This window comes from Necator americanus, chromosome IV (assembly GCF_031761385.1).
Source record: "Necator americanus strain Aroian chromosome IV, whole genome shotgun sequence".
NCBI classification, from domain to species: domain Eukaryota; kingdom Metazoa; phylum Nematoda; class Chromadorea; order Rhabditida; family Ancylostomatidae; genus Necator; species Necator americanus.
Window position 1 is genome coordinate 14,764,843 of NC_087374.1, and position 116,198 is coordinate 14,881,040.

The 116,198-nt window shown below is 41.1% G+C and overlaps 13 protein-coding genes across 21 annotated transcripts; 6 read left to right on the forward strand and 7 right to left on the reverse strand.

The window, feature by feature from the left end:
• Positions 1-17,031: 17,031 nt before the first annotated feature.
• On the forward strand, positions 17,032-53,094 carry RB195_001299 (uncharacterized protein; the record flags this gene model as incomplete). 3 transcript variants are annotated; one of them, XM_064198014.1, is made up of 12 exons in its annotated part: positions 17,032-17,061; positions 39,759-39,869; positions 39,936-39,981; positions 41,938-42,102; positions 43,516-43,638; positions 43,708-43,867; positions 43,927-44,014; positions 50,647-50,811; positions 51,175-51,249; positions 51,350-51,495; positions 51,555-51,690; positions 52,885-53,007. In XM_064198014.1, 12 exons carry the CDS (start codon positions 17,032-17,034, stop codon positions 53,005-53,007), a joined length of 1,368 nt encoding a protein of 455 aa, XP_064053895.1. The 3 variants fall into 3 exon arrangements, with proteins under 3 accessions (XP_064053895.1, XP_064053897.1, XP_064053898.1); XM_064198016.1 differs by lacking the exons at positions 17,032-17,061; positions 39,759-39,869; positions 39,936-39,981; ... (2 more) ...; positions 43,708-43,867; positions 43,927-44,014 and adding exons at positions 45,668-46,021; positions 46,078-46,436; positions 46,493-46,675; positions 46,752-46,854; positions 53,026-53,094 and having other exon boundaries at positions 52,885-52,965; XM_064198015.1 differs by lacking the exons at positions 17,032-17,061; positions 50,647-50,811; positions 51,175-51,249; ... (1 more) ...; positions 51,555-51,690; positions 52,885-53,007 and adding an exon at positions 45,098-45,376 and having other exon boundaries at positions 39,786-39,869.
• On the forward strand, positions 30,859-31,401 carry RB195_001300 (uncharacterized protein; the record flags this gene model as incomplete). The annotated part of the gene is made up of 1 exon (XM_064198017.1): positions 30,859-31,401. One exon carries the CDS (start codon positions 30,859-30,861, stop codon positions 31,399-31,401), a length of 543 nt encoding a protein of 180 aa, XP_064053896.1.
• RB195_001301 (uncharacterized protein) lies at positions 46,784-47,179 on the reverse strand (the record flags this gene model as incomplete). Its single annotated transcript, XM_064198018.1, has 1 exon — positions 46,784-47,179. The coding sequence occupies one exon, from the start codon at positions 47,177-47,179 to the stop codon at positions 46,784-46,786; it is 396 nt and encodes a 131-aa protein (XP_064053899.1).
• Positions 53,095-56,193: 3,099 nt separating the features above from the next.
• Positions 56,194-56,730, forward strand: RB195_001302 (uncharacterized protein; the record flags this gene model as incomplete). The annotated part of the gene is made up of 1 exon (XM_064198019.1): positions 56,194-56,730. The coding sequence occupies one exon, from the start codon at positions 56,194-56,196 to the stop codon at positions 56,728-56,730; it is 537 nt and encodes a 178-aa protein (XP_064053900.1).
• Positions 56,731-56,807: 77 nt separating this feature from the next.
• Positions 56,808-60,458, reverse strand: RB195_001303 (uncharacterized protein; the record flags this gene model as incomplete). Its single annotated transcript, XM_064198020.1, has 4 exons — positions 56,808-56,860; positions 58,770-58,886; positions 59,004-59,059; positions 60,307-60,458. The coding sequence occupies 4 exons, from the start codon at positions 60,456-60,458 to the stop codon at positions 56,808-56,810; spliced, it is 378 nt and encodes a 125-aa protein (XP_064053901.1).
• A 2,903-nt stretch (positions 60,459-63,361) lies between these two features.
• Positions 63,362-67,996, reverse strand: RB195_001304 (uncharacterized protein; the record flags this gene model as incomplete). Of its 4 annotated transcripts, XM_064198024.1 has the most annotated exons (6): positions 63,362-63,423; positions 63,507-63,591; positions 63,703-63,824; positions 65,592-65,751; positions 66,560-66,660; positions 67,828-67,996. In XM_064198024.1, 6 exons carry the CDS (start codon positions 67,994-67,996, stop codon positions 63,362-63,364), a joined length of 699 nt encoding a protein of 232 aa, XP_064053902.1. The 4 variants fall into 4 exon arrangements, with proteins under 4 accessions (XP_064053902.1, XP_064053903.1, XP_064053904.1 ...); XM_064198021.1 differs by lacking the exons at positions 66,560-66,660; positions 67,828-67,996 and adding an exon at positions 65,804-65,905; XM_064198023.1 differs by lacking the exons at positions 66,560-66,660; positions 67,828-67,996 and adding an exon at positions 65,804-65,884.
• A 4,899-nt stretch (positions 67,997-72,895) lies between these two features.
• Positions 72,896-75,256, forward strand: RB195_001305 (uncharacterized protein; the record flags this gene model as incomplete). Of its 2 annotated transcripts, XM_064198026.1 has the most annotated exons (6): positions 72,896-72,946; positions 74,132-74,197; positions 74,585-74,639; positions 74,748-74,849; positions 74,943-75,059; positions 75,180-75,256. In XM_064198026.1, 6 exons carry the CDS (start codon positions 72,896-72,898, stop codon positions 75,254-75,256), a joined length of 468 nt encoding a protein of 155 aa, XP_064053906.1. The 2 variants fall into 2 exon arrangements, with proteins under 2 accessions (XP_064053906.1, XP_064053907.1); XM_064198025.1 differs by lacking the exons at positions 72,896-72,946; positions 74,132-74,197 and adding an exon at positions 74,215-74,275 and having other exon boundaries at positions 74,562-74,639.
• Positions 75,257-75,554: 298 nt separating this feature from the next.
• On the forward strand, positions 75,555-77,657 carry RB195_001306 (uncharacterized protein; the record flags this gene model as incomplete). The annotated part of the gene is made up of 5 exons (XM_064198027.1): positions 75,555-75,614; positions 75,989-76,139; positions 76,216-76,355; positions 76,551-76,690; positions 77,513-77,657. The coding sequence occupies 5 exons, from the start codon at positions 75,555-75,557 to the stop codon at positions 77,655-77,657; spliced, it is 636 nt and encodes a 211-aa protein (XP_064053908.1).
• Positions 77,658-79,564: 1,907 nt separating this feature from the next.
• On the reverse strand, positions 79,565-85,793 carry RB195_001307 (uncharacterized protein; the record flags this gene model as incomplete). Its single annotated transcript, XM_064198028.1, has 8 exons — positions 79,565-79,572; positions 79,633-79,777; positions 80,280-80,372; positions 81,286-81,383; positions 81,478-81,586; positions 84,988-85,080; positions 85,220-85,413; positions 85,751-85,793. The coding sequence occupies 8 exons, from the start codon at positions 85,791-85,793 to the stop codon at positions 79,565-79,567; spliced, it is 783 nt and encodes a 260-aa protein (XP_064053909.1).
• A 3,656-nt stretch (positions 85,794-89,449) lies between these two features.
• Positions 89,450-93,802, reverse strand: RB195_001308 (uncharacterized protein; the record flags this gene model as incomplete). 2 transcript variants are annotated; one of them, XM_064198029.1, is made up of 8 exons in its annotated part: positions 89,450-89,647; positions 89,991-90,192; positions 90,472-90,629; positions 90,773-90,862; positions 90,987-91,077; positions 91,468-91,603; positions 93,542-93,626; positions 93,770-93,802. In XM_064198029.1, 8 exons carry the CDS (start codon positions 93,800-93,802, stop codon positions 89,450-89,452), a joined length of 993 nt encoding a protein of 330 aa, XP_064053910.1. The 2 variants fall into 2 exon arrangements, with proteins under 2 accessions (XP_064053910.1, XP_013304958.2); XM_013449504.2 differs by lacking the exon at positions 93,770-93,802 and having other exon boundaries at positions 93,542-93,623.
• Positions 93,803-94,284: 482 nt separating this feature from the next.
• On the reverse strand, positions 94,285-101,017 carry RB195_001309 (uncharacterized protein; the record flags this gene model as incomplete). The annotated part of the gene is made up of 22 exons (XM_064198030.1): positions 94,285-94,433; positions 94,558-94,642; positions 94,782-94,889; positions 94,985-95,073; positions 95,127-95,246; positions 95,316-95,409; positions 95,628-95,722; positions 95,780-95,878; positions 95,983-96,144; positions 96,392-96,461; positions 96,517-96,668; positions 96,794-96,972; positions 97,049-97,188; positions 97,824-97,925; positions 98,033-98,190; positions 98,682-98,777; positions 98,859-98,972; positions 99,094-99,174; positions 99,240-99,386; positions 99,483-99,661; positions 99,729-99,849; positions 100,774-101,017. The coding sequence occupies 22 exons, from the start codon at positions 101,015-101,017 to the stop codon at positions 94,285-94,287; spliced, it is 2,784 nt and encodes a 927-aa protein (XP_064053911.1).
• A 1,689-nt stretch (positions 101,018-102,706) lies between these two features.
• On the forward strand, positions 102,707-109,291 carry RB195_001310 (uncharacterized protein; the record flags this gene model as incomplete). 2 transcript variants are annotated; one of them, XM_064198032.1, is made up of 13 exons in its annotated part: positions 102,707-102,775; positions 103,393-103,493; positions 104,998-105,168; positions 105,667-105,788; positions 105,879-106,003; positions 106,370-106,550; positions 106,607-106,704; positions 106,762-106,908; positions 106,966-107,058; positions 107,162-107,270; positions 108,649-108,806; positions 108,862-109,014; positions 109,097-109,291. In XM_064198032.1, the coding sequence occupies 13 exons, from the start codon at positions 102,707-102,709 to the stop codon at positions 109,289-109,291; spliced, it is 1,722 nt and encodes a 573-aa protein (XP_064053912.1). The 2 variants fall into 2 exon arrangements, with proteins under 2 accessions (XP_064053912.1, XP_064053913.1); XM_064198031.1 differs by having other exon boundaries at positions 105,891-106,003.
• An 806-nt stretch (positions 109,292-110,097) lies between these two features.
• On the reverse strand, positions 110,098-111,732 carry RB195_001311 (uncharacterized protein; the record flags this gene model as incomplete). The annotated part of the gene is made up of 7 exons (XM_064198033.1): positions 110,098-110,151; positions 110,217-110,288; positions 110,394-110,533; positions 110,608-110,667; positions 111,242-111,336; positions 111,444-111,505; positions 111,676-111,732. 7 exons carry the CDS (start codon positions 111,730-111,732, stop codon positions 110,098-110,100), a joined length of 540 nt encoding a protein of 179 aa, XP_064053914.1.
• Positions 111,733-116,198: the final 4,466 nt, after the last annotated feature.

The window sequence follows — 116,198 nt, forward strand, 5'->3', positions numbered from 1 at the left end:
TCTATTCTCTTTTCTCTGTATGTTCATCCTTGTACTACTCGGAGCTCCTCCTACAACTCGGATATACCTGCAATCTCGCTTTTATATGTGCAAATCACGCAGTCAGTCCGTAACAGCTACACCTGTGGAATCTTCAAGCATACTGTCATATATTCTAGAATCTCCTTGACTTGTCTTTCCTTCCCCACCCGATAAAGAGCGAAAAAATGCTAAAAACTGAGCAAGTTTTCATTCAAAGTTGGACATGTGGCTTTCAAATAAAACTAATCAATAGTGGTAGACGAAGAGCTGCCATACGGTAGGATTCACCGGCTGGTTGACGTGGGTTCTACACATGCACTCGAATACGTCCCTACCTATCTCAATCGCAGCAGCACAGCACGCACGTGAATGTGTCGTGGATTTTTCGAACGTAACTTAGTATACACAGAAGAGATTTCCAGAAGCGACTTCAAATTGACACAGCAGAAGCCAACGCACACGTCAATCAGTTTCAGGCTTGAGACGACCAAATAGAGCGGCGCGGCTGCGCTCGAAGACGCGCGGGTCGGACCGAGTGAGGACCCCCGCTAATACCTCTCATCGCTGCATTTCACGATGGTCCCAACCCGATCCCAACCGCTAGCTCCACCGCTGCGTTCGAAGCGGGGCCGCTTAAGCAACTGCACCGTACTTCATATCGTTCTAGTTCGGCTATGGCGACTTTGGTTGTGTTTTGTACATAACTGCTGACAAATATGTCATAGCATTTCGAATGATGTTGCGAAGCTGTTTTGAACTTCGGCACGTCAGGTTTCCTGAACCTGTAGAGTCAAATACTAATCAGATAAGGACATTGCCTAAGTTCTTCTGTTTTCATTTCGGTAGGTACCGCACCCAAAGCATTTAAGAGATCCTGCTATGGGAATGCTGCTGTTATATCTGTTGTTCACTGAGCACATTATTTTTGAGTGATTTCTGTATGATCGTAAGAGACTGAAAGATGAATCGTCTATGCTTTTCCACGGCCCTTCTTTTCAGGCTTTAACGAAGGAGAAAACCAAAGCATAGCTGCAAATAAAGATCGTTAACAATTTTCTCATTTATTTTTAGTCAAAACTCGCTTCACCATATTCTGGTTCAAGGACAGTTCAGTGTTGGCATTTTTATAATGAATATTGGTGCACAAACGATGAACGATATCTTTTAGTTTTAATCCTGTTAGTAAGAGCGAGTGAAGCGCACTCGGTAAGAGATTTCGTTGTGACTGCACGTTCGACTGATAGTTTGGACGCTCCCCCTCTCAATCAAGCATTTCAACCCTTCGAGGTCGATAAATTGGTACCAAAATTCAAAAGATCGTAGATTATCAAAATTGTCTGGGGAAGAAAAACGTAGTGCACTTTGCACTTTTAAAGGCCTCACCCCACGAATCTGAGGTGGTACGGATTTCAGGTGGAGTATTCGTATACGGGATCGTAGATTATGGAGAAGGGGTGATTCCGTCCATTTCTTCCTAATTGCCGTAAAAAACGGCCCGGAAGATACGTCTTTGGGCGTTCCGACGCGTTATTTTCTACAAGAAGTTCGATTGGAGCTGCCTTGTGCACGCGCCGCATCTTCCCGGCCTTTTTTACGGCAATTGAAAAGAAATGGACGTAATCGGCCCCTCTTCTCCTTAATCTACGATCCTGTATACGAAGAGCCCACCTGAAATCCGTACCACCTCAGAGACGAAGGGTGATGCCTTTAATCTGTTGAGAACAGACGCAAAGTCATTGTGGTTCATTCAATAAGATGAACTTTTTCCACAGGGAACATTTTTCTTTAGTGAGATGAATTATAACAGTCTGGTTTTTAATTGGTTGTTAAGCTGTAAAACAGCTGTTGAAGGGAGGCTGCTGGTGTCAAATCCATTTGTCCTTGGGGGAGTGGAATTAACTAGACCTTTAGAAGTAGAGTGCAAACATAGAAATAGAATAACACCAAATATCTAACGGTTATAAAAATGCAACAAATTGAATTGAAAAATTATTGAATTAACTTTTAAATCTGACACAGTATGCCATATTTGTAGAGATTTTTCCAAACCGTCGCCATTTCACCGGAAAGAGAGTTCAGTTGAATTCCATTGATTCTTTGAATTCAATTCTACTCGCTGTGGAAATTATTTTCGAAACTTTCAAATAGCTCATTTTTTTGGGTTTCCTTTTTTCGCTGGGATTTCCATATCTTCAGTCCATCATTATCGCAATCCAGTCTTGCATCTTCTAAGTAATGAAGTTCCTGAGAAGAAAGCAGTACATTATTCATAATTACGGTTTCTTATCCTTTTGCAAAAGCAAAACTGATATTGTGTCGAGGATGGAATTCAAATTCAAATTTTACATTTCCATCAAAGTAAAAGAAGCATAGAACGCTGAAAATCCCATCTATGCTGAAAAAAAGTCATACTATCAGTTTCTTTTCCAATGCACCGTGTTTTCTTGGGATTATTATTTAGTGGCCTATTCAAAGGCAGCACTCACGATAAAATTCGTATTCTGTTTTTTTCCTATAAATCTTCCCCATGACTCCATTATTCACTGAGAGTATCCATTAGAAAAGAAACAGCTCAAGGGGTTCAGATCGAAGAAATACACTTCTTTCTCCACAAAAGGCTCCCCTCCTAGAAATGGAGAATTAAAGTGGGATTGGGGGAGGGGGTGGTGGCTGACGAGATGCGGCACGAATCACCTTTGTTGGGAAATCTATAACGACTTGTTATCAGCTGAGTTTGGCCGAGAGTGAACAGGGAGCGACGGGCACGGATGTACGAGGGACGAAATTGAACAAGACTATGGGTCAACCGCATTACTCGTAAACCATCGAGTAATTCGGCGTTTACTTTTAGGAATGTGGATCTCTTGGTACGCAACAAGAAAAAAGAAGTGAAAGAAGTTTCCTCGCGAATGTTGCGTCTAAACACTTTTTGTAACGGGATTTTTTAAAAACAGCATACAGTGAAACTGAACATGTTGTGATCTCTCTCCCTGAATAGATAGATAGGGTTAGGGTTGTAGTACAAGTGAATTCGCGCGATCACGCACAATTCCCCCGGTTGTCCTGCAAAACGGGGACCACTTTGTCGACCAAATTTTCCTGCGAGGCACCTAACAACGCACCGCGCATATGAGCACAGAGACATGCCACGGCCTTGCCAGCGAGTGTGAGAGCCAGCGTAAGCAGCCCAGCCCATTTCTGCAGACGCAGCGATATGGCTGCGCGATGCGTTGTTAGAAGTCTCGCAAGAAAATTCGATTGATAAGGCTATTTTATTTGAACAGGGGCACTGAGCGTGACGGCGCTTGTGACCTACATCCCTATCCCCATCTACTCGTGGAGATATTTCAAAACCCTCAATTTTCTTGCGTGCAGACTTTAAGGCTGACTAGAAAAATAAATAATCGGACCGCTAATCGAGTACCAAAAGCCTTTCGATCAGTTTTGTTTGAGTGCGTCATTGCAGAGGTTTTTGCTTTTCGCTCCTTTTTTACGCCATCTCATTTCATTTTGCTGCCCTTTTGAGTCCGATATGAATTCGTAGGATCTGTCAATGAGAGTGTAGGATCCAAATCTGTTCTGCTGATATAAAGGCTGCGGTGGAAATGAAAGTATAGGCCACGGGGGGCTCAGAGACCACCTACCATCCCCACTTTGCTGTTTGTGTGTATTTCTTGCGTAGGAGTTAGGATACACCCTCATGCAGTGGATGACCAACTGGTCCTAGCATTCGCTGAGATCAGCATGAAACTGCTTCAGGAGAGTAGCGTGAAATGGAAAATCGTTCGCAGCTTGGATTGCCGCTAGACGACATTATGTGCTTGACTCTCTTAGAAATATAGGTTGGGCCAGTAAATTTTGCCATAAACTTAAAAACGACGGCAAATGGCTGTCAGAAAGTAGAGTCAATTAAAGAAAGCGGCAATAGAGAGCATTCCGAAATGTGTGTTGTTCTGTCTGTGTCGTATCCTTGTGGAATTTTCAGCAACTATTCTTTACCAGCGACGTAATTTGTGTTGTTATATTGACTTGCTTTTATTCTCCTTCACAAACTTCGTACAAAAACGAGCCATTCTTGAACTAAGTTTTGTTTTGATCCTGAATTTTTCGCCTGACCAAAAAAGTCAGCTTTATCAAATTTGAATTGAATCATAGTGGTAGCCGCTGCAATTAGTTTGGGCTATGATGAATCCTTTTTTTCGACCCACGTCGATTGTGACGCTTTCAATCCTACTGCTTTAGCATTTTAACTGCTTATTTTTCAAATATTTTTCTGGTGTTTATTAACTAATTTTAATCTATTGTACTTATTAATTGATTAATTGTTAGCTTGCTAAACAATTATTTTACATTTAGAACACAAGACTTTTTCTCAGTTTTCTTTGTTGCGAAGATCTCTCGAAGAGCTATTTGATCAGTTGTTCGCCGTTAGCTATTCAATCCCTCTTTTTTGTTTTTGGAGAAAAAGTTCTTTTTTTGAGATCACAAACAATCGAAACCAGATCATTCCCCTAGGACATCCACATATCTTCCACTGGTAGTTTTTCCACTCTTTGTCTAAGAGTGGAGGACCAGAACCAAGAATTGTACCAAGAATTTTTTCTATCCTGGAACAAAGGTGGGGGGAAGAAGATTATATCCTAACGGCCGTTTTTGTCGTTGAAAAAAATCCTATATGACATTTCGCAGTGACCATTTGTCTTCGGCTTAGAATGGTTTTATCGTTATAGGGTTAGGAACGGCTTTTTTCCACAAACAGAACAGTAACTCAGTCACTTTTTTCGTGCAGTAGACATACACTGTCGGGTGCGATGATGAAAACATTCTGGGCAAATATGACAACGTATCCGGTGGCTACGTTGCGTGTGATAGTTAAGTACTTCATCAACCACCTTCTCTACACCTTCCTTCCCTTGTACACTGAGCTAGTATTTCCTTATGATACACTTTCGACTTGGAACATGTTTTTTTAGAACACTTTTTTGTCTGTTTCGATGAGTAAGACTTCTGAGGTTAAAGACATCACTCCACGAATCTGAGGTGGTACGGATTTCAGGTGGAGTATTCGCATACGGTATGGGAGACTATGGAGAGGGGAGTGATTCCGTCCATTTCTTCCTAATTGCCGTAAAAAACGGCCCAGAAGATGCGGCGCGTGCACAAGGATGGCGCGCTCAAATCGAACTCTTTGTAAAAAAAAATAGCGCGCCGGTACGCTCGAAGCCGTATCTTCCGGGCCGTTTTCTACGGCAATTAGGAAGATATGGACGGAATCAACCCCTCTCCATAATCTACGATCCCGTATGCGAATACACCACTTGAAACCACCTCAGATTCGTGGGGTAATGCCTTTAAAAGATAGAAAGAAGATAGAAGAGAAGGACCACAGATTTTCCCTTTTTTTTGCAGATCCTATTAAAATTGCACCAAATGCTTGAGACGGTGCAAAAACGTACGTTTTATTCGCAGCTTTTTGGCTTGATGGGAGATATTTTTCTATTGATTTATTAACTTACTCATTTCACAGGAAAGTAATTGCATTAAAAATTAATCCAATACAAATGCTGTAAGGGAACCCCAACGCGGATAACAATCCGTAGAACACTCTTATAATTCGATTTTTTCGATGTACTTTAAAAAAAAAACTAAACCCATACTACAGGCTAGCGTTCTTGCTGCAATTTCGGTTGAAATAGGATACCTAGAACATGTAGAAATTAGTGAAGATTAGGTGTTTGTTTAGCTTTTTGTCAAAGAATTTCTTAATATTCTGGTGGTAAATCAAAGTACTAGTAACTCGTGTAAAGAATAAACAATAAAGCTGTTTGCACATTTATCTGAATCGTTCATAATCCGTTTCACTTCTGTGTATGAGGGCGGAGCATCCTATGCGGCTTGCGCATAGAATGCTCCGCCCACAAACTGCGTACATACTATATGTATATCGGTATTTGAATTTTTTTCTCGTAAGAGAGGGAATAGAGGAGAGCAGCGTTTGTTGTACTCCGCAGAGCGTTGTGCGAGGGAAGTGGGTGGTACTGAAATTGGCTGTTAGGGTTTTTCTTTTGCCTATTTTCTTTCTCTTAATCTAACCACCTTAAATTTGGCACAATTTCTTTAATATCACACTCCTTTCATTTTTTCGGGATGGCTGGACCTGTTAATTGGGCTGCATTTTTTGAACAATGTGAGCCTCTGAAATATTGTTTTGTGTCCTGCAAAATTCCTTTCCCTATTTTCCTAAATTTCATTTTGGAAAGAAGCTTCTCATTGGATCCTACCTGTTGAAATCGTAATTTTATACAAACTTCCTGGCTGGTTTTCTTGGCGATCTGATCACCAATAGCAGAAATTTTACTTTCACTGAACGAAGAGAAAACTTTCAGATTTAAAATAGGCAGTTACTGTAGCACCTCCCAATTGCTAACAATATTAACAAGAGTTGGTTCTCCGAAAGAAATCTTCATAGATTTCAGTTGTTGGGAAAATTTTGAGACAAAGAAGATTATACAAAGAAAAATTACATTAAAAATTACATCAAAAAATTATATTAAAAAAGATTACAGAGAAGATTATAATTTTTTTTGCCTATAATGCATTAGTTTTTCTGTGGCTTTGAGCAATCTTTCCGCCGAGCCCCAACTTTTCCCTTATTTCAAAGCTTTCGGAACGAAAACAAACAGCAATACTTCTATTAAGAGGAAGTAGGCGAGTGATGGCTTGTTGCTGTAAATCACGTTATTTCGACGAGATTCCAACCCATTTCTAAATTAAGTGCTGAATTAATTGTTGCGCTTGTTTCCGGATTTCGTTACAATATTCCGCTATACGCGCATAGTGGTAGACTATCGTGGCTAAATTCGAATTCTCATTGAAATTTCTGTCCTTTACTATTTCACGACAATATCCGAACTGTACTTAACGTTTGTAGTTCATCATTGGAGAACATTTTCATCTACAAAATGTTCTCCGAGACAATAATTGCTTGGACGAAAAAAGTTTTGTCTGAGGCTTGCGTAATCAAAAGCACAATCTGTTGATTATGAAGCATAATCAACAGATTGTGCTTTTGTTGTAATTGTCTCCGAAGGAGATAGATGAAAGATGGTTATTGAAGTAAAAACAGCAATTTTTTCTCCCTGAGATGCAGAAAAAAGTACAATTACGTGCGAAGGGAATGTGTGGGCGCGCTGAAACTCGGTCAGGCAATTATGTTAAAAGAATAGAGTAGGCCGAACGTGACATTATTCCAATTAATTTGGTAGGCAGATGTGAATGATTCATGGGAAATCTTATTCTTTCTACGTAAATATTTTATACTATACTATACTTATACTATACTATAGTATTTGTGATGTCACCTCCTCAGAAGCTGTAGTCACTTTGGCTGTGGGGAAAATGACGCTGGCCTTATCAGCTGATTCCTCTTCACCCCAAATAAATACTTCTGTAATTGTAAGTGTAGCGCGGTCGGTAAGAGGTTCGGCTGTGTGCGCTGTCGATCGTAGGTTCGAAACTGCCTTAGTGCCCACCAAGCCCCGAGCTCGATAGGTTGGTGCCAGACTGGGAGGATAAAATCACTGAATTGGCGCATCAGAGAACCCCCGTAAGTTACTGTATAAGATAGTTACATGCCCGTAATCCTTAGGCGATTCTGAATTGAAATGAGCGTGATCGCCCATTCGGTTACGTTACCGCTGGAGAGTTTATCCTTTTATTCCTGTAATTCTGGATAAGATTGCAAAGTTTTTTTTTTCGGCTCAAGAATCACGTGACCCATTCGTTGGCGACAGCCACTTCCAAGCTTTCTGAGATTTCATACAGGAATTTAGTGCAGGATTAGAGCTACGAGGATCTGTGTGGAATTCTGAATGTCCCTTCCCTTAGCTGCAAGTAACCTTGCAGTTTATTGATAATCAATGCGACAGGCTGGCTTCACCTACGGAAAATTTGACGCTCAAATAATAGGAGAACTTTGTTAATTACTGAAGGAACTTTTAAAAGCAAGAAAAAATGCGTAACAAAAGACTGCGAGGTTGTCCACGAAAAAGTGTCCCATTCCTCAAGACTGTGCGGTTTATTGTCCAAGCTTAAAACAATTTGCTCCTTACTTCTTTACTTACTTACTACTTACTTACTCCGTTATGCGGAGCGAAATGCTCCTGTTTAATCGCAAATAATTAAGGGCCGCAATTAATTGTGTGTGTTCAGAAATTCTTCTCCTAGCTATAATTCCACTTCCTGTTTGGATTGATGTTTCATTTATCTACGTGCTCGGATATAATTTTCATACTTATCTGGAGGCAAAAAAAGTTTAGAAAGTCAAAAGAACGTTCGCCGGTTGAACCGTCAAATTTTGAGGTGAACGCAACGTGAATTCGGTAAAATTATACTGTATTTATAAACCAATCAATAATCTTACTACATACAGAGTGAAATCAATCAATAAGCACTAAGCAATAAGCTAGGTATCTATTTCGTTGTATTTGACCTCACCCAGGCCTTTTTCACCTTAGCACCTGGTCCCATTGTGCGGTTCAGTCTATGCATGCTAGTACTATATCATCACAATCGAGAAAATTTCTGAAAATTTACAAATGGATTTTTTACTCGACTTTTTCTTCCCAGAGAACTCGATAAACGACGTAATGTTTTGACTGATTGTTCGGCTATTGGCCTTTCCAAAGCCATACGATAAGAATGATTGGTGACCCTTTTACGACAACCGTTAACATTCAGCGCACCTACCCTTCCCATAATCCATGGTCATGAAGAGGATTAGTCTCCGGTCTGTGCCTAGCTACATTCACTTAAATATTCACTTAGATGTACTGCTGCTTCTGCTTTGCTCTATGATAGAGCACAAACTACCAATAATACCGTACTTGTTGAAATATCTTCGCTACGACACAATGGCGCACATTTTTTGGTTGACTTACTTACTCAATCGGCGGTCTAGAATCATCGCCTGGCGCAGATCGGCGCACTTTCGTCCATGTCCATACTTTCGTCCGAGGCGGGTCGTCCATGAACACACTTTTTCGATCTACAGCAAGAGCTTGCACGGAATCCATTTATTCGTCCCTGTTCCACATCCTGATTTGGCGTCTTGTGTGAACTGCTTGTCGACACCAAGCGAAATGAGTCCCTTCAAGTCGAGAAAGCCCGGCAGTTCAGCGTAAGGAAAGGGGAGCTATTCCAATGATTCCACGTTCACTCTCGCTATTCAACCTATTCGCGTTGGGTTTGGCAGTGTGCCGGACAACGGCACCTTTTTGAAGTATCTGGGTGACCTGCACCATGTAACTGTGCAGGTTACATACCTCGCTGGCTATGGCAAATGCAACCAGGTACTCGGAGCGTGTACCTGGTTGCATTTGCCATAGGCAGCGCCCCGCGAGCAGGTAGCTGGACGTTAGCTGGACACCAACCTCAGACTCGAATACGCGGTGCTAATTTTTGTTTTTTGAGAAAATTACTCGTAGGATACCATCTGAGGGAACGGATATGTTTTCTGCGGTCGCAACAAGCTACCAGCGATCAACAATTACTTGTTCAACTCTGAATGAGATAAAGCTGGACGTTAGCTGGACACCAACTCACGTGAACGAGCGAAATCTGAAATTGAATTCGAAATTCCCTCACTCTTATCTCCTACTCGAATCTTTATCAAATCCATCATTACACTTTTTTAAAGCGAATTTTCCACATGCAAAAAAATCTTCATGAGCTTCAAATCTTTCTATCTTCTCAGGTCATTGGAGAGGCCAACACGCGTTCCAAAACCTCAACGATTACGAATTGCAGTAGAACGCATCGGCGCATCCCAAGTGGATTGATACGTCAGTGACGTTTTACTTAAGGCTTGAAATTTTTGTTGATTTACTACTTTCGGGAATTTTTTTTCAAACATTCATCTCAAGCTAAAATTGCCCTTCAACCTTCACAAAAACTCAAAACAAAATAAGTTTCCGTTATGCTACGAATAGTAGCCATTGATAATTGATCGCATCATAAATTTTGTTGCGAGGGATATTCAGCGCCGGCACTCATCAGCTTGATCGCTTCCATTTGTCATTGTTGGATACATCTGACCGAAATCCAAACATTGGAAGGACATTGTAATAGAGCAGCGCGAAAACACTTGTTGCTAGTGTGAAGCACAAGGAAACACGCATAGGTTCGAAATCGCTATAGACCTACAGCTGCTGCTTTACTGCATCTGACCTCCATAATAAATTTTTAGCACTGGGATTTTTTTCTCTTTTTCGCTATCCTTTTATAACATCGGTTATGTCGCCGGCATTTCCCTATTTTTAGCTGTTCTCTTTCAAAGTTCTTCCATATGCTTGGCCTTTGTTCTCTACTGGTGATGATTAGCTGCTTAAGAATACGGAAGGTTGGTGAGGTCTCCCGCTTGAGCTCCGAACACACGTTCACGGAAGAGCCCATGACAAAATCTTTGGTTTTGGGATAAGTTGGTCACCGGAACCCCGGTAACTGTTGTTCTACTACAGCATTCTGGAGTTGGGAAAAGAATTTCGCGTGGGATTCCTCACCTTTGGTAGCAAGAAAATGGACCACCATATGCGGTATGCAAAAAAGGCCAGCTTTCCTCTATGGAGCTCGAACAAATTCTTGTGAGCCTTTTCCTTTTTTGTTCTCGTTTACAACACAACCACAGGTGTTTCTAATAAGTAATTGATGGTTATTCTTGAAGAAGTAATCCTTTCTAGTGAAGCGCAAAATCCCGCTATATGAAAGTCGGCAAAAAGTCTCCTACTCCCACTAAGCGTTCTCTGCTCCGAAAATCTGTTTACAATTTGACGACAGTGTGTAGTTTTATGCTTAAGGTCGTCGAGCAGCGTTGCCGCACTTTTGATCACTCTCAGTGATGACTGGTCGGAAATTAACGAAAAATGGCCGTCATCTAAACATTCTTGTAAAACCATTACTTCATGTAGCCATCCGCGTGCTAAAGAAAGAAAATTCAAGCAATTCATTGAAGATTTTTGGTTTAGTGTTAAACTATGAACTCTTACTTATTTGTGTACATGAAGTGTTCGCCTCATTGCTTCCTTCGCATGAAAATAGCGCGCTTAATAACAACTGTAATGTAAAGTACCTTAGAATGTACCTGCTTGTTCCTCAAATTTTTATTATTAATAAGTTTCGTTCCTTTAGAGAATATAGTAAAGGTACAATATTTTCGCTGCACATGTTCTGATGCTAACCTCTATGAGGCGCTTCTCAACGGTTTTGCTTTGTTTTCTTTTGTTTTTTTTTTGAGGTGACATCTGACGGTAAATCTCCGTTGAAGGGATAGTTGAAACTTTACCTTTCGACTGACCTTTTTATCTTTCCTTTCTTTCTTGCATGATTATGATATGATTTCTTTTGAAGAATAACTATAACGTATAGTAAGACTTTCTTAATCGATTTTTTCTTTTTTCATTTTTTGCATTTTTTTTTGCAAATGACAACACTCTTTTGTTTTTCTTCTTTAAAGCTGATATACTCGTTCACGACGGTATTACCGCCAAACTCTCTCTGTGACTTATTACTAGGTGTTTTTTTGTGAAAATAAATCAGACTTATGTTAGTTTTCTTATGAACACTGTGTAGAATATTTGGAATGGGAGATTTTTTTGCTACTCTACTAATAAAGCGGCTTTCATTAATATTATCGTATTAAACAAATTAATAAATTGCAGATAGATTCAAGAATATTGATATAATTGGGTTGGCGCATAATTATTGCGGCTTTTTCGCGATATTTTCCCCAAAATATTTTCATTTTGTTCAACTTTTTGTGTGAAAATAACCTTCTTCTTACAATCATTATCGAAAATCATATCCACCTTTGCCATGATCTATACTTCAAGAAATGTTCAGATGCGGCATCGCGATCTCAACGAACAATCATTTGAAAATTTCCCTTCTTTTCTACGGCCACTCCACATTGCCTTCATTCTGTAGCCTTGGTATTCTTTTGGATGGAACATTCTGGCCAATTGCAAACCGTCTTTCTTTTGACGTTTCTGAATAGATGCCACGATCCATCCCCAACGACCCCAATTTTTCAGGAACGTACTTTGCTCGTCCCGCTTTATTAAAGCGGTGAAAATTCGGGCACGTAACGGCTTTGTTGTTGACGCAGAGTTCGTGGTGGACCCAGCCAGCAATTTACATACTTTTCCGAGCTTTTGAACGATGATCGAATGGCCCACATTGAATTCTTCAACCGAAGGTGTCTGGGCGTCGAAATTTGATAGTCGACTCCTTCCTTCTTCAGCTACGAAGTTTGTATGGCCTGATTTGAATTCTCTGAAATCTTTTCCAACTTTGCTTTCGCCGATTGTTTCTTCGCCAAAAAGCTCGTTAAGATCGCAGAATGACTGTGCTTTATTCCAACTGTGGATATGATTTTCGAATGCATCTTCAGGAATTGAAGAGAGAAAATTATTTCCACACAAATATAAAGTAAGTAAAATTAATCAAATAAATTTTTTCTATCCTTAACAGGATTAGAAATTTCTCGTTTTCTGCTCTGTAACGTTCCGTATAGGGGAAGGATTCCTGTTTATTCCGAGTCGCGCCATTTTTCTTCTGAACACGTTTTTGTGGTATATTGTAGTGGTTGTAAGTTCAAATGATTTTTTCTGTAATTTTTGATGCGCGCAATATTTCGTTGTCGCTTCTTATTGTGGTACGATTCCATGGAATTACAAACTCCGTCGTTGTTAGCATACGATAACTTTTGTGATTTTCAAGCTAAAACAACGATGCCATGTGTGTTAGACATGAATAACAGGGAAGAATGCTTGTCGACAGCGAATAATTTCTTCCCACTTCTACCATGTGAGAGCTGCAACATATCTAGCAGTACAGTCACCTAAATAGTTTCTACCGCTGACGGCTCACTACCCCAAACGATTATCGAAACATCGATCCAGGGCAGTTGACGGAATAGGCGGAGGATTGTTCGGATCAACCTCCACGTGGGTCTCTGGTCTAGAGAAGGCGGAAACGTCAGTCTAAAGAAGATCCCCTCTAAAAACCTCGTAGGCACACTAACAGAAAACGTAGACAGAAGTACGCTGAGCTTCCAAGGCAGGAGAGTGTTTGTCTTAGAAATATTGCTGAGAAAATTATTAAGAAAATGAAGGAGAATCAATAAATATGGGTTTATCACAGTGAATTAAGAAGCACTTATTAATTGTGCTGCTCTTATTTTTACTTCTCTATAAACACCGTCTATCTCAGGACCCAAGATATTAGCAATAGTATTTTCTGGAATCGCTGCTCTATTCGACAGCCGCTTTTTTCGCTTAATTTCTACGTGCCCAACATTCCATCGAGTGTACCGCTCAAAATCGTTGCTGCGCGTTTCTATGACTGTGAAAAATCGTTCCGGATTCTCTACGACACTTGAATCTTATTCGTAGTGACGTAGCGTTTATCCTATGAACGCATCGAATTTTGGTGTAGCGCTACGAAAAAAGCACTACGATTTGTCTTCACGAAACCATTGCCATCGCTTCTATCTGTCCTTCACAAAATGAAGATTTCTTTATCCTAAGAAAAAGTTCGCACATCCTCGCATCACCCACGTTTCATCGCTTGAAAATGTCGCGTTAGCACCTCCATTTTTGCAATTTCCTAACCTAACAATCACAAACTCTAGTGAAATCTGTCTTACTCTGTCGCTTATTTAAGTAGTGCAATGTAGAAAAAAATTCTTTCAAAAAGATAGATCTCCAAGAAAATTGAGAGTGTTGTGCACAACTAGTCTTTTTCTTTTTTCAATCATCACGTGACTGCAAATGTTTTTGTCTTCAGTTTTGTATTTTATTCCATTTAAAATGAAAGTTAATCGTTTAATTTCCAGCAATTTTGCATTCAGCTGCGATGTATGAAATGCTAACGTTGAACGTCTCTTTGAATTCCTCACTTATTTAGAGTTAAATAATTCGTCAAAAGTAGTTGTAATTTTAGTTGTAGATCTCTCAAATTGTTTCATTTGCTAAATTCGTTGTCATGTATGTGGAAAAGAGTAGTGTTTAAATATTTTGATAAAATAGAAATTGAAAACTGTGAGGTTATTACTCGTTTATGACAAATTGTCATTGGTGCATTTTAGTTATTTTGTATGTGTTTGAGCTGAACCTTTATAACGTGAGGCGCTTTTCTAATCACTACAGATATTTTGACCACTTTCTAGCAACCTTGCTTTTCACAAAATTGGAATTAGTTGCTGATCAGCTCCTAGCTTTTTGCTACTTCTGATTACATGAACGTACATAAGAGTTTTGAAGTTTTCTGAAAGTTCTCCAGGGAGAAAATTTTTACCACAACATAGAAACAGCATTGTTTCTTATCAGACTCGATATCATGTGCTTTTAAATCGATACACTTTTGACTGCGGGACTTTTTATTTAAGCTGTTCATAGTTGATATCTTGCTGAAGATCATATACGTTTATGAATGTGATGAGTTCTTTATACGATGAAACCTTTTGTTCTCTAATCCATTTTTTCGGTTTGGAAAACAAAAAGAAGAAAATTGTTGAGGTTTTGGTTTGTGAATTTTTCCCTTTGGAATTTCAAAGTGCGAGAGAAAGTTTACACGTACTTTCACTCCCATTAATTTCGAACAAACTACAGTATCAAACAGTGACTCATTTCTTCGGAGTTGTCAGTGAAATTTCACTGATTTCATGGGCCAAATTTTCATTGGTGACACTGAAGGTATGTATAACGGCACTGCCGAAAGATTTCTGTAAAATCGCGCTGCCTTAAGGATCAATAGTTTCCTGACAACTTACTCTTACATGCTTCTAAAACATTTGTGGGGCGAGCCGATAGCCGCTACTCTCATTCCCTGAAATTCCAATATTTATGTACCTACGAATCATCGGCGCAAGCAAATTTGAAAACGGCGACGGCGGAGATTTTAGAGACTATGGAGGCATCCTACGCCTAAGGAATGCAAAAAATTGAATCGTATTTCTGTATTTTCCGTAAGATTTTGAGAGACTCAATCTGAAAAATCCAAAGGGTCCAATGCAGTCCAAGGGGTCTTTACGAAATGCCATCAAACAATCAAACAGTATCATGCATATTATTCGAAAAACGGATTCCATACCGTTTCATATGAAATAGACCGAACAGAAATGAGAAAACATTTTTTAAAGGACGACGCAGATTTGGCTGTTAACTACCACCGCTCAGAAAAATTACTTTTTCAATGAGCTCGCACACAGGAGTAACCTTGACGCTAACCCTAACTGTAACTCTCCCATTTCCAGATATGTTGTGGATATATGTGGACTCCATAAAAGAACCGGGTTTTGCGAAAACCTAAAACTTTGAGTTCGATGACTTATGCGAGTTTTGCTTCTTAGTTCTAAGCGCACTCGACTACGAGTATCTAAGAACACGTATTTATTTCTCTTTCCAATGATGGTTAGTGTTTACTTAAAACGGAAGAAGACGTCGGAAGACTTTGCCTCTTATATGTAACCAGCGCACCAATCTGGCGCCGGTGGACCCGTCGCACCCCCTTCTATAGGTATCTGGCGCCAGCGCACCAATCCGACGCCGGGTGGACCCGTCGCACCCCCATTTTCGAATTTTGTGAGACACACACACACACACACACACACACACACACACACACACACACACACACACACACACACACACACACACACACACACACACACACACACACACACACACACACACACACACACACACACACACACACACACACACACACGGACTAAGCTCGTTATTATATATATATATATATATATATATATATATATCATGATTTAACACTTTTTTTCAGTTAAAGATTAAATCACTGCTATACGCCTTATCTTTTCCTTTAGATAAAATTACATTTCTTTGTTATCAGAATATACGTAATGAATATTTAAATCTAAATGATGAATTAAATGAATGGACTTCTCTTCCCATAGCACTTAGTCCTCGAGTACTTTTTTTTCGAATATTCTGGTATTCGATTCGATCAGTCGGTTTATTCGGAACTCATCTTGATTCAACACTATGGCATCTACATATTCTATGAACTTCTACAACACATTTCCACTTTTTCTCCCAGTTTCCAATTCTCTTTTTCGCTTGTGCACCGATACTACTACTATTGCTTGTAAAAAGCACTTCTCTCCATGCATACTTAATATTTGGCCTAATCCTGAAAAAGGAGACAGGGAATTGTTTCTTTTGATTATGATATTGCTGAAAAATGTTTCTTTCCCTGATAGACGGGAGATTACTATAAAATGTCGATTTAAGTTTATAATAGTTTGACTCTAGACTCTTTGTACTCATTTAGACTGTCCTTTCATTTCCCATTGCAAAAATGCTTCCTTATGAATTTATTCTTAGAACGTGACTTCCCTTTCGAAGCAATAGTTCACGTTTTGTTCTGGACGAGTTACCCTGTACATTGGTGTAAGTCGATGGAATGCCTTCATAAAATCGCCTTCAAATTCCGCTCCTCTACGGATCTGGCAGCATATTCTAGAAAGCAGTTATGAATATGCGGAACAAAATGTAGTGATCACGCCAGAAGCATCGTTCTAGTAGGATATATTATAGTATGTCTTGCCTTTGTGCTGGGTCTCAAGAGGAACATAAGCACTGCAAGCCAAATCCTTGGTGAGACTACCGTAATTTAGTGGGAATTTATCTGACTGAGCCATTCAGGCGGCAAACAAGCTTATTTTCAATTTTTCATCCCTCTATTGATTCTTTTTTTCTGCAAACAGACTAATCCAGTTGAGAAACTAATGCTTAGTATTTGGAGTCGGAAAAATAGAGTGATAGTGAGTGCACTTTTTCTCTGTGGCCCAAACTCGTTCAAAGTAACACGCCGTAATATCCGTGTAGTCGTCTCGACCTTTTCTGTCAGCCATCACGGCTTTTCTCTTCCAGGTTTCGGTGTTCATCAGGGCACGAGTGCTTCATGTGAGCAGCTATGGATAAAGCAGCATCCATGCTGAAGAAGGTATGAGTTTTACCTTACTTTGATCTTTTATCTTACTTTCAAAGAAGATTAGTTTCTAAGTTATTTCTCTTCTTCTTCATTGTGGATCTTTGTTTTTAGGCAAGAAATAAGAAGAGGCATTTATTTGCACTTTTCATATGTCTAAGGTGTTTGAAAGAAAAACGCATAAATACCGTTTCCTTTCAAAAACCTTAGACATCACATTGTTTTATAAACAGAACCCTCGTCTGTAGATCAAATTCACAAAATTAGCTTGTCTGTAGGTTCGTTCTAGACCATGAGTTACGTACGGCAAAGGCGGTTGTGGACACAGAAGCGCATTGTGGAAATGTCACCTGAGGGGTATCTTGTTGAGAGCACATTTAAAAAGATCTCTTCAAATAAGGCATGAAGAAAAACACTATCCAGAAAAAATTTGGTATATTTTAAGAAAAATAAATATTTTGTGCATTTACTTTTGTTCTAATTTTTTGAACCCGCTAGACCTTTATTCTTAGTATTTATTAATTGGATTAGGTTTCTCATTCCAGAAAGGTGGTTGAAAGATTTTAAAGGGTTTTACGACTAAAGGCACTTTTTTGCCTTTTTTCCTGAAGGAAAAGTGGTTTCCTAACTTTGAAATGTCATCGAATGTCTCCCTCTGTTCCATCCTCAGCACCAAGGCAAGAACCACGCGGCGCACACACAATCTATATCCCCACTGCAATTAACTGAAAGCTGGTTTTAGTTTCATGAAATTTTAATGAGGAGAAATTTCCCGCATTTCCGTTACACTTTCAGTCTGTAGCCAAAGCTCCATAGCTGTGCAGCAGCAAAATTGTATTTCCTCTCAGAGATTGGCTTCATCTCATCCCATGACTTCGAGCATACCATTATTGTTTTCCACTCTCTGGAAATTTCTGTCGGTGCATGTTTGCACCGCCTTTTTTGACGAGTTTCCTTTCTTACACACAAAATGAATTTTTCTTCCTCTCCTTAAAGGCATCACCCCACGAATCTGAGGTGGTGCAGATTTCAGGTGGAGTATTCGTATACGGCATAGTAGATTATGGAAAGGGGGGGAGGTGATTCTGTCCATCTCTTCCTAATTGCCGTAAAAAACGTAAAAAACGAAGACGCGGCGCATGCACAAGGCTGGCGCGCTCCAATCGAATTCGTTTTAGAAAATAGCGCGCCGGAACGCTCGAAGCCGTATATTCGGGACCGTTTTTTTACGGCAGTTAGGAGGAAATGGACGGAATCAGCCTTCTCTCCATAATCAACGGTTATACGAATACTCCACTTAAAATCCGTACCACCTCACATTCATGGGGTGATTCCTTTAAGTTTCTTCCATCTTTCCACTTATATCCTGGATTTTGCTTGTGAACAAATAGTTTTACTTTTGCGACTTTCTTCGAAACGAATACAGAAAGTATGAATCTCCGACATGGATGATGTGCTTCGGAATAAACACTTTCTTATTTTTATTTTTCTCATTGCTTATATAATACATTTGAAGCAATTGTGCTCTCGGTTTTCCAATGTCTCCTTGACATTTGTCTCTGAATGCTCACCACCGTTTTCTGCCCCTTTTCGTGCCTGTACAATGGTCGGCTCTGCAAATCCCGCAAATGCGGCTACACAGATTAAAAGACACTTTGTGAATGGAGTTTCTGACAAGCTGCGAATGCTCTTAACTAATGGTCAGACGGGCTTTAATTTACGTTGCCCTCAGGAGTCATTCCTATTCTGCAAAACTGTTTCCACTGCTGAGTTCAGAAGCAGCCAGACTTTCTACTCCTAACTAAGCACTGACCCTGGCTCTCTTTAGCTGTTTAGTATTTTTCTCCGTTCTCCAATCCTCCTCGCTACATCTCTCCTCAGCCTGTTTCTTACCTATTCATACCCACGACAAATCGTTTAGTCTTCGTTGGAATTTCCTTTTATTATGCATAAATAAATGAATGAAGTAATCGAGGTAGGAAGAAGTTGTTCTTGGAAAAGAGAGTTTCCCTTTCTAAAAGTTCCTCAGATACGTGCTGATTTTTTTCCGGAATCTCCGTTACAAAGGACTCATCTTGGAAGTGTATACATTCAGAACGTCAAATATGGATTGAACGTTATTGATTCGAGTTTAGGACTTGTCCAAGGTCCATTTTTTTTTGTTTCAGTATTCATATGTATAGCAAAAAATCTAGTTCATACTTCTCCACAGCGAGGAAACTAACGTCGGATATCGACAACGTCCTGAACTATCCCACATGAATGAAGACTCTTGTTAAGAACTAAGCAAATTAACGGAAATGCATTAAAGGCAACCTTCCACAAAATCGTCGATGTTGGGACCTCTCAACGAAAAGATGGAAGAAGCCCTGTACATGGCGAGTATAAGGGCGATCACCACCATTTCTCTCTCGTTGTACTGAAAATTGGCATGAGAATCGGCCTTGTCGAACAATCAATGAGCTGCTGATGCTTGAAGACGCAGCGCACATGCTTTTGCGCACATCGGTGACACGTTGTCAGGTGTCTCGTTGGAAAATTTTCCAATTCCCCGTTTTTCAGCACAGCTGGGGGGTTTGAGCGTAACGCGCTCATACTCGCGATCTACACCGCTCTTTCTATCTTTTCATGGAGAGATCTCATTACACTCCCAATTCCTTGCGATGATGCCTTTAACATCGTCCAGCTCCAAAGCAGTTTTGATTCTTTCGTGACGCTGTCCATCCTTGCATTGCATGATCGCCTTAACAATAGTAAGCGATAGCAATCGTTGACAAAGATCCAGCAGTGTTTGTTTCGCCGATCACCAACTACTTCTTATCTATGTACGTAATTTCTGGTTGACCTCATCAGATTCTCATCTATTTCTAGACCGATGAGAACCGCGGGAACTCGTAGCTGCATCGAAAATACATACTAATTCAAACAGGTCATACACTAAGAGCCATTATTATTATTATTATTATTATTATTATTATTATTATTATTATTATTATTATTATTATTATTATTATTATTATTATTATTATTATTATTATTTTTATTATTGTTATCATTATTTTTATTATTGTTATTATTATTATTGTTATTATTATTACTGTTATTATTATTATTCTTATTAATATTGTTATTAATATTATTATTAATTATTATTATTATTATTATTATTATTATTATTATTGTTGTTATTATTATTACCAGTCTGAATGTCCGGCTAAAGCCGGACTTCAGACTTTCGGTGGTTTTAGCTTCGCTCCCCTTCACTGATCAATGAAAGTTAATAGTAGTAGTGTTTTCTGTAAAATTAGATTTTTTTTTTTAACAACGCTTTCCTTCTCTTCTTTATATTATAAATTAAGGCGAAAGATTACGGAGTTTTTCTTCTAAACGCGTCAATTCTACATTTGAAGAATATTCGACCATCAGCTACAAACACTCCTTCGATGCCAGAATAATATAGATACAATTTGAAAGCATTACTCGAAGTATGGGTATTCCTCTTGATTTCTCCCAATAGTTGATGTTTTAACATTAAATGACGTGAAAGACATTATCCTACTGATAAAGATAACGTTCCACGTCAGATCACATAAACATAACTACTAATTTATAGCAACCATTTGCAGCGGGTTTCCACTTCTGGAACGCCAGCTACACCGTTAGGCGAGAAGAAGGAAATAGGCACCGAGGAGTCATAAAGGTGAAGAGCAAATCGCCCAGTGGTCACGGCTATGAAACGACTGCAACCATTTTATTCCTTCTAGCGTCATGCACACTAATTTATTCCGACGCCAATGGACCGGGTCGCACCCCCTTTGAACTGGTGCCGGTGGATCCGTCGCACCCCATGTTATAGCAATCTGGCACCGTTGGACCCGTCGCACCCGTTTCTATAGGTATCTGGCGCCGGTGGACCCGTCACATCCCCTTCTAAAGGTATCTGGCGCCGATGGACCCGTCGCAATCAATTTTATAGCTTTCTAGCGTCGAGGCACCAACTCGACACCGGTGGACCCGTCGTACCCCCTTTTTTGAATTTCGTGACTGACACACACACACACACGTGACAGAATAAACCCGTTATTACATACCAGTCTGAATGTCCGGCTAAAGCCGGACTTCAGACTTTCGGTGGTTTTAGCTTCGCTCCCCTTCACTGATCAAAAGATGAAAGTTAATAGTAGTTGTGTTTTCTGTAAAATTAGATTTTTTTAAACAACGCTTTCCTTCTCTTCTTTATATTATAAATTGAGGCGAAAGATTACGGAGCTTTCCTTCTAAACGCGTCAATTCTACATTTGGAGAATATTCAACCATCAGCGACAAACACTCCTTCGATGCCAGATTAATGTAGATACTATTTTAAAGCATTACTCGAAGTATGGGTATTCCTCCTGATTCCCCTCAATAGTTATCATAGAATGATGTTTTAACATAAAATGACGTGAAAGACATCATCCTACTGATAAAGATAACGTTCCACGTCAGATCACGTAAACATCTTGCTACTATTTAAGCAGCTGTATGCATGAGTATTTCCACTTTCTGAGAACGGCATGCTACGAACGTGAGGCGAACGAAGAAGGAAATAGTCACGCGGAGGAGTCATAAAGATGAAAAGCAAAGCGTTCTGTGACCACTGCTATCAAACGACTGCAACCATCTATCTTTTGCGTCATGCACACGAAGTTATTGCGCACCAATCTGACGCCGCGGGACCCGTCGCAGCCCATTTTATAGCTATCTGGCGCCGGCGCACCAGTCCGACGCCGATGGGCCCGTCGCAACCCCTTCTATAGGTATCTGGCGCCGGTGGACCCGTCGCACCCCCTTCTATAGGTATCTGGCGCCGGTGGACCCGTCGCACCCCCTTCTATAGCTGTCTGGCGCCGGTGGACCCGTCGCACCCCCTTCTATAGGTATCCGACGTCTTGGACCCGTCGCACCCCCTTCTATAGGTATCCGACGTCTTGGACCCGTCGCACCCCCTTCTAAGGCTATCTGGCGCCGATGGACCCGTCGCAAACACCCCTTCATAGGCTATCTGGCGCCGATTTAAGGACCCGGTATGGGCACCCTCTGTTCCATAGGTATCAGAACGATGTTGGACCAAAGTGCACCCCCGTGTAAGGCTATCTGGTGCTGATAAAGACCCGTCGCACCTCATCTAAACATCTGGCTTTATTTAGGCAGCCGTTTGGACCCGTGTTTCCACTTTCTGAGACGGCATGCGACAAACTTGAAGCGAACAAAAAGGAATATGCACACGGACCCGTCCACCCTTCTATACGTATTTGGCGCCGGTGGACCCGTCGCACCCCTTTTATAGCGTGTCTGGCGCCGATGGACCCGTCGCACCCCCTTCTATAGGTATCTGACGCCGATGGACCCGTCGCACCCCCTTCTAAGGCTATCTGGCGCCGATACCCGTCCCCCCTTCTAAGGCTATCTGGCGCCGATGGACCCGTCGCACCCCCTTCTAAGGCTATCTGGCGCCGATGGACCCTAAGGCTATCTGGCGCCGATGGACCCGTCGCACCCCCTTCTATAGGTATCCGACGTCTTGGACCCGTCGCACCCCCTTCTATAGGTATCCGACGCCGTGGACCCGTCGCACCCCCTTCTAAGGCTATCTGGCGCCGATGGACCCGTCGCACCCCCTTCTATAGGTATCCGACGCCGATGGACCCGTCGCACCCCCTTCTAAGGCTATCTGGCGCCGATGGACCCGTCGCACCCCCTTCTAAAGCTATCTGGCGCCGATGGACCCGTCGCACCCCCTTCTAAGGCTATCTGGCGCCGATGGACCCGTCGCACCCCCTTCTAAGGCTATCTGGCGCCGATGGACCCGTCGCACCCCTCATTTTGAATTTCGTGACTGACACACACACACACACACACACACACACACACACACACACACACACACACACACACACACACACACACACACACACACACACACACACACACGTGACAGAATAAGCCCGTTATTATATAGTAGATCATGACAACATGATATATTTATTAAGAATGCCGTTATTATATATCATGATCATGATTATTATTATTATTATTATTATTATTATTTTTATTTTTATTATTACTATCATCATCATCATCATCATGCTATATAATCACGCGCTTAGTCCTTGTGTGTGTGTGTGAGTGTTTGTGTTTGTGTTTGTGGTTGTCTGTGTGTCACGAAAATCCTCCATAATGATGCAAAACTGCACGGATGAGGTGTCGAACCATCGCTATGCACCTGATAGGTGAGCACTCTACCTCTTCACCATTGTCCAAACCTGTAGGAAATGTCTGTTAAGGCAAGTTAGTTTCCCTCATATGTTGGTGAGGGTAAATAAACTTTTATGTGAATGTATACTTCCAAATTTGCAAACTATCATCCTGTATAATAACGGGCGTATTCAGTCACGTGTGTGCGTGTGCGTGTGCGTGTCTCAGTCAGGAATTCCCAAAAAGAGAAGGAGACGAATACCATGGCGCCGGTTTTTTTGCGCTGGAGCCCAAACGCGGTAAAACTGGGTGAGACGGGTCCTACGGCATCGAATTCGTGCTCCGAGCCAAATAGCTGTAAAATGGGGTGGGACGGGTCCCACGAGGTCGAAATGATGCGCCAGTGCCACAAAGCTATAGAGAGGGAAGAAATGGGTTTCACTGCATCGGATTGGTGCGCGAGATCCACAACGCAGTAAAATGGGTTTCTGTGGTTCCTTCGCATATCTATTTCCCACCATGTCTTCCCGGTGCTGCTAACATCTTTCCTTCAAAAAAAAAAGGAAACGTACGAACGGCTGCTTAAATGCAATACATAGTAGCCAACAGTTTACGCGATATGAAGTAGAACGTTATTTTTATCACTACGATAGTGATATTCACATCTTCATGTTAGCACATCATTCTTTGCTAATAGTTGGAAACGGAGGAAACTCGAACTTCTTCAAATGATGTTTCCAAATTGTGGAGATTTGAGAGAAGTATATTCTCCAAATGTAGAGCTGAGCGTTTAGGGAAAGTCTTTCATCTATGCTTAAATTTTGGATTCAAAAAAGTGAAGGAAAAGTTGATAGAAAAAAAGCAATTCTAATTTTACAAAAATGTCGCTACTGTTATTTCTCATTGATCGATGAAGAGGAGCGAAGCGAACAGCAAAAAAAGCCTGAAGTCCGGCTTTAGCCGGACGTCCAGGCAAGTTATTATTAAAGCTCGAGAGACACCTGACAATGTTTCACCGTCAACGTTTCACATTCGACCGTCTGGCTCATTCTTTTTTCTTTTTTTTCGAAGCCAAAATCAACCCCAATATGAATAAATACAGTACTATTATTTTCAGTTAAAACTACTCGTTTTTACTTACTGCTGGTTAACTGATTCTCTTTGCTCACGAGAAAACCCAGGACTTGTTTTGAGAACTGAGGCATCTGGAAGACATTTAAAATCAGATGATTGGTACACATTCGTGATCATAAATGAACCGTTACACAAATCAGAAAAAGAACGACGTTAGAACGCCCCAATCGAAACTTTGCCCTTCTCCTATGAGGAAATTGTTTAAAGGAGATGGGTCGCTTCTCTTCCTCCATCAGTTTTCTTGACTAGAAAAGTTTTTGATCTGTCTTAAAAATTAAGTAACAAAAATCTTAAAGAAAAACGTTGGGTTTTCTGTGAGGGGAGGACGTTGCAGCAGGTTCAAATCTCTCATGAGAGTGATATCAGAGTTCATCGGCAGCTGTCTTTGGTCAAGCACAACGGCTTTATGTCTGACTCCATTACACTCCTATGAGGCGCCCATTGGGAGTAGGCGACGTTCAGTTTTGGCAACGAGAACAAATGTCTCTTTGATTTGCAGCGATAAAATTTATGTATGGCCAGCTAAAGCTAGCAGCGGGCGACAACCTACAGATATTTCTCTCTGCCCTTCTCGTTTTCAAATTTTTGCTCATGGACTGATATTATAGGCGGATTTAATGACCTCTCTTTTTTAAAGTTATGGTTATTGCGATAATTATTCTAAACCACTCCATGAAATCTGGCACGCAAATAGTTTTTCAAACGCATTACCGCAGGTTTGCTCCATCTGCCCTGATCACAACAACCATAACCAGCTTACTCTTTTCCAGTTTTCATAGACTTTCTTGATTGGAAACGAATGTGGCGCAATCGGTGAAAGGACCGGCTGCGGCTGCACAACCCATGGTTCGAAACCTCTATCAAGCCTTTCACCCCTCCTGGATCGAAAAATTGGTCTCGGACTTCTGTGATAGGATAAAAACGCTGACCCGATACATCGGCCTGCCCCCGCAAGCCGTTGTATAGGCCATCATGGCTTCATAAAACCTCAGCGAGTACGAAGTGTAGTCAGACGCGCTGGCACATCCCAGGCGGATTGATACGCCTAGCTTATCCTTTTTTATTTGTTTGATTTTCTTGCTCTAGTTCAGAAATTTGAGGAGGAAGAGTGGAAGGACATCTCTCTAATCGAGAATATTTTGATTCAAACTAGAGGGATTTCTTTTCTTCTTTTTTCGAGAGACTAATTAGATTTTCCAATTTCGTATTTTGCACTTCTTCCTTCTGTGTAGTAGACCCAAAAACTAAAACCGGTTATAGAAGAAAGTGTTTTCAAAAACCTCTTAAAAAGGAGCTCACAGATTAGACAGTTGCAGTGAGTTTTGGCTTTTTTTTCAAATATAGCTTGGAAAGCGATTAAAAATATTCTACACTTCTGTTTCCTGTACAATTAAGACAATTAGGTCAGTCTTTGTTTGCCTCGTTTTGTGATTGTTTTCCTTTTAGGATGTCTGGGAGGTTAAAAATTAATGAGAACGCACTCAAGAATGCATATTTGTGAACAGAAAATTATTTTATCTAATGTCAAACACTTACTTCAGAATACGCCTAAATTTTCGAAGAATCTTAAAGATAACGAATCTAAAAATCCAAATTTAAACATTTTTGGATCTTCTTCTTACAAAAATGGACTCGTTATGCGTAGTTAATGTTATTGATCACTAAACTAAAAAAAACAATGGTAATTTAGCCTAAAATAATTGTTATCTTACCTATTTTATCTTGTAAAAAAGTGAAGAGTTTGAAAATGTGTCAAATGGAGAGACCGAGGTGAGCGAAATTTTCTGTAGTTGCTGATCCACAAAAATGAAAAAAAAAACCTTGAACATAAAAAAACTATATATCAAGCCAACATATAAATGTATAGGATTCTATGTCACCTCTCTCGTTCTACGTGTCTATTTTTTATGGGCGGATTATTTCTATAGTTCTTCATATGAAATGTGTGTTCAAAGCAGTGAGTGGCAATGGGTAATTTCATGCGATCTAATACTTCTTTGGGCAATCCCTACTTTGTTGGTGCCATAACTTTCCACTAAAACTAGGCGGTGTTGAGGGAACTTTTTGTTGTCTAATTCTACCCATCAGTTTAAAGTTCCGAAAGTAGATTACAAGTATCGCAACGAAATTGTGTAAAACTCCTACTAATTCAGAAAACAGAGACCAAAAGTAAGGCGCTGTCTAGCCTACACCGCAAAGCACCGTACCCAAGGCAGGACGGAATGAAACTTCATGAAATGGATCTCATTACTTGTTTAGGGTATAATACATGTAGTTCCATTATCGTTTTATAGTTTCGCGTGTGGTTCCACTTAAGGCTGCACCGCTCCGTCAATTTTTTGAGTGTAAAGGGTTGCTTCGTCTTGTAAAATGCTCGACTGCTGCTTCCTGCCTATCTATTCTATCTGTTTTCTACATATATTGGGGGACTTCATGTTCTGTTGCGATATTTGCAAACTACGTCTTCATTCCTTAATGGATGAAACCTATCATCGAAGATTTCCGTGGAAATTCGAAAATACTATAATAGCGTAGTATTCACGAATTTCACTTCCTTTTCATCAGAGAGACCTCGTGGGCACAACCTTCGCCTTCTCTGAATTTTCCAACTTCCTCTTCCTGCTTCATTTCTTTAAAAATCTATGTTTTCTTGTTTTGCCAGCGAGGTTTAGGTGAAACTTTTTTATTGGCCTGACGTTCCGACAAACTCGTCTTTTTCAAAGGCCTGAAAATGGCTCTTTGATACTATGCATATCCCATCAAACTCCTCCTCTCTCCTTGCAAGGGCGCCACAAAAATGATAAGCATGATGGAAATGAGTTTGAAATAGAATGTACGATATTAGCGCACGAGAAATAAATGTCTGCTAGGAAGGCATTGAAAGCATTCTGGAATTCCGTCAGGAATCCGTCCATGAGAAACAAAAATGAGTGCTTATCAATTGCCAATGACTTCTTGCCGTTCGTAACACTCTGTGAGCTATAAGATTGCCCCACATGCAGTTCCTTAACGTTATCCAGACACCAGTACTTAAGGATACTGCACAGTGCGTAGATCTCATTCGTCTTGGGTGACAATGTGTAAGAACGTAGTGCTTCACTAGCCCCGCTAGTCGGTGAAACTGGTCAGTTGTTTTCCTTTTGAGGTCTTGCGTGGTGTACTTGGAACAATAATGAGGGTCGGCGAAGAGAGAGGAGGAGTTTGATGGGATATGCATAGTATTGAAGACCTCGAACCATTTTCAGGCCTTTGAAAAAGACGAGTTGTCGAAACGTCAGGCCAATAAAAAAGTTTCACCTAAACCTCGTTGGCAAAACAAGAAAACATAAATACACTATCAAATGCCGAGGTTTCAACAAGAGAGGATTTGAAGATTCTTTAAAAATCATTATTTTCTAAATCTGAATGCTATGGAAATCGTGCTAAGGTTCCGATTAATGTGATTCCCCGACTTTTTTGCTCAGAAAATATGTCCAACAATGAATCGAACAGAAATTGAATTCGAGAAATCGAACATAAATAGTCTTCTGGATGCCCTGGCGAGATGACTTTTGAGCAAAATTTACACAGAAAATCAAAAATTTAAATCGTCCAAAATTTAACGTAGAGAACGCTATCCAAAATTTGTGGCTTGATCTCTTTACTAATTTTATTTGTCGTTTTCCTTCATTATAAACCTCAGAAGATACTTATTTTGGTTAAAAAGGTATCATTGGGAATGTTAATGCAAAATAGTGAAACAAACATTTTTTAATGTTTTTTTTTTAATTTCTCATTTGAAAGTGCACTTGGAACAAAGAAAGCCTTTCAAAGCTCTGCACCTAATTTATCGCTCTGTTGACATTTCATGTGCAAACCAATTTCTTAGGTGGATATGCGTTGGAATCAACACACAAATTCGTCTCTCAACAAAAAGAAACTATTTCATTGGAAAGCTGCAATGGCCGACATTATCGATTAATTACATTACTTCACTTGCTCACTCAAAACCAGCGTACCACGAATCTGACGTGATGGGGGAATGGGAAATGGTTAGGGATGGGATTGTAGATTGTAATTGTAGATTACGAAATCATGGGTGGTTCTGCTCCTTAATCGCTGCAAGAAATGGTGTGGGAGCCGCTTTGGCTTCTCCGGAGTGCGTTAGAGTGTTCGTTGCGGTTCCCTCAGCAGCCTATTCCCTTGTTTCATTTGAATAGACTCGTGAGAAGACATCACTGATCCTTCACCGCCCGCACGTAGATGTGGCGCGTTTCGACTGAAATCATCGTGAAAAAATTCGACGTCGTTTTTATGGCGGCTAAGGAGAGATTATCGGAACCACACAACAGATTCCGGAATCTACAACCCCATCTCTAACTTTTCCCTCGGATTTCCACACTGAGTCGGATTCGTGGTGTGCTGCCTTTAGTCCGCGGGCTGTTATTATTGCTTGACGCAGCTTCTCGCACCTCCGCCGACACGTGTCGTCCTTGAAGGCAGTTTTGCTTAGCCTTCTCGATCTACAGAGCTCGCACAGAATCCATGCACTCCTCGCTCTATCATATCCTGCGAGATTTGATGCCTCGCTTGAACTGCCTGTCGATATCGGGTGCCTTAGTACCTTCAGATCTTTCAGCGCAACGAAACGAAGAGCTGTCACCAATGATTCTACGTTCACTCTAGGTATCTGATCTGTTCGGGTTGGACTTTGTCGGTGTGCCGGGAAACAAGATCTTTTTGCACTATCTGGGTACCTTCCACCATGTAACTGTACATAGCTCGTGCAGGCTCAGTATGTACACTCACGTATGCTCAAACGTCGGATCGCATTTGGTTCAAGGAAGGTCACCCCCGAACAGGTAGCAATCAGACTTTTATACGCTGCTCCGCCGATCACACAATGTATCAGTTAAAGTGCCTGAGGTGACTGGAATCACAAATCACTTGCGTGACTTCAAAAAAAACTAAACTAACGTGACTAGAAATCAAGAAACAGGCGATTTGCGGGCGACATGGTCACGATCACCTCGGTGTTGCAGCGTACGATAGAATGTAATGAATGGCGAATGCTAATTCTATTTGTATAAGAAGAAAATATGCTTCCTGGCTTCCAGCATATGCAATATGCTACATGTTGCACTCTTAACTAGTCGAAATCCTCCCTTACGTAAAATCCACTAAATCTTGAAATCTCTTGAGCTTTTGGTTTGGTGTAGCGCAGTGCTAAGGGATTTCTCTGTGACTGTACAGTCAATGGCTAAAAATCGCAACAGGCCGACCAGCCCTATCATCCTTTCTGAGTAAAGTTGAGGCCAGGCTTATATGGGAGGATAAAAACACTGACCTGACACATCGACTCGTCCCGCCAGTCACTGTCGAGCTGTCGAGAGGTCGCAAAACCTGCAACTATTCTGAATTAATGCCAAAAACGTTGGCTAATGCGAATGAACCCATCTCGATCAATGTCAGACATTCTATCGTCTATCCATTTTCAAATTTCCTCGATTCTATATCGAACAAAGTTTCTGCTGCTTTTCCTTTTTTTCCATGTTTTTTCATTTTATTTTGCGTACTCGAATCTCTAAATAAGTTCCTTCTTGGACCTTTTTTTACTGCAGTGTCTCGTCCTTAACAGTCCTTTGCGTAGTCTTCCCTTCCCTACCGGACCGCTACAAATGAACTTTTTCTTTTCCACTTATATAAGATTGAACACCCTTATTTGCTTTTGTATGTTTGTCCGGAAAAGAAGTCTCAGCGGATGAATCGATTCCGACCAAACCTTGCCCACTATCGCTTCGGAACAGGCATACATTAGCCGACAGGCCTTCTGCATTCACATACTGATCTGTATGGATGTATGGACTATATGACCATACTTTAATTATTATACTATGACTAAATGTTTCTGGACTACGGTGAGGCGCAGCCGCAACAATTCGCACTGCGCTTCTAAGAAAGTCATTTTTTTCAGCGATTCGGTTTTCTGCAGTTCACACCATACACGCTATTACTGTATGATCAATATGGGTGGATTAGGGTGAGACGATTTCGCTGAGAATCATTTTGTGCTCCTGAGTAGGTCAAATCCGTAGAGCACTGTGGTTCTTCTGCAGTCGAAAGAGCCAATTGAGTGTATGTGGAGTATATATGGGATGTCTATGGAGACCTACTCTGTAAGCGATTATTTACAATAGTCACAAAATAAGTAATAATAATACAATAAATGCAAAGTAATAATAAACAGTGACTTCCTTGGTGGAATATAACTGTTAGGTTAGATATTTATTGTTTCAACCGGCTCACATCCTTCACAATTCCACAGTTTTTTAATCACACATTAAGGATCATCCGTCGATGTATGCATCTTGAGTACCTACCACAGTGTTTTACCTTCCAGGGAGTGTTACAACTCTCTAGCCCCAGAAGCTGGGAGGTTGAGACTCAAGGAAGGGGTCAGCCATGAAATTAAAAGTGAAAGAATTTAACAATTTCTGCTTCAGAGAAGATTTGAGGGTATGGAACAAATGGTATCGGATGGCGTGGGATCTGGGGAACAGAGTAGACAGAGGACCGTTCTCCAAACCAGGGGCTCAAGCTGGCGACGAGTGGCAGCGCGTTATCGTGGAAGACCGTCGCGACACGTCTCAGTCACTTTTCTCGGATTGGTGGAGTAAACTTACAGAGCTGCCGCACGTAGATTCTGACATTTACTGTCTGGCTGTCGGGAGCAGCTCCAGCTCAGCATCCCCCGCGAATCCAGCGTGCGGACGTCTCTTGCGTGCCAAATCGTCAAAAGAGGTGTCCCCCGTTGAAGCGGCGGAATCAGTTGTTGACGGTAGCGTGAGTGGTGGCCCTCTTGCCCAAAGCCTCGTTGATGTTTATGGGCTCGCGTGCAGTATACGTGCCTCCACTCGTAAAAGATGTTCATTCGGAGGTGACGTCGATACATTTACATTACAGCTACGACACACCAGAGACGTTGCGCTCTTATATAGCTTCTAAAACCACATAGCTCCTACCTGAGCCCCGAGAAAAAGGCATGTCCTAGCATTCAGCCGTTAATTTTTGTCAAACTGTAGAAAAAAATAAGTAGCCAACATGATATTATACATAACAACACATTGGAAATGCCGCAGTATTTGCTCTCTACCTCTAGGAAATCAGCCATAGCAGTCGCCGTTCAAATCCCTTGCGTAGAATGTCTGGAAATTTCTAAACAGGTTGCTCTCGATGGAATACAATACAAAGAAAACGTTTCAAAATTTCAAACAGCTGCAATTTTTTTTACGAATTTGTGCTGTTGTTTTTCTATCATCCACAGCTGCGTTTTTAACTGCATCTGATCAGTCAAGTTAGAAAGCTGAGTACTGTGAACGGTGACATAGTGGAAAATTTGGCGACAACTCTTTCTGTAGGGCTGAGCATCTGAATACAAGATCAGCATTTTCATTTCCTGAAGAAGTCCCTCTTTGCCCCTGCCTCTTTCATTGGACTTCTCCTTTGCAAACATCAGTGGATGCAAAAAGAATAATGCATGAATGATTCTCAGATCATTCATGCTTCTCTCATTCTGCAAGAATATGAAGAAATGAGAATGCGTACAGCTAATTACTTGTTTTTCCCGCTCCCGATACTTTAGAGAGGGAAGAAAATTTTCCATACAATGTTTTCGGTCCATGACAAACCTATCAAACAGTGCTATCTTCCAATACTGGTATCTCAGCTGTACTTGCGCCGATCACATGGTTGATGTCAATTTCAAAGCTGTTAAGAGTGCGCTGCACCCAGCTGTGTACTTTACGCGTTAATCCCTAATCGAATGTGGAATGGAATTCTACTGGCTGACTTGTCACGAAAATTCCCGCTCCGTATTCTCGATGGATCCTCCACACAAAATCTCTGCCCTCGAATTGGATTTGTTCTAGGGGCTTTGGAAGAAGACTGTGGTTGTCGACGTTTTAGATTTACGTAGTGATGTAGAATAGAGCACATTCATATGTGTTTTGTGTCAAAATTCCAGGCGCAATTTCCCATTACATTCTTCTCATATTTCTATTAGTGAAATGTATGCAATGCACGCACCAGCTTTTTTTCTCGCGAAAAATTCCACAGCGCTTCACTGTAATCATATGGAAAAATCCCTGCGGTATTCCAGTACAGTGAGTTGCGACGATTTGATGACCGTTGTTCCTTAACAATGACGAGTCACAGACGTGCGACGAAACCGGTGGTAGTCTCGTTGAACTTTTTAAACTGTTATCATTACTTTTCCTTCAGAAACAAAACCTGCTTCCAACAATTACATAGTCACACCTAAATGCCTCGCAATGCTAAGAATGTGCGAAACCGGTGGTAATCCAGCAAGTTCTCAAAATCATCATCGACGCTTTGAAAATCATAGGGCGACCATGAAAAAGCGATCAGCAAGTTAAGGTAATAAATTAAATTTAAGGCTTTAATAGCGCAAAGTTCTGATTCTGGTCCATGAAATATATTTTTTCTCAGTTTTAACTGAGGAATCAAACGAAGTGAAAATTAAAATCACGATATTTCCGAAGAATATTAACAAATATCTAATACTATATGGAAGCCACATATACATATGCACATTTTCAAAACTGGAACTTTGTTTAAATTGATCCGGTCTACAGGTAGTGCTGGGAAGAACTCGCTTCTTTCCTCACTATGAGAACACATCTACAGGATGATTTGAGAATGGTTTCACTTCTCTTTGGTTCTATTTCAAGGTTGCAAGCAACAACTTTTTTATTTTGTTACTTTTTTTTTGTGATTTCCCCCACTTTCAGTGACTCCAGATGAATAAGGCGTGCTCTTTTCAAAACTTGAACGTGCATTTCCATATCTACATTTGTTGTAGAAATTTTTCGAAATTTAGTGTTACTTGAGAAAAAATCTCTCCTATAAACACAATTGTTTTTTATGCACCTAGAATTTATCGCTAAAATGAGAAAAGTTAAAAGGTGAGCCAATTTGTTGACTTGTTTCAAATATTCACAACTGAAGTATGTTTACTGGCACTGTAGAAGTAAACGGTGAAAGTAAACGTTTGAAACAGTCCACACCTACACCTAAAGGCAATGTTTCCATGTCAAATTTGGGATCATTATTTCACTCGATGTTTTCCTCGGACTTCATATGTTTGTCAGATTTTTCTTTTTTAGTATTTTTCTCAAGTTTTTATTTGGTTGAAGTTAAAAAGTTAAAAAGAACAAATAAATTGTGGAAATGGTTTTTCGCGAATTTGTTGCCCAACTAATTCGCCTGTTCATATTTCGTATGTGGCTTGCATCAACAGAAGTTCAACTAGGCATATTTACCTTGCCTGAGGACTGGCAGAGGCCAGTAGGTGAGAATCAAACAGAAAACATAATTTCCTATTTGATTCTCGCCTGCTGCCTTCCGCTGACTTTTAAAAGATGATCTTACTCCTTATTTTTCTACCTTTTTTCGCTACGAAGCTGTACTTCTTCATACATCCCAATCAAACACATCTGAATATTAAACAAGTCGAGAGCCAGTCTGCATTTATTATGACCCTTATGTCATCTGATATGGTGACTGGCATATCCGTCACGATCGCCGTCTTGCTTCGAATTCGACCGTTAAATGAACACTGCCACTTTTTTCGATCCGCAGTGGCGCGTTGAAATCCTTCTGCACTTTCTCGAGGCAATTTTGGGATAGGTTCTTGGTATTATTCTTTCGAAATTAAGCTTATTCACCTCAGTGCATCATTTATCTTGACGTAGACTTCGATTCGAGGTTGTTACTTTTGGAGGACCGCGAAGAAATTGCCAGGTCAATTGTGAACACTTTTACTTCTGGGTCAGCCGCCGTTCGTATCTGTTGCGATTTGCGATGATATATAGCATATTTTAGGCGTTGAGGATCGGCGGCGGGCGAAGACTCCCGGAAATGGGCGTGGCTAGAGCGCAGTAGCTCTCAAAATTTGATAAGCACTCGTGCTCATCCGCTTTTCAATCCACTCCATTGTTTCTTCAGTCGAATCATAGATCCAACCGTTGATAGTGCGCGCATTCCCTTTTTTCGGGACAATTACACCACTCATAACCGTGGATAATCTTGGCCCGAGGCTTCAAATAGTAGTTCAACAGTTAGCATTCCATGAATGCAAGCTTTTTGCGAAAAAAATTCCCTTCACTACTTTTTTTAGGGTGAGAAAATGTGCACCATCCAGTATCACCGCCACATTTCGGGTCTCTGGAGATCTCAACCGAAGTTGTTGGCCTCGTAATTACCAGTGTGTGTTTTCGGATTTTATCACCGCCGAGAGGAATCCACTGAAAGGAACTCTCTTTCTTCTGGAATGCCAGAAGCAAAGGAAACGTACGAAAGAAAAAGAAAAGAAAAATTTTATTACTTGTCATCACTTTTTGATCAGGAAACTACCAAAGAACATAGCACACAAGAATCGTAGCATTTTCAAGAGTACTTCCAAACGTTTTGAAAGCAATACCACCGATAAAGAAGAAATTTGCGAAAAGAGAAAGAAATATATATTTTCTATCAGTTTTTCACCAAGAACATGTAAGTGAACTATGATTGATACCTTTTCAAGAGATACCGTACAAGATCTCGAACAACGACACCACGCAAAGCTTTGACCCACCGGGTTTATAACAGGACTCTGTTAATCTTCAGTGATCAACACACACACTTTATTTTTTGCAAATTTTCTCCTAGTAAATTCGTCTTTTTTAGATCAACACAGTCCATATTCTTTGTGTTTCAAGAATTTTGTGCGCTTAAAAAGTTTTTCTTTTTCCATTGCGCAAATTTTCGATCTACAACGCTCACTTTTACCGCTCAAAAAAGATGGTTTGCACTTTCTGGAATGAATTTTTACCTACCTCATCATAATTGCAAGCAAACTGCGCGTTATAATAGTGGGGGCAATTTCCGACAAATTGCCGGAAATTCACGGAATTCTCACTGGATTTTTCCTGAACTCGCATCGCATACTGCTGTTTCTTTTATGACAAAATCAATCAGTGAGGGGTGTATCTGGAAGGAACAATTGAACCGCCAATTCTTTAGTGGAAAACGGGAAATGCTAACTAACTAACTCGATAGTAGATCTCAAGACGAGTTAATAAAATCAAAAAATAAATCCATGGGCTACAGCGGGTTATGGGGGTTGCACAATTTGCTCCACCCATCTGGACTATCGTAACGTCGTCCCCTCCCCCATGCACTAGTATCGGCTAGTGCAGTTCAATCAACAACCATCCAACTTGCAATGTAATTATGAAAATCGCTCTTATAAATGTATCCAATCTTTTTTTGCTGAACGATTTTTGATAGGAAACGGAGAAAAACACGCCAAGGAATTGATACCAAGGAATTCATTCCCATACATTTTTTTAAGTCGTACTGTCATATGGATGAACAACCACCGTTATCTCCGGCAGATTTGCTCTAATACCATTAATGGTAGAGTTTTCCGAAGAGTAAAAACATGGCATTTAGCTATTTAAGTGAATTTTTTGTATGTAACTACGATCAAATTCTTTGAAATTTTTCGAAAGTATCTTCTCTTCTGTGAGAATTTAGAACTATGTAACGAGATTTGAAAAAATGAAATGAAAATGTAGCAAACTTTGTGCTTTTGACCATAACAGAGCACTTTTTTCTAGAAAATGCTTGCTATGGAGAAGAATTTTGTCGAAGTATTCATATATTTCACTTATTCTAAAATTCTATCGACTCCGGACTTTCTTACATAGATCGAACTAAGAACATTTTTTTCAAGTCCATCTTCCACAAACTGCTTCAGATTTCTCCAAACTCAATTTCGCACCGCTCAACAATTAGTGCTGAACAAAATCCTGGCAAGCTCTAAATGTTGCGATTTTCTCTAGCTGTAGTGCTTGCAGCGCTCACGATGCTTCTGCTTTCTGAATGCAATTCGCCAGATTCATCTTCATCTCGACATTCCCATGTTCGGTTCATGACGTGCCGTCGTTGTTCCCGTTTTGTCCTTGTTGTTGAGTGTGAATCTCTCTAGGGACTCATTTGTTCAGGAATGGTTTTTCATACTCGAAGCGCTCACGTATCTAAGAAAAAAATCGACCTTGAGAAGGTGAGCTCTGATGTGAAAATACGGCAGCAAACTCGTGAATTCAACCACGCGTCCCGATCCGCTTAGATCCAAAGCAAAATGATGCCTTTTATGCTTTCACATTCATGGCCTCCACGATCGAACATCCGCTCTTTCTGCCCTGTAGTTCTAAGTATGTAAAATCGCGTGTAGAAGAACAAATCACATATTTCCGCATGAGAAATAGCTGACTTCTGATTTGTTTTCTAAACACATTAACTCCTGAAAACTATTCACTGAACGTATTTCCCAGTTAGATCCCAGAATTTGGAGCATAAAAAGGCGTGTTTCTGAGAAAAATACCAAAAAAAGAGAAGAAAATGAACTTGTTCCTTCCTATCACATGCTATAAAGGTTAAAATGATTTCAATTGGCTTCAATTCTACATATAACTTCCTACGCAACCTACAAAACACCTATGCGTAATTCGTAATTCTCAGTTTTCCGTCATTGTGCCTTCCATCCCATATGCTTATCGCTGTGGATCCCTCCGACCTTCCCTGAGTTATTTGTTCTGTGCCTCATGCGTCAATGATCACAATGTGAGCCCTAGCTTCGGGTGGATTCAATGATAAATACAAATGTTGGACGGCAAATGCGAGTCACCCAAACGTTTAATTCCGTAGTTCTCACGATTCACACGCTATTCTGTTACGTACTGGATTTATTAAATGATTATAAAGTTCGCAAGGAACTGCTCGCAACTTCTCGAACGGTGGCGGTCTCTGAATATGTACGGGTTCCCGAAACACAGTAGTTCTCTGGCCTGGGCCACATTATAGGTAGATCAGAGGCTCGGCCATGGGAAAACATATGCTCCATCCGTGATCATTTATCGTTTATCATTCACCGTTCAGTGCTACTTTAAAAGCAGGGGTCACGATATGGTGTGTCAGGTTAAGCATAAATCGGACCGAACCGATTTTCCAAGTTCTTGAGAGTGCTAAACACTCCTCCCTTCATCGACCGTTGAAAAGAAGGCGATAATTTAGGGCTGTACACAGCATTATATACTTCGGAAGTGCCCAGCGGTGGCAGATGGAGCTAACACATGACTGGGGTGATCAAAAAAGTCTCTTTTAGAGTGGTACACTGCCTATCGTCAGTGAAAAAGTGAGCGTAAGATTAAAATTAAGTGAAAATTCCAAGCTCATTCACTGAAACTACTAATCCTTCTCTGGATTAGACGTTTCTCAAGTAATATAGACTGTTCATTTCCAGCCGCCGAGACAAACAACAACATTCATCACAATTTGAGTAACCCTAGGAGCAGCACTTTTTCACGAGCAGTTCGTTTCCGCTCGCGCAGAAAACCGTGAAGTAATCTCCTCGTTATGGCAAAGAGCCGTTAACTTAATGCATTCGCAGGAACTTCAGCGAATTTCGCAAAGTGTGTCGCCTCGTTGAGACTTCGCTTTTTTGCTAGCAAGTTCCCCCATGCCAACGCTCATCCTCTCCCCATGAAGATTTTTCGATGTTTGAAGAATCACCATATTCTCTTATATTCCTGAAAATTCTTCACTCTTCTTGAGAAATGTTTTTAAGTGGCTCCTAGGAAATCTCCTTAAGCGATTTCCATTCCTAAAAACACAAAAAGTGTCTATGGGAATCATTTCTGTCTCGTGAATCCAGGCAATTTAAGTTTCTCTATTTTCAACCGAGTTCCGCGCTGTTTCCACAAAAATTCAAAATTCAATTGTTTTGCATTTGCACCATCTCCTCTACTTCGAACTCATCCTGGAAGTAACTTAGACGCCAGTTGACGAATTCTTCTCATGTGCTCGTATATTCTGTGCTTGAGGATATGCGCACCAATGCAGGTAAGATTCGCTTGGAATGACATATTTTTTAAGGTGATAGGCAATCGAGGCATATCCTTCAGAAGAATTGCTTGCGAAGGAATTTATCGGGAATAATAAATGCTGGGTTTAGCGGACCATCTTTTTTTCAAAAAAAAAATGCACTATCAATCGCCTGCCTAACAATTTCTTTTCATCTTCTGGCAGTTTCATTCAATGGATGTGTTGGTGACGTTCCCACTTATGAAAACGCAAACTCTCAAGAAAACCACAGTGATACAAATGGTTAAATGAAGAAACGAATTTATATTTTCAATGTTAAAGGAAGATATAATATGTAATAAAATATGTGTAACAGAACGCATAAACAAAGATAAAATGCTATTCCTATGAGAGTCATTTTGGCCGCCCTATAGATCCCGATATAACCACCATTATAGCGGCGGCACTCACAGGAGAAAATCTGATAATAATGTCAAATAATACACATCAGAATAATTTCTGGTTGTATCCACACTTTCCTCGTATCCAAATGAGAGTACAAGGAGAAGAAACAAGGAAAACTTACTGAAAATATGTAGGTTTCACCTTTAAGATGACATTCTAACGCATAAAATCCGCTTTTGTATCTGGGATTCTCTTTTATTCGACCAACATTTATTTTGTAAAAGGCGCAGTGCTAGTGCTCGTACGTGTATCTCAGCAATTGTTTTCAGTATTTTTGCTCCACAAACTACCTGTGCCAAAGATTTTTTCTTTATCATTTCAGTTTCCAGAAATATTTGACAACTTCTAGTGTTGTTATTCACATCAGATTCTTCCAAAATATGAAATATGCACTAAAATAGTGAATTTTTTTGAAAGAGACTGTACGCACAAAGATGTCTTGAAATAAAAGGATGTTTTCGATTCGTTGCGTTTTACTCCCCTTGTGCTTGAAAGCTTCTGCAACCTTCGAGGACTCAATTTTAAGCCTCGATCGTACTGAACACTAAGAGGTTTAGTTACCCATTACAGCTGTAGAGGATTTACGAGCGTTTATGAACTAAATGGATCCTAGTTCTTAGTTGATAGTTTTTCTCATTGTTCCTCCATGACGCAAGTTCATTAGTTTGAACCCGCTCCTATTCCTCTCTTGAGTTAACTCACCCCAACATAGCCGTTTAGTGCAATTACGGACTTTTAAACAACTATACTGAGTCACGAACGCCGCATGAGTTCTGTCCGTCGGGAGTTTGTGAACAACTCCCTTGACGGGACCACTTTGAGTGACGCGGCGGTTCCTCGCTGACCCGATAGCTTGTCAACTAACCGGATGTGATGTTCCCGAAATAAGTTCTTGCTGGCCTCCACTGGAGGTCTATGGCTAACTCACAAACAGGAGGTCACTACAAAAACAGAATCATTCGAGCTTTCAGCTTGCTCCCTACGCGATCCATCTCGCGATGGTTGTCGCGGTGGCTGTGTACGTAATCGCCGGTGCATTCGCCATTCGCGAAATCGAGGCCGCCCCAAATCATAACTCCGAGGTATGAGGTTCTTTATGGATGTCTTAGTACCTAATGCATTTCTAAGTCCTAAAACTAATCCTTCAGGCGAGTCGCTCGCGACGAGAGGCACATGAATTGCGGCACGGCGCATGTGAGTCCAGTAATTTGTCAAAAGATGAAAAAAAAGTGTGGAGTGAATGTAGCGCCAATCGGGTAACTCCGTAATAAACAGGGAATAGATTCTTTCCCTGTTTAGTTACTGGCAATGTGCGAAGTAATTCCACCAATCAGTCCAATTTCCAGAGGTATCATTGCTTGAACAACAAAGAATGGAGCGCCGATTTGATCAGATCGCCCTTCTTCGTGTGATTAATCTTTCTCTTGCTCTCTCCCTCTTCCCTAACAGAATGGAACCAGAACATTTTCGATTTCTTCATTTCTAGATGTATTTAATACAATTCCAATAATCCAATACATTTAGGTGCAATGTTTAGATTGTAGTTTCCTTTCTCGACGGAATGTACAATGCAAAGTACAGGAAATTGCGTCATAATATGCAGAAGATGCATCCGATCTTCGCGATACTAGACTGTCACGTTAACTTTGCTTTTTTTTAACTAGCACTGCTCAAATGAACGCCGGCTCACATATTTACTTTTGAATCAGGCAGCTTTCGAAAAAGAGATATTGGTGATCAGTAGCCGACAGCAACTTTGCAGTTGTTCTCTAACGATGCACCGTTTCTACTAACAGATGCGATATTTCTTTCAACTTTGTTGTTGTTTATGCAACGTCTATGTATACTGTGACTATCGTATAGTTGAGCCGTCTTTTTTTCCAAAAGACGTTCTCTAAATCAGCACGATTTTATCAGAGGTACTAGATGGATATGTAGATGCACAGCCAAGGATGGAAGATGAATCAATCTCATTTTTAATGTCAAACTTTATCTATCCCAGCCTATTATTTCTATTTTCGCTGCTGATCACAGTATCCCTAAAAGAGGCTTATTCTAGTACAGTGGCTAAATAACTTCTTTATCACGAAGTGCAATCAAAATCATGTTCTTCTGAACTTTTTCGATGAGAGACCAATTAATATTCATCTGAAACTACTCGTCAGAGCGCATCGATCATTGTCCACTCACATTTCTGATCCTTTTCGAGGTTTTGGAGCAGGTTACCAAAAAAACAAACCCGTTCTTCCATTCCCTCACCTCTAAACTGTGGTTCGAGAATAGAATCCTGTGTTTGTTCGTCTGGTCGCTATAAATTCTCTGATAACCAGCAACTAGAACTCCTAGAAGGGAACCTCATCTCCTAGAAGCGTTCTGCTGCTTTTTCCAGAAATAATCGCCTTCGAAACTTCCCCCTCTTTTTTTCGTTTCGCCACTCATAAATCTCGCAGCAGGTCGTTCTATATGCTCTACTGAGAGATTGCACAATGTCAGTTGTAATGGATCACTTGTCTCTTTGCACAGAGCGCACTAAGAACCCTTGGTTGAAAGCGATCCTTGAAACAAAACCCTACTTTGCACTTGCAAACGAAGCACGATTTTAGATATTGCACCAAAATTGACTATGCTTTGTTCGCATACTTGCTATCCATGGCAATAAAAACCTTTTGTGGTGGAAATATATTAGTTCTTCAGTTCTCGCACGGATATTTGAAAAGGAATTTTTTCTTTGTTAGCGACACTCGCACTAACAAATAGAATTTTTCAAACCAACTTCCTCGTCTCGTTCTTAAGGCTACCGTATCCGAGACATTCTTTTTCGTGTACCTTTACAGAGGATTTGTGGGAAAGGTTTTAAAAAAAATGTGCATGGTCGTGATAAAAATCTCATCGTTTTTCGCGTTCCATTTGTTTTTTTTTTTAATAAAAAAGGTTCCTTCTTGAACTTTCTTTGTCTTCTACAAAAAACTTAATTTACACTCAAATCGAAATGGAATCGAGTCGAATCTCATCATTGGATGTTTTGCTCCCTTTTGCTTCATTTTAGTACACTCTTGCTCTTTTTTTTTCAAATTTCCTCTTTTACCCTTTCGGTTGTGACTTTTTAAGCTGAATTATTTCTTGGAATACTTACTATAGCATAAATTTCAGTGAATCGAACGCGAAAATGTGTGTTAGCAGCGTTGCAACGGTTGGAAAGAGCGTCGAACTGCTCTCAACAGCTGGACGTCTCTCATTTGATGTGGTTGGATGAATGCTACAAGCAGGACCTGCGTCGTTTGTCAACCGATTTATCGCGAGAACGAAAAGAAGAAGGTGGGCCACTTGACGTAATCCTTGTCGTTGATTTCGCGCTGTCAGAATCGCGCGTCGACGGATCGACGTTGTTTTGAAGGATTCTTTTGAAAAAAATATCATCCATTTGCAGAACTTAGGCACCTTTGAATGCGCGTTCATAAATTTTGATTGACGGATTTATGCGAAAACAACAACGGCAAAATGAAATGTTTCTTCCTCAACAGGAAACATCCGCAATGGGAAAACGAATGGATAGACCAGCTTATGCCACTATTTTATTAACAGTTGAAACAAACAAAAATAATGAAGTGCAAAACCATGAAGAAAAGTGAAGACAGTAGTTCGTTTCGCCGAAAATTGTAGTTCACAATCAAATATGTACTATACAGACCATTAATAATTGGGGTAATTACAAATATTGAAACAAAAAGAAATTAAACGGTTTTTAATGGTTGAAACTGTATGTTGAAGTTTGAAGAAACCTTAACCTAGGAAGAAGAAAAGCAACCTAGGAAGTACTAAACTGTAAAAAGAAGGGAACTGAAAACCAACAAGACTAGAAGTTTATTTTTTCGGCACTATAACTTTTATGCATAGACACATTTATGTGCTTATCCTACGATTTATACATGAGTACTTGTTTCTCGTATTATTCCAGTAATTATAGATATTTGAACGCAGATTTGTTCTTCTAAATTTCAGAGTTAAGAAAATTTAGCATTGTGTAGCACGCAGATTGCATTGGGGCAAGGACGAATGTTCGAATATTCGAACATTTTTTCTTTCATAAATCTTCGGCTCTATGAATAGAAATATAATTAGCACAAATAGTAGATATAACCTCATTCAATCTCAGCAACTGATCATAGTGCTAAATAGCGAGGAATTTAAGGACGTTCATTTTACCGGATGTGGGAAATCCTTGACGACTAACTTTCGCACGGCTAATTTTATAAATTTTTACCAAGAAAAAAGACGAATTTTTTCGATATTTTAGGCGTATGAACTGAAATAAAATGAATGCATAATCATTATTATGTTTATTATTATTTGTATTATTATTATTTATTATGTAATTGCTTAAATCACTGTTGTAATTATGCGAAGTGCTCATATCCCATTACTTCCGTCTGGTAGCGTTTTTCCGCACCGTATGATACTTTGAGTCTTCTCATTTAGAGTCCAACAACCCAGAGGATTGTAGGGAGAAAGGGCGGATTACAGAAGGCGAGCGGTCTTTTTCCAGGCGCAGCCCGTGAATCAGGTCCCGATGGACATATTTAGGTCGATTTGTATCCGCCAACAGCAATTGCTCATAGGCACTCGCTAAGACGTGAAAAAAACTAAGTAAAAGCAGGGAAACCGATTGCGTTTTTTCCAAAAGACAAACGATTCCAGCGATTCTTCTCATAAATTCTTAACAAATTTCAGAAAGAAGAGTGAAAATGATGAGCGCAAATGTGACAAGCGACGACGACGACGATGGAACTGGCTACGAGTATTGGTCAGTAATGGACTCAGTACTATTTTGTTTCACTGTGATCACAACAATCGGTAAGTGAATAATTTCCCCCCAACTGTTCCCAAACAAATCAGACAGATAGGAAATAAATCTTGTTTAAGGGTACGGTAACGTTGCCCCTCGAACTTTCAACGGTCGGCTATTCGTGATACTGTATGGATTGGTAGGCGTACCGTTCACGATGTTAGCAATAGCGAATCTCGGCAAATTTCTTGCTACAGTACTGAAATCGTGGACACGACCATTTGTGAGATGCGCCAGGTGCCTATCGCTGCAAATTTATGCTCGTTGACATACAAAAGACTATCTTTGCCTTGCAGACGATTGAAAAGACGGCTTTGTAAGCCGAAGTACACGACGAAAGAGAAGCAACGTCTCATGGAGAAGGAGTCGAGGAAACCAGTCAAAGTGAGAGGGAAACTCATTTGTCATTTTTTTCTTCTTGTACTATGGCCAATCCAACCCGTACCCTTGGCGATTCTATAGAACTTTCGCGCTTCACGTAGTTCGGCGATGAGCTGCCAGTGACGGGGGCAATGTGAGAAACTTTGCATGATAGAAAAATCTCGCTGCAGGTCCTGTAGCTTTCTGTCTAGGACCATGCGATCGTTTTTGTAACATTATCGCAAATCATTGATTGTCGCCATATTTTCAAATCTAGGATCAAATTTGTGTGAAATCGTTACATTTCTGATTTTGCGCCATTCACTGTACCCTGGAAGAAGTATCCGCAACGGTCACCAGCATTTCTAATCGATACTCGAGAAGTTTCAAAAGGCATTCTAATAAGTAAAAGTCAAAAGTGTGGGAATTCATTCGCAACTCGTCTAAGTTTAGTTGCTTTAGAAATTGTAGAGTTAAGGCGTTAAGATGTGTCACATCTGTTTGTATGATGTTGACCACAGGTGAGGCTCGCATTCGTGTTATCCACCGATTTTCGCATCCACTTTAATTCCTTGAAAATTGAGGAGGAACTGAGATTCAGTTCGGACAGTTTTGGTTCAATTACATTAACTAGTTAATTAATTATCGCAACCAAACCTCCCCACGGATCTCCCTCACTAGAGGGATCACAGCCGGTTAGTCGCGAGGCTACGTGGCGCGTCCCCGGGTGGCGGATAGGGGTCTAATCGCGGACCAAAAGCGACCTTGCGCTTGCCCAGAGACGCAGGTGGATTCAGGATGGACTCCTGTTTCTGCTGAGCCAGGACTGACTCATGACATCCTTGTATCCCGCACGTCGGTCCGCCCAAAAGCCTAGAATCAAGTGACTGGGAGGTGCAAGGGAGGCGGTTTGGAGTCGCCTCCAACAAATAAGCTCCACATGTCCACACCGGGAGAGCGAAAGTTCTCCCAGAAACTCATGGGACAAGAGGCTTGCAACCTGCCCATGGGTTTTAAAATTTTTAAGCAAAACACAGTAATAGAAAAGAGTCTCCTGATTCCGGAGGAAAGCCTGGTACGGTAGCGCCAGGTAGGACGGGGTTGCAGGAGTCATGTAGGCCACCAAAACGGAAAAAGAGTAGGATGGCGATCTGTACTTATAACGCACGTACGCTTGCATCGGAAACGGCCATCGAAGATTTGATGATGCAAGCCAAGAAGATCAAGTACGACGTCATCGGACTGACCGAGACGAGACGACGTCACCCTCTCAACGCCGTATATGAAACTGGAGAAGAACTGTTCTTAGGAACATGCGACAGTAGAGGTGTTGTGGAGTTGCGTCCTCGTCAACACGAGTATGGCAAAGAACATCGACTCTTTTGAACAACTTACGACCCGAATCGGACGTCTGCGGATGAGAAGATTGGCCCAATACCAGCTTTGACTATCTTCGTCGTTTACGCTCCACATCAAGCTACAAGAAGAAGTCGAAGCTTTCTATATGGACCTGGAGAAGTTCTACCAAGAAGATCATGCCTTCTACAAGGTCATGTTGGCGATTTCAACGCTAAGGTTGGCCCGAAGAACGCTGGAGGAACTTCACATCGGGACCCACGGCCTACAATGGAATGACCAGAGGAGCTCTCCGAGTTCATCTGACGACTAAGACCATCCATGGGAACTCGCAATTTCGAAGCCCTCTTCTTTACGCTGGACGTGGAGTCACCCGGTGGAGGGTACCGTAATGAAATAGACCACATCATCGTCAATAAAAGGTTCTGCCTGACGGACGTCTGTTGTACCAAAGTTCTATACGGGATCGGACCATCGCCTCCTCCGAGGAAGATTTTCCTTCACAAGGAGAGCAGAGAAAGCCGCCAAGTTCGAGAGAGAAATCCCAGGACTACCATCAACTGGGATCTCTTCGCTACGCTAATCGGCTTTTGGGAAGATTCTGCAATGGACAACATCGACGAGGAATATGACCGGCTTGTCGAACACCTTCACGACTGCGCAAAGAAGGCTGAAGTTTTAAAACCACCAAGAGGCGTCTGTCTCTTGAAACTCTTGAGCTGATACGCCAGCGTGGAGCAGCACGAGCCGCAGGGAACCAAGAACTCACGTCCGAGCTCGCAAGGCTTTGCCGAGAGGCGATAAAGGAAAACCTTAAAGAGAGAAGAGCAGAAGTGCTGGCTGAAGCTGCAGAGGCGGGGAAAAGCATCCGCTATGCCCGTCGAGACTTCGCCAGTCGCAAGACGAGGATGACTGCTCTCCGGAACCCAAAGGGAACAGCCATAGCATCGAGAAGGGGATGGAGAAAATCATCTACGACTTCTACTCTATCTCTTCGACAGCCATGTCCACTTGCCTCCTCACCATCTGAGGGAAGATGGACAAGTCATTCCAAGGTTCTCCCGTCGAAATACGACATGCTATCATGTCGGTAAGAAATCGTACAGCACCCGGTCCCGACAGAATAAGACCAGAACACCTAAAGAGCCTTCCGCCAGTACTCATCAACACCCTGGCGAGGCTCTTTACACGTTATCTGTCGGAATGCAAGGTTCCTAAACAGTGGAAGACCAGCAAGACCGTGTTGTTGTATAAAAAGGAGATCCACATGACATCGGCAACTATCGCCCAATCTGCCTACTGTCCGTCATCTACAAGCTCTTTACAAGAGTAATCCTTAATAGGATTGAAAAGTCTTGGATGAAGGACAGCCATGCGAGCAAGCAGGGTTTCGAAAAGGATTCAGCACGATTGACCACATTCACACTGTTTCGAAACTCATCGAGGTATCACGAGTACAAGATGCCGCTCTGTCTCACCTTCATCACTTAAAGAAGGCTTTCGACTCGGTTGGACGAAGCGGTCGTGGAAGCCTTGGACAACCAAGGCGTCCCTACTCAATATATAAAGGTACTTCGAGAGTTGTACAGTAACTTCACGACCGGAATCTCGCCATTCTACAAGAACATCATCATTGACGTGAAGAGGGGATACAATTTCACCCAAAATATTCACAGCCACCCTCGAGAACGCAATGCGAAAGTTGGAATGGGACGACAGGGGAAGTTGATGGTCCACACACCATTTGCGCTTTGCTGATGACATCGTACTGGTAACACCTAGCATCGCCACGGAACGAATGCTGACCGAATTCGACGAAACATGTGGATGCATCGGTCTTCAGCTGAATCTACAAAAGACGATGTTCATGCGGAACGGATGGGTCTCGATGCCCCATTCACGCTCAACGGAACAAACATATCCGAAAACACCAACCACCTTTTTCTCGGGCGGGGAACAAAAAATAAAAAACACCCCCCCCCCCAGCTGGGGGGGGGGGGAAGGGGGGGTGGGGGGGAGAAAAAAAAAAAAGAGGAAGTAAAGAAAAAAAAAAAAAACCCCCCCCCCCCTCCCCCCCCCTCCCCCCCCCCCCCCTTCCTTTTTTCTCCCCCCTTTTCCCACCCCCCTTTTTCTCAAAAAAAAAAAAAAAAAAGGGAAACTTTAAAAAAACCCAAAAAAAAAAAAATATTTTAAATATTTTCTTTTAAATAAAAGAAGGGAAGAAAATTAATTTTTAATTTTTAAAAAAAAAAAAAAAAAAAAAACCCCCCCCCTCACAAAAAAAAAAAAAAAAAAGGAAAAAAAAATCGCTTTAAAAGAGCCGCCCGGTGGTCAGATTTCTACACGAAATCCTTAAAAAAAAAAAATTAAACTCTTTTTGTCCCCCACGAGAAAAAAAAAAAAAAATGGGCTCATCCGCGCGAAAAAGAAAAAAAAAAAAAAAAATTCCCCCCCCCCCACCAAAAATAAAAAAAAAAAAAAAAAAGAAAAAAAAAAAAAAAAAAAAAAAAAACCAAGGGGGGGGGACACAGTCGACAAGATGTCTGCTGTGCCCGCATGGTCGATGGTTCGAAACCGCTCTCGTACCAATCGAGCCTTTCACCACTCCAGGGTCCTACTTGTCAGGGAGAAAAACCAATGACTTGATCATCGGCTGGCTCTCACAGCCCATTGAACAGGCCGACACGCGTTATAAAAACCTCAACGATTACGAATTGCAGTATCAATCCAGTTGGCGCATCCCAAGTGGATTGATAAGCCAGAGACCTTATCCTTTTAATCAAACATCCCAGGGCAAGGGCCTGATTTAAAGGCATCACCCCACGAATCCGACATGGTATGGATTTCCGATGGCCAAAGACCATGCAGGGTCGTAGATTTCCGAAACTTTTAGGACCTCGCTCATTTCTTAGTAATCGCCTTAAAAAACGGCCCGGAAGATGCGGCGCGTGCACAAGGGTGGCGCGTTCCAATAGAACCCGTGTGGTGATCTTCACGATCTTCACTTTCTACACACTTGGAAATTTTGAACCCGTACTCGGATCTTCGACAAAGACTTTCATTGTCACAGCGTGTCTAATAAAGAGTCACAGTTACGCACGTGTACAACTCGAATTTCAAACATATGTTCATCTTCACTTCGTGTATCTGCTCCAATTAGGAAATTCATACAGCTGATAAAATTGTAGATGCTGATCGATATTAGATATTATAGATATTTTACTAAACTTCCGAATTTCTATTACGTAGACAACACTGCCTAATTTCTTCACGAGTTCCCATCATACAAAATTCTTGGAGAAATACGGTTTTTCTGCCTTTCTCTGTACGCTACCAAACACCGGAAGCTGGCTAAGCTCAGAAGAATCGCGAATGAAGTCGCAAACTTCCACTCTATAGTCGTAAACTTTTAAAAAAATTTGAGTATCGGTTAACACTGTGTGAAATGTCCTTATTTCTGCTCTTCTTCTATTCCATTTTAGCTAAGAAAAAGATACGTAAACAATCGGTTGCTAACTTCACGTTTTGGAGCTAAATGAATTGATAATTGAAAAATTTAGCCATGAAGCGGTGAGCTATAATAATTCGTATGGAACCGTTGGACGCACTGTGGTGGACAGAACTTTACTAGTTTCTTTTCCCTTTAATTCTTGCTGAAATGTTTCACTTTCTTTTGGTCATTTGGCCAAAACGATAAAGGATAGGGTCTCTAGCGCATCCATCCACTTGGGATGCGCCAGCGCGTTACTGCACTTCGTAATTGTTGAGGATTTCAAACGCGTGTTAGCCAGCGACTTGCGGGGGCCATCCGATGGTCAAGTCAGTGTTTTTATCCTCCCGTACAGATCACTTTATCGACCCGGGAAAGATGAGAGGCTTGGTCGGCACCAGAGCGGTTCCGAACCGTCGACGGTATAGCGGACCTCTAACCGACTGCGCCACATCCGCCCCTTTGGTCATATCTAATACAGGCAATTGAAAGTGATGTAGGAAATGCACTTTCATTTTGAAAAGAAGTGGAAAACGGAACCAACAACATTTGCAGTTACAGATTTGTCGACACAAGGCAGGTTTAGCAATTTTTTAGTTATTGAACTGTTCGCGATATTTTGCCTCCTTTTTGCATTTTTGTCATGTTCTTACACCTTCATAATTAACGTCTTTGTTTCAGTTTTGCGTGCAAACCGAGGAGTTGCTCTAAATCTGCAGAATGTTACGACTGTTTTTTAAATGCAAAAAAAGAAATAAGTTGTTGTCCGTTAAATGCTTTTCTAAGCACTCTAACTAGATGTTGTCCACGTCTCGAGAAGTAGAAGATTGCCGTGAAGATTCCTTGAGGTCGCAGACCGAAGAGGAGAATTCATATCAAGATTCTTAGGGAAGTTTATAGCAATCCACACGTAACCGATCGATGTTCAAAAAAATCTGGCCAAATTTTCTGAAATTTCCGTATGTATGCGAGAACCGCCCACCGTGCTTCATGTACTGGTGGACCGTTTCCCATAAGAACATATAGGAAACCACTCATTTCTGTGAAGGACCGGATGACCTGAGTAGCATTTCTAAATGCCGCACAATAAAGAAGTTTGTTAAGAAAATGTAGGTCATAACGAACGTTGTCCATTCTATTCTCAGCAAACGTAAAACTGAAAGTTTCTTTCGTCAATTTTCCTCTTTTTAATAGAATTGCATTTATTACATTAATTTCAATAATAGGTCATAGATTTGAGCAGAGAAATCCTAAGCACGTGCAAAAGCTTGATGGAAAAAATTGCTAGACAGTTGTCTGCTATTGTTTAAGAATTTCTTCGCAGTTGACAAATTATGGACGTTACATTTAGACGAGTTATTGCTTAATCAACACTATCCAACATAAGTTTGAATTACTGTCGTTTTTTACGTATGCAAAAATGGATGTGTGTTATGAATAAGAACCGTACTTTTGCTCTGGTTTCTCAAGTCTACACTGACAATCACTATCGAATGTTGGAACAACACATGGAAGAGTACAGTGCCGTGTACCTTCGCGATTTTTGCGTCGTATTAGAGGATTGTTCCTACCTTTCCTGTAGTAAACTACAGTGAACAACGTTGTTTCGAAGATCTGTCCAATCTGATCGTTTTATCCATTATTTGATTGAGAATTTACAGTGTGATGTACTGAGGACTGGAAGCCTCAGCATTTTTCCCCGTGACAATTGTTGCAGGAAGAAATATTTTCAATAAACAAACTATTGGAGCTAACTAGAACGAGATTAACACAATAGTCCGACTACTTTTCGAATTTTTGTGCGTTCCAGACGAAAACAGTGGACGATGATGGATCATCGGATGGGGAATCGGAATTGGATGAGGAAGAGGATAACACATCCGATGGTATTGTGTTGTTCATCGCCTTCATCCTCTATATAGTCATCGGTTCGATAGCAATAGCAGCATACGAGCCGAATATGGATATGTTTGAGGTAGGTCAAATTTTCCAGGATTACTAAAAATGTATACTACCCGGATGTTTCGAAACAAAATCTCTTACATCTCTCGCCAAATCATGTGACTGAAAAAAATCGGCGTGGCGAAGACCTGCGTTTCCTATTCCCAAACAAACATCAATCAAAAGCTTATGCAGTGCCAGAGAGCTTTACATTTCAACGTTTAGCGTAGAATAAGGGGTCAAAACATTTCCGAAATGTTTTTTTTTTGTTGAAGCATGAATATTCTCGTGATTTTCTTCGAAATTCGGGTTAAATCTTCTCTCCAGTGTTGTATTTCAAATCCATATCCCAACTTGGTAACAGTGTCTATCTTTTAGTATATTATTCACATTTCAGGCAATTTACTTCAACTTCGTTACGCTCACTACCATAGGTCTTGGCGATTTGGTCCCTCAAAGTGATACGTACCTGGTAAATTCTGCTCTTACATGATAATTTCTCAATACACACCACGTCTATTAGTTTTTCCATCTTACCCAGACATACGTATGTATTGCTGTGCATATTCTAGGTAATCACACTTATATACTGTGCTGTTGGATTAGCACTAACAACAATAGCAATTGAGATAGCGGCCGATACGCTTAAAAAGCTGCACTATTTCGGACGAAAAGTGGAGAACGTCGCGAACGTCCAAGTATGGTTCGGAGGAAAAAAGTGGGATTTTATCGCGGATAGGAGTTGAGAATTACCGGAAAAATCTGATCTTTTTTCAGAATCTCAATGAAAGCGCTTGTGAAAAATCTCGGTGATCAATTCAATGTGCCTCTTGACGAGTTGGAAACGCTTAATTTGGAGCAATTTGTGGATAATGCGATCAAAGTGCAGGAAGGCGAATTGGCAACCCTTCGGGTGAGTGCAAATAATTTTTTTTTTCGTTTTTATGTATCTCTCGTGACACTTTTACGTTATGATTTCTACGAAAAATACAACGGCATGCTATATGAGTTGTTTATGGACTGTTTAGCGAGCTAACATGTTTGTTTACATCTTTGAATAACTATGAGTGACAGTATTCTTGAGTGGACGAACTTTTTCTGCTTTTGCGGAGAAATTTACAATTTCCTCTTTCAACAGGGGTAACGGTACCTAAAACTTTCATTTGAGTTCCTAAAAACTTGCGGATGTGGCTGAGCTGTATCTAGTGCTAGAAGCTATATCTTAGAACGTGAAAATCCAATTTGGAAATTATTACCGCTGTAGATAGTTATTCAGGTTAGGTAAACTAGAGGTGGTTTCTGTTTCCATAGAAAGTATTTGTTGTGATATCCATTCTACTTCTAATTAATAGCGAGGGGGATCCAAACAAAACGAAAGTTTCCACGAACGTTAAATAGAGTTCGTATAAGCTGATAACGCTCGAAGTGAAGAAACCATTTTTACATTGATCTCAAATCCATATTTTTTAAAATTGGTTGAAATAAAATTAACTGGTTCAGTAGCACGTTGATCTTTCTAATGAAAGGGGTTTCAACGAATATTCGAACTGTTCGAAAGATCAATTATTGGAAATCTCGAAAGCATGAGCGACTCAATGATTCACAACGTCGACTATTTGAAAAATTCAAGTATTCTACTTTCTTGAGTAGATAGGATTCAGTGCATCCAGAAAAAGGTATTGTTGCCATGTGATCTTTTCTCTCTACGGGATTCCACAATTCTTTCGCGAGGAATTACATTATATTGATTTGACTATAGCGTACATGAAAATGAGGAATTAGGTTCAAATTACTACAAATTTAATAGTGTTCGGACAATGTAAACGACTTTCTTTCCACATTTTGACAATACCACGTACTTCCAAAGTGTTGATATCAGCAGTCTTACAACTTCACTCCAAAGGTTTTGTCTTACCTCATTCTAGGGACAGAAATCTCCACCTAAAGCGAAGCCAATGGTGACTTACACCTGCGTAAGAATCTATGCTGTTATCTGAACTTTTCGCTATCCTTCACTCTTTCCTGAACCTAACGTTTTCTTCATACATTAACACTCCTTTTCAAAAGTTTTTTCTTGCAAAAGAATAACCGAGTTTATGCATTTAAGGTGGATCGAGGCTGGATGAACTCAAACTACTGGCGAGCGATTGAGTCCGGCACTATGCACTACGTTGATGACGACGACTTAGTAACATTACAGAGTAATCGTAACTACTATTCAGAGTTCTGAATCGTGCACGTTTCTCAGGAACGTAGTTGTGAAACGTCGGACAAACTTCTCACATGGTGCTTTTACGTCCATGCATGTACTCCTTGACAAAGTTGTCGGACTTGTCACTTAAGGAACACTTGAAAACTTTGTCACATTGATGTTGTTTTGAGGAGGGATAGGCGCTTTGTTTCTTTTCACTTACTATATATGATTAGAAGGCGGTGGACTGTTTCTCGCGCATAATTTGTTGCGCAAGACTGTGAATATATTTTCAGCGACACGATTCCAATTTATTTTTCACAAGCAGTTTTGCAAGACTGGCAAAATCCTCTGGAAACGTAGAAGTCGAAATTACACATTTTTTCAAGAGGTTTCCTCAGGTTTCACAAGACCAAGATCCAGTGAGGATTGTGCTAGACGATTTTACGGAATTAAAACCATCTATTTTGGAATTAGGGAAAAGTACGTGCATTCGTTTCGTGTTGCGACAAACGACTTGTTCCAAACACGGAACGCGATCACCTACATGTCGCGTCGTTGGAAGTATATATTGTGCCTTAAGGGCTTGTTGTGAAGACCTAAAGTAATAACCCGTTGCAAAAAATTCCAGCATGATTTATTTCTGGGAATTCTAGGAACATTTTATGGTTATACTCACGTCGCAAAATTGATCAACTAATTTCACGAAAAAGAAGAAGGGGTACGGTTTTTTCTTGCCCAGGTTGAAGTAAGAGTCGGAACGATTGGTTTTGTTTTCCCGCAATTTTTGACTCTTCTCACGTCTTCTCAATAATTAATCTAACAACTTGACTCTTATAAGATTATCTCTTCTTTTCAAAGTTCTCTTCACCTTTGCTCAATCATATCCTCCTACTATCTCCCATTTCCATTTCATATAAAATACAGGGATTGTGACGTCCAAGTGTTCGTCGCGGTATACATACGTAAATGTGTCCAAGTTTTAATTCATATTTTATGATGCGGTTATCTGGTTCGTTTCTTTCCGTGTACTAAATGAAAGTAGTACATTATGTACTGTGTATAGGTTATGTTTCCGACTGTATGTATATGCACTGTCAGGTTTCTTCTTTTTCTCATTTTGTCAACGTTTCCCATGTTTTGAACCTCATACCGAATAGCCCTTTCCACACACACAGCGCCTATTTTTTTCCCTTCTATTTTACTGATCATCCTAAATATCAGTTCAGATTGTATGGTAATTTACGTTCTTTTTTTGTTATGTGAAGGATCTGAAATATATGAACGATTTTCCCGAGAATAAAGGATTTTCACGATCTCTGTTTTCTCGAACTCGGAAATGATACTTCTTTTTTGTTTTTACCTGAAGAAATTACCTAAGAGTACTTTCTGAGTCTTTCTGTGGACAAAATACCCCTCACTTTACACACTTTCATCACGAAACAACAAAAATGCAGGATACATCACTTAAGTCTATTTTAGAACGCGTTATATGCAGTTTCTTCTTTTCTAATAATCGCTAACAACTGTGGCCATTTGCTAAGCAGAACTGAAAACCGTTACAGTCTACCAAGTCTTATTAATTAATAATAATAAATACTAATATTAATATTCAACATTAATATTAATGAAATGGAAACATGAGACTAAGAAGGAGCGCCGATTATTTGGATATAACAAAAGCATTAGGGAAGAAAATTTGCTGATAACATTTGGTAACATTTCATGAAGCAAATGACATAGAGGACGAACCGTTGTTTTGGAGGTAGTGTCAGTAGCCCGTTGATTGTTCGCGGGGGCTAACTACCACATGGCGGCCTAGCCCCTCCGAGCCTTGCGGGCTAGTGCCCGAAAACAGAAGAGGTTAAACAAAATATCTGCGAAAAAGTTGATGAAGGTGTTAGGGTAAGTGGTTGCAAGGTGGATAAGATGATAAACACGGGTGCATCAAGAAAACGTAGAAAGAGGAGAAAACAAAGGCAAAAAGAGATAGACGTGTAGCTGCGGAGACGACGTGAAAAAAGTGAGATGAATTTCGTAACCTGTGGGGGCATAGGTAACCCAACCACGGTAGGAATGGTCCTAGATGGAGGAAGTGGATTGGAGCGCAAAAACCTAGGGGCAAGTAAGTGATGGCTGTACAGTCAACGAAAGGGTATGGGCATGCAGAAAGGGATGCGGAAGATAGCGGAACGAAGCGGCAAGGTGCGGAAAGGTGCGCATAAGAGGTGATGCAATAAGGTGAAAATGAAAGAAAGAGTGGTGAACGTGGAAATAAGTGGTAAGTGTGGACGTAAGTGGTAAAATGTGGAAACAGAATAAATAGCCGAAATAATGAAGTGGTGTAGAAGGTGGAGTTAAATAGACTGTGAAAATGGAAAATGCACAAAAAAGACATCAAACTAAAGGGGTAAAAAGCATCAAATGAGAAAACAAAAGACATTAAATGCTGAAAGCAAGTAGGTAATTAATTGTACCCGTTTGTCTGCTCGTGGTGGTTGAAATTGAGTAGACTGCTGCTGCTGGCGACTCTTCTTCTTGTGTGGATCTTCTGGGCAGAAATTCACAATAGGTGTAAATGATTGGTCAATCTCTGCAACTCATAATTTGACGGATGTAGTGTTGGTGCTGTGTAGATAATGCGGCTAAGTAGTCCTTTTACTGGACACCTCAAACGGTATAAAGAGACACTCACGCTTTGAACACAAGAGTGTTCAAAGTAGAGTGCAAAGCAAAGCAGAGCAAGAGCTGGTGATGACTTAGTCACAACTAGCTAAGGTGAACTGCTGTGGATAAATGGTAATATCGGTTATGGCTGTATCCATTCTGAGTCACGCTCATGATCACAAAGAAACAGATGGTAGTTTAGTTTCTATCACGTGGTAAACGAATGCTATTACGACTATCACGATGAAAATCATCACCATAGTGCCTAAACCTAATACGTGGAACAGACGTATAGTAACGGAAAATGGAGAGATGGATACGCTGGTAGCGGCAATGTCTGGAGATGATGAGCAGTTGCGGTAAGTGGTGGATGATTTGGAATATGGTGGATCGTGGTTAAGTGGAGGACAGTGACTATCGTCAGCTTTTCATGTTCTTGAATAAACACATAAAAACCAGCAAGAAACTCATGCATTTTCCAAATTACTAAATTAGTGTACCTGACCGATGTTCATCCTGTTAACTTCCAATTGAGTCTCTCGTGGAAATTTGCTGAGAATGGGCTTCTTGAGCGGTAGCGATGTTGACGTGTCTTCGAAGTGGTTGAGCTGCGGGATACAAGGTTGGATGGCACAACGTATCATCAGGCAAGCAATTCTATTGCGGAGCTGTACATGGGCGGTATCTGCAGCGGCTGATTGGGATGAGCTTCTGGATATATGCAGTGGAATTATGGTAGGGTTCCTGATAGATGTGGCATCCATGGACTCATCCATTGTGATGGTAGGATTGTGGTATGATGTGGTGGATGTGGTTATAGTGGTGCAAATCATATCCGCAAGTTCGGTTTCCTTGCAGGTAAGATCATCAAGAGCCAAGATGGTAACGGTAGCTGTTGGTTCCATTTCGCCACCTTTTGTGGTCGCGCCAATAGATGTCAAAGGCGTCCATAAGCTCCGTGGCGTTGGGTTGATTCTCGATGAAGCTTATGGCATGTTCATAGCGCTGCTGGAAGGTCTCCAATATTTCAATGAAGACCTTGTCGTTCCTCATATCCTCGATTTGACGCTGGAGTGTTGCTATCTGCACTGCTGAGTGGGCATCCGAACGGAGGATAGATGGGTGGTTGCTGTTCGCCGAGTTGACCAGCCGCGTCAGGTTGTCAATCGCAGTCATGCCTTACAACCACAGAGAGTAGACATGACATCCGGTAGAGTGATAGCACCTGAAAATGTCGCATATAATACGATGCTGCCATGTAATGTTTGCGATGTGTGGTATACGAACAACGTGGTGTTGTGGTTGGGACGTGTGACAACACGGACGCGTGGAATCGGCGACAGGGAAAAGGAACCCTGTCCACGGGCACAGAAGGGCTCATAGTGGCTGATGCCACAACAAAAAATACCCACCCAACAAACGAGGGGATGAGGGTGTAGGTTCACGAATACAAGGACCATAGGTACATCATCGGTCCGGGCGCATGCGGATATGCGGTGTGAGGGCCATAGGCTAGTGGTGTGCGACTTCTGATCCAAGGTTCCTACCGGGACCGACTACGCCTTCCCTCCTACAAGCTGAAGTAAGCGCAAGGCGCTTAAGGAGCCTACATTTCAAAATGTGTGTCGGCAGGAGTGCCAGAGCAACTACCCCGAGATTATACCCCCAATTCTATGGGAAGCCCTGGTTCAATCCTCTACATGTGGAATGCAATAGCCCCAGTCGTGACCCTCGCACATGAACCTTTGCGCCCGTAAAGCTACCCCCATGCTCGAGTGCAGTGTCGGCCCAATGACGATGGGAGCCATGGCAAGACATGGGTAAGCATGGGGCAACGAAAGCACTTGTATCGCCCATCGCACGACAACGGGCTCGGTTAGACCGATACAGCATTCCAGGTCGGGCTAGACACCACATGGCAGCCTACCTCCTCCGAACCTTGCTGACTCGCGCCCAGGGCCCACTTCCCTGATTCCTCCTGCGGGGACCTCGGGGCCGCTCCCTGCTCCCACCCCCAACTTATGGTCTGTGGATATATTGAGGTACCAGTGGTTATACATGCGGATTTATCCGTGCGTCGACAATACATGGCAAAGGATAAATACACGACATAAAAGGGTAGATCGATGGTGGGCCTGTTAATTGCTCAATAGTTGTGGTTCTCGTCGATTAGGTGGATAGTGGATGCAGTTTCCGGCTCAGGAGGAGCCAGCCAGGGATAGTGGATTTAGCTAGTTACAAGCGGTGAATAGTGGTGGTAGATGGTAGAATGCGGATAAGGGTAGTGGTGTGTGGCAATCTATCGAATACGCGAATATAAAAGAACGACACAAAAAATGGACAGAAAAAAGGGCACTGGACCCCGAGTACTCGGAGCCAACCCTTATATAGTGCGGTTGGCACGGGAACGCTACCGTAGTACATTGCCGAAGGCAATTTTTCCCGGGCGCAGCCTGACAAAGGGTGCCGGCTGGCTAAAAAAAGTTGTGCTGGGCACAATGTAGTTTTATCGATAACCAACGTATGCTAGCAGACACGGCTATGTACGTCTCCACTCGCAAATGTGGCACGTTTTTAGGTGTTTTAATAAGGAATGATATCGCCAAGAAAAGAAAGAAGAATGGTTCTCATTTGGTTCTCTGCCCTGTTTTGGAGATCTGAACATCGCCACTTGCTGCTTTTAGACTGCTATTTATTAAAATGAATAGACCGAAGAGAATTCTAGAAGAGCAAGCATTGCAGCTACAGTAGTTTAAAAATTGAGGATGTTCATTGGCTCCGTCCTCTGCAAAACTGAAGAAGGATCAGGTTGTTGTGACTTAAGAAATTTGCTAGTGAAGAACAGGTCCTGGTTGTCATCAATTTCGTGGCACCAGAAGTATTTTAAAAATTGAGGATGTTCGGCTGAAATTGATCAGGTTGTTGTGACTTAAGAAATTTGCTAGTGAAGAACAGGTCCTGGTTGTCATCAATTTCGTGGCACCAGAAGTATCCTTTGAGACGGTATTACAGGGTTTGTATTTTCCCTTCTTTCCTATCAAGGAATATGCATGCGAATTAGATGTGATGATGGGATGCGAGAGCTGAAAAGAACCTGGAACTACTATATGTGTTGAGTAAGTTCCAAGTTCGACCTTCTTTGAATCTTGGCATCGTAGAGTTTGATTGTGTACTACTTCCTTGAGCAGAACCAAGATTGTTATTGATCTTTATTCTGGCTAACGTTTCGGCGTCGTCGCCTTCTTCGGAGCCTGGAAAAATCAAAGACACGTGTAATCTACTCTCTCAAACGCCTCATCATCCCACAAGATATGATTTAGCAAACAGATTATTTAAAAACAACGTCAGAAAAGCAGACCAGCGCTCACCTTGATAGCCACGAAATCGTGATGTTAGCGGACCACCAGCTGTGAGAGTTGTACCGCTAGTATTAACTAGTAACGATGCCCCCCCTCTGACCCCGTAGGTCAGAGGGGGGGGGCATCGTTACTAGTTAATAAAACCCGCAAAGGTCCTGATATGGCGCCAGCTCGTTGGTCACAGCGATGCATTCTTCTTTACGATTCATTATAGGACTTTTGGCCGTGATATAAAACGCTTCCAATGTTTTTTTGCGCTAGAACGTCTGATTCGCGTGCTAAGATTGTGACAGCTATCTTGAAAGGGGTGTTGTCATGACACTGTCTGCGATGAGCACCTAAAGGGGATGATGTTTTTAATTTTACGAGCCCGTTTAGGTGCTCCTTGACGCGGATAAAGAGTGATCTTCCTGTTTCGCCAATGTACTCAGCTCCACATAGCTGACAGGTGATTAGATAGATAACCCCCGATACCACGCAATCACCCTGCCTCCCGTTCGGACAAACGATGCAATTAAGTGTCTCACAAAGTCTGTCATATGCGCGATTCCGGACTAGCTGCTGCTTCAGGTTTACAGGTGGTATGTCCACTACTCTGACTGAGTCTTGCAGACCCGCCTGTCGTAAGTTTGCTCGCACTGCATTGCTCATGTCATCCGAAAGAAAAGGAAGGCAGAAAGGGATCTTTGTTGTTTGTTCTACCCTGTGGCACCGCCGCTCAGTTGCATGGCTCCGATTTGAATGAGAGACCTTTGCTGGGTACCCATTGGACTCAGCAATGCGGTTTGCCATGTTTATGGAGGCAATGCGCCCTTGAGCCTCAGATGAAACCGTTGCCGCTGTCTTAAACATATTTTCAATAACTGACTTTTTAGTTCTTCAGGGGTGCGCCGATTGGTAGTGAATTAGAATGTTTTTACAACTTGGTTTTCGATACCATTTTGTTTTCCAATTTCCCCTACACAAATTAACCTGGACATTGAGAAACGGCAGCCAGTTGTCTTTAGATTTTTCCCTCGTGAACTTCATGCACTGGGATTGTTTATTTAAGAGATCGAAGCAAGTGTCCATTTCAACTTGTGTTGGACATACAATGCAACAATCATCTATGTATCGGCAGTACGATAGAGGTTTGCGTTCCAGTAGGGGTTTTTCCACTTTAGACATGAAAGCAACGGCTAATGTAGGCGCAAGTCTTTGTCCCATGGCCAAGACTCTAATCTGCCTATAGTATTGCCCAGACCAGCGAAATACTTAACATCTCAAGCATTCGCTCAGCAGCATCATTATTTGCTGTATCGCAAAACCATACATGTTAAGAGTCGCCTGGTGTTCGAGAAGCAGCTCTGATGTTGCTTGTAGTGTAGCATCGATGGAGACGTTGGTGTAGAGCGAAGTGACATCGAAGGATTCGACGACACAATCTCCATCAAGGTGCGCTTTGCGGAGGTGCTCTATGAACATTTTTGTGTTCGAGAGATGAGCTGGAACGTACTGGAGTAGCTGGCTGAGAATATATGTGTTGAAGCTAGAAATGAATCTACTTCGTATTTGCCACTTATATTCATAGCCTATCAATGTTTAAAAGATATAGTCGTGTCAAAATAATCTGAGGTTCGACGCACCTGCGTTCGAAGTGACGCAGTTTCTAGCAACTCGGACTATGGAGATGAGTGGACTTAGCGAAAGTTCCACCAACGTCAAAGCTTACGTTGGGATTTTTCAACAGAGGGGCCGTAAGAGGATTGCGAAGAGGAAGTTGTAAGGGGAGTGAGAAGAGGAGGAAAGAAATGAAAATAGCGAAAAGGAATTAAGGAAAGGGTATTCGCTGTTAAAAGTCCATTAAGATGTGTAAAATTTTGTTCTGATAATCGAATATGTACTTGATGAGAGTCTCAGTGATCCCAATCAGCAGTGTTGGCGATCTGAACATCGCCGTATGGCGCATGGGTTTGTGGCGCCTGTTTTATTGGAAGTTTTGGGATCAATCTCTGATAGATGTGAGATTTTTGTGTTTACCGTTAAAGAATCCAATGAGATCATTTTTTTAAAGAATGAGCTTTCATATCACTCGAAAAGCAGTTCAGATGCCATTGCTACACAATACAAGACATTTACTGCTGGAGAAAGAAATAAAACCGGTGCAAATTAAGATCCTCAAATCTCTGAATAAGTTCACTCACAGTCAATTTCGTGCAGTACAAGTTTGCTGTAGATTGTTTTCCCTTGTTATTATTTTGTTGTAGAGACAGATCTTGTTCATAAGAAAAAAATCTGGTGTTTAAACTTTTCTTGTTTTTTGTTCTGAATCCTTACAAAGGAAAACTCTAGATTTCTCCCCAAATTTTTCAATTTTTTTAACTAGCTTTTGGGAGAACTAGAGCACATATAGAGATACAAATTTACACATAGGGGTCTTCTCTGGTGCTCCCTCAAAATATGGAAGCGGAACCGTCCCACCGCGGTAAAAAAGAAATTTCGGCTTTTCGGTTTCGCGTCACAATGTGTTTGACTTCGAATAAGCTCCAATACTTCAGCTTTGGCGTTATGGCGAATTTTATTTTATTATTTTTTATTTTCGTTTTATTTTTTTCCAGGCGAGTTTTTTTTTATTTGTATTGAAGAAGATTTTTCCTAATAGTACTCAGTTTTATTCTTTTTTTACATTTCTTTTCGTTCTCTCAAGGGTTAGTTGTAAAAATAGTTCAGAAATTTGCTAAAATTCCAATTTTTTCTCACCTTCAAAAAAAAAAAGAAAACCAAAGGATCTTTAGAAGGTGGCAGTATTTTACATAGCAAACCTATTTCCAGAAAGCCCACCTCTACTTGTCTTTTTAAGTTTTTCTGGCAACAAGTTATAAATTTTACTTCAACGTGGCGAAATCCGACCAGACCAGCAGTTATTTCCAATCACAGTCACGGTTAATCGCTAGAACCACCTTCAAAACCAGAGTAAGCGCTGTAAATATAGCTATCTGAAGAAGAAAAATTGACCGGCATTGTGCTTTTCTCAGAAGTTTCTCCTACATTTAGCAAAAATCAACACTTTGTAAGATTTTTTGCTTAGATCGAAGTACTGTACTCGTCTGTGATCACAATCACAGAGTAAAATTGTGTGTTTGCTGCAGAAGACATGTGAAATATATTTCTTTAAAGCGTGTCTTGTACAGTTCTACCGTCGCGCAATTTTCGCAGCAATTTAATTTTTCATTCCCAGGGTCCCACCTCGACCACTGCCGCTAGCTTCACCGCGCCGCTTAGAGCGTAGCCGTGCACGCAGCTGCACCGAGCATCAGATCATTTTGACGCGACTGCACGCAAAGATGCTCACAACGGTGTGTTTGAATGTTTCTAACGGAATTGTGATTGTAACTTACATTGAGTATTATGGACTCCAGAAGGTCTTCAGCCATATTTACGGCAATTTGTCATTGGCTTTCACGCCATAGCTCAACAGTATTGAACAACACTCAACACTCAAGAATAAAGAAAATGGGTCCAGGAACCTCAGCGGAATATCATTCACTAATTAACCCTCAATTCCTTCTCACACACGATTCATTTCAATTCCTTCGACAACTTCATCGAAGCACAGTGACTGGGCTTTTCGTATAATCCAAGACACGAACATTAATAAGAAATCGATAACTCATACACTTTACGGGTGCAGTGGCTGAAAAATTGTTCAATTTCCGAGAAAGAATTGCTCATAACCGCATCCTGATCACGAAAATAAGCTATGTGCCTCTGTGACGTCAAGTCAAGATTGTGTAAGGGATATATTTTTGATCTGCGGCGAAAACAAAGCTGCTCGAGAAACATTCTATTGCGGCTGCATAACGAGTTCTTCCCTTCTCCCGACAGTACTTATTTCCTACTTTTTGCAGCTTACAAACAGCATACCACAAGTTTGAGGATGTTAGTATTTCTCCATGTACACGTAACCATAGCGGTGTAGTTCACGAAAATGAGACCGATCATGTTCAGTTCTTCCCAGCTATCGGGAAAAAGCGCTAATTAAAATGGTCCTGTCCCACTAGACCTCCCTACGAGTCGTCTAACAACGTACCATGTCGGAGAGCAGACACATGCACCACATTTGTAAACTAGCGAACAGTGAGCTGCTTATGCTGTATCTCCGGCTCGTAGTCAGAAGTATGCCTGCTTTCGCAGACGTGGCACGTTATTAGGTAACTCGTAGGTGGATTCGGTGCTATAAGGGCATGGTTTTTCAGTAAGATCAAAACCACAGATACATGGGAAACAATACGTTCTCGTTGATGAACATCAGTCATAAAGTTATGGAAGACGTGGATAGTACATTGAGATGAGCGAAATCCATCCTATTCTAGTCCATCCTCGATGACTTATCCCGATCCACCTTCCATTTTAACAGTTTCTAGAGGAGCATGGCACCACTGTGGTGAAACTGAAAAAATTACTTTAAATGAAAATTATTCTTCCACTAGTCTATGAAGAAAAATTCAGTGTATTCTATAAGAAATAACACACTTTTTGAAACCCATCCATTGAAAATCTTGGGAGCAGCAACGGCGGGTTCATCGTACACTCTCGCACATGTAAAGACGAAAAAGAACTTAAACACAAGTTCATTAATTCATTCATCCAATCAGTCAATTACTTTCATCGCGGAATAGATATAATTTACGGACAAGTGTGAGGCAAAAAAGGAAGGATCAAAACTTACCTGCTGTCTAAAAATTTCTATGCAGATCACAGCAAGGATAGCTTGAACAAGAGGAAAAAGTAGAACGAACCACGGCAGCGCATCCAGAGCAGCTGCTATTAGGTGATGTATGAAAGTGGAGTCTGAATTAGAGACGCATAAATCTTAGGACTTTTTAGGTACATAATCATCATCAAGATCATATTCATAGTTGTTTCGTGAGAAAAATGTAAATTGTCTACAAGAATTGGACCCTCACAAGGTTCCTGCAGTCATTCGTATTTATTTATCCTATCAAATTTTTGATTTGTATGTGAACAATGTGGAGCGGACGATACTACTCCACTTATAGTACCTGACCCAAATTTTTTTCCGATGGCGCACTTCAGATTTCGATCTCGCTGATCGCAAATAGAACACTCATTTCATGGAAGAAGGTGTCAGAAAGCCAAACTCACAAGAAAATTAAATGTACTTAGCATTTTATTGTGGTAACAGAACAATGACGGATTAACACGGACACCATCGCGTAACGGTTTCCTAAAAGTTGAGAGCAACCTCGTCTTCCTTCCCTAAAAGGAACTCTTGCAAGTCTTGCAAGTAATCGGTGGAGCGTTTTTTATTCCGTGCTTCCTCCAAGAAATCATCTTGAGCTCCTGTCGATGTGATTCTATAGTATGAGTGTCGTTTGTCGAAAAACGAAATTCAAGTGGTGATTCACACATCGGTGTCGGTAATTAGAGGGCAGCGACAGCGAGCGAGACAATGTCATGGTGCACGACCCAGCTGTCAAAAATATGTTGCAGACCTGAAGTAGCATACGATTTTCCTCAAAAGCGTAGAGCAGAATCCCTTTGCTTCATAATCACTGGAGAGGAACGGTCAGAATTTACTTCAACTCCACCAAACGTGCTTTCCTTTACTAGCGAGTAAAAAAGTCCTCATTAATTTTAACGCTTCCTTCAACACCTCTAATACGAATCCGATTTTGTCGGTAGTGCATCGAGGAAATGTTCCTCTTGCTGCAAATTTCAAGTTGCTGTCAAGTGTTGCTGAAAACCAACCTGAAGTGCTGGAACCACCGAACAATCAAAGTGTAGCCGGTGTCGAGCTCAGAGGCGAGATCGAGATCATGTTCCCCATAATCATTAAGCCAGGAATAAGCCGATTCAAAAAAAAAAAACTCATTTGGAACAATTTTGTCGTCGAGAAACAAGCGTTTCTTATAACCGATAGTCGCTTTGTTAGCTCAAGGCGGTCTACGGCGGCTTTGTCGTCGATGACACACCCACTTTTTCCCGGAGCAATTCTCATTAATGTCAGTCTTTCCCATTAGTGTCATCGCGTTATGGCAACGTGGACAACCAGGAGGGGCTAGCATAAGTTCTATATTCAAGATCATTCTCACGATAATCATAAATGTGCGACAAGTTTTAACATCAATTTCCAGCACCTACAGCAGTTCTCCCATTAAATGAATGTTCTATTCGTTATCAGCAGGTAGAAAACCCTGAAAGACCCTCATCGGGATAAAGTCTGATGGGGCAGTGGAATTGTGGAGTATCCGTGCACAGCAGAGGCGCATTCCAGGGGACCTCACAGGAACCGTGCCGTTTCTCACGCTTTTTAAAAAGATAATTAGGAGAAATTGAGCGGAGTCAATCCCACGTTCATAGTTTACACCCGGCAGTCTTTGTTTTTGTCATTACGTAGATTTCATGATCTGCTGCCTTTAAGTCGAACTTTAGCGATAGCCCAACCATCTTTCCGGTGAGTTGAAAGGTTTACTACGAAACAGACTTTGGGATCCATCTATGCTGAAATGCTCAACATATTCACGTCATTCAAGCAGGCAAGTCTGTTAAAAATTTCATTCTGAAAAATCAATGTGACCAATGTGACAGACCAACCTCCTTCACCATCGAGGAGGCCGCTCTCCTTAAGCCATTCATAGAGTAACTCCATTGCGAATTTCAGGAATGTCACACCGAAAGAAGGACCATGCATGATAGCGGGAATGAGAGCATAAGGGAACAGCAACCACATATCAACAAAATTGCGTAGAGTGCGCTGTAAAGATATTTTGCATGGTGTAACTTGCTTCAGAACAGAACTCTTCAACCTTTTGTGACTTCTTCGAAATAACGGTGAGATAACAAAGACAGCTACCGAAAAGACAAAATATGAAGTATACAGCAGTCATATGTAGTGCAGAATAACACATAAGTGAAGATGTTCAGGAAGTCAATTGGGGAGTAGAACCACCCAACTTCCATCCGCTGTACAAAATATAGGGTTATATCACTTAGAAATCTTGTGAATCAAAGAATATTTTTAAAAAAAACAATACTAAGAAAAAAAGTACTTTTCCGACTTCTAAAGATAGATAGGAAGCTCCTGATTTTTTTTTTTTGAAAAAAAACAGTAGGACACTACTTTCTGTAACCGAGAAATATAGGTATTTCGTTCATAAGAGAAAGAAAAACCTCAGAATAAGGAACCTTGTTTTCATTAATAACACTAGTGTTCCAAGGTAATAAGAGTAGCAGACCTGTGCAAAGAAACAGAATAAAACTGTTGTATCAAGAACTGGTAGGATAAGAATAAAAAATATTATGTGGAAAATACAGTTGTTGACTATGCGAGGGATGCAGGTGGTTACCATCATTTCGATATAAACAAATGTCATTCCTGAATGAAATTCTGTTCGCGTATTAATTCATTTCCTCTAATAAACAAGTCATATTAATGAAAGCTCCTCTTCAAGTAAATCAAAAAGAAACATTGATTTTGTGTTCCTATCACCATCTTTTACCTCTTCGCTGTAGCTGTGTTTGCACTCACCACATGGAAAGATTGACCTCGAAAAACTCTCGACCTGTCTGGCATCCTCTTTCCACTCCGGGATCAGAATATAGTTCGGCCATGGGGCCTTTTCCGCAAGTGCACTGTATGAAGTCTTAATAGAAATATTTTTCTCTATAATTTTCATTATGACGTACTTTTAAATGTTTATTATTCAGAAGTAGAAAACGACTTTGTAGGCATAGTGTCCTCTGTGTTATATGCAGATAATTTCATAGTAGGCTTTTGAAGGTCTCTTTTTCAGCTGCATGCTCCTTATTTTCCGTAAACGTCTCTAGAAGTAAGTAATGCACCTCTTCTATTTCCCTGTTTCTCGCTGATACAGTGTAATATCACCAGGCATCACCCCAATCAATCTGAGGTGGTACGGATTTCAGGTGGGGTATTCGTATACGGACTCGTAGATTATGGAGAGGGGTGATTCCGTCCAATTCTTCCTAATTGCCGTAAAAAACGGCCCGGAAAATACGGCTGCGGGCGTTCTGGCGCACTATTTTCTACAAGGAGTTCGATTGGAGCACGCCAGCCTTGCGCACGCGCCGCATCTTCCGAGCCGTTTTTTACGGCAATTAGGAAGAAATGGACGGAATTGCCCCTCTCTCCATAATCTACTATCCTGTATACGAATACTCCACCTGAAATCCGTACCACCTCAGATTTTTGCTGTGATGCGTTTAACTGAAACACACGCACAGTCGATCCTTTTTTTTTTTTTGAACTCGAGGGGTTTAGAAATCGAACCATACTTAAGGTGTTCGTAGATTTGGCTGGATCGTAATGTTTGCGATGTTTGCAACAATGGGTAGGTTCATGACCTTTTGGATGAATTTAAAAGATAAAATGCGCCGATCAATTCGTATGAGGATACGTCTACGAGTTCGACTTCAACCGAGAATAGTCTAAGGATCTATGAAGGCGTGCACAACCTATACAATAATCTACGAGGGCGAGCCGATGTGTCAAGTCAGTGTTTTATCCTCTCATACAAGACTGCTATCAATTTACTGACTAGGGAGACCATTAGTTGGCACTGAGGCGGTCTTCAGCCATCGATCGTGCAATCACAGCCGAACCTCCTGTGAACAGCGCTACACCCGGCTCTTGTGCATCCCCGTAGGGATTTATGAGCTTCAAACGCTGTTGTAAGTGGAAGACTTACAAATTAGAAGTGCATGCATGATTAGGTTTTTGCTTCGTTTGGGAGTAAGCCTTAGCCATGCATAAGCCCACAATAACTGTTACCAAATGTTCCCAAACCAACATACTAAATGCAAGACCTACCAAATGCACGATTCCCCACCACGAACAGTTGATCACGTGCCATCTTATTATTGTTCGGTTCAAAGACACAGATCACTACACCGTATCCAGTCTTGTCCGGATCCACAGGATCATCGATTTCTGCAAAGTCGTACTGTATTTTAATAGCGCTTTTCAAAGAAATCAGCATCTGTAGTCAAATTGTAAATTTTGTAAACGGTGTCAGGCAAGCAGCGTGATCTGTAAGCAAAGCAATTTAATTTTGGTAAAGATGAATATTCTACTTATTGAGTCTTGTGAGCTTCAACATAAAAAGTGATAAACATCTGCTAAACTATAATATTATAAATTTCTAAGCGATGGCAGATGTGAACACTAATTCAGGATTCACGATGCCCTTTCAAGAGGTGAAAGATCCACTTGGTCTGCTGCGTTGCTAGATGACTCGTCCTAATTATGACCACTGTCTTCCTTTGAGGAAAGAGTTGATCGAAGATAAACATCAAGTACTTCTTAGAATGACGTAGAGTATTGGAGCAAGTTCAAAATCTTTTCAACTGACACTTTTAGCATAAGAAAATTAATGCAGTGTTAAAGCTCACTTTCCTTCAAAACTTTCCAGCACAAAACTGTTACTAACCATGACGTAATTTCCTGCAGGTTGTCTAAGCGTTTGTTATTTCGATCATAACAACCCGTATAGCCATGAGAATTTGTTTAAGGAGCACTACAGTACGCCCATTGCACATTATTTCTAGTGTAAACCAACTTGTGTAACAATGTTCTGCTCCTACCTCTTCCTTTTTTCTCAAGGTGGGGAATTCCTTTCCGTAGAATCCAGGCGGGCATTATCCCCTCTTCACAAAATCTTGCGCGCTTTTTCCAAAACGTTTCATTCCACTCTAAGAACATTCTCAAATATAGCACGATTCACTTCACAAGCGACACAATTGTATACGAGTCTACGTGCGGGAGCTGGTCCTGGCATTCGAGTTGGCATGCTTTGGCACTATCTATGTAGTAAGCACAGTCATATGAAGAAACACCCAGATATGGCAAAAAGGTGCTGTCTTCCAGTACACCCCTAAAGCCCAACCTGAAAGAGTCAAGTACCTACAACAATTCTCCGCTTCACTAGGCTGAACTGCCGAACATTGTCGTCCTGGCGCACTCGGATCACTCGGGATCATCGGCAGGCATTTCACACGATATCGTAGGGCGACAACGACATGAAACACGGTGCAATTGCGTACGCGGCTTCTCTCGAGGCGGTGCGGTGGAGCGTCACGGTTAGGAGCGTACTGGAACCCTTTCTGGCACCACCCGTCGCTGCATTTTGCGATGGTCGCTCCTCGCTGCCTCCACCGCGCCGTTTCGAGCGTGTACGTAAATGCACCGTGCTTCATGTTGCTTTGACGCAACTATACACTGAGTCTCACAGGTGATGAACAGTAATGAATTTTTGCGCTTTTTGGGTTTGAAGTATTCAGGACAAAGGAGTTTCTAAGAAATTGTTGAACTCCAATCTTTCAGCTTCAATCCAAAATCGTAAAGGTTTTTGAGTGGGAATAGTAAACAGAAAGGAAAAGAAGCCATGAACAACGATTTCCGAATGAGGTGTCCTCTCAGGCGAATATGCCACGCACATCGGTAGAATCAAGAGTTTTCTTGGGTTCAAGTGGTTTTAAACCACCGACTGCACAGACGCTGATGAACCGTTTGCAAACGCACTATACTCAGAAAGCAGAATCTACCACAGCGGTGGAATAATATGAGAGCAAAGTGCAACGGAATGTACTTCACTTTGAAGAATTCATGATTGCTCTGTTTAATAGGATTCCAACATTTTTATAAATGGCGTTTGCGAAAACTATACAAGAAATTACTTCCAAAGAAAACTGATAACTCAGCGATTAAGTAGTTCTGAGGAATTTCGATCGACATCCATACAGGTCGCAATAAATTGAGATGTATTCGAAATTTTCAGCATTGTTTATCACATTAAAGGTCAAAAGAATATCGTTGTTTGCATAGTAGTAATAATCGGAAGTGGTTGTCGTTGACGCTGTAGTAGTTGTTGTTTTTATAACTCCCTTCGTTGTCTTCTTCTGGGTGTCGACAATTTGGCAAAGGACCAGCACAAGAAGCAAAGCCATCATGAGATGTTTTATTCGGGAGAAATTTCCGTCTGGCTCCCCTACGATGCAAATTTGATGAGCTAGTTACTATCTAAAATAATTAATCAAGTGCATAGGTAGATGTTTGGTTAAAAACGTTTTTATAATACTCAAAATAACTAGTTACATATCAAATAACTATAACTGAAATTAAAAAAAATAAGAACTAAAATGTCGCTAATATCGCTATTAGGTTGTTTCAATACTTCGTTGTTTTTTTCTGTTCTTTTTTTTATTTCTCATTCGGACTTGTAACCCTATTTCCAGTAACGATAAGCGTGGTTAGCCGAACAATAAAGTTTCTAGCATTACTCAGTCCGCTTGGGATGCGTCACCACATTCACATCAATTCAGAATCGTTTGAGGTTCACGTGTAACTGGCCTATACAATGACTTACGGTGGCTAGCCTATGTGTCAAGTCAGTGCTTTTATCCTCCCAGACAAGTTGGTACCAATTTATCGACCCCGGAGAGATGGAAGGCTTGCTGAAAGCGGAACCTCTACCCGGTATACTACACCCACCCACAGCCTATGGCTCAAAAACCGAATATTCAAAACTTCAACATTAAAACTCAACCCAGACATAAAATGAAAAAAGAAAGCAATAACTCATAAACAATGTTCAAAAGCATTCGAAGAAGGAAAGAAATTTGAGAAAATCCTCGAGAGAATATACATCTAAACATGCGAATTTTGAATACGTCTTTTTTCAGTTCCACTACACACAAGTATGCATATAGTCGGGTTAAAACGACATGAATCACGAGTGTAGTTGCGCGGCATTTGTGTACGCCCTCGAAACAGCGCGGTTGAGGCAGCAGTTGGAGCCGATGTGGGACCATCGCAAACTGCAGCGATGGCTAGTGCCAGTAAGACATTCACCACGCTACTAGCCGCTACGCTCCACCGAAGCGCCTAGAGAGAAGTCGCGTACGCAATTGCGTACGTGCTTCATGTCGTTTCGACACTACTATAATTTATGATCATGCAGTTTTACTCTCAATTTTTCCTTAGAACCAATACGTATACCAGGGTGAAAACGACTCAAAGCACGTAGACCAAGCGGCTGCGCTCGAAGAGGTGCCGCGCAACCTGGCGATTAGAACCTGGGGAGGGCCCTGCTGACATTCCTCGCTGTAGTTCGCGACGGTCCCACCTCAATTCCAACCGTTATCTCCACTGCGCCGCTTCGAGTGCAACTGCTTACGCAGCTGCACCGTGCTCCATGTCTTTTTGACCATGCCAATCGACGGTTCACAGGTGGTGTTCCCGCTGGGTAAATCAGTCTGTCCATTCCCTAGTTTAAAAAAGGTGTTGCTTTTTCGTCAGTTAAAATTTGGTGATTACTCTCAAACTCCACTCAGAACAAAAATGCGTATAAAGAAGCACAATTAATAAGAAGAGTAAAATGCTTTACACTGGACTCTTGTCTTGATATTTGCACCTGTTTAATTTAGTTGAAAGTTGATTGCTTCGTCGTCGACCAATACGAATACCTCGTCATCCCATGATCTACCAAACTGACATTCTTGTAAAATTAGGAAGCAAGAATTACAACTCGCTATGTTCATAGTTAACCAGCATTCATACTTTCCAGCTCAATATATTGTGAAATCGATAGGACATATAAATCAATTCTCTCACTCCGTAGTACGCTAGCATCTCACCACGGGTATTTAGCTGAGGCAAGAAATCCTCCGACATTAAGATAAGGTTTACACTTGCACTTTTTTGCTTTGTTTGGACGTTTGATCGTGTAGTCGATTTCACCCTTTCAGGGTCTTAAAAAGGCCATTTCTCCGAAACGTTAGCCAATAATAAAGGACTGTAGAAACTTCGCATCCGGCTCTAATTAAGAACACATACTGAAATGTCTCACTACTTAAATGCTGCTTTCGGAAAAATGACGATATTAGAATCTTACAAATAGGGGTAGAGGTGAAGTTTGCGAATACCGGCGTTATTCTTTCTCCTAATAATTTAGAAAAGGGTGGCCGAAATAGCTGAAATAATAAGTTTCGTCTCCCTTTTTAATTCTTTTTATCTCCAGACCGAAGCACCAAGCTGGAGTCGAACTTGCTTTACTACATAACGTTTGTAGTTTGTTGACATGCGGGCAAACATACAGACTAAACCTGAAAACTAACACCACGAGGGCAGCCCGTGTTCGATGCTCGACCGATGCAGCATTTTTCATCTTTGTTGTGTTTTCGTGACGCACACAAACACGCAGGGTAACCCCGTTATTACAGAATGGAACATAATGATCTCCCACATTTTGAAGAACTGTAAAAAATGAGAGTAGTTTACATGCAAAAACTGGTATTATTTCTGAAAAATGGATGCCATTCCATTTACTGCGTTTTAGAAATACTTTATACATGGCAGCAGTCGCTATCAATACGCTGCTGAACACGTTCTCAAGAGTTCCTAACCGCTTTTCGGTTTGGCACAGGCGGAACGGCGTAGATTTTCTGCCTGATTCTCAAAGGACGTCAAGAGCACGATGTTTAGGAACATTTTCCTTCCCAAGAAAGGAAACAATGGTTCAGTGGTAATGTTTATCAAAACAAGCACTGAAGTTAAGAGCACAGAATAATTGTCGGCCTGCCCTGGCTAGTACAAAAGCAACATTACATACAAGAGCGCCGCCTCCTTGCCCTATGGTGGGAAAGGGGACAGTATGGCAACAAACCTTACAAATTAATAGTCGTGTTCCGAGATCGGAACAAGGTGATCATAAAAGAAAAAGCTACGTACGCTCAAATCTGATGACCGTGTTGGCCTGCCTTCGTCTCCCCTTAAAGAGATTAAACGCTCGCGGAACACTTCTCTCGATTTTACTGGCAGACGTAGTGCTATGTGAGTTGTGGTACCGTCTTCTTGAGACCGCATATTCTCGAAATCCAAGATGGCTAGAAAAATTGGATCCAATTTAGATCACACCAACTTTCAGAACTCAGTGAGTAAAATGACACTCTATTTACTCTTCAGAAATATATTCAGTTTTTCTTCTATGTAGATTGTTTTTGGTTTTTTATAACGCTTTAAAATGTGGAGATCATTATGTCCCAACCTGTATAACAAGACACTATTTTCGCGACACACAGACTAGAGGACAAATTTTAAGTTGTACTGCGTTGATCAATCGCTATGGGAATGCGCCAACGAGTTCAATCCTTATAGAAACATTTGAGATCTATGAGTACACCATTACGATCGCATTCGAGGTCCAGTCGATGTGTCAAGTCAGAGTTCTTATCCTCCCAGACAAGTCTAGTATCAATTTATCGTCTCCAGGGAAATGGAAGGTTTGGTTGGCAGTGGAGCGGCCTCAAACCATCAATCGTGCAGTCACAGCCGAAACTCTTACTAACTTACATACAGACTAAACAAATTATTATGTAGCATGGCAAGGTATGATGATGTCGCAACTGTCTGCTGAATGTGTGCGGTCCCACATGTCACCACATACCTCACGCCTAGCGCGCGGCGCTCTGTTGCACGTAATTACGGAAAATTATGGAATTCGCAGATTGAAAGTTTATATTAGGCGTCGAATATGTTGTGTTGTCTGCAGACTACACATGCTCAAGAACCTACGGCCTATAAAATCAAGCTTCAAGCTTCTCCTCCAGAGCATCCAATGGTTCGCATGATTACATACATGCGACAACAAAGGATGACAGAAGGTACAGCATACGGTGTCAAAGGAAACATGAAAAACAGGAAGGAAGTTGAAGTTATAATATCGTAGCGTAACGGCATGGATTAGAGGACAAAATCTACATCTGCGAAGAAAATAGGAGTGCGCAACGTACAGTGCCAACATCTAAGAGGCGATCAATTTAATATATAAACCGGAGAAATCGCAAAAAAAGAAGAAACTAACCTGACAGATACTGGAGAGTTCGGATAAAGTAGAAACCAAAACCAGGAAATATTCTCTTATATGCCGTAAGTATCTGGTGTTATCTGTACATTACACAACAAGCCACATGTTCGACGCCTAATCTTAGCGGAACTTTCGCAAGGTGCGAGTTCTATACGCTAGTCGTAATATCTTAGTTCTCAGTGGCGTTGTACTTTCGTTCATATTACGTTCTCGTATCTTTATTTGTATTCGCTTTATTGTTCGTTTTTGCAGATTATGCCTGAATCACCCCCTCCACCTCATGATTTCACGGATCACAAACAGCACATGAAGTGGCAGGTGAATTAGGTTCTGGTATGACAGTATGTTCATCCTATGTTGGTTCACCTAATTTCGCATATGTGGCTTTAGGTTTAGGTATGCCGCTCGTCTTAGTAGTAGTAGTAATTTTATATGTACTGCTTCAGCATTGCGAAAGTTCTTGAGGGGATTTCTTTTCATTTGCAAGATGTAGGCCAAGCACTTCTTCGTAATTTCCAGGTTGTTCCATGATGTTTTCATCTCTTTTCACCCTTTATTTCACCAAGCACACACTAAAAATCGAAGGTATAATATGGTACAATGCAACTTGCGATATTCTCGACCAGTGATATCCCTTACTCCATAGAACTTAGTGATTCTTTTGTTTTTTTTTTCTGTCCAGCCAAGTTAATTATTCTAATTCAGGTGGAGCGTGAGAAATACTCCTCGACTGTTCCTATGATACCGCAGGACTTGTCTCGTGAGTTGCTCACCCCTGCAGTTGTATTCTAGGAACGGTATAACCAGCTTATTGACTAGGAACTATTTCGTTTTACTGTATTTTGGTAAAAGCACGTTTCATTTGTAGAAGGATCACACAGCAAGAGCGTTTCTTCTACCGTTCTTCATCGAGCGATGAGCAATCCTTTAGTTCCAGTAGGGATGATTGCCACTGTCGGATGTCTCATTGGTAATGCTCATCTCTGCACTTTTCTAGTGCTGATGTATCCTCTTAGTATGAAGAATAGAGTATAGAATAAACATCCTGGTCATTTTTGTTCAGGAATGCTAAACGCCACCATCAAGCGTAAACCTGAAAAAGCACAACTGTTTATGCGTGGTCGGTGCCTGGCTCAAGGACTCACTGTTGCTGCTCTCATTGGTGGTGCTATGTTATTTGGTAAGTGGTCTTTCTTTCCGAATTTGAAAGTGTTTCGATTTCTTCTATTGTTGAAGACCACTTCTCTGGTCGAGAATAGCAGTAGACTATGAATAACGTTTGTTTTATTTATCATTTTAGGACTGAAGCCAGATGGAATTGGGACAACCACTCATAGTGCTGTTTCGAAACTCAAAGGCGAGAACAACCATGTGTAGCACCACCTGCAAACATCTCTTCATTAGGGTTCGGTCTCATTATTAACCGTTGAATTGTAAAAAGGAGTGTAAATAGTTGATTGTTTCATCTGGTGGTACGCCTTGGTTTTGTTTCATTTGTTGTTTTTAGTTGATAAAGATTTTGAAATTATAAGATTAATAGATTTTCCGGAAGTTATGAAATAAATGTCAGGGCAGTATTTTACTTGTGCAGTCACAACTGTGAAGGTATATGCTCCCATCTAGTGAATATTTCATCTGATTTAACAGTCGTAACAAAATAAGCTCTCGATTTAGAATGGCTGATGATGAGCAAGAAACTTATAAACTTTGGAGAGTGAGGAAAACGATTATGCAGGTAAATCGACCGAGATATGAAACGTCTTCGGATTGCAGATCCACTTATCTTTTATGTAATGCTGTGATCTTTTCTGTAATAACAGTTCTAAAACTACAATTCGTTGCATAGTTCTAGTAGATAAGTTAGGTTTTTTTAGTTAAAATAACTCTCCAAGAACTGGTTGCGTTAAGAAGGAAGAAGTTCAGTGATAAGCCCATTATGAATTCTTTAGTTCTGTTCGGTCATGCTATGATATTTTACAATATTCTACTGAAAAATTGCCATTGGGGCAGAGGTTTTGTTTAAGAAAATCTTCGTGCTGTGGTACTTTTTTCTTTGTTCTTAAGTGGTTTCGTATTCCCTTTTGTTTTAACGAAACAGTTCACGAGCAGATGTGTCACGATCGTGGTTATCTGGTTACGCAAGAAGAGTTGGATCAGACGTTGGACGAATTCAAAGAGATGTTTGGCGATCGACCAAGCGAGAGAAAGCCTGCCAGAAGTGATCTCACGATATTAGTCGCTCATAATGACGATCCAACAGGTGCTAACATCAGTCATTGTATTGTACTTTCCCAAGTGTCGAATATTTTTGTATTGGTTGAGTGGTTTTTTTCCAGACCAAATGTTTGTTTTCTTCCCAGAAGACACAAAAATTGGAATTAAGACTATTAAAGCAATTTGTCAACAAATGCAGGAGCAGACTATTACGAGGGCAATTATCGTGGTCCAAAATGGAATGACTCCTAGTGCGAAACAGGTGGATTGTATCGCAGTCTCTTGTGTAGCGTTGAACTTTTTAACACAGAACGTCTCCCTTGTGTGATAGTTCCAACTTGCTTTCTCTCTGTTATCTCTGTCATGTTTATAACAACTTTGAGAGTTCGTGTTTAATTAACTTAATTGATTTAATTAATTATTTGTTTAATAACTTAATTGATTGGTTTTACTTTAGGCTATTGCTGACATGGCACCAAAATATATCCTGGAACATTTCCTAGAATCAGAGCTCATGGTAAACATCACTGAACACGAGTTGGTTCCGGAGCATGTGGTAATGACTAGCGACGAGAAGGCGGAACTTCTTGCCAGATAGTGAGTTATCCGTAGTCCTACATAACTAATTGATATATTGGCTCAGTTCGTAAAAGGTGTAACCGAAAAGACGATGTTGGCTTGACATATCTGAGGATTACAACGTTGATTTAGTACAGGCATTGTTTGTTCTTGTCTAAGACAAGGAGAAACATATTTTGACAGTTTAAAAAGTGATCAAAGTGATCCTTAGTTTAAATCCATCTTACAAAGGGCTTAAATTTCTAGTCTTGATTGTTCACAGTTTTGTTGTTTAACACTGTACTTTTCGAATTTATTTTTTGTGGAGCTTCTGTAAAGTTAATTGGAACTGAGAAATCAGAGAAGCACTGAATATAGTCGGATCAAAACGAAAAACAAAGGTGCAGTTGCGTAACCGGCTGGGCTTGAAGCGGCGCAGTGGAGATCATACGTGCGATAGGGCGGAACCTCTTCAGGTGAGGGGGGTCTGGCTAATTGTGTGTAGCTCAAATGAAGAGGATCCCTTCGCCAACCGTCCAAAAGTGAAACTGTCTATCGCATGTAGGGTGGGGACAACGACTGGAATCGAGGTGGTACCTCGAAACTGTAGCCATGAGTTGATCTAACAAGGGTTCCACCACGATCCTAATAGCCACACCCCACCACGCTACTCAGAGTGCAGCAGCCTACGCAACTGCTCCGTGTTTCATGTTGTTTTGACCCTACTATAAGGGAAACAATTCCCTAAAGCAATGAATCCAGAACGGCATTTCTTAGCCAATTCACATCTTGGACATAAATCCTTTTACTCCTTTTTATTGTTCGTGTCAAAAACAAACAAACAAACAAACTTGGTTGCAGTAAATTGAAAGACACGCAGCTACCACGCATCCAACTATCGGATCCCGTTGCAAGGTATTTCGGATTGAAAAGAGGACAAGTCGTAAAAATAGTTAGGCCGTCCGAGACTGCCGGTCGCTACATTACCTATCGCCTGGTGGTTTGATTTCTACTGTTTTGGCGAGACTATTTTGTTTGAGTGTACTGGAATTGTAAAGAGATTCTAGAAGTTTTTGTAAGCACTTGTTTCCTTTTTGAATGAAAGTTGTTGGATATGATTGCTACCGTTTATTCAAACTATCAATGACTGCAGTAAAAGGAAAGCCTTTAGAATGAAGATCTGAGAATGGTGAATTGGAGATGTGCATTTGATATCACTAGATGCTCGTTGTAATTTCCGTCGAAATAACTGCTTCATTCTAAAGGCTTTCCTTTTTGTCATTAACCTCATTTAGTTGATCACAAGTCTGGAGTTGTTGTTTTCCATCTAATCTACATTTATTATTATTATTATTTATTAGTTCAACATGGTCCAGCAAGTCGAGTCTTCAGACAGATCAGTAGATCTATTCGAAACATCAAATATTCAGTAGGTAAAATTGTGTAAGGTGAGTACTCTATCGGATATTTCATGTTTCGAGTCAACTTGTCGTTTTCTGCTATGTTCTGCACTCAATGAAAGGAGCCATGTAGTGTAATTCCCTGTAAAGGGGGTTTGAAAATTTTGTGTTTTCAATAAAGAAATCGTTGGACTTGCCTCGAGTTAGGGAACTGTTTGGAAATTAGTCCATTGGAGTCTTAATGCTTAACATACACGAAGCTAATTTTGTTTCATTCTATCATCCCGTGCTCACCAAGCCTTTCATCCCTCCGGAGTCGATAAATTGGTACGAGACTTGTCTGGAAGGATAAAAACACTGACTTGACACATCGGCCAGCCACCGCAAGTCATTGTATAGGCCAGATACACATTCGTAAACCTCAAACGATTTTGAATTGAGATGAACGTGGGGGCGATTAACGCCAGAAACGTTATCCTCTATCCTATATTTATCCCTTATCTCCCCGTATAGGCATTACCCGGCTGAAACCCGTACAACTTCAGATTCGTGGGGTGATGCCTTTAAAGTCAACGAAACACCTTCTTCAGAAATCTGGTAGAAGCGAATGAGCACTGACGCTCGGCGGTCTTCAGAAAACAGTGTCGAAATCTATTCCTAACCTGTCACCGTTCCGCTTTTCCACACATCAAAAATAACGCTTAAATACATGTTACCATAGCTTACTGAAGGTGCTTCACATCACACGAAACCTCTACGAAGTTTATCTTGTTATTTTTTAAAACAGCGGAAGCACTCAAGTGAAGGCCTTAGCCCTCTCGTCTTCCCAGTTACTTTCAATGTACTAACTTCAGTCACACTTCTGAAATTCATGCGAAACAATTTAAAAAAAAACGGGGGAAACTTAATGAATAAGCAGCTTTGAAGAAAGAGATCAGTAAGCAAAGAAAGCAGAAGAATCAGCAACAAAGGAAGAAGACTGAAATCACCATTACATCGACTGTTTCGTAAAATACTGCACAGTGTCCATTTCAAGCTAGAGAACAATACCGAAGAGAGTGGAAAAAGAAACTGAAAAATTGCTTGTACTTCATACAATAGAAGCACAATGCACAATAAGAATTGAAACAAGTTGTGGTAATGATAACCGAGTATGTTTCGGTGCAGTACTGACTAGATGGAGATTTAGTATGTGGGCATGAAAACATGAGATTAGAATATTAAAACCGTCACACACAGATTTAGAAGGAAGTTATCTTCAAGACCTACGCAAAGGAATAACCTACATTACTTCGAAAACATAGCTCTAGAAATGATATAAACGATTTTGTGCAGATACTCGACATTATAGGGAAGTTATCTGGCTGATAAGGCAAGCTCGATGACATCTGATGGATGAATCTCTTCTATAACTGATGCAAGATTCTTCAACAAGGATAACTGTAGATAGAAGATTCCGAGCGCTATCATCCCGAAACAACCTTTTGCAAACAGTGGACCTTGTTTAAAAAATTTAGTTATCTGAAAAATGTAGTATCCATCGATGATAACTATGTGTACAATGTGGGGTAAACTACTAACGTCTGGCTTTTTGCTGCAGTAGTGTTGCCCTATCTCTGCTATCACTAACGGAACCATTGTCGAGACACTCCCTGACAACTATGCATAGATACTCTTGTTGTCTGTCCACTGTGTAGTCCTGATATTTAGTCTGCACTGGTAGCACCTAAATAAGCTGTACTGGTATCGAAAGTAAACGCAGCATACAGCGAATCTGACGTGGAATTCGCGATTGTAGATTGCGGAATGCAGGTTGGTTCCGCCCATCTTTCCCTAATCGTCGTAAAAACGGGTGGAAGATGCGTCACCATTGTGCAGCGGTCACCTCTACGAGCGAGCTGTCGAAGGTTGAAGAGGTCTTCATACCAATCTATTCAAGCAAAACCAAAGGATGGACTGCTGAGGGGACTGGAACGTGTGCACGGAGTAGCGTTCCAACGGACGTTCTTGTAGGAACTAAAGCGGTTCGCATGCCGTTTTCTTTATGACGACATGGGAGAAATGAGCAGAATCACCCCGGCTACACAACCCCATCTCTAGCTAGCTTTTCTCGCGGGTTCCTTCACCACGTCAGATTCGTGGTATATTGCCTTCAAACTCGCTCCTAAGATTTCCTAGCATTTTATGATATGAGTTATGAAACAGATGCCAGAATTATTAAATCACACCTGGACAATCTTCCATCCATCACTAGTTGCTGAAATGAACGTAGTTAATTCCTCTTCGTGACATTGTATTACACGATAGACGCTTTTGAATCTCTGAAAAAAAAGCAGTGTAAAAAAAGTTATTCAAACATTGTTGCTGTTCATTTATTACAAAGGGAATTCGCAATATGTTCACTTGATATGATGAACGATAACTATTCAAGAGTTCTTTTTTCTACCAGCGAGTAATAGAGGACAAAAATGAGGACTTGGGAACAAAGAGTCAGATGCAAACTACAGTCGATAATTATAATTAATTAGAGAACACCTTGGTGACGCAATGGCCTCTTACCCTGTCGTTATTTCTCAGTTCCACCTCTAGAGGTGGAATCGGAGAAAATCATGATAAAATATTAAGCCCAATTTCTCCGTTCATCAGGCATGACTTACACTCAAAGATCATGTGTGGCTCAAACTTCGGTTAATGCTTCAAATCACTGAAGAGTCCCAGTATTGACGTTCAAATCTTGATTTGCATCGTACCATTGCAGTGATAGCAATGCAGCGATAGCAAATCGAGATATGCTGCGCAACTAAACCTATGACAACCAACTAAACCTGACATGACATTTAAATGGAAGGACACAGCAACATGTTCGACGGGTCTGAACCGATTACTAAAGGTTATGAAAAAAACGAAAATAGAAAATCGCCTGATCGTGCCGTCCTATTCTGCTGATCAAGCTGGCAATGAAGCCAAAACAAGAAGTGCCTAGCCCTAATCATCAGAATTCAAAGGAACTAGTGATGTAGGTGTTGCAGCTCCACAACATGGGTAAAAGTATAGTAGGATCAAAACGAATTGAAGCACAATGCAGCTGCGTAAGTCGCCATGCAGTGCCTCGTCGATTCCAACCGCTCGCTCCACGGCATCGCTTCGAGCGCAGCTGTTTACGCAACCGCACCCCCGACTACACATATGAATGTTTCTTCTAACAAAAAAGCAATGTTTATAAATCGAACATACCCCAGCATCACTTGCATTCCTTTCCTTTTCGTGAATCCTCTCATTTACAAGATGAACTAGTTGCGGCAAGTTGTAGAATTCTGCTTCTTCCAGAACTCCTGTAAATGAAAGAAAGAATGGGAAGTATTTGTCGTATTACCAAAAATTACAAACATAAAAAAAAGCAAAAGGTTGATGTTTAAATCGATGTACCTTCGTCAGCAAGACCAGGATTGATGATTAGTCTACCATGCCGCAAATAATTAAGAACCGGGGAAAAATAGTCCGCATCACGATCGATTAGATACGCCCCTGTTTCATCCTAAAAAGACACACCAACGCATCGGAAAGTATGAGGTGTAGTGTTAATGCTTGCAAAAATACAAAAAAAAAACACAACAAGAAGCTTATGTACTGCCTACACTTAACGTACAAATTATGTCAATTGAACTGCCGTATAGTCGAGTAAAAACGACATGAAGCACGGTGTAGTTTCACGTGCGGTCGCGCTGGGGCAAAACGGTTTTTGACCGCTTGCAGACTGTCTGCGAGCGATAATTCGTCAAACATTGCCAAGTGACATCACTCGGATCGATATTGGCCCCATTTTTTGTTTGTTTTTATTCTTTTTGCTTTTCTTTCTGGTTTTTTCGTCTCTTAATTTCCTTTCTATTCGTATTTTTTGTATGTTTACTGTATTTGCTTTTGTTATATAGATCTATATTGTATCTGTGTTGTTCTTAACTTATTGTATTGTTTTTGTTCATTTATTTATTTTCATATTAATGCTCTTTTTTGTTTATAAAGGAGGGAGAGAGGACGAAGAAACAAAAAAAAGAACATTAATATAGAAATACATACAATTTTGAATCATATTTCAGAAGGTAAACATGAACAAAAACAATACTATAACTTAATAACGATACAGATACAATACAAATCACTAAAGCAAAAGCAAATATAATAAAAATACGAAAAAAAAGAAACATAAAAGATGAAAAGGGAAAGGAAAGAAAAGATGAGAAAAAAGAAAGAAAACAAAAAAAAGCAAGAAAACTGAAAATAAACAAAAAAAAATTGCGGCCAACATCGATCCGGGTTACGTCGCTTGGCAAAATTTGAAAAAAAGTGCCAAGCAGACCGCTCGCAAGGCGCCTGCAAGCGGTCGAAAACCGCATTGCTCCGGTGCGACTGTGCATGCAACCACTACGTGCTTAACGTCGTTTTGACCCGACTATGCATAGATAGTCGAGCGAACTCCAAGAAGCGGCCCTGTCTGAAGTTCCATAGTACCTCTTTGTACTCCTGCAGTGCCGTTTGCCACAATGCAGGAAACACGCATCAGAAGCCGGCCCATTATCAATGTCGGAGATTACACCATCTACTGCAGCGATACTGATTAAAAGAAGGTAAGAGGCTGCGCGAAAGCTGTAGAACTCCGAATCGTAAGTGTCGATGCACCTACGGAAACCGCTGAGGACAACAGTAAGGACGCGTTCTATGATGAACTCTATGCGCTGATGTCTCAAATACACAGCCAGCAGGTGGTCATTGTCGGAATCGACGCGAACGTGAAGATGGTCTCGAACAACAATCCAATGTGCTAGATAAACGTTACTACACTGTGAAACACACGTCGGACAACAGTTAGTTGACTTATGTCTCGTCATCGCATCCACATTCAGGAGGAGTTAGTTTGCTTACATGGAAGCGTCAACCTTTTTGACGCCTGATGAGCAGCGCTAGCAAAAAAGGAGAACTCTCAACTACAGTTCGACTACGTTCTAACGAGCAACATTCTTCAGTCGGATCTTCGGAAATCCGAAATCCACATATAATTCTGTATGTGCCACTCATAGTACTGGTAATTTTTTCCAGGAAGAGCATCTGAGAAGAAACTTGCGTCGTCAGCTGCAACAAGATCACGAATGGATAACAAGAGTGAAAGAGTTTAAAAATGCATTGAAGGACAAGAACCCGAAAGAAGCCTACGCTTTACTAGTACAGTACAGCGGCAAAATGAAAAGATGTTCAGCACTGCCAATGGAGTCGTTCTTGATGAGGCGAACCTACCAATTTGGAGGGATAGCTTTCCCCTCCGCAAGAAGTTATCCGTCACGGATCCAAGAAACTATCGAAGAATCTCATTGCTGCGTGTTATGTATAACTTCTTGGAGCGAACCACTCTAGATGGGCTTAACAAACATCGCGAAGAAAAAACGCGAGGCGAGCAAGCCGGATTTCGTCCTGGCCGATTTATGATTAACCAGGTATTCATCGTCTGGAGTGTCTGGCAGGGGTATTCGATGTCAATCGTGTTAGCTTTTTTGGACTTCGACTCTTCTCACTGTTTTAAACGTGTTTTGCGCCGATGGAGAAGTAGGAAAGTTTCTTCGCTTACTTCATAACATGAATCATGGAACAACAATTACAGTTCGAACACCAGCTGGACGTACAACATCGTTTGATGTGGTAGCTGGAGTAAGAAAAGGGGCAGTGGGAGGACCCTTCCTGTTCAATTTCGCCATGATGACTCCGTGCGAGGAACAGTAGATAAGTGCTCTACCCATATCATCCTAGCACAGTCAGGATGCCCTTTGACCACTCTCGAGTACGCTGACGATACTACGATATTCGCCGAATGCAGCTCAAAGCTTCAAGATGCTGTCGATCTTGTATCGAAGCTAGTTTCGGCCTATGGATTACTCCTGCGCCTTGACAAACACAAGCAGATGTGCGTTTCCTCGAGATTTTCATGAATCATGGTATCATGGAGAATCATGGTAGATGGGAAGCGGATCGGACTCGTAGATGAGTGCTGCGACCTGGACGCTGAAGAACAACGGCAGCTGTGAGAGCAATACACGGGATAGATGCGATGCGATAAGGCGTGTTCTGAATTCAAGTTCTTGGCGAAGTGTTTGTGGTCGACTCCCACCTCTCGCGAAGTCTGTGAGTCTACCTATCACGAATCCCCTATCATTATGTACGGATCGGAGACTTGGGCAGCACCATCTACAGAGGTGGCTGTATGGAAAGGAAGCTGCTTAGACGGCTGCTTTTGGCTTAGCGTATGCCACAATAATGATCTTTATGCTCAAGTCAATGTGGTGTAGAGGCGAATGACACGTAGAGCAACATCTGACGCTGCCGTCAAAAGTGGGTACAGAAAATTGTCTTCGCTTCTTCGGTCTTCGGTTAGAAAGCGAACGGCAGACCGCCTTCTTCAAGTCCTCCGAGGATTCTCCCAGATTTGCCGGAAGAAGCTTCTTTACAAGAACGGGAAGTTCTGGCCTGAGTTGGTGAAACAGGACCAGACGACGGTCGGAGTGGAAAGCTATTCAGGCGAGATGTAAGGTTTCGCAGGAATAGAATGATTCTGTACAAGCTCTTGACAAAGATCGAGGAGATTGGACACAGTCATGTTCAAGGACCACACACATCGGCGAAGAGGCGGGCATTCGCATCTAGTGATAATATCACCAAGTCGATTAAGTCAAGTAAGTAATGTAAATCAGTCCATCAGCTTATTCAAAAAGTAGGAATAAGATTCGCATAAGAGAGTCCTCAAAGGGAATCAAAGATCTGCGTTCATGAAGTCTGTCAGTAGCACCACTTGAACTCTGCATTTCACAAATAAAATCCAAGATATTGTCATACAGTCTTTTAGAGGTTCTCTTTGTAGAGTTCTAGCATTCATAATGTAATCAGCGGAACATTTACCTTAATACTAGGTAGTCTCTTGTCATCTTGACAAAGACGATAAAGAAACGACCCCGGTACCTTCATAAGTGTATCACGCGTTGTTTGAAAAACCTGAAGATAGCAAATCACTAAGTTTAAAAAAGACTATCGGAAACAAAAGATTTATTAAATATAAACACTGTGCCATGAATGTATAAGTTTTCTGAAATGAAATGCTAGAGTAATCATCGAAGAGGCAAATAAACCCTACCTTACCGCCAACATTTAGACGAATCCAATTATTAGAACTGCTACCAAGCTCTCTTCTATCCATAGGTTGTTGCCATTCACGTGAATGCAGTGATCCATTTCCAGCACCGTCTCCATCCTCGAAAACGCTCCCGCGTATGGAGACATCGTTTGACCCATTTTGTAGATTATAAATGCGTTTTAGCTGTTCCGGAACTAAATGAGAATTCTCATTGAATAAGTTACTCGAATGAAAACAAGCATACTACTGTTGATTTTGCCAGAAGGCTTTAATTTCTCTGTGCTAAATATTAAAGTGCCCAAATGTATGGACTTCTTCGATACACCTAAAAGATCAAGCTTTAATTCGAAGCAGCAGAATTCGTGACAAGAACTGTTCAAAAATACAAGAAAAGTAGTCTGAAATAAACTGCGACTTATCGAAATAGGAGGGACAAATTACTGCCCTAATCCGACAAATACATGTCCATCGCTCGTATGAAAGAAAAATCGAAACAAAACATGGAACCTTGTGGAATTCAAGTAAACTCACGAGTTTCGACCGAGTTATGAGTCTGCATTGGGTCGGAGTTCATCCCTCCTCGTTAACTTTCAGCAGTAACTCTCAAAAAGAGTGTATCAATCAACAGAATTTGTTCTCTTGAAAGTTTTAGCAATCAAATAATCAAATTCTGACACAACAAGAAGAAATTCTATCACTGATTTCAGTCCGCCGTGAAAGAGGTAGACGTGCAGCTGCATGCAAAGCCTGTGATTACAGAAAATTAGATAGAGGCAATGAAAGTACAGCAAGTAGTATCCACGGTGTTTGATTTGATCGGACTTCTCAAGTCACTTACATAAATACATGTATATATATATGTGCATATATATATATATATATATATATATATATGCATTACATATATATATATATATATATATATATACATGTATAAATGTGTGTACATATGTGTATATGTATATATGCATATATATGTATATATATATATATGTACATATACATATACACACATATGTATGTATACACATATATACATATATATATATATATATATATATATATATATATATATATATATATATATATATATATATATATATGTGTATCTTCTTCGCCGTTGAGTGCCCCCGTCTCCCAACTACACTTTACTCAGGGCTTATTCAGGGCTGCCATGCTAGCCAGACGATGACGACTGGCTCTCCTGTCTCTTTGTCCTTCGTGGCCTTCACACGTCGACACAGTGCTGTCGGATGAAAAGCGTTCGACGGTTGTTTCACTGAACCACTGGATTCATTGCGAGACCTGCAGAACTAGATTAAGCTCAAGCCTGAACAGATAATAACCCTACGTACGTCGGTATCGAGCAATCTCTCTAAGTGATAAGTGAGCCTTTCATCTTCTAATCGGCTAAGTACACATTCATCAACGGAGATATCCAATGGTCGTGATGAGGTGGGGACTACAATGCTCACAATAGGTCCTTGAATTGAATAAAATAATATCTAATGAAGGTGTAAAAGAGAGTTGTGGAGCCACCTGAAAAGTGGTCTTAATGGCTACTCAAGGATGTTTCTTGGGATCTGAGTCGCTAAACAGGGTTGTTTTATTAAGCAGTTACGTTAAATAGTATAATTATCTTACACTGGCGTTTGTAACATTCACTAACAATAACAATAACAACAACTGCCAGCGCGCATCTTCACCGCATCGCCTGCTTCGTAACTTCACGGGGATTTCCACAGTTGGTAGAAAATCGGTCTTTCTATAGCAATCCACGATCAGCAAGCCATTCGTTAAATTATTCCTTGGGCTTCGATGCAGACACCGGCCACTCAGGGATGTTTTGTTATTTGGGCAGTATGCTGAAGAACGATAACAGCTACGAGAGAGATATTAAGCAAAGATAGGCTAAAGGTAACTAGGCATTCAACTCACTGACTGAGTGCATGTAGTCTACCCCAATCGCCATGAAATCAAGCTACAAGTCCACCTATACGCAATTCGCCCTATCAAGATATACGGGTCGGAGACTTGGACAGCGCCGGCGACTGTGATGGAAAAGCTTGACTGCATGGAGAGAAAGCTGTTTAGACGCTTTACGTGTTAGTCTACTTTTGGCCGTCGGTATGCCATAACGAAGAACTGTACTCGGAAGTGGACATGGTGTCCCGGCGGATGACACGTGGAAAACGTCAACATCTTCCCGGCCTTCTCAAGTGGTTCTGAAAAGCCATCTCGCTTCTTTGGTCACGTTATAAGGAGACCGTCTTGTCCAAGTTGTCCTGGAGATGCTTCCAGATCCTAATTGAAAAAGGCCTCCTAGTCGTAAAAGAAACTTCTGGACGGAGCTGGTGAAGGAAGATCTTAGGACATTTTGCATTGACAGGCAATTCGGTCGAGAAGTGAAATTCCGGCGCTTGTGGAATAGTGACGGATGGGTAGATCCCTTGCGAATTCTAGCTAAAGATCCAACAGGATGGGCTCGGGTGTGTTCGGGGACGACACACCCCGGCGTAGATGCAGATAGCCGCGTTAGGCGGTAACACCGGCCATCCGATTAAGTCAAGTCAAGTAAGTCATTAATCTAATTAACGTAATCACTAGATCAACCGCCTCTCTTTAGTGGCTCAAATTTGAAAAAGGTGGTATATAACGCTGCGGTCGAACGTCGGTGCAGATATCATACTTCTTCTAATTTAAAATCAAGGTTGAGATCAACTGGAAAAGAAACTGCTAACATTTATTCCATCATCAAGCTGAAGGCCGTGTAATGATGACACCTCAAAATCTGAATTATCAAACATACCTAGATCAATACTTTGATGACTTAGGCTGCAATCTGACAAATATAACTAGACCGAATTGTTGTAGGAGGTAGAACGTCCAGCTAAAGGCGGGCTACAGACTTTTTGTGGTTTTCCCTTCGTTCGCCATCACTGAGCAATGAAAATTAATAGTAGAGGCATTTTCTACAAAATTAGTTAATTCTGTTTTTCTAACAACACCTTCCCCTTTCTTTTTTTAAAATAAATTTAAGATAAAATATTTTTAAAATACACACACAGACACACAGACACACAGACAGACACACAGACACACACACAGACAGACAGACAGACAGACACACACACACACACACACACACACACACACACACACACACACACACACACACACACACACACACACACACACACACACACACACACACACACACACACCCACACCCACACCCACCCACCCACCCAAATGCTCAATACAAAGTTACTCCTCTGGAACTAGCCACCAGAGGAGTAACTTTGTATTGAGCACTGAGGCCGTACGAGACAAACTTCATTTATCTCATTCACTCATTCTCGGCCATGATTTCTCCTATTTCTCTTCGATGATGCCGCACTTCCATTCCATAGTTCATTTTACCTTTGCTTCGCGTTTCGTTCGTAGTTATGAGTTGACTAGCCACGGACCGGACGCCTGCAGACCAAGAACGGATTAAGGAAGCATAGGACAAGGACACCAAGGAACGCATCGCCAGCCCGCACGCACGCATACACACCACACACACACATGACAGAATAAGCAAGTTATTATATAGCATGATATTTATAGCAGGATCAAAATGACATGAAGCACAGCGTCATTTCATAAGCGGCTGCGGTGAAAATAAGCGGTTAGAACCGAGGAGTGGCCCGTCCTAGTACAGCTTCTCGTTGCCGTTCGCCGATGTTCACACGTCTATTCCAACCACCAACTCGACTTCGCCGCTTCGAGCCAGCAGCTTACGCAAGCGCGCCGTGCTCCACGTCGTTTTGGCCCGACTGTACTCCCGCACCATTACTATGCAAATCGAAAATAAAATACTACCAGCATTCAACAATTTTTCACTTTTATTCGAAAATTCTGTACATTCTGGTCAATATTACAAAACAGATCAATACATGAGATGTAGGCACAGAACAAAATACTTTGCAGCGAACAAACATCTGACATTTCTGGTGGGAAACGCTACCTTTCAAAAAAAAAATGCTAGAAAGAGGGAACCACATTTACTTCTAATGAATGATGATCACAGCTTCAAAGAAATTTTTGAAAAACTAGAAAAGACAAATTCATAAATGAAGTGAGTTGCACGAAGATATATTTCTCGTATGTTGCAGATGTGCAAGAAGATATATTTTCCTATATATAGTCATAGTCATATATAGTCATATATAGAACTATATATAGTCATGAGGAAGACGCCGAATTCAGATGAATGCCATTAAGCGAAATTATGTAGCTAGAAGATTCCTCGTCGACAAAATCCAAAATGACGACGTTCACCTTCTCTCTCTTCGTTTTATCAAGATCAGCAAGCCACTGTAGTACCCGTTCCGTGGCCCGTTGTGATAGAGCAGAGCGAAGCGATGAGAACCATTTAGAGACCTTCAGAGTGTTTGCGATTGTGTTGTCTTTTACGTACAACCTCTCAAATGCACACTCGAACTGTATGGTCAGGTCAAAACGACATGAATCACAAGTGTAGTTGAGGTGCATTTGCGCACGCGCTCGAAACGGCACTTCGGAGGCAGCAGTTGAGGCCGAGTTGGGACCATCGCAAAGTGATGGGTGGTGCCAGCAAGGGTTCCACCACGTTCCTAGCCGCTACGCTCAACCGAAGAGCCTTGAGAGAAGCCGCGTACGCAATTGCGTACATGCTTCATGTCGTTTTGATCCTACTATAACTTGTGTGGGATTAATCCAGTGGAAATATCCAGAGAAGACCTACCACATCATAGTTTTTAGGTGTTAAAACACCTTGAGAAACGAAAAATCCTTGACGATCTGGATCATCGCAGCGTATTTCCAGGTCAGACTCAAGGATCCGTAGAAGAATATCAACTTTGTTGGTATCCGGCCATGGCGACGGAATCAGGTAGCTCGGCCAAAACAGAGCTGACTCGTTGGTATAACAACAGAATACTATAAACCTGCAAACGTTAACTGTAGTACTTTCTTTCAAGGAAGGACCTTGTTTCAAATCTTAATGTTGCATCACGGCGTCAGTTACCTCGTCAATTATCCATACAGTGATTGAGACAAGAGTAAATAACCCCAAAATAGGGGTTTGATAAGTTCACTATGCTTACACGCATTAGTGTTCATGGCTATTGAAACAAAACGTTTTTCGATCCAAGTATGCTAGTGTTATGTGTCTCTCGTTCTCTTCGAGGAATTATTCTAAAAGAACTAAAAGTTGGATCTCTTACCGATATCCATTCCTCCACATAAAATCGAGAGAGATTCTGCTTGGAGGATTAATAGGACAGAAGAGTGATCTTCCCAACGACTTGATCGTTTCGTCGTGAAGCAGATTGTAAGCTTGCGTGTCGAAATCATAAAGATGATTCATATCCAGAACAATAATCTGAAAACTCCTACTAATTTCTCATCCACTGTGATAGTCTGAAAACTTCCAATGTTTTGTAACGAGCATAAAATATCTCTTAAATAATTCGTTCTGAAGGATGAAGATGGAGAACGTCAAAGCTTAAAAGGGTTAACACATACCTCTCTTGTATTCACAGTGAGAAAATCAAGAATTTGCTCAAATACATCCTTTAATTTGGGCCCGTAAAGGGCATGAACTAGTCGAAAATCCTAAAATGGAAACTTTCCAGCTATAGATTCAATAGAATACGGGATATTACATTACAGAAGAAGAGATCACTAAGAGATTAGTAGGGGATATTATCAATAGATTACACTGTTTTAGTGCATTTACCGTGCTAGAATCGCGGATTTTCAGCGGTGGATACGACACACGTAAGTCAAAATATCGAATGCCAAGATCAAGTTGTTGCCGTACGGAGTAGCTGCAACAGGTCTCGTATAACGAATATTGCAAATCTCCTCTAATCTCTATTAGTCTGAAATGCACGCACGAAGTTTGTAAGACATCAGGGGTACATTGTCAAGGAGTCGATTAGATTTTTTTCCGCCGTTTTTGCACCTTCAGCAGTAGCCTATGTGTCACGACATATACTAAAGAAACTAAAATAAAACTAAAGGAATTGCTGCTGCAGTGAGATGTTTGATGTTTGCATGGATTCTTCACTAACAAGTGTAAAACTATTGCACAACTCATCCATTCTCTTTTGAATTAAACAGTCACGAAATATCAGCGGCAATTTGTCGGTTTATTAATATTCACAGTAAATTTTATATACAAATTTTGTTATAAAACTTTTGTTGAGAGATCTGACCTTTGAGTAACAGCCCATCTCTTAATTCCACGACGTATGCATGGAGCCCTCCCCAGCTGACGAATAGGAGCACTTTCATCGTTTGCTACAGGGAGCTTCAGGCTAAGGGATTTTGTCGCTCCGGAATCATGTGATCCTAAAGATACAATATCTAATTCCAACTCCGATAATCAAATACATCGTTCTTTTGCTTTTGGCAACCCAATTTCGACTTCATTCTAATAAGAACTGAGGATGTTGTACTCATGAATGCCTCAACCGCATTTAATGCAAATCTCAGGCTTGTTCAAACGTACAAATTAACAAAGTTTCCAACTCCTTTTTCCCACAGGAAGTTTCTCCCTGTGTGACTTTCTCATAACTTCCGAATTTCAATTTTTTTTTCTGCAATTTTCCATAAATGTAGATCTGTAGTGCCATGACTCCATCGAACCTTCCTTTGTGAAATTAGCAGTGTATACGTATGCGCGCGTAACCTACAGTCGACGTGAAACGTGTATTAACACAATGTCGCGTCCTCTTTGAACACGGGCACTGAACTCCCTCCATAGTTTCCGGGGAATTCACTGGACCTCTTTTCTCCTTGTTTTCTGCACTTTTTTCTTTCGTTTCATGCAATGGTGTATTAATAGGCATAGTCTTTACAAAGTCCTTTTCTTTAGTTTTATCGTTTTGCATTGTATCTGAAAACCCGATCTCGAAGAAGGATTGTTACGCAAAATTACACAAAAAGTGAGGATTTCCTGAAGTGAAAAACCTTTGAGGGGATGACTCGTATCTAAACTTATACCGGCTGCGAGAGGCTCCGCTCCTTGGTCCAATGCTAACGCGCCGCGAAATTCAAAATGGTACACTGAGTAACTACTTTCTCTGTTGTTTCAGAGGAATAAGCTTAGAGGAAGGTAGAAAATGAGTGCCTTAAGGTGTTTCACGTACTCTTACGTTTAACGAACGAGGAGAATATCACAATGAACCTCGATCCAAGAAAGAAAGGAAGTGTGATCTCCGAATTTCAACCTGAGGAATTGATAAAATTGGAACTTAGGCTTTTTGATCTTTATCATGCAGCATTAGCTGCATGATAAAGAAACGATCACTTCAGGTAACTGCACAGCTAAAATCTTTTACTATTCCTTTGTCCAGTCTTCTCCTCGTTTTTCCATTTGCTTTTGCACTGTTTTCCTTATTTAATGTGTAGTTTCATTCCCCTTTGTTTCCTTGTTTTTCTTTTTCACTCTTTCTTCTTAACAATACTCTCCTTTTTTCATTCTGTTTTTACTTCCTAACTGCATGATAGGGATCAGAAAGCCTAAGCTCCAATTTCATCTGTTACTCGGTTTGAAATTCGGAGATAATACTTATTTTCTTTCTTAGATTAAGGTTCATTGTGATATTCTCCTCGTTTGTTTTAAGGTGAGAGTGCGCAAAACACCGTAAGGCACTCATTTTCTACCTTCCTTTAAGTTTATTCCTCTGAAACAACAGAAGTAATTACTCGGTGTACCATTTTGAATTTCGCGGCGCGTTAGCATTGGTCCAAAGGGCGGACCCTCCCGCAGCCGGGTGTAAGTTTAGATACGAGTGAGGAGTTGTTCTCGATTTTGAAGAAATCATTGAACTAGAAAAGTGTACAATTATAGAGAAGAAGCATGAAGTAAACGTTCACAAACGAAGACGTTAGAGGTTTTCTAGGAGCAAAACAAACCATAGAACTAGTGAAATAGACTTCACTAAGGCTGTGTAGTCCTACTCATGCATTATCATACGAAAAAAAACAAAGAAAAAGTATTTTAAAAAAGCATCGAGGAAAGAGATGTAATCGTAGTGTTACAGTATACTTTACCCCGACTACATTTCTTTCACTTCACTCGATTGGGACGGAAGAGAGCATAAGCTAAACAGAGAAAATATATGCCTTGAGGTAGCAGTCATCCGGGAAGAGGATTGCTACGGCGGTACTTCGCAGTGCTAAGAGTACAATCTACAATTTACGATAACAATTTACACTTCACATTCACAGAGATGTCTCAAAATTTCCCTACCCAGTCGATCTAATCATGATTTTGTCACCCACCAGGGATTTTAAGTGAGTGAATAGGTCGATCAGTCATCTCAGGGGGCAAATGTGCCATCCAGTTCGCCAACGAAGCAGGCATACCCTTTAGCAGGAAACATTAGCAAAGACAATTGCAGAACACCTAAGTCATACCTGACTGAATCACTCCGTAGTCTTCAAATAACTATTGATTTCTAACAATGAATCTTTGTTTCGAAAAGTAAACAAATAAATTTCTCGTGATACATTTATTAACGATAGTGACAAAATGGCAGGCATGATATAAATAATGATATGTGCAGTATAAAAGACAGCGGCGCGAAATGTGTCAACCAAGTGAACGTCTACTACTAGAAAACTATAGACAGAAGAGAGCAGGTTGAGTACAGTATGGAACTGCGTTGCAGCGGGTGCGTCGCGGCTACTCGGCTGAACACATCTGACGTCGATTGTGATTGTCAACATGGTAACGTTTGTTTGCATACAGATCAAGGGGGGGCTCACTGCTTGGTGGGTTTTATCGCTGTAACAAATATCCAACTACAAATAAAATGTTGTAGATGAAAATGAAATTCACGACCAGCCCTGAGTACGTGGGGCACAAATAAATAGCAGAATAATCTACACTGACGAGCGCACACGTTTCGATCTGAGATTGATAGCAGGTCCGCTGTTTTTTTTTACTGTGGATAAATCGAGCCGAGCTATAAATCGGATAAATCCATTCCTTTAACTAGCTTGTGATAACACGTGTGAAAAATTCAAAAGTTCAGTGGCTCCTTATTTGAAATCCGCAGTGTAGGTTGTGGCGCCGGTCTTATGCGACCACGCGGAGCTTCACGATATTCAGCTACAAATCCTTTTTCTTCTTCTGAATCGTCAGTATGGAGAATCAAAAGGATTTCCGGTCCTAAAACAAATACAAACTGTCGCTAAAAAAAGTAAGCAAGCACAAGCAATATCAATAGTGAGAAACGAAAGGATGATGTTTTGAGGTGAAATATTTTGAACGGTCGAGAAGAAAGCAACCACACCTGTACTTGTGATGGAATCTGGGATGCTGTCACCGCAAAACCTCCCAAACAACCGATTTTGGACAGGTTCGGACCCGTCGTAGACCTTCAATGAATAGGAAATAGCGTTTCGTACTGTTTTTACTTATACTTTCATATGTGTTTCCAGTTAGTACAACGTTTCTAGCAGTACTCTAATTCCTTTGAAATATGATGAAAGAATGTGGATGGGAAATGAGAAATACCTCCACATAATCATACTGACACCTCTCTTCAGCTTCTAACGTGAAAGCATTGAACTGAATTCGCACACCTCGTTGACGCGACCTTGCTGATATTTTCCACCAACAGTCCTAAACCATCACTGATAATGATCGTATTAGTCGCGACTAATAGAGCCAGTTACAAAACTTGCTCTTCTTACAGCTTTTTACGGGATAAATCCAACCTGGCTCTTTCCGTATTTGCTGTCGCTGAATGTGGCATGCGAGTAAATATGACCCGGTGATGACTCGGCAGTTAGCCTACCTCCACAAACTGCAAAACGAAAGAAAACAGACTAGATATGCAGCGGTGAATTAAAGGCATGCCTGATGTGTAATGTGCTTCAAACCCCTGCCGCGAGACAGATGCATCTGAAGTAAACGTGAGAAAGAGCTCATTCGTTGAAGACATGAACATTGGAGGTGGTGTCACACCACAGAAGATACCTTGAATCGAAGACATACTTAAATTATTATGCTCTCTTTTGATAATAGCAGAACGGCACAATCACTTACCAACCAATGGAGCATTAGTGTCTCCTCCATCGTATATCGACGCCGAATCATACTTGCACTGTGAATGTTCTTCTACTTGGAACGATGAGAAAGTCTAGCAATGAAACAGAGTTAAACCAATACACTGAACATACGTATAGTCGAAGCTGAAAATGTTCAACCGAGGGAAGCCGATGTGCCATCGACAGTAGCAGGTCAGAGGAGAAAAAGGAATCTTTGTTAAGTAGAAAAAAGTGTTTTGCACAGGGAAGCGCTCATCGTACTTCTCCTGTTGAACTATTCGAAGGCAAACACATGTAAACAAAATCTTACAAGCATAAGACGGTGTCCTGGCGTTGTCACAAAGTGCCAGGTACAGTTCTGGGCCTTAGGATAATCGCTTGGAAAATTTGGCGTATTGATTTCACCTGAATGAACCTAGAGTAATCTTGCCATCAATAGGTGTTAGTGCAAAGAGAATATACCAAAAGGCGAATTGAGTTCGAAGAAGCATCCTCCTTCCTTACAATTATGCCCATCCGCAGCAAGGACATACCCAGGTTGACAGAGACATATATAGGACCCTACAAAAAATCCAGTTTCCCGATACACAGCCAGCCATAATCTCAAGTAATTCGCAGAAAAGAATCAGTTATGTAGTAGAAAATCAGTTGAAAGCTCCCCTTACCCAGACGATTCTGGCAAATGTGTTCGCAGCCAGCATTATCCGTTTGGCATTCGTTAAGGTCAGCAATAAAATGAGCAAAGAAACCAGTTCTTTCTACGGACGAGTCAGAAACAAATTCAACTCTGACTCGATTTGAGGCAGATGTGAATAGCAGAGGTTCAGCTAAAGAGTATATTGATAGAGGAATGTCAAAGAACAATCAATCATGGATCAACTACGGAAAAGTTCTGAGTAACATCTTGATACAAAACCTGTCTTATAGTTGACGAGATGTACTGTGGACCAGGTTTTCTATCAGGATAGTAGCAGGTGCTTTCATCAATGTAACACATAGAGCTTAGAAAGGACTGTTGACCTAGACGTTACCTACAAATGCTCAAAAAGAGAAAAAAAAGACGTGGACTCGTACCATAATCCCCACAGAGCTTCTCACTTTCACCTATTTTCACATAGTCATAAGCACATTCCGTCTTCATCCCCTAAAAACCTGCGGTATAGACACAGTATGTTACAATGCAAATGTACATACATTACCTCTACATTGAAGGAAGTGAAATTAAGGAAAATTTGGTATCCTTCATCTGCTTCAATTTCCCACACACAATTTTTTGAAGAGGGATAGTGTTGGGGGAAGTTTGGTGAAGCAAAAGAACCAGAAGAAGCGCGTATGAAACCTCCGCATGTGCCTGCAAAAAAAAAAAAAGAACTTGTCCGAAGGATTTAGTCAGAATCTCTTCAGTAACTGTACGCAATTCCCATTTTGACAGTGTCCAAGTGAAATATTTGTGGATTTTTAGAACACTAAACTCACTCTCGCATGTTCTTCCGTCCGGGCGAAGACTGTACCCAACATGACAGTCGCACCTGAAGCTTCCGACTGTATTAACACAAAGCTGTTCGCAATGATGTGCTCCCGAAGTACATTCGTCCAGTTCGCGAACAAACGCTATCTCGAATCCTGACTTTTGCACGGAATTATCAGAGAATAGCCTACAAAACTAGTTCTTGATTCTATTAATTCGAAATTTCCAAGCTATATTCAAAAGTGCTGTCAGTTTTTTTTTACCTTATGGCCATTTCGTTGCTTGCTCTCGTAACAATTTGTCTCTTCGTTACTGATCCACACAATGTAGCCAACGGGGCTCCACTTTCAGTGCTCTCCCAAAAAACTACACGGTCATATATGCAATCTTTGTGTTGTTCGAGCTGAATTCAGCAAACGTATGATTATAATGAAAACCGAATGGAGAAAAATACTCCATGAAGAACAGAACGTCTCTTTTGTACTTGACACTATTCGTTATCGTTTGTGAGACTAACATGAAATGAACATTTACTATGCATTTTTTTCGACGGACGTTTACATTTCTAGGCGAAAATATAATTTTTTTAGAAACATGTTACTCCTTTCAAAAAGCTCATTGAGTTATTGCCCATGTTCGACTGTCTTTGAATCTCGGCATGTTGTTATGCATGCAGTTATCCCCATATCAAGACCTATGCGGGTTTTGATCTACAGGGCGGGCCGTGAGGTCCCTATATAAAACCCTTGTGACTCGTAGTTGTGGTACGTGGTGGTCTGATGCGTTAACAAGTCTAGCTAATGAGGTAAGTACTAGCCAATGTGTTGCTGTTTGAGTTTGCTCACCGTTTGGGTGCTTTCTGTAGGGTGATGAGGCGCTTGAGGGGATAAATCACTAATGGCTTTGAGTTTTCCAGGCTCTGACGAAGGCGATAACGCCGAAACGTTAGCCGTTGTTTAATAAAGACGATCAATACCAATCTTGGCTACAGCTCAAGGAAATCATTGAGTTATCTTTGATGCTAACTAGCAAACATACATGAAAATAAACCACTTCGACGGCAACCTGATAGCCTTCCGAAACATGGACAGTCCACAAACAGTCAGCATTCGGTGGATACGACTCTGGATACCTAGGACTCTGAAAAACTGAATAAAAATCGCACTGTCTGTATTCGAAACATTCGCCGCAGAAAACAGCTGATGTTGGCATAATTCTTCTTTGTTTTAATGTACAAGCCGGCTTGCCTGAATGACACCGCTATCAGCGTAAATTGGACCACCACAAACAGAATGGTATTTGCCTAGCGATGCTTGGGGTAGTGAGTTCGAAAGAAGCTCGACATACAGTCGACTTCCGGACGATACCACAGTGCGATAATTGGTTTCATCGCCACAGATTTTATCTAAAAAGAGTAATGTCTGTTATCACAGAGAGAGCCTGAGTCGCACGATTCGGAAGACGTACATCGACAATCAGTTGGGTCTCGAAGAAACTAAGCATGTGTAATTTTGACAATCACCGCGTCCCCCTCACTTTGGTCAGCACGACAATGGTTGGCTTTGTACTACTTGGCTCGAGAAAACGCAGACCTGAGGAACGCTACGCAGAAGCAGCGCAGTCTCGCAACAATTTCACTATTGCAAAGGAGCAGAACTAGGCGAAAAGCTGTTTTCAATGGCATTAATGGTGAGTTAATACGGAAATCAATTGGGTGGCCCTTCTGCTCCGCTGACAATGGCGCTGCGCAAATGCACCACTTCTAGAGCACCAGATCGCTCGGGACCGCCTCTACGCTAACACAACAAACTAATAAAACATGACAAACGCAAAAGTCTAGATATTTACGAAGAAACCAAAACAATTTTTCACATGAAATAAAGAAGTGCTACGAACCCAATACTGGCGCCCTCCGAGAGTAACCGTCGCGAACGATGATGACATCATCCTGCTCCGACAAACAATCGGTGAGGGGGGAGTTCAGAAAAGCACCTAGACATAATCAATGGATAAGACAATTCACGAATACTATCCAGTCCTAAAGAGAATGCGGTAATAATCCACACAGAGAACCTGTCAAATTCAGAAATATTGTCTGGCCTTCAGCTGCAATAATGCGCCAAACACATCTACCGATAGTGGACGGAACGAGATCGGCCGACTCATTGAGCAATGTATCGCCACAAGCTTAACAAGATTTGCCACCAGTTCAATATGCGACAAAAGAATTTTACTCAAACTTTCTGCTAGTATACATGTACACAAATAAGTACTGTTTAATAATTAGCTATGTGTACATTCCAATCACCTGCGCATTTATACAGTTTCTTCGCTTGCCGTATATCACCTTCGCTTAGCTGCACCCGTTGACCGATCTCTGATCGGAAACCTGAGCAAATATGACATATCTGGAGAGTTTAACATATAAACAATATGTGAAAAAGGAAGACACACCTAAACTCGGCTTTGGAAGTATCGTATCGTGAAATGTTCCGCGTGAAAAAGTGTCGCGTGCGTAATGCATAATTGAATTGAAATCATATGGCTCTCCCAGCGAATCAACCTCCTCCGGTTTCGATTTCTCGAAGTTATAATCCTGTCCTAGTTAAGAAATGTACGTGTAACAGAGGCTCTTCAATCTAGTATAACAAATTAACGATCGAAGAAAGATAGTAAAAAAACGCAATTATGATGTACCTGGCTGAATACTTTTATAGAAAATGTCCACATATTGGTCTCGATCTGGTCGAGTATGTTCGTGCCAGAAACCGACTACATGACCAAGTTCATGAACTACTATCCCGAATTTGTCACAATTTTTCCCTATTGAAATAGCCTGCGGGCCGTCACCACGGCGTCCCACATAAGAGCAGCACCTCAAAATCTAGAGATTGATTCCCATCATCTAAACACTTCGTCCTTCAAACAAAAAATTGAACATACCCGCACTTGTCGATGGTAAACATTATATAATGTTTGTGATAATCCAGCTTAGGTACGAACGACACACAGGTGTAATTCTCCCAGTGCCGCATCGCCCTCTGGAACAAGTTCTTATGCTCACCTGCAATAAAAATATCTACATTCAGTGCTGACTATTTTTTTTTTCTACGCCTCTCTGTTTAGATTATCTGTAGATATTTTTACACTCCGTTTTTTAATCTTTCCAGACTTTCTGCTCAACCCGAGCACTCCCGAACAATCGTAGTAAGCATTCTGATTTAATTAAATCAACAATAGGTTCTTCGGGTCTTTGATGCATATGACAGATTGTAAAACATTATTCAACAGAAACTGCAGTAACATGTAGTCCCGACAAGATTAATACGCCACAACAAGGCGGTTGCGCCTGTCGATACCACCGACAAGAAAAGAACATGTGATGACACCATGATCCACAAGCCAGGAAGTTTAAAAAGGACTATATTTGAAGGTTTCCTGACAAAATAGGTAACTTTCTTTTCGAACCTATATTGTTCAGTAGCATGTAGTCTGTATTCCTGCTACCTTCAAATATGAAATAAAAAGAGATTCAATCCATCATAATAAAACCCTTGATAACAATGCAAAAAATACTGGAGTTTATATTACGATGCAACGAATTAACATTTCTTAACAGCTACTTCAATTACCAAGCAAAACTTCTCACCTAGCTCGATTTAGAGAAAGATTCAGTTTATTTTCACTCGCTCAGTTTCTCTGTTTTTATAATTAATGTTTTAATTTTTTAATTTAATTGTTTTAATTCTAGTTAGTTTTAATTTGTTCATCTCCCATTTACTTCACCACACAAACGAAGAAACATGGAACTTCTGACACTAAAATCTGCGTCCCCTAGAGCTAGTTTCTAAATAAATCCACATTCACTGCGCAATCACCTAGAACCTACAATGACACAGCTAGCAAACCTTACAGTGTAACCCTTTGTAACCTTACAGTGACAAGATGTTCCTGTTCGAAACGAAAACAAACAAAAATAACACTTCACCTGAGAAATTTCCAGCTATTAGATAGGGTATAACCCCATCAGGCCAAATGCGTTCCACACGAGCGGTTGCAGCTCGTTTGATTTTTCCCGTAGATGAATGTGAAAAATAGAAATATCGCCGAAATCTGACGACATCTTCCGGAAGTTTGTGGGCGGATGGGGAAGCAACTTGATAATGGGAAGAATAGCTAAGACAGTAGAAAGTTGGCAATATGCAGTACGCAGCGAGCCAGAAGAGTAACATCCTGTTCTTCAGAGCATTGACTCGTTCAGAAACAATTATTTTCTAAGAGTATCAAAGCTAGATGGTGTCTAAGAAATCGTTTTGTGGCTTGGATGCACTGATTTCTATGTATTGTTGGAATAAAGTGAATAAAGGTGTACAGGAAAAACGCTAGCTACACTCGATCGCAACGAGCACATCTGTTTCTCGGCCATTACCGCCTGTTCGTCCGCAGAACAGATGATCGTTGCGTCTTTGTATCGCTATTGATTGGAGAAAAACCTTCCGCGGAAAAGGCATCAAATTCCTCGCATGCTTACTCCTTCAATTTGAATTGAAGCTCAAGCCCGGTTCTCGTTGGATGAAAAAAAAACATGGCGTTCTATTTTTGGAGGTTAACGACACGAAATTTGGGGTGCGACACGTGCTTGGCATTCCTTCTACTTTTTTTAAATGTCGAGAAAGGATTGCTACCTACGGATCTTTTCTGGCCCGAGCCATATAGAGATCTTTGACAGAGATGAATCGCAGAAGTTAGATTTAGAAAGCTGAAAAGTTGTGTTGGAGCTATCTTGGAGGATCCGAAAATTCTGCAAACCAGACTTAACAAACCTTGGAGCGCAGATCGTCAAGATTTACTTATCAGTTCGGCAAAGCTCAGAAATGGAGTGATGTAACTCCAGAGGGATTTCTCATGGTAACAGTAGTAAGTTTCTATAAACCTATGATAGTGCTCAAAATCTTCCCACGACTCCCTTCTCGATACTTCAGTGACGAGGTCGCTTTAAAGTGCAACAATTTCATTAGTAAGTTGTGATTCGAGTTAATTCAAATGCAAGAAAAAAAAAGGCAGAAGAGAGAACATGGATGAAATGGACAGATGAAAGTTCGCAATTTTAAAAGTCCATAAAAAAGGAAAGATGTAAACACTTCAAGAAACAAAATAAAAACCAATTCAAAAAGCCACGAGGAGACGATGTGAAGGTGAGCAGAAAGGCTGCTGAAAGGAGAGGCAGACGGTACGCGTAACTGCGGATAGCAGATAGATGCATGAGAACTGATGCAAGTGCTGAATCCCACAAACCTCCACAAATAATCTTCTAGCTAGTATCCGGTGAGTAGAGTCAACGACTGAAAACCACTTTCTGTTTAAAGGACGGGAGTGAGGACTGTGCTGCTGTTCTTGCAGCGAGAATCCGCCTGTTTATCATGGCAATCGTTTGCTCCGCCCGGTATCATTCGCAATTTCTCGGTCGACGCTAATATGATGGGCATGGCGAGATGCCGTCAAATCCATCTATTTCCCCAATTAGTGATAAACCAGCTTTGCTTGGCGCTAAGTTCAGGACTAGGGGACGCTTGATTCGATGCCAGGCGAAGAGTTAGATATGAAGCAAGGGGACGTCCTAAGATCTGGTTCTTCTTTCAAACGTTTCGACACTGATTTTCATCGGTTGCGATGAAGGCACAGTTTGTCAGAAGGCTCAATTCTTGCGAACTTGCCTCGGCACTTGCAAATTTTTTCGGAGGGCGAACCCTCATCAGATGGGCGGGGCATTCGTTCGACAGCTCGCGGAGCAAAACCGCTCTCATTTTCGCATGCAACGCGCTCAATTGTGCTGCCGCTGACGTGAGCGCGCGTGTTGTGATCATCACGAGATAATCTTCTTCAGCTTTAACTACTAAGTCACCAACGGAGAGTCCGTAGGAATGGCGGATGATGGTGGATTTGATGTCGACGATATGTTGGAGAATGCGTTAGAGTCGAAGTCAACAGAGGTATGTGCTCGTCCGAACGGCGTTTACGCTCCAAGGTATTGCTTTTCAGCTTCCGTGTATTTAAGTTTCATGAGATAAATCCTGTTCTCTATTCTTGAAATGGGAGTGGAGAACTGAAGGAAATCTCTACAAAACCTGGGCGCAGTGTATTGCCTTTGTGCATTGCATCTCATCCTTTCTCTTTGAGGTGCAGAAATATGAGTGTCGAAAACCATCGAATTCTGCGAAGTTGTCACTTTTCAATCACGGTTGTCATTGAGATGTTGCTTAGCTTGAGTAGTTTTTCTTTACCTAGCTGCAGACGTCCTTGATAAGTGCGAGGTTTTTTCCGGAGTGTTTCAAGCCTTTAACAAATTGGATAATACGTACTCGACCAGTCCCTTTGAAACACATGGGTTAATGCTTGGGGAAGATGTTAATGAACTTTTGATATTCGGCGAGAATTTACTGCGGGTGTATGAGCATTGCATATCTCGGGGGAGCACAGTCACTGGAATCATTTATTCTCAGGAGGTTAGTACGTTAGTAGTCAGAAGGGCAACTTATGACGTCTAATGGGGAGACTATATCTGAACTGCAGGAGTTATAACACAAAAGTACATTTATTTCATTTTCAGAGTGCAGGCGCGCCCAAAGAGGCTTCTGTTCCCGATAAGGGCAAAGAAAATGGCTCCTCAAAGAAGAAGAAGGATAAAACTCGAAGTGGAAGTCGCTCACGGTAAGGACGAAACTATGTGTTGTTTCTTTTTTCTTTCAGGTATGAGTTAGAATGAGGGGCAAAATTGGCTTAGGCTAGGGGATAGTCCCCCTTGGAAAAGTGAAAAATGAAATAGAAAATGACTCAGTGGAAAGTTTGATTGTAGTGATAACGAAAGAGGAAAGAAACAAAATAATCAGAAATGTGGGGTGGATCATAATCGCATAGAATGTCTAGAACCCTGGCCTCAGTTCATCTGAGTGTACTGCTTTTCAAGTCCTAGCATTTAAGGCCTTTCTTTTAATTAGTAGCTGAAAAGTACCACAGCGGCAATTGATTACCCTCGAGGAGTTTGGATCTGTAAAGGCATAGATTCTAACCGAAAGGTTGAAATTGCAAGTTTTGCAAACATTTTCCATAATGAACAACGCTTTCATAGAGAAGAAATTAACAGATTTAATTTTAATCCGCAGTAACATTTGTATTGTTTAGAAACAAAATTTACAAGTTGCTAAAAATTGCAGGCCTTTTTTCACGCAAAACGTAGTTTTTTTAATTTTTATTTCCCAGTAATATAGGATCGTTCTCGAAAAGAAAAACTTTTGGAGAGACTTAGATTCAACCAAGAAAAGTTGTTGTTTGCCGTTTGCAGCGAAATTATCCAGGGTTGTAGTTGGTTTGGTTCAGTGATATTTTACTAAGTCTTGCTCGTCGTTGTAGACGATATTGCGATTGAGACGCGCTTGGATTTGTGCCCGACCTACGTGCGTTAACGAAAGTCGATTCCTCTCGCTTTCTTCACTGGAAAAGGTATGCGTCGTGACCATGCAATGCGGCCATGTGAAACGAGCTGACCGTTCGCAATCAAAATAATTCTCCAGTTCATCATTTGTTTACTGAACGATTTTTGATGTTGAGCACTTCTGTTGGATTGATTGCATCTGACTGAGTAAATTTTCCTCACAAATATGGTTGTCTAGCGCTTCTCCAACCATTAGTTGTAAAGTTTTATTAATATCATAAGTTTTTTTTAAGTAAATGGTTAGCTAACCCAGTAGGCTAGGAGCTCCCGCGATGTTTGTAGAAAGCGATCCCTTATTGTATACTTGTATTTTTTTTCGCATCAATTCTCCATCTTTCAGGATGCTACTTTTTCAATCCCCTTTTGAAGCCTCTTGTTATTTTTTCTCGAGCAACAACATGCAATGAGAGGACATTTAGTTGCTAGTTGCCCTCTAGTTACATGTGTTCTTCCGCCTTCTTAAAATCCTTTGGGTAGTAACTCTGTTAAAAAAATTCGTCTATGCTGTTAAAGAGATTGGAAGGTGAATAACTGATGAGCTGAATTGTGGGAACGAGGCAAAAGTTAGGAGCGAACGGTTGGTTCGGGCCATTGTTGCAGGCTCGTGGCGCGGAGCACATGCCGTCATGGAAAACCCCAAGGAACGAGGATCTTTATGGACAGATTCAGAATATCTTCAAGAGAGGCTCTCGCTTTTTTCTTTTTGTAACTGTTGCCTTCTAGGTCGCGCAGCCGTGATCGTAAGAAGCGTAAGCGCAGTAGTAGTCGCGACAGGAAACGCAGTTCGAGCCGTGATCGTCGACGTCGTCGCAGCAGATCGAAGTCTCGTGATCGAAAGCGCAGTCGCAGCCGGGATCGAAGAAGAAGCAGATCGCGAGAACGCAGGAGGTCAAGGTAGGTTTTCTCGTTTCAAACTTTTTGTTTCGTACAATTCTTGATAGTTAGAAAGCCACTTTCCTCATTGTGACAGGAGTCATTTTTTATTTACGTGACATGCCCGTCTTTGGGAAGCTTAAAGAAAACGCTCTTCTTCTGTTCTGCTTCGAAAATAATCTACGCAATATTATTTCTTTTCGTCTTTTTTCTGTTCGGTTGCCGTTGCTCGTTCATTCAGCCTCATTTTCTGAATGCAGTTCCTCAAGTGGTGTTATCTTGCTATTGTGTCGAGGTTTCAGTGGTTGCGGTATATCCATCCCCTTTATGCCAATCGAGTTTACAATTGTGTAGGTGTCTACATATCGCACGGATGTTTTTGGTCGTGTACTCCAAGAAAGATTTCAGCGTTCGTTGGGAAAACCAACTAGTATATGTGTTTTTAATCAACTGAAAACATTTAAAACAAGTGTTCAGGCTTCACATAAATGTCCCGCTGATTGTTCTGATCTGTTACAGGTCCCGTTCGCGCGATCGGCGTCGCTCTTCCCGCGATCGTCGGCGTAGGTCAAGATCTCGTCCACGTGTAATAGATCACCGTGACAGGCGCTCTCCAATTAGAAGGTCACCGCCACCAAGAAGTGGGGATTTTACAAAACATTTCCTTGCCTTTTCCTGTGTCCGTGTGTCCAGGGCATCCGAAAAGGCGTTTCATGATCTTATTTTCACAGATCGTCTCCCAGGACCGGAACGTCGTGATGTTATGCCCTTTACTGCTCGATCGTCGCCTCCACGCGGTGCCAAGTTGGATATGACTGCAGAAGAAAGAGATCAAAGGACATTATTCATTCTTCAGGTGAGTCATGACCTTCGATTTTGTAATGTATTGTAGTTCTTCCCAAGATTTCTAAAAAAAATATTTGTCATAGTTTGTTCATTGCTATCAATAACGTTGGAGGTTTTTTTTTATCAAGGCCGTAGTGAAAGGTCTCTCCCATTCAATAATTCTTAAAGAGAAACATTTAAGAAATTAAAGTTAAGATTCATAAAAAGAAAGCAGCACCTCTTAATATGTCTTTGCGATGTAGTTTTTTGAAGAACAGATCCCTGTGTTATAAAATCGGAATCTAAATAACTAGGAGGTCCCACAATTTTCTGTGTTTCATCTTGCTGTACTGCCAACTTGTTGCTGTTAGATTTGCCCTTAGTTAATTTATTTTAGATAGCTCGCCAAACTCGTCCACGCGATCTGGAGGAATTCTTCAGCGCTGTTGGCAGTGTGCGCGACGTCCGCATAATCACTGACTCACGCACAGGTCGATCTAAAGGAATAGCTTACGTTGAATTTTGGGAAGAAGAGAGCGTTCCTCTTGGTCTTGCACTTAGTGGACAGAAACTTCTAGGTACTCACAAGTCTTTGTCCGTTTCAAATAAAAGGCGTTTATTTGCATGAATATAGGAGCTCCTCTTGTAATTCAACGTACATGTGCTGAAAGAAATCGAGCAGCTAACGCCACCATTGGCACCACACTTGGATTTGGTCCTGCTCCATCAAAGGTTCGTTACTATCTCTTCACATCGCTGTGGTAAAGTTACATTTTTCTTCCATTTTAGGGACCTTGCAAGCTACATGTATCACAGTTGCATCCCAACATCACCGAGAGCATGCTGGATGGGATTTTTGACGCTTTTGGTCGAGTGGAGAAAATAGAAGTTGTTAAAGACCCTGCTGGCAATAGTATGGGTTACGGTTTTGTAACGGTGAGATATACTGCTTCTTCCCTTATGTTGTTGTAACACTATATGGTGTGTATTCAGTTTAAACTAACCGAAGATGCAACAAAAGCTATGGAGCAGTTAAATGGGTTTGAAATTGCCGGCAAACCTATCAAGGTTTCGGTTGTGGACGAGGTTTGACGTGTTTCCTCGTAATCTAGTATCGTACCAGCTTTAGTTGATGTTATTTATAATTTAAATGTGTTTTACTTTCTCCAATTAGATAATTTCATTGTAGGATGAGGAATCAATACGTCAACGAAGTTTGGATGACGTAGCAGACGAGAAACAGGGCCTTGCACTTGGACAGGGCGGACGTATACAACTCATGGCCAAACTTGCCCAAGGTTCTTCGCTAACATTTTACACTTTTGGGTTTTTGGATTCCGGGTGATGGTTAATGTTGGTTAGGTGATGAGTTAACGGTATATAAGGCTATAGAATTCCCCATAGTCATAGAGAATTCAGAAAACTAAAATGAAGCTGCAGTTTGATTTGAAAAAAAAAAAACCTCCTTTTAGATGAGTATAGGACCAGTAGGTAAGGTGTTTATTAAAGAGGAGGTAGGAATTTCAGTTTGTCTATGAAGTTCAATTACATTCTAATAAGTGTTCTATGGTTTGGTAATCAAATGTGAGAAAAAAAACATTAACAAAGGATTAGCTTGCCTGTTGATAACTGATGATAATTTGCGACGGTGACTTTATTTTTGGAAGCCGACGACGGACAAAAGGACTCCCTTCACTTTTGGACGGTTGGCGAAGGAATCCTCGTATTCCGCGCTGCATCCCATGAGCTTGACCCCTTCACCTGAGAAGGGTCCGGCTCCTCACTGTCGCACCTATAACTGCACTTATCACATGTGTAGATGTCTTAGGCCTAATATTTAAAGGCATCACCCCACGAATCTGAGGTGGTACGGATTTCAGGTGGAGTATTCGTATACGGGATACTAGATTATGGAAAGGGGGATGATTCCATCCATTTCTTCCTAATTGCCGTAAAAAACGGTGCGGAAGATGCGGCGCGTGCAAAAGGCTGGCACGCTGCAGTCGAACTCCTTCTAGAAAATAGTGCGCCAGAACGCCCGCAGCCGTATTTTCCAGGCCGTTTTTTACGGTAATTAGGAAGAATTGGACGGAATCACCCCTCTCCATAATCTACTATCCCGTGTACGAATTGATTCACCTGAAATCCGTACCACTTCAGATTGATTGATGGAGTGATCCCCTTAAAGTAGGGACAAAACGGCCTGAAACCTGGTGAAGTTACATAGTGTATATCCACCACGTTGCATTCGAAACAGCGTAGTGGAACTGGTGGTGGGAGTTGTGATCGAGATCTGACTCTCAGCACCTCACCTCATCACTCCAATACGATTGGAACTAACGATGAGCCTTTCCGTCTACCGCAACCGCTGGCTGCTTCGAGCGCAGCCGCCCACACAACTGTACCATGCTTCAGGTCGTTCTGAGGTGACTACAAAAGAAGATTTTTTGTTTAGAGTTTAGCGCATTGCTTCTTCTCAGAATCGCTGCCGAGATGAAACCGATGAGCTAAGATCTTACACGTTTGAAATTCATTCGCTAACTAGTAGACTAAGAACAGCGGTGAATTAACATAGTATAACTTATATACTTACTTATTAATATAGCATAACTTATTATTAACTTATAATATAGCACATAAGCATAACTTATAAATAGCTTTCTACTTCTTATTCAGGAACAGGGATAGAATTGCCGCCGTCTGCTCAACAGGCTCTTCAACAGCAGGCTGCTGATCCCACTATACCTGCGATTGCCACCCAGTGTTTTATGCTTTCAAACATGTTTGATCCAAAAACTGAAACTCGTCCTACTTGGGCGGTTGAAGTACGAGACGTAAGTTCCCATAGACTGCCTATTAACGACTTTCTCCATCATCCAGCTTTTGCAGGATGTTATTGAGGAGTGTTATAAAAATGGCGGCGCTCTTCACGTTTATGTAGATACAGCAAGTCCACAAGGAAACGTTTACGTTAAATGTCCGTCGGTTGCAAGCGCCCACAAAAGTGTTTCAGCACTACACGGGAGGTGGTTCAGTGGGAAAGTAAGGTTTTCTTGCATTTGGTGTATCTGTGATTTACATCATAATATTTGCTCCATGAAATTTTCTTTAAAAGCGATTATAGGTGATAACAGCAAATTATGTACCAGTGACGTCCTACCATGAACTCTTCCCGGATGCTCTAGTTGCTAGGAACGTGCTTGTTCCGAAACCCAGCGATCAACAAATTTCTGGTGGTGCTACAGTGCCGAACTTTGCCGTTCCTCCTCCTCCTGCAATGTCTGGATACGGAGCTCCACCTCAACCCGGCTACTATTAGTGCTTATTAGTATGTTGTGTAAAACTGATGTGTATTTTCTTCCTTTTTTTAACAACTAACTGTTCGTTTGTTTCCAATTTTGGCATGTTTCGCGGTGTTAATTAATAGTTGTACAATTGAAGATGTGAGAAATAATGTTCACAAATTGTTTTTTCCTTACTTTATTGTTGACGTCGTCATTGGTCTCTTCTTTGAGTAAATTTGAATTATTGTTCTCGGTGCTGAGAATTCTCACAGTAGCGTTAAAAATGATAAAACATGTTAAGGTTGTGATAAGGGAGACTGACGGAGCAAAGCATTGTATTGCCTCTCTTTAGGACATACATACTTCCTAGTTCGTAGGATAGTGGTTCGCTAACATAGATATTCCGATTTCCTATGACTCTAACATCCATTCAGGGTTAGGACATGGATCAGAGGTCCACAGGAAAGGAAATTTCAGACTTGATGTTTCTAGGGTCATATTCCGTATATTGTTTTTTTAACATTGACATCTGTAGACATCTGTATTCCGACAGTACAATCGAACCTTGCCCACAGTTACACATAATCGAGCGCAAAACCGTGCGGGAATGATACGATTTTCAGCGAGCAGTACCTGCGAGGTCGCTCGTTCTCATGCGTTCTTCATTTCTGTTTCTGTTTTTACAAGTGCGACCGAAACCTCGGATTTAAGCGCATTTCTCTGAACATCTGGTAAATTCGTGGTTAACCTTACATATTGACTCGTATCTTGTTCTATGAACAATGTGAGCACTAGAGCCTTTATTCCTGTTATATGTGAGTGATATGATATGTTTATCGCATTAAAACCTCTTGGGTGCGCAGCATACGCATTGAACTGCCTTGTTCTTGCTGTGCTGAAACGAAAACAAACGGCAAAGCTAGGCAAGATCCAAAAGAGAAGAAAAAAGAGATAAGGCACTTCCGGTTCATCGTCGTGGCGGCGGAAATCCATATCGGGATCAAACACGAACAGGGCACCAACGATATCGCGCTGAAATTGCACTTTTTTTCGTTTTCATTCTTCATGTATTTGTAACGCGTTCCGAGAAGTTGGAGTTGCTCCTTCTACTCAAAGAAAACAAAACTTTGATCTCACAGTTTGCGCATTTCCGTTAGTCCTACTGGCTACTTTACAACAGTTGTTACATGCTTCCCACGAGAAAACGGCAGTATATCGGCATGACTGTCGCTCGAACTTGCGAAGACGATGTCCGTGATGATGGCGATGATCGCGATCTACAGGTAGAATAAGTAAGAATGTTCAAAATTATCTTCAATATTCCAGTATTCCAGAAGCGCACAGCTTATACCTCTGTGGTGTCTTCTGGCTCCAACAAGGGGGAAGGAAGCGTGCACAGAACAATAGGCGACTGTAACAAATACTTTTGCTATTGCATTTTGAAGAAGAAGATAGGCCAATCAGTCCATAAAGTGGAACAAAAAGAAAACCCGATCGGCAAAAAATGGTAATGAATATGGAGCAATTTTCAATATACTCTAAACGGTATTCGCTATTCAGCTCGTATAATCGTGACATTTGCTGATCAACAACATTTAGAACAAAGTATCAGTAGTACTTTTGTCGTACAGTTTTTTTTCTTTTCGTTCATCTGGGAAATTAAGAAGGATTGTCCTGAGAGTTGCACAAAATCTGACCAATGGTACATGTACGTAAAAATTAACCAGAAACAACAGCAAACCATTTCTGGGATGGGGAAACTTTTTCTCTTCAAAGATTTTATCAAGAAATGAAGTCTCGGAAATTTTGACAGAAATACTTGACCAATTGTAAACTTTCTTCACTTAGTTAAGTATTCAGAGGAATATTTTCTGGTAATAACTCCCATGAAATGATAGTTACAACTTAATGGAAGTTAATAATTAACTCCTCAGACCTTCATTTAATGTTGTTGTGAATCATGCTAGGGATTCCCTAAGACATACCATCGTAACTTGGCAACGCAAACGGCGGCATCATAAGTTGCGGTTGATAGAACGGCTGCTGGTAGGACGGTGGATTATATGTCGCCTGCTCGTATCTGTAAAGTCTTCTTGCAAGAGAAAAATCAGCATTCTCGGGAGTCGATATTCTAGGGACAAGGAAGGGACTGAGTGATTTTTCTAGATTAACTTGTAAAAGCTGTACCCATAGCTGGAGTCAGACTGTTGTGGAGAGAAGTATCCGGCCGCTATTTCTTCTTTGATGTTCTGAAAAAGTGAATTCAAAGGATTTTCCGGAAATAAAGGAAATATGTGCTCTGAGAAATAGATGGTTACAGGATTACGACAGTTCGACGAATTCAAGTTCTACAGCCGTGATTAATTAGCGGAAAAGTCTTAACTAATGAAAAAGCTATGAGCAAACAAACTACACTTACTTCTTCCTCTTTGGCGCTGCATGCAGCCACAAGAATTATAAGTAAAACACGCTGCATGACGATGTGCCCAGCAGGATTGTCGATTCGCTTTTATACGGTAGATTACAGCCGAGATGTTAGATCGAGAGAGAGAGAGAGCAGGAGGGACGCGGAAGGAATGCTTCTCATAAATGCAACATCGCGGAAAACCGCTATCAGCTCACTGTAAAATAAAACTTTTCATTTTAACTAACGACTACACATGTTCTCCTATTAGCTCACATTTGAGTAGCAATTGAGAATAATTTGGTTACTGCAGAAGTTTCTTTGAATAGATATTCTGGGTACCCTATGAAGATAGAAAAAGCTGGTGATGTTTACACTAGTCTAGAAGAAAAAGTGAAAATCCACATCTTCCGAGAACTTCCGAGAACTTGCGAGAACTGTTCCACTGACTACGTGCGTGCTACCTACACTCCCTGATACTAACCTGACATCTTTATCAGTATTCAGTTCCCTTGAGATCTATGCTTATTTCCACTATCGGAAATAAGTTCACAATTGAGAAAGGAATCTATACGAATGAAGAACATTAGCATTCCACAATGACGCTTGGTAACTGAAAGGGGACTTCTTCATTGCTGATTTGACAGTTAACAACTGGATAAAGCCGATCCAGACGAGTTGAAGTGTAATTACCTCATGACAACTCCTTAAAGTATTGTAACAAATTACTTAAGATAAAACAATCCATTCACTGTATTCAACAGATTAGATTGCATTTTGAAGTGTACATCTCGTAATGCAGCTATATGCTAGGAATTTTTATTTAGTTTTCCGTTCCGATACAAGGAGCGATTAAAAAGCAACACTTAAAGGCATCACTCCACGAATGAGGTAGTACGGATTTCGGGTGGAGTATTCTTATACGGGATAGTAGATTATGGAGAGTGGGGTGATTCCGACCATTTCTTCCTAATAGCCGTAAAAAAACGGCCCAGAATATGCGATGCGATGGGTGTGCACGAGGCTGGCGCGCTCCAACCGAACTCGTTGTAGAAAATAGCGCGCCGGAACGCTCGAAGTCGTATCCTCCGGGCCGTTTTTTACGGCAATTAGGAAGAAATGGACGAAATCACCCCCCTCTCCATAGTCTCCCATCCCGTATACGAACACTCCACTTGAAATCCGTACCACCTCAGATTCGTGGGGTGATGCCTTTAATCTTTTTCGCGACAAGACAACGCTGTGCGCCTGAAACGTTGAGGAATTTGCTGTGCAGAGTAAAAACACTCGCAGATAGGGGATAGGACGGTAATGTGGGTGAAAGTTAGCGCCTGTTAGAGACGCACTTTACAAATTGGATAGTGCTTACGGAGTATTTTTCTTTGTCTTAGAGGACCAAGGTGGCGAGAATATCCATAAACGGCTGCGGAATCCTTTCTTGGGATGCTGTCAACTGGAGTACCTTTAGTCAACCACAGTTTTCCGATAACGATGTTGAAATTAAGAATGGTGAAGAAGTGGTTGCATAGTCACGATCAAAAAAGATGTGGAAGAAGAATAAATATTCTTCTAGAACAATTGTCTGGATCCAGAGAAATAGAAAGAAGTTCTTTGAAAAATGCTCCCTAGGCCCAACGAGTTGTAGCAGTACGATGCTACAGGAATAGCAAAGTATTAGTGAACTAGTAAAGTAGTGTGTCCAATACTTTTGAGGGACAAATAGTAGTACATTACTATTTAAAAGCTCCCTCCTACATTTTAAAAAGCTGGAAGGCTTTGTATGCGAATTTTTTCGGAATTGTTGCTTTATTTTCTTATCAGATTGTGAGTCTAGGCGGGCTTCAAAATAAAAAAGTGATTTCTAGAAGTAAAAAGATATTCCATGCTCAACAAGTGTGTGATATAATTGCCACACGCGTTCGCACACGTGCCACACTGCCGCACACGCGTTCGTAAACTCAAACGACTCTAAATTGAAGATGAAGAACGTGTATTCACATCCCGACAGGGATTGAGCAACGCACCGTGCACTTTCTGTATCCTCATATTTTTAGCGCACACAAAAAGGTAATGTAAATAAAAATATCGGAGTAATTAAAATAGACTTTTAAGGAATCTGAGGGACTACCTAGATAACTTTGATTATGAAGTGTACTCCTAGACAAGTCTGGCAACAATTTATCGAACATGTAGGGATGAAAGACTTGGTTGGTTCTGGAGCGGTTTCGAACCATTGGTCGTGCAGTCACACCTCAACCGGGTACCGACGACGCTTCATTAGTGGTTTACGAATGCGTGTGCCACCCATACACTAACTTGCGGGGGGCCAACCGATAGAAGAAGTCAGTGATTGCAAAGTGCGTTAGTTTCAAACCAGAATGAATATTTCAAACAAAAGTAAAAGTAAAACAAAACACTACGCGAATAAATAGAGAATGGATCATTATTGGGCTAAAATAATTTTGAGAAGAACAAAAATAGCAAGTGCTAACAAACACCCACTTTTTGGATGATAGGCACATTAGTCTTACTTACTTCAATTTACGCTCGCTTTTTTCCTTCATTTTCCTGCTTCCCCTTTTTTGACTGCGGCATTTACTTTCATATGCTGTTGTGGTTACAGCCAACGTTTCTTGCTGCATTACGTATGCGCAACAGTGGTAGCTACAAAGGGATATTTTCATTCCACGTATGATCTGATAAGACGATGTGCTGCATCGAGACGTAAGCTTTTGATATGGGATGCCTTTAGAATGACAGCGTATAGAGTTAGTTGAATGCCTGTGGAACAAATTACGGGGAAAATTATTGTTCTGGCAGAACAATAAACGGCTATCCTCATATTTTTTTATTTCGTTCACTTGTTAGTTTGAAGCGCTGGAAAGTGATTGGCAATAGGGAATCACTTTTGGTACATATGACCGAAAGTAATTAGTCCTATAGAAATAAAATAGAATAAAAAATAACAGAAAATACAATGGAATGAATACCAAAACCAATGTAGATATAAGCTATAATAAAAGGATGGAGGAATTTGGAGTATCAATCCAGTTGGGATGCGCGAACGCGCTTGAGCGCAGTTCGTAATCGTTATATGAACCTGTGTTGGTTTATACAATAACTTGCGGGGGCGAGTCATATCCTCGCAGATGCGTCTGGTGTCAAGTTCTCGATCTCGGAGGATGAAAGGTTTGGTTTGCAATAGGGCACTTTCGCACAGTTGATGGTAGTCACATCCGGACCTCTCACCAACTGCAGTTGGACTTACAGTGTAAAGCGGTACAATAGTCACTCTCAGTGGATACTTCAAAGGAAACAAAGAAAGGAAACACAGAAGACGAAAATGAGAAAAAAGGAATAAACGGCTGTGAAAGTGGTTGGATATTATGTTTGAAAGCATCGGATGAAGTGATGTAAACAAATGAATGGAATATATATAAATAAAAACAAAAAACGGGTATTTATGTCCCTTTGATTTCGAAGTTTTCGCAAAACTTTGTTAGTGGCCTCACGTTTTAACAATCCCGTCCTTATCAAAGGCCTGGAAATGGGTTCGATGTTTTTGATCCTATGCATATCCCACCAAATTCCTCTCTGCCGTTCTAAGTACATAATGCAAGAACTCTGAGCTCTGAAAAAGAAACTCTGAAAACAAACTGACCAGTCTCACCGACGAGCTGGGCTGGTGTATCTTCGTATTCTTACCGATTGGCAACCAAGGCGAATGAGATCTACGTGCATGCCCTGCAGTATCCTAAAGGCACCACCCCACTAATCTGAGGTGGTACGAATTTCAAGTGGAGTATTCGTATACGGGATCTTAGATTAAGGAGAAGGTGTGATTCCGTCCATTTCTTCCTAATTGCCGTAAAAAAAAACGGTCCGGAAGGTGCGGCGCGTGCACAAGGTTGGCGCGCTCGAATCGGACTCATTGTAAAAAATAAACGGCGGAACGCTCGAAGCCGTATCTACCGAGCCGTTTTCTACGGCATTTAGGAAGAAATGAACGGAATCATCTTTCTCTCAATAATCTACGATCCCGTATACGAATACTCCACCGGAAATCCGTACCATCCCAGTTTCGTGGGGTGATGACTTTCAGTAACGATGTTTGAACAACTTTAAGGACGTGGATGAACGAGTGATTTGAAGTTGTTTCTACAAACATTAGCTATTTAATCTTTCTGAGGAAAATTTTGTTCTTCTGCGCAGTTTATCTGAACTTAAAGGCAAAACGCAAATCATCAGGAAATAATCGTGAATTAGGAAGTAGAAGACGCTAAACGAAGCCAACACTAGCTTTTTAGACTTTAGACGCTTAAAATATGTTGAAAATGAAACTGGGTGAATCAAAGAATAGAAATGGAGACGTCCTGAACTATTTCATTTGTTATTATTAGCAGCTATTGGAACCGAGTAAGTTGATAATGAGATTAACCAATTTTTTAAAATAATTTTCAAATGGTTTATGTGTCTTTCGCAGCATTTATTGCGATTCAGATGCCATCTACGTAGAACTGATCACCCGTACACGTACT